This window comes from Salvelinus alpinus, chromosome 34 (assembly GCF_045679555.1).
Source record: "Salvelinus alpinus chromosome 34, SLU_Salpinus.1, whole genome shotgun sequence".
In the NCBI taxonomy this organism is placed as follows: Eukaryota; Metazoa; Chordata; class Actinopteri; order Salmoniformes; family Salmonidae; genus Salvelinus; species Salvelinus alpinus.
Genome location: NC_092119.1, coordinates 25146873 through 25291051, shown reverse-complemented (window position 1 = coordinate 25291051; position 144179 = coordinate 25146873). Strand labels below are relative to the sequence as shown.

The window sequence follows — 144179 nt, the reverse complement described above, 5'->3', positions numbered from 1 at the left end:
TTTTTGGTCTATGAGGGGAAGAGCAGTTTTGCGACCGGTAAGGGACTCAGTTATGATTCTGTTATGCAGTTATTAGATTTTCAGCTGCTAGAGAAGGGCTACAAACTTTTTGTGGACAACTTCTACACAAGCCCTACCCTGTATGCAGACCTGAGGAAGCTGGAGGTGTGGGCTTGTGGCACCATTCGGACCAACAGAGTGGGCTTTCCGAAGACAAAGGTGAACGACATGCCTAAGCGTGCTGAGCGGGGGACCATGAGATGGATTAGCCAAGATGGCCTGCTGTTTGTGAAGTGGATGGATACCAGAGAGGTGGTCATGTGCTCCACTATCCACAAGTCCTTCAGTGGGGATCACGTCGTCAGGCGTGTGAAGGGCGCTACTGGGGCATGGACCACCAAAAATGTCCCCATTCCTGCAGCTATCAAGGACTACAACAAGAGCATGGGAGGTGTGGACCTGTCAGATGCACTGATTGGCTACTACAATGTGCTCCACAAGACAATAAAATGGTACAAGACATTTTTCTATCATTTCATTGACATTGCAGTGGTGAATTCCTTCATCCTCCAGAAGGAAATGGCTAAGAGCTGTAGACAGCCCCACATCTCACAGCTAGCCTTCCGAGAGCTGCTCATCCAGGAGCTTGCTTGCTACAGCAAGTCTACTGCAGCACCTTCTGTCCCCTCTACCTCTGCCCCCTCTACCTCTGCCCCAACCAGTGCTGTTCACCTGCCCAGATTCATCTCTGCAGGCATGAATGTGCCTCAGGGCAAAAAGGGCACAGTGGGGAGGCGTCGATGTGTGCTTTGTCACAGGAAATGCCCCATCACCTGCACCACTTGTTCAGTAACCCTCTGCTTTACAGCAGAAAGAGACTGCTATTGGGCATGGCATCAGCAGAACAATATTATGTAGAGGACTGAGGGTCTTCACAATATTGTATATTATACATTGAATGTGTGTAAATAGTTACCCTTGCTATTTTAATATTTTTCAAATTTTCATATTTTTTTTGTATTTTTTGTTGTTGTTGGGGTGTGTGTTAGAATAGCATTTTAGGATTTTGTATATAGTCATTTACTTCAAAATGTATCACTGTACCAATTTGGCCACTTGGGTACATTTGGGCAACTTGTGTGGGACACCTGGGTGACTACATGCTCAATGTCATGTAGCTCACTCGTTCCTGAAGATATTTTTTTGAAACATTTTTCAAATACTGTTGCCCTCTTATGTTCTGCATCAAAATTATCCCCAGCATCATATCTGAATGTTTGCCTGTTCTTGTTCAGTTGAAAGTTGCAACAACAATAAAAACAGAAAACGTATGTTTATTTCCTTGTATTTTCTCCTACCAGATCTATGGTGTTATATTCTCCTACATTCAATTCACATTTCCACAAATTCCAGAGTGTTTCCTTTCAATTGATACCAAGAATATGCGTATCCTTGCTTCTGGGCCTGAGCTACAGACAGTTAGATTTGGGTATGTCTTCAGGCGGGAAATTGAGAGAAGGGGGGGGGGGGGTATCCCAAAGAAGTTAAAAACTTCTTCAGGATCGGTGGGTCCCCCACGGGACGGTTGAGCTAACGTAGGCTAATGCGCTTAGCATAAGGTTGTAAGTAACAAGAAAATTTCCCAGGACATAGACATATCTGATATTGGCAGGAAGCTTCAATTCTTGTTAATCTAACTGCACTGTCCACTTTACAGTAGCCATTACAGTGAAAGAATACCATGCTATTGTTTGAGGAGAATGCACAGTTATGAACTTGAAAATGTATTAATAAACCAATTAGGCACATTTGGGCAGTCTTGATACAGGATTTTGAACAGAAATGCAATGGTTCATTGGATTAGTCTAACACTTTGTACATACACTGCTGCCAACTAGTGGCCAAAATCTACATTGCGCCTTGGCTAGAATAATACATGATGGCATTTCTCTTGTATTTCAAAGAGATAGCACACAAAAAATACACTAAAAAATTGTTGTTTTTTCCTTTGTATTTTCTTTTACCAGATCTAATGTGTTATATTCTCCTACATTAATTTTAAAGTGTTTCCTTTCGAAAGGTATCAAAAATATGCATATCTTTGCTTTAGGTCCTGATCTACAGACAGTTAGATTTGGGTATGTAATTTTGGGCGATAAAAAAAAAAAAAAAAGGGTCCGATCCTTAAGAGGTTCAGGTCCATGTTTATCAATAATTGGAAGAAGCAATTTCATAAATTCATCAAGTGCAGCATCTGGATGCTCCTCATTAATCACATCAGACCAACAAATATTTTTAACATCATCCACATAAGAGTCACAGCAAAATCTTTTGTATGATCTCTTACACACTATTTCAGGCCCAGATGTTTGAACTTTGGCTTTCCTGGATATAGCCACTATATTGTGATCTCTGCATCCAATGGTTACGGATACAGCTTTAGAACAAAGTTCTACAGTATCAGTAAAACTGTAATTGATACATGTGGATGATCTTGTCCGGTAGTGTTTGTAAACACCCTTGTAGGTTGATTAAAACCTAAACCAGATTAGGCAGTGATTGAAGTAAGAATCTTTCGAGTGGACAGCTTGATTTATTAAATTTTTTATTTATTTTTATTTAACTTTTATTTAACCAGGTAGGCTAGTTGAGAACAAGTTCTCATTTGCAACTGCGACCTGGCCAAGATAAAGCAAAGCAGTTAAACACATACAACAACAAAGAGTTACACATGGAATAAACAAACATACAGTCAATAATACAGTAGAAAAAGTCTATATACAGTATGTGCAAATGAGGTAGGATAAAGGAGGTAAGGCAATAAATAGGCCATGGTGGCGAAGTAATTACAATATAGCAATTAAACACTGGAATGGTAGATGTGCAGCAGATGAATGTGCAAGTAGAGATGCTAGGGTGCAAAGGAGCAAGATAAATAAATACAGTATGGGGATGAGGTAGTTGGATGGGCTATTTACACATGGGCTATGTACAGGTGCAGTGATCTGTGAGCTGCTCTGACAGCTGGTGCTTTAAGCTAGTGAGGAAGATATGAGTCTCCAGCTTCAGATTTTTGCAGTTCGTTCCAGTCATTGGCAGCAGAGAACTGGAAGGAAAGGCGGCCAAAGGAAGAATTGGCTTTGGGGGTGACCAGTGAGATATACCTGCTGGAGCGCGTGCTACGGGTGGGTGCTGCTATGGTGACCAGTGAGCTGAGATAAGGCGGGGCTTTACCTGGCAGAGACTTGTAGATGACCTGGAGCCAGTGGGTTTGGCGACGAGTATGAAGCGAGGGCCAGCCAACGAGAGTGTGCAGGTCGCAGTGGTGGGTAGTATATGGGGCTTTGGTGACAAAACAGATGGCACTGTGATAGACTGCATCCAATTTTTTGAGTAGAGTGTTGGAGGCTATTTTGTAAATGACACCGCCGAAGTCGAAGATCGGTAGGATGGTCAGTTTTACAAGGGTATGTTTGGCAGCATGAGTGAAGGATGCTTTGTTGCGGAATAGGAAGCCGATTCTAGATATAATTTTGGATTGGAGATGATTAATGTGAATCTGGAAGGAGAGTTTTCAGTCTAACCAGACACCTAGGTATTTGTAGTTGTCCACATATTCTAAGTCAGAACCGTCCAGAGTAGTGATGCTGAACGGGCGGGCAGGTGCGGGCAGCGATCGGTTGAAAAGCATGCATTTAGTTTTACTTGCATTTAAGAGCAGTTGGAGGCCACAGAAGGAGAGTTGAATGGCATTGAAGCTCGACTGGAGGCTAACCTCTCTAGAGTACGTGAGACGTTAGCGTCCCATCTCTTCAGCCAGTGAAAGTGCAGGGCGCCAAATTCAAAACAACAGAAATCCCATAATTAAAATTCCTCAAACATACATGTATTTTACACCATTTTAAAGATACACTTGTTTTAAATCCAGCCACAGTGTCCGATTTCAAAAAAGCTTTACGACGAAAGCAAACCAAACGATTATGTTAGGTGAGTGCCTATTCACAGAATAACACAGCCATTTTTCCAGCCAAAGAGAGGATTCACAAAAAGTATAGATAAAATTAATCACTAACCTTTGATGATCTTCATCAGATGACACTCATTGGACTTCATGTTACACAATACATGTATGTTTTGTTCGGTAAAGTTCATATTTATATCCAAAAATCTGAGTTTACATTGGCGGCTTACGTTCAGAAGTCACAAAACATCCTTTGATTTTGCAGAGAGCCACATCAATTTACAGGAATACTCATAATAAACATTGCTAAAAGATACAACTGTTATGCATGGAATTTTAGATGCACTTCTCCTTAATGCAACCGCTGTGTCAGATTTCAAAAAAGCTTTACGAAAAAAGCACACCATGCAATAATCTGAGTTGGCGCTCAGAGCCCAATCAAGACACAAATATAGCCGCCATATTATGCAGTCAACAGAAGTCAGAAGTAACAATATAAACATTCACTTACCTTTGATGATCTTCATCAGAATGTACTCCCAGGAATCCCAGTTCCACAATAAATGTTTGTTTTGTTCGATAATGTCCATCATTTATGTCCAAATTCCTCCTTGTTGTTCTAGCATTCAGTACACTTGCCAAACTCACGACGCGCGGGCAGGTCCAGCGGAAAGTACGGACGAAAAGTTAAAAAAGTTATATTACAGTCCGTAAAAACATGACAAACGAAGTATTGAATCAATCTTTAGGATGTTTTTAACATAATTATTCAATAATGTTCCAACCGGAGTATTCCTGTGTCTTCAGAATTGCGATGGAACAGAGCTCGCTCTCACGTGAACGCGCATGGTCAGAGCATGGTCACTTCATGGCAGACCTGACTCATTCCTCTCTCCTTCGGCTCCACTAAACAGTAGAGGCATCAGACAAGGTTCTAACGACTGTGGACATCTAGTGGAAGCCTTAGGAAGTGCAACATTACCAATATCCCACTGTATCTTCAATAGGAGCTGAGTTGAAAATCGACCAACCTCAGATTTCCCACTTCCTGGTTGGATTTTTTCTCAGGTTTTTGCCTGCCTGATGAGTTCTACTCACTGATGAGTTATACTCACAGACTCTCATTCAAACAGTTTTAGAAACTTCAGAGTGTTTTCTATCCAGATCTACTAATAATATGCATATTCTAGCTTTTATGGCTTTGTAGCAGGCCGTTTACTCTGGGCATGCTTTTCATCCGGACGTGAAAATACTGCCCCCTACCCCAAAGAAGTTAACACAGTGTCCAAAGAAGGGCCAGAGGTATACAGAATGGTGTCGTCTGCGTAGATGTGGATCAGAGAATCACCAGCAGCAAGAGCGACATCATTGATGTATAAAGAGAAGAGAGTCGGCCTGAGAATTGAACCCTGTGGCACCCCCATAGAAACTGCCAGAGGTCCGGACAACAGGCCCTCAGATTTGACACACTGAACTCTATCTGAGAAGTAGTTGGTGAACCAGGCGAGGCAATCATTTGAGAAACCAAGGCTGTTCAGTCTGCCGATAAGAATGTGGTGATTGACAGAGTTGAAAGCCTTGGCCAGGTCGATGAATACGGCTGCACAGTAATGTCTCTTATCGATGGCGGTTATGATATCGTTTAGGACCTTGAGCGTGGCTGAGGAGCACCCATGACCAGCTCTGAAACCAGATTGCATAGCGGAGAAGGTACGGTGGGATTCGAAATGGTCGGTAATCTGTTAACTTCGCTTTCGAAGACCTTAGAAAATGCAGGGTAGGATAGATGTAGGTCTGTAGCAGTTGATGAAAAACAGTCAATATTCAGGTCCCCCAAAAAGTAGACCTCTCTGTTTACATCACATACACTATCAAGCATTCACACATATTATTTAGATACTGACTGTCAGCACTTGGTGGCATATAGCAACACCCCAAAAGAAAAGGCTTTAGACGTAACAAGTGAACCTACAACCACAACACTTCAATAACACTTAACATAAGATCTTCATGAAATATTCTCTAAGCATTACAGGGATATGGCTCTGAATATATACAGCAATACCTCCCCCATAAGCATTTCTGTCTCTTCTATAGATGTTATATCCTTGTATTGCTACTGCTGTATCATCAAATTAATTATGTAAGTGAGTCTCAGAAATGGCTAATATATGAATGTTCTCTGATATTAGCAATTCATTCATTTCATGAACCTTATTTCTAACATGCTGACCACACCGCTCGTGTGCGCAAGCGTTGCAAAATGAATTTAAACATATATGGTATTCAATTATTGCACCAACACTGCTAACGCGCGCCAACGAGCGTCTGCGTTGTCAAGGGCTAAAATAGAAGTCAGTTCTAGTTGTGACGCTGATCGCGGTGCAAGTCCTGCCTCTTCCATCTCCTCATTTGTTATACCCACGTGGGTGATACTTGGCCTTCATGAAGATAAGCTTCAGTATTTGTATGAGTTTTGTCCCCAACATATGTCTCTATCAGCAAAGAGGAGTTTGGAATGTGATTCGCTGGAGGATACATCTACTGTATCAGGTGTTCACAGCCAATTGAGGGGCGGGTTATGCAGGTACTATTTTGCGAGGAGTGTACCGCTCACTCAAGAGAGGTCATGAAGGTGACTGCACAGGTCCCCTTTTATCCGGTAAATAAAGTGGACAAAAACCGAAATGAAGAGGGAAAAAATTCCATTAGGACATGAAAAGCCACAATGTTAAGTCTGTGGGCTGAAAGAGAGTGATAGCACATACTGTAGGAAGGAACCTGAATTAACAATGGGTTAGGATTGAGCTGATGGAGAGAGATGACTGAGCTGATGGAGAGAGATGACTGAGGTCGTACTGAGTCAAGAGTCAGTGAGAGAGGGAAACGCCTTAACTCCACAATAAGACGCTTCAGGAGTGGTGGTGGTAAACACATGAGAACTGAATGATTCATGACAGAGGTATTGGAGTAGGGGGAGCAAAGAGGGTTTCCTATTGTTGTACTCTGTTAGGCAAAGCACAATAGCCCGACAAATTCAGATGCCATTGTTTTTAATGAGACAGGGACTGGAAATTCCGACGAAGTTACACCGTCTACAGCAACAACAAAGGCCACACCAGATGTAGGCTAGTCCTCATACAAGTCACAAATAATCTTAACTAGAATGATAACTTCATAGAGACACTGTGTCCATGTGCACCTCAAAAGGTAGCGAAATGTAAAACCATTTTTGATTTCAGTAACTGGTACCAAAAATGTAAATATAAACTGAGTTAGGTCGGTTGTTGTGGTAACAGAGATGCCAATCGCCATATAAAGTCCAACGAAGAAAAGGCCTGGAAGGAGGAGAGATGACTACAAATGATTCGGTTGACCGTTTTATGTGTGGATTAATTGTCGGAGTAGAGGACCTTGTGCATTTCAGGTAAAATAACAACTCAACGTTTATATCCCAGGTCAAATTAGCTAGCAGCAGCAAGCTAGCTAGCTAAATGGCCATGTTTATTACTTTTCGACCTGTCCCCAAATTAATATAATTGGTTCAGAGTTTGTTTTGATATTTTAACCTGCGTGTCGTGATTGCGTTTGGTGTGGGGGGACAAAATCAATTTGCGCACAATAGTGCACGAGCGCAGCCAGTTTGGGTATGGTGTAAGGCTACATATATTAATATGGGCTATTTTCAGCCATTTCCTGGGTAGCTTATCAGGGATAGACATAATACTGAAAAGAGCAAACAAAGCAAGAGAAAAAAATATACATTCAGCAGTCCATTAACCAATGGGTTGTGTGTGTGTGTTGCGGGGTTGAAGCTAAGAACCCATAGGCTTAGCTCTCTCATCCCTTCCAGGCTTCTGGGAGGGAGGGTGGTCAATGAGCCTGTCATAGTGGATGTAAGCAATGTCCCCACGCGCTCTGGCAGCTTTCATGGCTGAGATCAGTTCTTTCCTCTTCTGGCGCACAGATTCAGGATAGTCCTTGTTGAGGAAGATATACGTTCCTCTCAAGGCCTTGGCTCTTTACAGAACAGCTACCTTGTCCTTGAACTTCAGGAACTTGACCACTATCGGCCTGGGCCTATCACCTGGGCCAGTGGTGGGTTTTCCAGTCCTGTGGGTGCGCTCCACCTCAATCTTCCTGTGGTACATCTTCAATTTCTCAGAGATCATATCCCTCACTTTGTTCTCAGACTCCGTCGAGGTCTCGTGTGGAGATTCTGTAATTCCGTCCACAACCATGTTGTTCCTCCTTGATTGTCCCCCGAGACATATGATTTATCTGTCATTGTTATCATGGATTCACACACAGAACTGATGTCCTCTCAATGACTTACAGATTGCTGTCATCTTGCCGTTCTCCTGTTTCAACTCATCAAGCTGACCCTGGGAGAACTGCAAACTGTTCTTCAGATCCTGTACCTATCTGGTCAGGTCGTCCATTCTTTTATTAGTAGAATCCACAAGTATTTGTACAAAACACTTGAAGCTATTTTCTTGTTGTCTCTTTTGTTTGTTTAAAAGATACTTCACGTGTGATAGAGAGCGACCACTGTCCTCAATGGTACTTCCGCCGGCTTTGGTCTTTGTCACGGTAGCTAGCAACGTAGGTTACGATGTTACTCCTTGCAGTTCCAGACAGGGCAAGTCACAGGGAAGATTGAAAACAACAAACAGCAGGGATCTAGACAGGCACAAACCGGTGACAATCCGCGTACCCAGCCACAATGGCTTACCGCGTTGCAGGCTGTGTTCAAGAAAACCCCGCTAGCTTGATATGCAGCTAGCTAGCAGCTAGGCTAGCTCCTCAGACCTGTCCTTGGTCGGCAGGATCACTGGAAAGAGACAAGCAGTCCCAGCAAATGATGCCAACTGCATTGCGGGGTCCAAACTAAGAAGCTAGCAAGCTACCAAGAACTTTCCAATACACTTTCAAACAAACTTTTCAAGAAACCAAAACCGAGCTTTGCCTCATTCTTCATTCAACAGGAAGAATCAAATTAAATTGTATTTGTCACATAAGCCGAATACAAAAAGGTGAAATGCTTCCTTACAAGCCCTAAGCCAACAATGCAGTTAAGAAAAATAAACTGAAGTTGAAAAAATTATTAAAGAGCAACAATAAAATAACAGTTACGAGCCTATATACAGGGGGTACCGGTACAGAGTCAATGTGCAGAGGCACAGGTTCAACCTGCTCCACTACAGCCCCGTCGATGAGAATGGGGGCGTGCTCGGTCCTCCTTTTCGTGTAGTCCAAAATCATCTCCTTTTCTGATTACGTTGCGTGAGAGGTTGTTGTCCTGGCACCATACAGCCAGGTCTCTGACCTCCTCCCTATAGGCGGTCTCATCGGTGATTGTTGGTGATCAGGCCTACCACTGTTGTGTAGTCGGCAAACTTAACAATGGTGGAGTTGTGCTTGGCCATGCAGTCATGGGTGAACAGGGAGTACAGGATGGGACTGAGTACGCACCCCTGAGGGGCCCCCGTGTTGAGGATCAGCGTGGCAGATGTGTTGTTACCTACCCTTACCACCTGACGCAGCTCGTCAGGAAGTCCAAGATCCAGTTACAGAGTGAGGTGTTCAGTCCCAGGGTCCTTAGTTTAGTGATGAGCTTTGAGGGCACTATGGTGTTGAGCGAGGTGCTGTAGTCAATGAATAGCATTCTCATGTAGGTGTTGCTTTTGTACAGGTGGGAAAGGGCAGTGTGGAGAGCAATGTGTATCCGTTGGGGCGGTATGCAAATTGGAGAGGGTCTATGATTTCTGGGATATGGTGTTGATGTGAGCCATGACCAGCCTTTCAAAGCACTTCATGGCTACAGATGTGACTGCTACGGGTCGGTATTGATTTAGGCAGGTTGCCTTGGTGTTCTTGGGCACAGGGACTATGATGGCCTGCTTGAAACTTGTTGGTATTATAGACTTGGTCAGGGAGAGGTTGAAACTGTCAGTGAAGACACTTGCCAGTTGGACAGCACATGCTCAGAGTACACGTCCTGGTAATCCGTCTGGCCCTGCGGCCTGGTAAATGTTGACCTGTTTAAAGGTCTTACTCACATCGGCTGCGGAGAGCATGATCACACAGTCGTCCGGAACAGCTGGTGCTTTCATGCATGCTTCAGTGTTGCTTGCCTCTAAGCGCGCATAGAAGTCCTTTAGCTCACCTGGTAGGCTCATGTCATTGGGCAGCTCGCGGCTGTGCTTCCCTTTGTAGTCCGTAATAGTTTGCAAGCCCCGCCACATCCGATGAGCATCGGAAGCCGGTGTAGTAGGATTCAATCTTAGTCCTGCATTGATGCTTTGCCTGTTTGATGGTTCGTCAGAGGGCATAACGGGATTTCTTATAAGTGTCCGGGTTAGAGTCCCACTCCTTAAAAGCAGCAGCTCTACCCTTTAGCTAAGTGAGGATGTTGCCTGTAATCCATGGCTTCTGGTTTGGGTATGTACTGTGGGGATGACGTCATCAATGCACTTATTGATGAAGCCAGTGACTGATGTGGTGTACTCCTCAATGCCATCGGAAGAATCCCAGAACATAATACAGTGTGTGCTAGCAAAGCAGTCATGTAGCTTAGCATCTGCGTCATCTGACCACTTTCATATTGAGCGAGTCACTGGTGCTTCCTGCCTTAGTTTTTGCTTGTAAGCAGGAATCAGGTGGATAGAGTTATGGTCAGATTTGCCAAATGGAGGGCGAGGGAGAGCTTTGTACGGGTCTCTATGTATGGAGTAAAGGTGGTCTCGAGTTTTTTCCCCTCTGGTTGCACATGTAACATGTTGGTATAAATGAGGTAAAACGGATTTAAGTTTCCCTGCATTAAAGTCTCCGGCCACTAGTAGCGCCGTCTCTGAGCATTTTCTTGTTTGCTTATGGCCTTATACAGCTTGTTGAGTTAGGTTTTAGTGCCAGCATCAGTTTGTGTTCGTAAATTGACAGCTATGGAAAATATAGATGATAACTCTATTGGTAAATAGTGTGGTCTTCAGCTTATCATGAGATACTCTACCTCAGGCGAGCAAAATTGAGACATCCTTAATATTAGATTTCGTGCACCAGCTGTTATTGTCAAATAGACACAGACTGCCATCCCTAGTCTTACCAGAGCAGCTGTTCTCTCTTGCCGATGCATGGAAAACCCAGCCAGCTGTATGTTATCCATGTCGTTGTTCAGCCACGACTCGGGGAAACATAAGAATTTCGATTTTAATGTCCCGTTGATGGGAGCTCATCCAGTTTATTATCCAATGATTGCACGTTGGTAGAGGCGGGTTAACCACTCGCCGTCGGATTCTTACAAGGCACCCCGACCTACGTCCCCTATATCTCTGTCTCATCTTCATGTGAATGACGGGGATTTAGGCCTTGTCCGGTGTCTGAAGAAAATCCTTTGTGTACGACTCGTTAAAGAAAAAATCTTTGTCCAGTATGAGGTGAGTAATAGCTCTTCTGATGTCCAGAAACTCTTTTCGGTCATAAGAGACAGTGGCAGAAACATTATGTACAAAATAAGTAACAAATAATGAAAAAAAAACACACACACACACACAATTACCAGAATTGGTAAGCTATGGTGCAAGCTATGATCCCTTAATGATGTAACTTATTAAATACACTTCAATCAGTGTAAATGAAGGGGAGGAGACAGGTAAAATAAGGAAGATTAAGCCTTGAGACAATTGTGACATGGATTGTGTATGTGTGCCATTCAGAGGGTGAATGGGCATGACAAAAAATGAAAGTGCCTTTGAACAGGGTATGGTAGGTTTGTGTCAAGAACTGCAATGCTGCTGGGTTTTTCACACTCAACAGTTTCCCGTGTGTATCAAGAATGGTCCACCACCCAAAGGACATCCAGCCAACTTGAAACAACTGTGGGAAGCATTGGAGTCAACATGAGCCAGCATCCCTGTGAAACACTTTCAACACCACAGTATTAGGAAGGTGTTCCTAATGTTTGGTATACTCAGTGTATGCTACAGTTGGAAATAGCAACAAATTATATTTTAATTTAAGAATGGCTAAGATATTATAACTCAATAAAAAATACATTATTATTGTTCTGGTGTGTCTGTCACTAAGGGAATTCCATTTTAGCCACAGTTCAGATCATACATCACTTTAGTATTGACAACAGCAGTTGCGCAACTGCTTCTGGAGGCATAGAGCATGCACTGGCAATAAGAGAGTGACACATGATGATGCACTATTAATGTAGTGACATAAGTGCCTTAATAAGAGACTGACTCATCTTTTAGCTAAAATAAGCACAATAGCACATTGGATATCTGTTAATTATTTAAATACAGATGTCTCATGACCAAATGTCTCATTTTTGGAAGAGGACAACTCCTGAATCCCTCCAGGCTTGATTCATTCAAGAAAGTCAAACAACCCTCCCCGTCTTCCCTACTTGTTGTCTTTCCTCCCTTCTTCCTTCACTAGAAAGGGTGTATTTCTAGTGTCTATGAATGTGGGTCTGCTGAGCTGAACACTGTGGAGACCTCCCTCCCTAGCATCTTTGACCTCTCGGCTGCGTGCCTGAAGTACCGCAGCACTGACGTAGTCCCGCACCTGCAGCCCACTTTGAGCTTCCACTGCACTTCCAGTTACAGAGACTTCCCAAAACACATTTGCCTTTTAGGCCTATTCTGCAAAAATCAAGTGATTGAAATTATCAATGAGCAGTGGTACATTTTACGGACTGCAGTCATCACACCTTAAAGTATGTATTTTAATCACAGCTTTAATCACAGCGGTATTACAGGGGCTCAATTCAGATGTTTACCTAATAGTGACATGCCTGGTACTGCTAATAGCATTGCGGCTGGTGGATTGAGGGCTAAGACTGGAATGTCAGCCCAAGTTATTGGTTATGATTTTTTCATGCATTGCTGAAATATTTGGTGGAATGTAACCTGGAGGTAACATTTGATTGCTATTCCCTCCCTTGGTCTTGCTGACCTTTTTGCCTCTCCTCCATCTGTTGAGAATAGAGGGTGGCCTGGAGGGAGGGTGGAGGGATGTATCGATAGAGGGTGGCCTATGTATCAAGTAGACTATCCTATCCATTTACCCTAGGCTAAAGCGAGTTGCTCCTGGTTACTTTTTCATCCGTTGAATTGAACATTATTGATCCTCACGAGGAAATTAAGATGTCACAGGCACACACACAACACCATCACACAGAACACCATCACAAGGAAGACAGAAGAGCATAGGCCTATACATTACAAAACATATCAGGTGCTGGTATTAAAACATCAAACTTTTCACTAACCTATTTTTCCACCAAGGAATAGTGAATGTCTATGATTGTAGTAGGCTACACGCTTTGAGATTTTAGAATGATTGGCTGTGGCATCTGTGCTCTATCAAAACAGTCAAAACACATAAGTTTAATTGGAGGAGGTCAACCTCTATTCAAGTCGTCATGGTTTCCATTCATAAATCAAAACACACACCTACAGAGAATACAGATGCACCTGTGAGTGCTTTAGAGTATGAAACACCGGTTGTACATAAGATTGGACACAAAGATCGCTCTGATCATGGAGAAAAGGGCAGCTGGTCTACAATAACTGGGCCTTCACAGTGTCTCTGTCAGCCATAATGGGTCCATTGAGCCATATACTCAGTGATATTTAGAGGGCAATGAACGAGCTCCAGTCACTGCGACCTTTCAAAGGTCACTAGCATGACTGAGATTCTCCCCCTGACTCTATGGCTCATCTTTCTCAAAGTTCCCATATTTAAACACAAAGAAGTGGGGTGACATAGGCAGAGTAGTATCGAGGCACACGAGACCCAAAATATGTTTGTGTGCTATTTGGTCCAGACGTGGTGAGAACATAGTCACAGGATAGGACGTTTAATATCAACATCACATGATATGATGATGAGACACTAAGGGTCAATTAAAGCAAACTGCTTTGTCAGGAATACAATGAAACGTGTTGTATTAACAACACCACTTTTAAAAACTGCAGTTTAAAAAGCCTTTGAACATATTGTTAAGGGTGAGATTATGGCCAAGGTTCAGAGTTGATTGAACCCATTGCAGTTTGCTTAAGGGATTGGGAGAGGGATGGAAGATGCTACTGTCACTCTTCTTAACTATGTCCTTAAACATCTTGAGAGAAGTACAGTAAAACCCACTACTATTTGTTGCCTTCTCTTCCACTTTTAATTGTATACAACCACATCTTAGCAGAGAACCTATTGTCCAATTTTGTTCTTGACTTTAACAGTCAGCTGGTTGACAGATTTTTTTACCAAAATAACTCAAAGGGTGAGATTCAATGGTTCCCTACATGATACACTATCCTCCTCCACTGGTTCACCACAAGGGTGCGTCCTTTCCCCTCTGTTTGTACTGTACACTAATGATTGTCAGAGTAATCACGACAAGACATACCATTAAGTATGCAGATGACTAAGGTTATCATGAGTGTGACAGGAAGTTGAGGTGAGCCATGGCCCAGTGATGGAGGAGAGTGTTGGATGGTGTGACCACTCCTACTTAGAAATTAATGTCAAGAAAACCAAGGATATGGCTATTGATTTCCGGAGGAGCTCACTGCCACCAATACAAACTGATAGATGGTGAGAGGCCGTTGATCGATACAAATATCTTGGAACTTTCCTTGACAGCAAATTGAGTTTTGAGAGAGATCAGCATTTGTTCTTTCTGAGGAAACTGCCGTTTCAGGGTGGATAAGACGCCGATGACCATCTTTCACCGATCGTTCATTGAATCCATTTTACCATTCAATACGATCTGCTGTTTTAGAAATATTAAACTTAAAGAGTAAGAACGGGATGGGTAACACTGTGAAACAAAGTAGCAGGATCATGAGCTTTACTGACCTTTCTCACCTGTATCAGACACTAGTCATACGTAAGGAGCCATCCATTCTGAGGGACTCCCAGCATCCCTTGTTTGATGATTTTATATTGCTTCCCTCAAAACAAATAGGTCTAAACTCTCCTTCATGCCAGCTGCTATCAGCTTTCTCAATAAGCTGTAATAGCACTGGTAGTTGTGAACTTATTGCAGTATATATTGTTTTGGTGTATACAGTGGGGCAAAAAAGTATTTAGTCAGCCACCAATTGTGCAAGTTCTCCCACTTAAAAAGATGAGAGAGGCCTGTAATTTTCATCATAGGTACACTTCAACTATGACAGACAAAATGAGAAAAAAAATCCAGAAAATCACATTGTAGGATTTTTTATGAATTTATTAGCAAATTATGGTGGAAAATAAGTATTTGGTCAATAACAAAAGTTTATCTCAATACTTTGTTATGTACCCTTTGTTGGCAATGACAGAGGTCAAACGTTTTCTGTAAGTCTTCACAAGGTTTTCACACACTGTTGCTGGTATTTTGGCCTATTCCTCCATGCAGATCTCCTCTAGAGCAGTGATGTTTTGGGGCTGTTGCTGGGCAACACAGACTTTCAACTCCCTCCAAAGATTTTCTATGGGGTTGAGATCTGGAGACTGGCTAGGCCACTCCAGGACCTTGAAATGCTTCTTACGAAGCCACTCCTTCGTTGCCCGGGCGGTGTGTTTGGGATCATTGTCATGCTGAAAGACCCAGCCACGTTTCATCTTCAATGCCCTTGCTGATGGAAGGAGGTTTTCACTCAAAATCTCACGATACATGGCCCCATTCATTCTTTCCTTTACACGGATCAGTCGTCCTGGTCCCTTTGCAGAAAAACAGCCCCAAAGCATGATGTTTCCACCCCCATGCTTCACAGTAGGTATGGTGTTCTTTGGATGCAACTCAGCATTCTTTGTCCTCCAAACACGACGAGTTGAGTTTTTACCAAAAAGTTATATTTTGGTTTCATCTGACCATATGACATTCTCCCAATCTTCTTCTGGATCATCCAAATGCTCTCTAGCAAACTTCAGACGGGCCCTGGACATGTACTGGCTTAAGCAGGGGGACACGTCTGGCACTGCAGGATTTGAGTCCCTGGCGGCGTAGTGTGTTACTGATGGTAAGCTTTGTTACTTTGGTCCCAGCTCTCTGCAGGTCATTCACTAGGTCCCCCCGTGTGGTTCTGGGATTTTTGCTCACCGTTCTTGTGATCATTTTGACCCCACGGGGTGAGATCTTGCGTGGAGCCCCAGATCGAGGGAGATTATCAGTGGTCTTGTATGTCTTCCATTTCCTAATAATTGCTCCCACAGTTGATTTCTTCAAACCAAGCTGCTTACCTATTGCAGATTTAGTCTTCCCAGCCTGGTGCAGGTCTACAATTTTGTTTCTGGTGTCCTTTGACAGCTCTTTGGTCTTGGCCATAGTGGAGTTTGGAGTGTGACTGTTTGAGGTTGTGGACAGGTGTCTTTTATACTGATAACAAGTTCAAACAGGTGCCATTAATACAGGTAACGAGTGGAGGACAGAGGAGCCTCTTAAAGAAGAAGTTACAGGTCTGTGAGAGCCAGAAATCTTGCTTGTTTGTAGGTGACCAAATACTTATTTTCCACCATAATTTGCAAATAAATTCATAAAAAATCCTACAATGTGATTTTCTGGATTTTTTTTCTCATTTTGTCTGTCATAGTTGAAGTGTACCTATGATGAAAATTACAGGCCTCTCTCATCTTTTTAAGTGGGAGAACTTGCACAATTGGTGGCTGACTAAATACTTTTTTGCCCCACTGTATTTATTGTCATGTGCTTTTACTATGTGCTGCAAAATTAAATGCCCCCTGGGGATAATAACAACTCTACTCTAAAGGGATAGCCCACTCAAAATACACATACCTTGGCTGTAATCGATTTACCAATACAGTTTTTGGATGAAAACTACAGGCATCTCACAATAATCTAACCAGGAATAACATAATGTATTTTCCATGAATTAAGAAAATGCTTTAAAGAGACTCATCTGAAATGATGAGAAAAAGCACTTTAGGGGGATTACCAGAGTGTAGGTTACAGGTGACGAATTTGAGGACCTCTGTGACAGCCCCACAGCTGTGTAGGTGCTCTGTGAAGGCCTCATCTCTATCCTCCATTGCTGAGGATCCCATGTCAAAGGCTAGCAAAAGAGTGAGGCATGAAATGTTAGTTATTTCATTCATTTGGATATGAACATGGCTGTAGCAAAGATATTAATAACCACCATTATTATGGAGATAATCAGACATGCTCCATATGAAATAGCCTATTCATTTATTTAGAGAACTAGCCTAATATTTGCCATCCATCTATTGTACCTAGAGGTTCTCCTTTAGAAAATTGTCAAATTTGACTGAGATTCAAATTCTGTGTGATTGCATGTTGGAACACAGGCCACTGAACCGTTCACCTACTGATTATCAGTTTAACGTTTCATTCCCTTTGACACCGACCCAGTCAGTGTAATAAATTAGCTGACCATTCGGGATTAGGGAATCGTTTCTGGGTTGGTTGACAACATGTACATTTTTAGTCACAGCCTGGGCAGCTAGCTATATCATTGCATAGAACATACCTGACTGTGAGCTGCTTAGCTAATTATATTGCTAATGTTGTTGGAAATCGGATAGCCAGCTAGCTACCTAATTAGCTAGCTATTACTCCTAAGATTTTCACTGCAACGATTACCTACCAAATGCTTTGTCGAAATGAAATGTTTTGCTACGCTGATGACGGTCATGCCCTAGTACCAATGGACACTGAAGGGGCACGAGTGGTTTGTGCTCACCCGGCTTCCAGCTGGTCCAGTCTGATAGTCTTGGTGGCGTTCCAGATCATCTTCACCAGATAACGTAACCTTTTGTGAATTTTGAAGTATTTATTTAATCAAAACAAGCACATACAGGCTTCATAATTCATGTTAACTGAATGATATTATCTCATAGAACAAAACTTATAAGATCTCATTAGCCTGCTAACCCCCTTCTTTCCACATTCATTCCCCCATAGGAATGGCCAATGAACCATTTCTGTTTTTTAGGACTAGCCTACAAGCTGTCGAGCTCTATTGTCCAGCGCCCCTGGAGCAATTAGGATTAAGTGCCTTGCTCAAGGGCACATCGACTGATTTCTCACCTTGTCTGCTCAGGGGTTCGAACTAGCGACCTTTTCAGTTTCTTGCCCAAAGCTTTACCTGCTAGGCTACCTGGCACCCATAATAATCAGATCATTAAAAAACTACTATCGCATGTGAATGGATCTAAGACTATTTACATCTGTTTTAGATCTCTGTAAACATGTAAGAAGTGTTTAATATGGCAGGAATCCCATCCGTACGATTTAGAATTTTGATAATCTAAGCAACGTGACTGCAATGTAGGCGTCTGGAACACAGCCTCGTTCTTTGTCTTCTTCTTTCTCATTGAGGATTAATGCCAGTGCACAAAACAATGTTTAGGTGCATTACTGCCACCTTCTGAGCTGGAGTATAAACAAACATTCTTCTAGCATATTTTATGCTGGTTAATTATCATGCCTTGTGTGTGTGTGTATGCCTTGTGTGTGTGTCTGTGCCTTGTGTGTGTGTCTGTGTGTGTGTTCCAGTGAGTGCTCCTGTGTGTGCATTGATTTCAGGAAACAAGTTAACACGCAGGACTGAGAGAGCCTCTCTCTGGGGAGAGGAGATAAAACTCTCCTCAACCCGTTGGATCTGGCCAACATGCTACACCTAAATCACTTAGGCACATTTCAGAGCTTTAACTATGTAGAGGCTGATATATGCCTGACCAGGTCCATAAAACAGCAGCTGGGCAATGATTGAGAAACATATAAGAACCATAGCATGCTTACAACTACCATGCATCACATCCATAGTCCAGCAAAATTGCTCACTATCACAGTGTGTTACTCGCTGTTGCACCTGCACCTTGTCAGATGGGGCAGCAGCACATTTAAAAGTTGGTCAGCATTTCCTGTTCGGCCTTCGCATTCACGCAACACCAATCCCCCCACTTCCAACCCTTGCTCTCTCTCTCTATCGCACTCTCTCCCCTCTCTCTCTATGGGCACTTCCCAGATTCAAGCTGGCGGGCTGCTGTCAGACATTTCCTGCCGAGTGTTACGCTGCACCAGCTGTGATCCCTAATGTAGCAAAGGTGATGCCCCCTGTTGACCGTGAGTAGAGAGCCAGTGATGTGCAGCCTACAGAGACACCTGCAAGTCCTTTGGGTCCAGCTGTGAAGAGTTCATTCAGAGAGTAGCTAGGTCCTGTGCGTAATAGATTTGGATGTGCTCCCAAACCTGCAGGGAGGGAGAGCAGGATGGGAGGGTGCAGGGGGTGAGGAGGAGGAGTGCGGGGCTACATGCAGCCTGTGGGAGGCAAAAGGGGTGGTGATGTTGCTGCTGCTGTTTCCAGCGGAATGTGACGTGATGCGATGTAGTCTGATGTGGTGTGGTGTGATGTGGTGTGGTGTGATGTTATGTGGTATGATGTGTGTTGTGATGTGATGGGATGGCTGAAAAGTTCTCAGACCTGACCTCATTATTTAGGAACCACAAGCTGGGAGCTGTTTAAGCTCCAGGGCTAAAGGAGAGAGGACATCAGCAACTTGTGTGTAGCAATAAAATCCCTCCTCCTCCCAGGTGGTGGATGTCCCTCTCCTGCTGCCAGAGGTGCCCCACTGAGCACAAACTGGTTGAATAAACGTTGTTTCAACGTAATTTGTCAACGTATTGTGACGTAGAATCTATGTGGAAAATATGTTGGATATGCAAAAAGTCATCAACGGAAAATGTTGTTTAGAGGCTAATATTTAAACCACAGGATTATGTCATCATGGTAACCAATTTTAAACGTAGATAAATGTTGTTGAATTTGTAGCTTTGAAACAACATCAGATTTTTCAACGGTATATCCAGTATCAGAAAAAAATCAATGATGGGCAGAACCTCCTGGAGAGTTGAACTATCTACAGTTATCTTTTTGGTCTCCCATCCAGGGTTGTAACTAAGGCCATCCCTGCTTGGCTTTGATATTTGTCACTGACTACTACCAATGTGCTATTGTGAGAATTATTATTGAGAGATCTCTTAATAATTAAATATATTCACTGTTGCTTATTGAAGTCATTTAAAGAGTAGGCTTAACAGAGCAAATGAAATGTAATCATACTTTATACGTGTAATGAGTGCATTGAGAGTCGGGAAGCAAGTACAGGGAGTGAGTGTTTTAATAAATAAAATAATAAACACGAAACACAAACAACGCACCGACATGAAACAGAATCAATAACACCTGAGGAAAGAACCAAGGGGAGTGACAGATATAGGGAAGATAATCAAGGAGGGGAGGGAGTATACGTGACAATACGTCATATATCGTCAATGATACTAGGCATATGTAGCATTTGTGAAGTCATTAACAGCTATTGCTTCAATTCAACCCAAGGTTCAACAAAAGAATTGACAATATCCTACATATCCGCATAGGTTTTCAAGCATTGGTAGATTACATATCTAATCTTCAAGTTAATAATTAATATGCTGGATTCATGACTCCATCTCAACCAAAAATCTAAGATAAAGAATAGCACAAAATTTAATTAAACTTGATTCAAAATGCTTTTAAAGTTTGATTTGATTTAGTCCTATTCTTTAACTTAGATTTTTGGTTGAAATGGAGACATGAATCCAACATGTCAATTATTAATGTTGTCAACGCAACCAAATATCACATTTGAAGGAGATGTATCTTCTGCTTGGATAGTTCCATCTGTGCTGCTGACTTACATTTACATTACATTTACATTTAAGTCATTTAGCAGACGCTCTTATCCAGAGCGACTTACAAATTGGTGCATTCACCTTATGATATCCAGTGGAACAACCACTTTACAATAGTGCATCTAACTCTTTTAAGGGGGGGGGGGGGTTAGAGGGATTACTTTATCCTATCCTAGGTATTCCTTAAAGAGGTGGGGTTTCAGGTGTCTCCGGAAGGTGGTGATTGACTCCGCTGACCTGGCGTCGTGAGGGAGTTTGTTCCACCATTGGGGTGCCAGAGCAGCGAACAGTTTTGACTGGGCTGAGCGGGAACTGTACTTCCTCAGAGGTAGGGAGGCGAGCAGGCCAGAGGTGGATGAACGCAGTGCCCTTGTTTTAATTCCAGTCTGGTTTTAATTCCAGTTTGTCTACAAATGAATAATTTATGTCAGATTCACATCTCCATCTCAACCAAAAAGAATAGGACGAAATCAAATCGAACTTTAATCTTGCAAACTAATGTAACAGTATTTTAAGAGTTTATTTCCAAAATGCCTTATCCACCAATATTATAATCCATAGATTTTAGATTTTTTTTCTTTCTCTTCTAGCTATTTGAATACGGGATCGGTGTCCCCCCCGCAGGACGGTTGAGATAACATAGGCTAATGTGATTAGCATGAGGTTGTAAGTAACACAATTTTTTCCCAGGACTTAGACATATCTGATATGGGCAGAAAGCTTACAATCTTGTTAATCTAACTGCACTGTCCAATTTACAGTAGCTATTACAGTGAACGAATACCATTCTATTGTTTGAGGAGAGTCCACAATTGTGAACTTGATACAACATTTTGAACAGATATGCAATGTTACATTGGATCAGTCTAAACTTTGCACAAACACTGCTGCCACCTAGTGGCCAAAAATCTAAATTGCGCCTGGAATAATGGAATAATACTTTATGGCCTTTCTCTTGCATTTAAAAGATGATTGTACAAAAACAAAAACAAGAATGCATGTTTTTTTCTTTGTATTATCTTTTACCAGATCTAATGTGTTATATTCTTTTACATTAATTTCACATTTACACAAACTTCAAAGGGTTTCCTTTCAAATGGTATCAAGAATATGCATATTTTTGCTTCAGGTCCTGAACTACAGGCAGTTAGATTTGGGTATGTCATTTTAGGTGAAAATTTAAAAAAAGGTTCAGATCCTTTAGAGGTTTGAATAAACTTACTGTAAGTTGCTCTGGATAAGAGCATGTGCTAAATGACTAAAATGTCAAATGCATATTTTTTTTAAATACCAATGTCACTCACAAATGTATAATTTGTACAGGTCTTTATTAATGTTAATGTTGTTATTTGTCATATTTGACTGTGCAAAACCTAGCAGTACTACTTACTTATACTTCTCTGAGACTGAGGAGGATATAGCATTTTGCAAAAAAAACATGATCTCTCTCAAATGAAACAATCAAGTGATAATTTGAAACAAATGCATGTCTGTGATTGAACAACCCCATGCCATGATTAGATAATGATAAAACACACCAATCACTTTCATAATTTCTTTAAACAATAAAAGCTAATTTACCAATACTTCTGAAAATGGATATATAGCGTTTTTGAATTAAACTCGTCATTTACTCAACCTTAAAATGAGTAACACATCCATGGCCACATTTTGAGGTTGCTGTAACTATACAGTTGAAGTCGGAAGTTTACATACACTTAGGTTGGAATCATTAAAACTCATTTTTCAACCACTCCACAAATGTCTTGTAAACAACCTATGGTTTTGGCAAGTCAGTTAGGACATCTACTTTGTGCATGACACAAGTCATTTTCCAACAATTGTTTACAGACAGATTATTTCACTTCACTGTATCATTTCAGTCAATTGGAGGTGTACCTGTGGATGTATTTCAAGGCCTACCTTCAAACACAGTACCTCTTTTCTTGACATCATGGGAAAATCAAAAGAAATCAGCCAAGGCCTGAAATTGTAGACCTCTACAAGTCTGGTTCATCCTTGGAAGCATTTTCCAAATGCCTGAAGGTACCATGTTCATCTGTACAAACAATAGTACGCAAGTATAAACACCATGGGACCACGCAGCTTTCATACCGCTCAAGAAGGAGACGCGTTCTGTCTCCTAGAGAAGAACCTACTTTGGTGCAAAAAGTGCAAATCAATCCCAGAACAACAGCAAAAGGACCTTGTGAAGATGCTGGAGGAAACGGGTACAAAAGTATCTTTATCCACAGTAAAACAAGTCCTATTTTGACATAACCTGAAAGGCCGCTCAGCAAGGAAGAAGCCACTGCTCCAAAACCGCCATAAAAAAGCCAGACTACGGTTTGCAACTGCGCATGGGGACAAAGATCCTACTTTTTGGATGTCCTCTGGTCTGATGAAACAAAAATAGAACTGTTTGGCCATAATGACCATTGTTATGTTTGGAGGAAAAAGGGGGAGACTTGCAAGCCGAAGAACACCATCCCAAACGTGAAGCACAGGGGTGGCAGCATCATGTTGTGGGGGTGATTTTCTGCAGGAGGGACTGGTGCACTTCACAAAATCGATGGCATTCATGAGGAAGGAAAATATGTGGATACATTGAAGCAACATTTCAAGACATCAGTCATAAAGTTAAAGCTTGGTCGCAAATGGGTCTTCCAAATGGACAATAACCCCAAGCATACTTCCAAAGTTGTGGCAAAATGGCTTAAGGACAACAAAGTCAAGGTACTGGAGTGGCCATCACAAAGCCCTGACCTCAATCCTATAGAACAGTTTTGGGCTGAACTGAAAAAGCGTGTGCGAGCAAGGAGGCCTACAGACCTGACTCAGTTACACCAGCTCTGTCAGGAGGAATGGGCCAAAACTCACCCAACTTATTGTGGGAAGCTTGTGGAAGGCTAACCGAAACGTTTGACCCAAGTTAAACAATTAAAGGCAGTGCTACCAAATACTAATTGAGTGTATGTAAACTTCTGACCCACTGGGAATGCGATGAAATAAATAAAAGCTGAACTAAATCATTCTCTCTATTATTATTCTGACATTTCACATTCTTAAAATAAAGTGGTGATCCTAACTGACCTAAGACAGGGAATTTCTACTAGGATTAAATGTCAGGAATTGTGAAAAACTGAGTTTAAATGTATTTGGCTAAGGTGTATGTAAACTTCCGACTTCAACTGTAAATATCTGCTTATGTAATAATAGAAAGTATACATGCTCAAGATAGCAGGCAAAGGTCACAGGTCTGTGGAGATCTTCACAACTGCTTTAATAATATGAGCAGAATCCCTTGCACTATGTACTTTTAATGTAATTTCAATTGCAATCCAGGCCATTTTGGTTGTGCTATTAGACAAAGTACAGTGACATTAAATTGTTGTAAAATACAAAATATCTGACATTGTATTCCCATTTGAACCTTGGGCTAGATGGTATCAGATCCGCGCTAGCCGACACCTGAATAGTGGTTGTTCTGGCAGTGTCTGAGGTGGACCTACGTTAGAGCTGTCAAATCCACAAGCGGCTCCCGGCATTATACATAAAGTGTGACATTAAGAGAAATCAGCTTTGTTTACAAGTTCGAACACGAGCACATGAGATGTAATCTACACCTCAATTAGGCTGATAGAATTCCTCTATTTTGATGATTTCGAAATTTAAGTGTCCTTATTTCTATATAGCCTACACTTTCTCATTCTGAACTTCTAACATGAGTGGGACGGGTGTGGCTTTGTAACTATGATCACACGAGAAACCACTTTGATTTGACAGCTCTACCTCCGACACTGCCAAAGCAGCAGCTATTTCTTGTTAACGCTTGATCTGATCCAGGGCTTTGTTGTGCTTTTAAATGGTTGAAAATGCAGTGATAGCACATGTTGATGACAACTAAACCAAAATCCGACATTTTTTTATTGGAATTTGCTTGTGCTTTTAGATGGTTGAAAGAATAGTAGTAACACATTGGGAATTCAACAACCTTCTGGCTGTCTTTTTGAGTGGGTGAATAAAGGTTGAAATGTCATTGATCAACGTCTCCAAATAATACCCAAATGTCCATGTTGAAATGACGTGGTGTGCCCAGTGGGGCCTCTCTTCCATTTGCAGATTTGTTCTTGGGGGCATCCTTCTTAGTAAGGTAGGCGGTACTTTACTTTTGCACACAATTATCATGAGTATCTGCACATAATATTTCAGAGTGGCAGAATATTGTTTTTATTTGCCTTTATGTGAAGTTTATGTTAGGTCAACTCAGATTGACTTAAGGAAAACCTTTTAATTTCAAAGAGCGAAGGGTGTCAACAGGTGTGAGAGGAAAGCTACTGGCTGGCGTTGGTGTCTTTTTTATGTAGCCAGTGTGTCTTCATCAAGGCCCTAATGGAAAGAAAACTGACCTTTTGACTAATACAATCCTGATGCAAGGTGCTAATGACAAAGTCTCTCAGGAGCAAGGCTGCATCTGATCTTGAAGGTCAGAGATGAAACATTGCAAGAATTTACAATAAGTCATATGAGTTTTATCACTGTCCAGTTCAACACACAGCTGGCAATGTGCAGGAGGAATATTATGGGAAAGGGGTGGGGGTTTCACAGTGGATGTTTTATTGCCTTTTACGCACCTCGTAAATCACAGACATTTTGTTTTCTTTCGTAGCCTTGTTACTCCTTCACAGAGATGAGATTACTCATGGCTGGCAGTAATCCAATTCAGGGGTATTCAACAATAGGAAATCTTATTAATGACCTCTGAAGTCACTTTAACATCTGAGCAATGGCTTGTGTTATAGAGACTACCTTGTCAGTTAAGTTTGGCTACCTGCAGCCTACAGTGGCACCATCTTGGCAGGCCAGTAGGTGCCCAGGTAACCTGCGGACATACAGTATGATTCAGTTCCATGATTGTCTGATACCTACCTGTACATACTACCTCAACTAACCGGTGCCTCCGCACATTGACTCTGTACCGGCACCCCCCTGTATATATTGTTATTTTTTACGGCTGCTCTTTAATTACTTGTAATCTCTTATTCTTATCTGTATTTTTTGAAACTGCACTGTTGGTTAGGTGCTCGTAAGTAAGCATTTCACTGTAAGGTCTACACCTGTTGTATTTGGCGCATGTGACTAATAAAATTTGATTTGATTTGATTTGCCAGAGACGTAATCGTGTGTGATCGTGTTTGTATGACAATGTAAAAATAAATTAGGTATTGGATGGTAAGGATGAGGGTGTAATGTTTTTTTCTTTCATTTTTGGGGTCAGGGGGAGAGAGCAGCGGGTGGGATTGAAAAGGAAAAAAATGGTGTGTACAACTGTATAACTCCATATTTGACTGTCCAACTTCTATGTTTTCATAGAAATAAATGACAAAAAAACTAATTTACTACCGTCCAACACCAAAACACATCCTCATTTGTTGACTGCTATGAATATTTAAAGAAATATGACGTATGATTGCTCCTAAAAATAAAGCCACACTGAACTTTTCATTTTTTACATTTTCTGAAATGAACATGAAACTCATACAGATACTTGTCCAAGCTGGACATGTGACTTAGTCACTTTAATCTGAAGGAGATTGCTCATAATGAAGTAATACATGAAGCCAACGTCCTTTCTGACTCCACGTTCCAACAATGATCTTTAATCTTTTTTATTCTTATGTTAGTTATTTATGAGATATAATACATTTCTACATTTTGATATTTTATATATTTTAGAGCAAAGCTCAAACACAACACTTTTTGATAGACTACTGTGGGAAAAACAGTTTTCTCTTGCAACCATCACAGCCCTGAATTCCAAACAGATGACAGCCACCAAGCTTAGCAACATTTGTTATGGGCCCCTCTTTGATAGAGTATATGAAATAGCAGTGGGGAGCATTAAGTGTCCAACCAGGTAACCAGGGGAAATAAGCAGGGGGAATGTGGCACACATTATGAAAGAGAGCAAGAGGCTGTATGGGATATTGGGAGTGAGAAAGAAGGGAGGGCAAAAAGGAGAGAAGAGGCAGGGTGAAGGGTGAATAACTGGACCTACAGATGTAGGATCTTAATTTGACCTGTATTGTCTCAGTGAAATAATCCCGCAGCAACAGGAGTTGAACGTTTAGTCCATAATGTTGCTTGATCGGTGGTTAGGATATAAGCTGGCCAAAATTAGACTACATGAAAAGTGCAATACTGTTAATATAGCCGTGTATTAGTGCGGGTTTTCAGTTAATTTATGTAAATCACGAAGCTCATCTGCATTTCCTACAGTGCAGGAAGTTTTTCAGCAACCGAAGAGTGATCAAATTAAGATCCAACATCTGTAGCAAACAAAAGTTTTTAGCTTTCTTAGTAGAGAGTTGGAATTCTAAAACCAGAAGTATTCCAATGAGTTGGACTACCCTGCCATCTAAAGGCCACACGGTTTTAACTTGAGCTCGAACAAAAGAAGAGTCTGGAGTCTGTACTTTATGTGTGTGAACCATCTTCCTTAATTTGTTGGGATGTAAGAATCACACTTGAAATAACTCATATTAAATGTGTTGTTGACCATACCTGTAAAAATTCCCTTTATTGTCTCAATTAACATGGTCATCAAAAATATGATTGTTCAGGCATTTAAAAAAAAACTAGCTCTTTTAAAAATGAAACACAGTGATATATAATAACAGCTCAAATATAATGTATATGTATGTATTAGTATAATAATTTTTGGTTTTCCACATAGCAAAGTCACAGCTCAAATATAAAGTATATGTTAGTATCACAGGAGGCTGCTGAGGGGAGAATGCCTCATAATAATGGCCGGAATGAAGCATATGGAATAGCATCAATTACAGAAACCATGTGTTTGGTGTATTTGATACCATTCCAATGATTCCGCTCCAGCCATTACCACAAGCCCGTTCCCCTCAATAAAGGTGCCACCAACCTCCTGTGCTTAGTATAGTGTTTTCTTTTCATATAGCAAAGTATATTTAGTTAGCTGTTCTTATTCAAGTGGTGGTAATAAGCATTGCTCGCTCACTCACTGCCTGGTCTGTGTTGGCCACTCACTGAAAGACTTCCAAAAGAAGGGAAGGGGAACATCAATGTCCATCTTTTTCAATGTTACTCTTATGTATGGAGCTGTGTTCTGCGATGCCTGCTCCATTAGGTCAATAAATTCATTGAGTCCCCCATAAAAGTGAGACTGAAAAAAATCGACAAGCTCCTTGAGGTCATTGTTCACACGATCCACTGTCACCTCGTTATAGATTTCCTGGATCTTTATTTTGGCAGTATCTTTGTACTCACCAGCTTCAGATTTTGTCACGTGCATGTCACGCTCAAGAGAACGCAAAATTTCCTTCAGGTCTTGTGTCTTCAGAGAGGCAAGGAACTCTGCTGCCCTCTGGAAACATAGCTGCAGGAGATCATGAACTTCCTGGATCAGCTCCTCCAGACTCACGTCCTCCAAGTGTCTCACTACCTTGGTCATCTCATCCTGGATGGCACTCATGGCAGACCTCAGGTTGGCAACAATCTTGTTTCCGTTGACAACTACATTGCTACCAGGGATTGTGAACTGAACGCCTTTAATGAAACTTTCAATTATATCAGTTATGGTCTCCATGAGATTTGAGAACCTTTGGGCAGCCCGGTCAATGGTTGCAGACACAGAGCGACTGGCCCTCTCGTAGAGCTCCTGTCCAGAAAGTCTCTCCTCTATTCCGGGCAGAGCAAAATTAGTCTCACGCAGGAACGTAAGAACACTGTTAAGCAGTTCAGTGATGTCGATAGACGGTATACTGTCAGCTGCATTCCTAAACATCTCTCTCATAGAATTCTGTAGTGTATCAAAACCCAATGGGACCTCATGATAGGCTCTCTCAATGATGTTGGAGACAGAGTTCTTCAGCTTAATGGAGGCACGGTTTACACTGAAGCCAAAGTGAGCTGTGTGATACTTGTTTATGAATTTGAGCAGCGCATCTGTGATGGCAGGCATCCGCTCTTTGAGCCCTTCGATGGTGTAATGCATGGTATCCATGTTCCAGGCAACCTGGAAACTCAACTTCTCAGAGCTCTTCAGAGTGGCTTTGACACTCACAATGTCCGTATCCTTATCAGGGGTAGACTGGATGGATAAGGAACAAGTAAGAGGGGATTAGAATTGTTTGTCTCATTCCTTCAGTATAAACACTGATTAAGGCAACAACAAATAAAGCTATGTATTGTGTCCATAGAAAATAACATCTTGAATACTCTAAGCTTTCAGTTTGACAATTTATAGGCAGAGGTGTGTAGTATGCATATAAAAAAAGTTCCAAGAATTCAGATGTGTCTTACCAGGTAGCGACTGAACACTTTTCCGTACACCTGTGAAGGTGACCTCCAAGTAAAAAGGAATCCGAGGAAACCAATAGATGGGGAAGCCATGGAATTGGTGATGCCATCCTTGCGGGAAGCATAGCGGAAGCTCACATCAACAAAGGTTGGGCTGGTGATATCCACATTCAAAGTATGACGAGATACACTGAAAGATAAAGGACACTTGGTTAGATTTTTATGCGATTATGATCTGTCTGTTGGGGAAAATCTGGGCTGAAAATCTGGGCTGAAAGGTAGAAATGTACAGGATGTCTGGGGCGGCAGGTCGCCTAGTGGTTAGAGTGTTGGGCCAGTAACCGAAAGTTTGCCCAGGTTCCCCGTTCTGGCCCTGAACAAGGCTGTTCCCCGGTAGGCCATCATTGTAAATAAGAATTTGTTCTTAACTCACTTGCCTAGTAAAATAAAAAATCGAATTATCTTGTGGTACTTACATAGCATCAGGAGAGGCTTGCCGTTTCATCCTAAGAAAAGAGATTACATTTAAATCAGAAAAATATGTTGTTATCTTATTATTTGGTAGCGTTGTATTTTCGAAAGCATCAGTCTTACTTTCATAACATATTTTACCTGAGATTTTGTGAGAAGACATGCTGCCAGTCGACATTTATGTCACTGTGAACCAAGTTGCATTTCCCATTCATGCGGACTGCTCCTTTTTCAAAACGAAGAGTGGCGGTGGCTGCAGGGACAAATATACAAAAATAAATGTAAACCTGAAAGTACTTGGAGAAAGTAATCTAAAGTAAATTTTTCAAATCTTACCATCGAGGTCATACTCCAGGAAGATCATAGTGGAGGTACAGATGGACTTCAGTGAAGTGACAACGTTGGACTCCTTGTTTTCCAGGTTTGCAGTTGATGTCACATTGTAAATTGGGGATAACACCTTCACAGTGGTGGAGAGGGCACCGAAGGCTGGGATAAACACACTTACAGGCAAGTTCAGGGAGATTTCAGGGATTTCAATCTTCTGTTCTGGGATGGTAATGCTTGGCATTTCAAAGTTGGAAATCTGACTAGCAATCTCATCCAAATGAATGGTGTGCTCACCAATGGTAATGGACTTGGGGAAGGTAAATGATGAGATAGTGATTTCATACTGTCGCAGCTTCACTGACAGGAAGGACATTCTGTTCTGTAGAAACTCTGTATCAATATCAAAACTGGGAATTTCCACCTTGGGCAGACCAGGCAGCATGATGTCAAAGCCAGTGGTGCTTATCATCGTAGGGATCTCCAAATTCTTCAAATCAATTGAGAAGGCTGGCACATGGAGAGTGGTGAAGGGTACATCGAAAGCTGGAACATCGATGACAGGTGGCACTGAGACCTGATCTGGGAGATCAATATTTTGGAATCGCATGTCAATCGTCCTTACAGCCTTTGGGATCTCTTTCACCCAGCTAGGCACTGCTAGTGTCAATTCTGGGATATTGAAGGTGACCCCATTCTCAAATAATTTGGATGGTAAAGTGAAAATTAGTCCCTCTTTGTTCTTTGTGTAAACTACAGTAGTGGACAGATTGAGGAATTGCATTTCATCCATTCTGGAGACCTGCTCTAACTTAAGCACATCCCAAATAGTCTTCTGGTAGACAGGGAGCCGGACAGACTTCAGGAAAGCAAGAGATCCTTCCACAGATTCAGCAATATCTATCTTCACTTCAGCCTCATCATTTGACAGAAGTAAGTCACAGGAATGTATAACAGAAGCAAGTTGCTCTCTGCCACTCCAGCTGAATGTCTGCTTATCTGCAGTGATGGAAAGATAATATTTTTGATCCACTCCTGCGTCACCCGGAAGATCCATGTAATCGAATGGTTGGGTTGCATCAATGTCTACCTTAGCTGTCAGTGTTGTTAGAGGAACAAAGTCTAAGTTTGCTTTAACAGAGTGCTTCCCATTTGTATCAAACCCTGCCCAAACAATGTTAACCATATTGTTGCAGGTGCAATTCAAAGTTGCATACACACGCCTCAGAGATGCCTCAAGAGCTAGGTTGTTATTGATGTTCAGATTCAATATGGTAACCTTATCGTAAACAAGGTTGGAGTCTAGGTCAGTTTTCACTGTGGATCGCAAGCCATTTGCATTTAGGTAAATGTTAGCCTCGTTGTCTATAGCTCCATAGTAAACAATCCTTTTTACTGTTATGTCAGTTTTTCCTTTGGTAGAGGTCTCCAGTGAGACATAAGATGTAAGTCCCTCCAATGCCATGTTTTGATCAATGTTCCCCTTGCCTACAGCCTCAATCAGTGGCATATTAAGCATGTATTTTAGTTTAATCTTGGAGGCTACATTTGGTTTGGTCTTGGTATTTCCAAGAAGTTCCTGACTCAATTCCAGACTCACAAAGGGAAGGTTGACTCTTGCAACAGTTGCCAGAAAAGCTTCCATGTTCCTTTTAGAGAGACTAACAGTACAGTCGTGGCTGCCTTCTATGTTCTGGTGCTCCCAGGACAGAGCAGTGGCAAGTTTTAAACCCCTTGACCTTGTCAGGCTGGTAGACCCGTCAAGTTTACCTTTTAGAATATCAAACACAGAAGTTGAGGAAGCTCCGAATCGGGCAACAATGTCAGACTGGTTATAGAGGCCTACATTAGCAGTCAGGGTAATCACAGTGGACTTGAAAGAGAAATCGCATGTCATGTTGCCCATGGCAGGGATCATGATGTTGTTCTGAATGGCAGGCAGTGTGAATGAAGGAAGGGTCAGCTCACTCAATGTCTCAGGAATACGTAAGACTGGCAGCTCCAGAGATGGCAGCACCAGGGTATAAGATGGCACAGAAAAACCCATTGTTGGAACTTTAAAACCTGGTGTACTGACCTCCTTAGGGATGAAAAAGCCAAATGCAGGTAACTCTGCTCTGAAGCTAGAGACTTCAATATTCAGGATGGGTATTTTGTATCCAGGGACTGTGACGAACCTGGGAGGTTGGTTGGATGTGTCAATCTTATATTTGTCAAAATGTGTCTTGGCTTCATTGTAAGAGGTTGTCAGAAGGTTTACAAGTTTGTTTCTCCCTAACTCAAAGTGAGCCCTAAAAATGTCTAAATTACTAATTGCATTGTAGAAGGGATGTAGGTCATAATCAATGGTGTGCATGTCAGGGTTCTTCTGATACTGAAGCTTTAGGTTCATTTCAAATGATTGCCTAGGGGTGGTTAGAAGTTCCTTGAGGCCAGCATGCTCCCAAAGAGAAAGTTCTTGAATGTGAGGTGTTTTCAATCTAAGATAAGGCACTGTCATCTCAGGGATGGTGAGGGGAACGGTCAAAAAGTCAACATTGGCTTCACCGTTCATTGCTGCATAGATTCCAATGTCTTTCTGATTGTTGTCCATGGTGAAATTATGATAGTACTTGTACTGATTGAATCGAGCTAAGCCAGCCCAGCAGGCGTGCTGCATTTCAGAGTTAAGTATCACACCAAATTCATTTTGGAGATCAAACTTTCCTGTGAGTTTCAATGGGAAGATAACCTTTGAATTTCCTTCGTTTTTGCAATCTAGGACAATCTCAAAAGGATGGACCAAAAATTCCAAAGTGTTAGATATGGTTCCACTCATTCTTCCCATAAGCTCTGCATTGTGGGAGGCTGTGAGTGCAATCTTTAGGTCTCCCACATGGGCATCTCCATTTAAAACCGCAATACTGCTCTTGACGAAAGGAAGTTCTGTCTCAGCCCTGGCATCAACAGTGAAGTGGCTGAAAATGACAGATTCAGCATTCATGGTTTGTTTCATTTTCAAGACCTTGCTTTCAGTTTCTCCAACAAAGGTTAATTTCGCAGTGATAACATTGATGTTGAATTCTAGATTGTTTTTGTGTGTGCCTTCATCTGAGTAGTCTTGAATGGACCACTTTCCACTTCCTTCATTTCCAACAGTCACAGAAATAATACCAGATTCAAAACTGGCTGCTGCAGTCTGGGTCATGGTGGCTTGGCTTGATGTTTCAACAGCTGGGATGTTCAAGTTGTGGCTGTAGGTAGTGTCTATTGATGCAGAAATTCCACTCTTTAGGGACAGTGCAATGTTGTTTACCAGATCAGCTGTGTACATCTCAGTAGTGGCCTTAGCAGTGGTCTTTGCTGTTGCTTCTGCAGAGGGTGCGCTGAAAGTCAGTGATCCCTCGTGATCTATAGAGAAGACCATGTGGGTGACATTCACAGTCTCAGTAAACACCAATGTTTCCATCTGAGAAGCTTCTAGACGAGCAGTGGCATCCAAGGAGTAGTCAAGGAATTCAAAGGCTGATTTGGCCTGAGAAGTAAGCGTGGCTGTGAACTTGGAAGTCTCTGGTGCATCTCTATTCAAATTAATTGTTGTTGAGTTCTCTAATGAGGCTACTGTCACAAGAGTGTAATGGGGGGAGTTCACTCTAAACTCGCCATAGAGCTTGCCAAAAGCAGGAATTTGAACTTCACTGTGGACCTGAGGGAACTTGAACTCCGGAATTGGAAGCATTGTGATTTCAAAGTTCTCCAGATTCAACTTTGGGAGGTTGATGGCTGGAAGCTTGATCTCTAAAATAGTTATTTCTGGGAAGGTCAAGTCTGGGAGGTCGGATAAGTAAAGTGCTCTCAAGTCTCCAAAGATGGCCTCGGGTGGAGGCATTGGAACCTCATATTCTCTTACTTGGTCAATGAATGCAATTATTTTTTCTTTGATTTCCTCAAAATCTATGTTCATGGCTGGGACAGTGTAAGAACTCAGGATGGTGAACTCAGGGACTGAGATTTGAGGCGGAATGCTTATGTCCTGCAGCCTGTTCAGGTTGATTTGGATGGCGGGAATGACGAGGTCAGTGAGAGGCACTACAAAAGAGGGAATCTCAACCTCTGCTGTCTTCAGTGCATCCAGAACACCATCCACAGCCTGACTGATCTGGTTTAATATATCTTGGTCCTCAACCACCCTGCGGATTTCCTCAATCAGTTTGTTGAACTGAACAGAAATGTAGGCAACCATGTTGGTATAGGAGTCACTTGCCCTTTGCAGATAGATGAGTATCTCCTCTCTAATGTTCATGCCATCAACTCTATCTCTCATGTCTTGAAGGGCTTGCTGTACAATTGTCTTTATATCGTTGAAGGCTGTAGTGTCAATCACATCTTTCATCATCTTCACGACTTCTGCAATTCTTGTCTCTTTGAGTTGTTCCAAGTATTTGAAGATAGAACCCTGGATCTTTCTAACAAATTCTCTGGAGGCCTCTATTTTTTGTGCAATTCCATAGGCTTCAATCTGATTATTAACATAACTTGTTAGTTCACTGATCTTCTGGTTAGCATCATCAACAAACACATTGTAATCAAATTCCTTTATAATCTTGATGACTGAGCAAATGTATTCCTTTAGCTCATCAATACTTTGCTTGAAGTCAATTGATTTGAACTGATTTACAGACCCATCCAGTAGTTGCATAACTTTGTCATACATGACTTCAACATCTATAGATTTCAAAGCATCAACCAGTGATTGCACAGTTTCTTGGATTCGGAATTCCTTGATGAGTACTACAGTCTGATCCATGAATACTTCAAATCTCTTGTCAAACTCATACCTGAGAAGCAGATCTCTGATATAAGAAAACATAGCATTGATTTTGTCTGCAATTTCATATTCTTCAATCCAGTTGACAATCACATCCTTTATAGATTCAAGGACCCTGGCCATCTGCTCAGTGGGAATCTTAGCAGTTAGCTGCTCCACATATTTAGCAAAGTCAAAGTTGATTGAGAGGGTGTAATCCCTCAGATCCTGGAAAAACATTGTGACATCAAAGGTCTCGATAACCTGTTTCAATTCACAAATTTTATCTTGAAGTTTTTCTTTGATTCTAAATCTACTATCAATGTCCCCCAACCAGGCAACACTGCTGTCTCCTAGCTTCTGAAGATCAATCTGTCTGATGACATCCTCAATTGCATCAATGACTCTGACAATTGTCTCTCTGATATTAAAATGGTAATCAACATCCTTCAGCATATTTCTAATTTGTGAGAGGACATTTGAAATGGCGTCTGACAAGTCTCCGCTCTCAATGCTGCCCCTGACTGTTGCAATCAGGTCACTGATTTTGGTTGCAATATCAATCAGGGTTTTTTCAATGTTCACCTTAAGATTCTCCACAGAGGCTTCCAAGTCTTCCAGTGTCACAGCATACTCTTGTGTCAAAATAATCAGTTTCTCTTTCACATCATTCACTTTGTTCTCCAAATCAATCCCTGTCATGAAGTCACTGACTTGCTGCGGCAGATTGTCCAAATGGACTCTTAGCCCACCAATTAGCTGGTTAATGTCTAAGCTGATGATATATTGTTGCATGGCCTCCAGAGCACTGACAACAGCAGTCTTGAGAAGATCAAAAGCAGCAGGAAAGCTTTTAATGAAGGGAAGCTTGATGATATGTGAGTTACTGTTCTTGTCATACTTCAGGAAACCGGAGACACTGAATTCTTGGTTTTCCTTCTCTGACCTTTTGTCTCCACCCTCTCCAGCCTCGTTTAAAAGGTTTGTAGATACTATTCCCTCAAACTCAATTCCAAGCATCTGAGCATTGTTGTAAGTGCTGACGTCTTGATTATAAGCGTGGTTGTCAAACTTGGATTTAGTTTTCCAGGTTAATGACTGTTCACTGGGTGTTAGAAGACCATCAAACTTGTTATCCAGGTGAGCAGAAGATTCCCAACTCTCCAGCATATGTGTGGTTGTGGCCCGGCAGTCATGTGAGTAAGCAAGAGCAAGAGGCTCTGCTTTCACAAGCAATTTGCTGTAGAGCTGCCCAGTGTGCTTCCCAAACAGGTCCACCTCACCATCACTGTTGATTATGGCATTGACAGTGACACTAAATGGCAGTGCCAAGGTGCGAATAGTGCTGACAAAACGTAATGATTCTGAGTTTATCCTTGCTTCACAGTTAGACTTGGAGGTCAGTCCTGCAATCTCAATTTCACAGTTGTGGCTCATCTGTGCATCCATTATCTTCCCAGTTGTACTACACTTCAGAGTGCCAGCTAGGTCAGCATAGTTTATTTCATAAGTGTGTCTGAGCTCATGTTCGTCTCCGTAGGCTCCTCTTAAACTTCCACTCAGGTCCAGCTTGGTAGGCTCCATTTTTACCTGGCCTTCATTGTTCATATGGACGTCAAAGAGCTTGAGATAATTTTTCATGTCAATGGAGGTAACAAAAGGCTTTACGTCAACCTTTATATCATGCTTGTAGGAGGCGTCCTCACAGATTAAGTTGTCTGTCTTAGAGCGGAAGGCCAGGGTCCATAATGTGAGAGTCAGACTATGGGTGTTTTCTGTCTTCATGTTCTGCAGAGATCCCTTCATGTTGTTGGAGAAGATTAAACCCCGCCTGTTCAATACCAGGTTTGTTGTACTTCTTGCGTTTGAATCATAGGCGTTGCCTCTGAAGGCACTCCCTAGAGAAGCCTCAGTACTTGATATTCTGCCCACGAAGCTTAGCTCGGCTCTACTGTCTTCAGCCATTCCTTTGGTCGTGGAGGTCAGGGAGGCTCCACTACTATCTATGCCCCCATTGTAGATGTTCTCAAACGTCAAGGGACTGCACTGCAGGCTGTTGGTGCCACTGGTAACCAGGCCATTTCTGTTCACTGTCACAGTGGCCTTATGCAATCCACGGCCACCTTTAACGGTAAGGGAGCCTTCAGAGTTGACTTCAAGACCGTCCATATTCAGGGAACCTGTGAGAAGGGAGTAAGCCTGGTTTGTTGCATCATCAGCCTGGGACTCAACTCTCAGAATGATTACCTCACTGGAGATTCCAAGTTCAACTTTGTTCTTAAGTATATTGCCCAGGGCATTGGAAACAGCATCACACTTCAGAGATAGTTGGCCATCCTTGTACTTGAGCTCTGCCACATGCTTGAGAGCATCGTCCTGCACATTGGTTTTGGACACAATGGACAACTCGTCATTGGCATACACTCCCTTGATCATGTTCTGAGCCTGGATAAGTGGGGAGTTCACCCGCAGGTTGGACTCTCCTCTTCCTTCTCTATCGAGGGGGCGAATGGCATAGTTATGTCTGTAGGTGGAGTCGGCTTTCCATGAGCCCACTCTGATGGTTCCATCCAAGCTACCATCCCCTGTGACCTCTTCAGAAGTGGATTCTGACATTGCTGAGTAGTACAGAGAGGTCTGCAGGCCCAGAGGACTTGAGGCTTCAATTTTGTAGTTGGCCTTAGCATTCAGTTTGTCTGTAACACTCAAGGTTTCAAAGAAACTGAAGCTGGCATCGATGAAACTGTGGCTCAGGGACCCGTTGACTAGGTACTTCAGATTATCTTCCACTGTTCCTGAAATCATGCCTGTGCCTTTATGAAGACAAAAGGAGATGAAACCATTGTCATTATATAAACAGTGAAATATGGTGATATTCTATATTCTTAAATGTATGTGTGGAAAATATACAGTGCATTCGAAAAGTGTTCAGACCACTTCCCTTTTTCCACATTTTGTTAAGTTACAGCCTTATTCTAAAATGGATTAAATAAACAATTTTCCTCATCAATCTTCCCACACATTACCCCATAATGACAAAGCAAAAACTATTTTTTTGAAATTGTTGCAAATGTATTACAAATAAAAAACAGAAACACATTATTTACATAAGTATTTAGACCCTCTGCTATGAGACTCAAAATTAAGCTCAGGTGCATCAATTTCCATTGATCATACTTGAGATGATGCTACAACTTCATTGGAGTTCCTCTGTGGTAAATACAATTGATTGGACATGATTTGGAAAGACACACACCACATAAGGTCCCACAGTTGACAGTGCATGTCAGAGCAAAAACCAAGCCATGAAGTCGAAGAAATTGTCCGTAGAGCTCCGAGACAGGATTGTGTGGAAGCACAGATCTGGGGAAGGGTACCAAAACATTTCTGCATCATTCAAGGTCCCCAAGAACACAGCAGCCTCCATCATTGTTAAATGGAAGAAGTTTGGAAGCACCAAGACTCTTCCTAGAGCTGGCCACCCAGCCAAACTGAGCAATAGGGGGAGAAGGGCCTTGGTCAGGGAGGTGACCAAAAACCCAATGGTAACTTTGACAGAGCTCCAGAGTTCCTCTGTGGAGATAGGAAAACTTTCCAGAAAGACAACCATCTCTGCAGCACTCCACCAATCAGGCCTTTATGATAGAGTGGCCAGACAGAAGCCACTCCTCAGTAAAGGCACATGACAGTCTGCTTGGAGTTTGCCAAAAGGCACCTAAAGGACTCTCAGATCATGAGAAACAAGATTCTCTGGTCTGATGAAACCAAGATTTAACTCTGGCCTGAATGCCAAGCATCACGTCTGCAAGAAACCCAGCACCATCCCTACGGTGAAGCATGGTGGTGGCAGCATCATGCTGTGGGGATGTTTTTCAGCGGCAGGGTCTTGCTTTCCCCCAAGGTTGCTTAGCAGTTCAGACGTCTTTTTCTGTTCCGTATTGTTTGTGTCCTGTATATATATTTACACCTCTCTTCACTTATCTTTTATTTATTTTATTATCCAAGAACTCAACTACAAAAGCTTTCCTGCAAAAGCTTTCCTGCAACCCGCTTCACCAATTACTAAAAAGTAATATTTACCTCAAACTGAAAATCCATCGTGGAAGCCAGCCAGGGGCTAATTCAGAAGCTAGCCTGAAAGCTAACCGGTAGCTACTCCGATAGCTAGCCAGAAGCTAATCTGTAGCTGCCCCGAAATTAGCCGGTTTGCTGGCTAGCGTTGGTTTTCAGCTGCCCTCGTGTTGTGGTCATCAGCTATTCCTCTAGCTCGATAATCTACCGGCACTTTTGTGCAACGCGACTCGGACCGGAGCATTCCGGGACTTTTCTTCTCTCTCAGTTTCCCCGGATTCCAGCCGCAGGCTCTGGTCACTTGCACCTTGACTTCGCAGCTAGCTAGCTGCAAACCGTGTGACGATTGGCTTACGTCGACCCCGGAGCATACTCAAATCATCCTGGAGCTAGCCAGCTGAGGAGTTCCATCACCATCCGGACACGTTTCTTTTGTTGCTGCTGCAGATACGGAACCCCACCGGGCCTTCACGTCTGACTGCCGACGTTATCTGCCCGAGGGATTTATCCAACTGGCACCTCCGTCCCGACGTTACCTGAACGCTCACCTGAGGCCCGCTAATCGTTAGCTGTCTTATCGGCTGCTACCTGAATAAGCATACCGGACAACTATTATTTATTTTTATTTTTATTTTTTATTTATTTTTTTTCTCCTTGGGTCACTATATCTATTCTGCCAATTTGGATTGATCCCCTCTTCCACACGGAACCCCACTACACGGAACCCCACTAACTTACCGACGGAAACGCACGAGGTATCTACAAACAGACCTCCATCCCATGCTGCTACCGAGAGCCACATACCCGGCCAGCTGTCTGGATCGCCACGACCCCAACCAACCTCTACTCACTGGACCCTTATTGATCACCCGATTAAGCATGCCTCTCCTTAATGTAAATATGCCTTGTTCATTGCTGTTCTGGTTAATGTTTATTGGCTTATTTCACTGTAGAGATTCTAGCCCTGTTCACTATACCATATCCAACCTCTCAGTTCCACCACCCACATATGCGATGACATCACCTGGTTTCAATGATGTTTCTAGAGACAATATCTCTCTCATCATCACTCAATACCTAGGTCTACCTCCACTGTATTCACATCCTACCATACCTTTGTCTGTACATTATTCCTTTAAACTATTTTATCGCCCCCAGAAACCTCCTCTTACTCTCTGCTCCAGTAGCTCTAGGCGACCAATTCTCATAGCTTTTAGCCGTACCCTTATCCTACTCCTCCTCTGTTCCTCTGGTGATGTAGAGGTGAATCCAGGCCCTGCAGTACCTGGCTCCACTCCTATTCCCCAGGCGCTCTCTTTTGATGACTTCTGTAACCGTAATAGCCTTGGCTTCATGCATGTTAACATTAGAAGCCTCCTCCCTAAGTTTGTTTTGTTCACTGCTTTAGCACACTCTGCCAACCCGGATGTTTTAGCCGTGTCTGAATCCTGGCTTAGAAAGACCACCAAAAACTCAGATATTTTCATCCCCAATTACAAGATTTTCAGACAAGATAGAACGGCCAAAGGGGGCGGTGTTGCAATCTACTGCAAAGACTGCCTGCAGAGTTCTGTCTTACTATCCAGGTCTGTTCCCAAACAATTTGAACTTCTACTTTTAAAAATCCACCTCTCTAAAAACAAGTCTCTCACCGTTGCCGCCTGCTATAGACCACCCTCTGCCCCCAGCTGTGCTCTGGACACTATATGTGAACTGATTGCCCCCCATCTATCTTCAGAGTTCGTGCTGCTAGGCGACCTAAATTTGAACATGCTCAAAACCCCAGCCACCCTACAATCTAAGCTTGATGCCCTCAATCTCACACAAATTATCAATGAACCTACCAGGTACCACCCCAATTCCGTAAACTCGGGTACCCTCATAGATATCATCCTAACAAACTTGCCCTCCAAATACACCTCTGCTGTTTTCAACCAAGATCTCAGCGATCACTGCCTCATTGCCTGTATCCGTAATGGGTCAGCGGTCAAACGACCTCCACTCATCACTGTCAAACGCTCCCTGAAACACTTCAGCGAGCAGGCCTTTCTAATCGACCTGGCCGGGGTATCCTGGAAGGATATCGATCTCATCCCGTCAGTAGAGGATGCCTGGTCATTTTTTAAAAATGCCTTCCTCACCATCTTGAATAAGCATGCCCCATTCAAGAAATTTAGAACCAGGAACAGATATAGCCCTTGGTTCTCTCCTGACCTGACTGCCCTTAACCAACAGAAAAACATCCTATGGCGTTCTGCATTAGCATCGAACAGCCCCCGTGATATGCAACTTTTCAGGGAAGCCAGAAACCAATATACACAGGCAGTTAGAACAGCCAAGGCTAGCTTTTTCAAGCAGAAATTTGCTTCCTGCAACACAAATTCAAAAAAGTTCTGGGACACCGTAAAGTCCATGGAGAATAAGAACACCTCCTCCCAGCTTCCAACCGCTCTGAAGATAGGAAACACTGTCACCACCGACAAATCCACTATAATTGAGAATTTCAATAAGCATTTTTCCACGGCTGGCCATGCTTTCCATCTGGCTGCCCCTACCCCGGACAACAGCACTGCCCTCCCCTCTGCTACTCGCCCAAGCTTCCCCCATTTCTCTTTCTCCCAAATACAGTCAGCTGATGTCCTAAATGAGCTGCAAAATCTGGACCCTTACAAATCAGCCGGGCTAGATAATCTGGACCCTTTCTTTCTAAAACTATCTGCTGAAATTGTTGCCACCCCTATTACTAGCCTCTTCAACCTCTCTTTCGTGTCGTCCGAGATCCCCAAAGATTGGAAAGCAGCTGCGGTTATCCCCCTCTTCAAAGGGGGGGACACCCTTGACCCTAACTGCTACAGACCTATATCTATCCTACCCTGCCTTTCTAAGGTCTTCGAAAGCCAAGTCAACAAACAGATTACCGACCATTTCGAATCCCACCACACCTTCTCCGCTATGCAATCTGGTTTCAGAGCTGGTCATGGGTGCACCTCAGCCACGCTCAAGGTCATAAACGACATCGTAACCGCCATCGATAGGAAACAATACTGTGCAGCCGTATTCATTGACCTGGCCAAGGCTTTTGACTCTGTCAATCACCACATCCTCATTGGCAGACTCGACAGCCTTGGTTTCTCTAATGATTGCCTCGCCTGGTTCACCAACTACTTCTCTGATCGAGTTCAGTGTGTCAAATCGGAGGGTCTGTTGTCCGGGCCTCTGGCAGTCTCTATGGGGGTGCCACAGGGTTCAATTCTTGGACCGACTCTCTTCTCTGTATACATCAATGATGTCGCTCTTGCTGCTGGTGATTCTCTGATCCACCTCTACGCAGACGACACTATTCTGTATACTTCTGGCCCTTCTTTTGACACTGTGTTAACAACTCTCCAGGCGAGCTTCAATGCCATACAACTCTCCTTCCGTGGCCTCCAACTGCTCTTAAATACAAGTAAAACCAAATGCATGCTCTTCAACCGATCGCTGCCTGCCCCTGCCCGCCTGTCCAACATCACTACTTTGGACGGTTCTGACTTAGAATATGTGGACAACTACAAATACCTAGGTGTCTGGTTAGACTGTAAACTCTCCTTCCAGACTCACATCAAACATCTCCAATCCAAAGTCAAATCTAGAATTGGCTTCCTATTCCGCAACAAAGCATCCTTTACTCATGCTGCCAAACATACCCTTGTAAAACTGACCATCCTACCAATCCTCGACTTCGGTGATGTCATTTACAAAATAGCCTCCAAAACCCTACTCAATAAATTGGATGCAGTCTATCACAGTGCCATCCGTTTTGTCACCAAAGCCCCATATACTACCCACCACTGCGACCTGTACACTCTCGTTGGCTGGCCCTCGCTTCATACTCGTCGCCAAACCCACTGGTTCCAGGTCATCTACAAGACCCTGCTAGGTAAAGTCCCCCCTTATCTCTGCTCGCTGGTCACCATAGCAGCACCTATCTGTAGCACGCGCTCCAGCAGGTATATCTCTCTAGTCACCCCCAAAACCAATTCTTCCTTTGGACGCCTCTCCTTCCAGTTCTCTGCTGCCAATGACTGGAACGAACTACAAAAATCTCTGAAATTGGAAACACCTATCTCCCTCACTAGCTTTAAGCACCAGCTGTCAGAGCAGCTCATAGATTACTGCACCTGTACATAACCCATCTACAATTTAGCCCAAACAACTACCTCTTTACCTACTGTATTTATTTTATTAATTTATTTTGCTCCTTTGCACCCCATTATTTTCTGTCTCTACTTTGCACTTTCTTCCGCTGCAAACCAACCATTCCAGGGTTTTTTTTTAGTTTTATTTTACTTGCTGTGTTGTATTCACTTCACCTCCATGGCCTTTTATATTTTTATTTATTTATTTTATTTATTTATACATATATTTGTTTGCCTTCACCTCCCTTATCTCACCTCACTTGCTCACATTGTATATAGACTTATTTTTTTTTCACTGTATTATTGACTATATGTTTGTTTTACTCCATGTGTAACTATGTGTTGTTGTATGTGTCGAACTGCTTTGCTTTATCTTGGCCAGGTCGCAATTGTAAATGAGAACGTGTTCTCAATTTGCCTACCTGGTTAAATAAAGGTTAAATAAATAAATAAATAAAAACTAATCAGGATCGAGAGAAAGATGAACGTAGCAATGTACAAAGAGATCCCTGATGAAAACCTGCTCCAGAGCGCTCAGGACCACAGACTGGGGCGACGGTTCACCTTCCAACAGGACAACGACCCAGAGCACACAGCCAAGACAACGCAGGAGTGGCTTCGGGACAAGTCTCTGAATGTCCTTGAGTGCAACTGATCTGAATACTTATATAAATAAGGTATTTCTGTTTTAATTTTGAATACATTTGCAAACATTTCTAAAAACCTGTTTTCACTTTGTCATTATGGGGTATTGTGTGTAGATTGATGAGGGAAAATAAACAATTTAATCCATTTTAGAATAAGGCTGTAACATAACAAAATATGGGAAAAGTCACGGGGTCTGAATCCTTTCCGAATGCACTGTACATTAAAATATAGCAGCGACCAGCAATGAACGGGGTTCACAGGATGACAGAAAGGACACAAGATCAGTTGGATAACACAGCAAACTGCAAACTCTATCACGTACAGTGGGGCAAAAAAGTATTTAGTCAGCCACCAATTGTGCAAGTTCTCCCACTTAAAAAGATGAGAGAGGCCTGTATGACAGACATGTATGACAGACAAAATGAGAAAAAGAAATCCAGAAAATCACATTGTAGGATTTTTTATGAATTTATTTGCAAATTATGGTGGAAAATAAGTATTTGGTCAATAACAAAAGTTTATCTCAATACTTTGTTATATACCCTTTGTTGGCAATGACAGAGGTCAAACGTTTTCTGTAAGTCTTCACAAGGTTTTCACACACTGTTGCTGGTATTTTGGCCCATTCCTCCATGCAGATCTCCTCTAGAGCAGTGATGTTTTGGGGCTGTTGCTGGGCAACACGGACTTTCAACTCCCTCCAAAGATTTTCTATGGGGTTGAGATCTGGAGAATGGCTAGGCCACTCCAGGACCTTGAAATGCTTCTTACGAAGCCACTACTTCGTTGCCCGGGCGGTGTGTTTGGGATCATTGTCATGCTGAAAGACCCAGCCACGTTTCATCTTCAATGCCCTTGCTGATGGAAGGAGGTTTTCACTCAAAATCTCACGATACATGGCTCCATTCATTCTTTCCTTTACACGGATCAGTCGTCCTGGTCCCTTTGCAGAATAACAGCCCCAAAGCATGATGTTTCCACCCCCATGCTTCACAGTAGGTATGGTGTTCTTTGGATGCAATTCAGCATTCTTTGTCCTCCAAACACGACGAGTTGAGTTTTTACCAAAAAGTTCTATTTTGGTTTCATCTGACCATATGACATTCTCCCAATCTTCTTCTGGATCATCCAAATGCTCTCTAGCAAACTTCAGACGGGCCCTGGACATGTACTGGCTTAAGCAGGGGGACACGTCTGGCACTGCAGGATTTGAGTCCCTGGAGGCGTAGTGTGTTACTGATGGTAGGCTTTGTTACTTTGGTCCCAGCTCTCTGCAGGTCATTCACTAGGTCCCCCCGTGTGGTTCTGGGATTTTTGCTCACTGTTCTTGTGATCATTTTGACTCCACGGGGTGAGATCTTGCGTGGAGCCCCAGATCGAGGGAGATTATCAGTGGTCTTGTATGTCTTCCATTTCCTAATAATTGCTCCCACAGTTGATTTCTTCAAACCAAGCTGCTTACCTATTGCAGATTCAGTCTTCCCAGCCTGGTGCAGGTCTACAATTTTGTTTCTGGTGTCCTTTGACAGCTCTTTGGTCTTGGCCATAGTGGAGTTTGGAGTGTGACTGTTTGAGGTTGTGGACAGGTGTCTTTTATACTGATAACAAGTTCAAACAGGTGCCATTAATACAGGTAACGAGTGGAGGACAGAGGAGCCTCTTAAAGAAGAAGTTACAGGTCTGTGAGAGCCAGAAATCTTGCTTGTTTGTAGGTGACCAAATACTTATTTTCCACCATAATTTGCAAATAAATTCATAAAAAATCGTACAATGTGATTTTCAGGATTTATTTTCTCATTTTGTCTGTCATAGTTGAAGTGTACCTATGATGAAAATTACAGGCCTCTCTCATCTTTTTAAGTGGGAGAACTTGCACAATTGGTGGCTGACTAAATACTTTTTTGCCCCACTGTACCTTCCTTTATGTGCAATCAGTGAAAGCATTACCATGTTTATCTCTCAATAGGCCAATCAGTTCAGTAATTTTTAACAAAGTTGCTCATGGCCTCTAGTTTCTGTGTGCCCCCCCCCCCCCCCCCAAAAAAAACAATTACCAATCTATGCTTGAGTTATTTGACTATGTCAAGGAAAAACATAATGTAGGAATAACAGTAGGTTACACAGCTTCACTATGAACCCCTAATGAAACGTGGAAAGATCAGCAAAGTTTACCTTCAAGTCTGTAGGCGAGTGGGCTGATAGGCGACTGAGCCGTGACTTTAAAATTAACAATATAGCTGGGAACATCAACAGTGTTGTTTCCCCCGGAGATGGATCCCTCCCAGTTGTAGAAGTTGCTGTTTACTTTGGAGGTCACCTCAGCAAGGCCAAGCAAGGGCAGCACGAAGTCAAAAGAGCGAGGTATGGTGAAAGTTGGGATTTGGATCTCATTGGCAGGAACCATCCAACCTATTTCAGGAACATCAATGGCAGGAATGGACAGGGTAGCGGGAATGTTTAACTCCTCAGAGGATTTTCCTCCCAAAGGCACAACAAGGGAGATTGCCATTTTGTTCTGGTTGAACTCGTATCTGAATAAACTGTCACTGTTGTAAAAACAAAAAAGAAAGTGACAAATTAATTCATTGTTATTAGCGAAGAATTTATCCTGATTTCCCCTTACACTTTGCCATTATTACATTTCATTTTATCTCCTGAATTGAATCTAATCAAAGTTTATTTGTCACGTGCGTCGAATACAACAGGACCTTACAGTGAAATGCTTACTTACAGGCTCTACCCAGTAGTGCAAAAAAGGTGTTAGGTGAACAATAGGTAAGTAAAGAAATAAAACAACAGTAAAAAGACAGGCTATATACAGTAGTGAGGCTATAAAAGTAGCGAGGCTACATACAGATACCGGTTAGTCAGGCTGATTGAGGTAGTATGTACATGTAGATATGGTTAAAGTGAATGGAATGGATTGACATGGAAATACAGTGCCTTCGGAAAGTATTCAGACCCCAAATGTATAAAAAATTATAAACAGAAATACCTTATTTACATAAGTATTCAGATCCTTTGCTATGAGACTCAAAGTTGAGCTCAGGTGCATCCTGTTTCCATTGAACATCCTTGAGATGTTTCTACAACTTGTTTGGAGTCCACCTGTGGTAAATTCAATTGATTGGACATGATTTGGAAAGTCACACACCTGTCTATATAAGGTCCCACAGTTGACAGTGCATGTCAGAGCAAAAACCAAGCAATGAGGTCAAGGCACAGATCTGGGGGTGTGTACCAAAACATTTCTGCAACATTGAAGGTCCCCAAGAACACTGTGGCCTCCATCATTCTTAAATGGAAGAAGTTTGAAACCACCAAGACTCTTCCTAGAGCTGGCCACCAGGGAGGTGACCAAAAACCCGATGGTGACTCTAACAGAGCTCTAGAGTTCCTCTGTGAAGATGGGAGAACCATCCAGAAAGACAATCATCTGTGCTACACTGCACCAATCAGGTATTTATGGTAGAGTGGCCAGACAGAATCCACTCCTCAGTAAAAGGCCCATAACAGCCCGCTTGGAGGTTGCCAAAAGGCACCTAAAGACTCTCAGACCATGAGAAACAAGATTCTCTGGTCTGATGATGAAACCAAGATTTAACTCTTGAATGCCAAGCGTCACGTCTGGATGAAACCTGGCACCATCCCTACGGTGAACCATGGTGGTGGCAGCATCATGCTGTGGGGATGTTTTTCAGCGGCAGGGACTGGGAGGCTAGCAGTAATAAAGCCTCTCTTGAAAAAGTCAAACCTTGACCCAGAAAATATAAAAAACTATCAGCCTATATCGAATCTCCCATTCCTCTCAAAAATGTTTGAAAAGCTGTTGTGCAGTAACTCACTGCCTTCCTGAAGACAAACAATGCATATGAAACGCTTCAGTCTGGTTTTAGACCCCATCATAGCGCTGAGACTGCACTTGTGAAGGTGGTAAATTACCTTTTAATGGCATCAGACCGAGGCTCTGCATCTGTCCTCGTGCTCCTAGACCTTAGTGCTGCTTTTGATACCATCGATCACCACATTCTTTTGGAGAGATTGGAAACCCAAATTGGTCTACATGGACAAGTTCTGGCCTGGTAGATCTTAAATCTTATCTGTTGGAAAGATGTCAGTTTGTCTCTGTGGATGGTTTGTCCTCTGACAAATCAACTGTAAATTTCAGTGTTCCTCAAGGTTCCGTTTTAGGACCACTAATGTTTTCACTATATATTTTACCTCTTGGTGATGTCATTCGGAAACATAATGATAACTTTTACTGCTATATGGATGACACACAGCTGTACATTTCGAAGCCCCAAAATTGCCCTCCCTGGAAGCCTGTGTTTCAGACATAAGGAAGTGGATGGCTGCAAATGTTCTACTTTTAAACTCGGACAAAACAGAGATGCTTGTTCTAGGTCCCAAGAAACAAAGAGATCTTCTGTTGAATCTGACAATTAATCTTGATGGTTGTACAGTCGTCTCAAATAAAACTGTGAAGGACCTCGGCTTTACTCTGGACCCTGATCTCTCTTTTGACAAACATATCAAGACTATTTCAAGGACAGCTTTTTTCCATCTACGTAACATTGCAAAAATCTGAAACTTTCTGTCCAAAAATGATGCAGAAAAATGTATCCATGCTTTTGTCACTTCTAGGTTAGACTACTGCAATGCTCTACTTTCCGGCTACCCGGGAAAAGCACTAAATAAACTTCAGTTAGTGCTAAACACTAGAATCTTGACTAGAACCAAAAAATGTGATCATATTACTCCAGTGCTAGCCTCTCTACACTGGCTTCCTGTTAATAAAGGTAAGGGCTGATGTCAAGGTTTTACTGCTAACCTACAAAGCATTACATGGGATTGCTCCTACCTATCTTTCCGATTTGGTCCTGCCGTACATACCTACACGTACGCTACGGTCACAAGACGCAGGCCTCCTAATTGTCCCTAGAATTTCTAAGCAAACAGCTGGAGGCAGGGCTTTCTCCTATAGAGCTCAATTTTTATGGAATGGTCTGCCTACCCATGTGAGAGACACAGACTCGGTCTCAACCTTTAAGTCTTTATTGAAGACTCATCTCTTCAGTACGTCCTATGATTGAGTGTAGTCTGGCCCAGGAGTGTGAAGGTGAACGGAAAGGCACTGGAGCAACGAACCGCCCTTGCTGTCTCTGCCTGGCCAGTTCCCCTCTCTCCACTGGGATTCTCTGCTTCTAACCCTATTACAGGGGCTGAGTCACTGGCTTACTGGTGCTCTTCCATCAGGCCCTAGGAGGGGTGCGTCACTTGAGTGGGTTGAGTCACTGACGTGATCTTCCTGTCTGGGTTGGCGCCCCCCCCTTGTGTTGTGCCGTGGCGGAGATCTTTGTGGGCCATACTCGGCCTTGTCTCAGGATGGTAATTTGGTTGTTGAAGATATCCCTCTAGTGGTGTGGGGGCTGTGCTTGGCAAAGTGGGTGGGGTTATATCGTGCCTGTTTGACCCTGTCCAGGGGTATCGTCGGATGGGGCCACAGTGTCTCCTGACCCCTCCTGTCTCAGCCTCCAGTATTTATGCTGCAGTAGTTTATGTGTCGGGGGGCTAGGGTCAGTCTGTTATATCTGGAGTATTTCTCCTGTCTTATCCGGTGTCCTGTGTGAATTTAAGTATGCTCTCTCTAATTCTCTCTCTCTTTCTCTCTTTCTCTCTCTTTCTTTCTTTCTTTCTTTCTTTCTTTCTTTCTTTCTTTCTTTCTTTCTTTCTTTCTTTCTTTCTTTCTTTCTCTCTTTCTCTCGGAGGACCTGAGTCCTAGGACCATGCCTCAGGACTACCTGGCCTGATGACTCCTTGCTGTCCCCAGTCCACCTGGCCGTGCTGCTGCTTCAGTTTCAACTGTTCTGTCTGCGGCTATGGAACCCTGACCTGTTCACCGGATGTGCTACCTGTCCCAGACCTGCTGTTTCAACTCTCTAGAGACAGCAGGAGCGGTAGAGATACTCTGAATGATCAGCTACGAAAAGCCAACTGACATTTACTCCTGAGGTGCTGACCTATGTGCTGAATATTTGAACATCTTGGCCATGTTCTGTTATAATCTCCACCCAGCACAGCCAGAAGAGGACTGGCCACCCCTCATAGCCTGGTTCCTCTCTAGGTTTCTTCCTAGGTTCTGGCCTTTCTAGGGAGTTTTTCCTAGCCACCGTGCTTCTACACCTGCATTGCTTGCTGTTTGGGGTTTTAGGCTGGGTTTCTGTACAGCACTTTGTGACATCAGCTGATGTAAGAAGGGCTTTATAAATACATTTGATTTGATTTGGCTGGTCAGGATTGAGGCAAAGATGAATGGAGCAAAGTACAGAGAGATCCTTGATGAAAACCTGCTCCAGGGTGCTCAGGACCTCAGACTGAAGCGAAGGTTCACCTTCCAACAGGACAACGACCCTAAGCACACAGCCAAGACAGCACAGGAGTGGCTTCGGGACAAGTCTCTGAATGTCCTTGAGTGGCCCAGCCAGAGCACAGACTTGAACCCGATCGAACATCTCTGGAGAGATCTGAAAATAGCTATGCAGCAACGCTACCCATCCAACCTGACAGATCTTGAGAGGATCTGCATAGGAGAATGGGAGAAACTCCCAAAATACAGGTGTGCCAAGCTTGTAGCGTCATACCCAAGAAGACTCAATTCTGTAGTCGCTGACAAAGGTGCTTCAGCAAAGTACTGAGAAAAGGGTCTGAATACTTAAAACCTGTTTTTGCTTTGTCATTGTGTGGTATTGTGTGTAGATTGATGAGGGGGAAAAAACAATTTAATACATTTTAGCCTGTAACATAACAAAATGTGTAAAAAGGGAAGGGGTCTGAATACTTTTCCGAATGCACTGTAATCCTAACCCCACTTAATATGTGAATTGTCAGATACTTACGATTGAAGGAACAGTTTCTCGGGCACGGTGGGCAGAGTGAGTTCTGCAAGGCGCCTCTTGTTTCTTCCAGCAACTTTGTCCAGCCAAATGTTGCATGCCTAAAATGAGATGTACTTTTTAGATTGAGAATTGTTGTAGAGAAATGTTATCAATGGAAACAAAAGTGTTGCAATTTGTTAACATTTTGTATTTATTTAACCTTTATTTAACTAGGCAAGTCAATTGGGAGTAGAACATTTGAAAAATGACAGCCGTTGCCAGTAATCAAAAGATACAGTCAGCTCAAAGTATTGGAACAGTGACAATATTTTGTTGTTTTGCTCTGTACTCCAGCACTTTGGATTTGATACAATGAGGTTAAAGTGCAGACTGTCAGCTTTAATTTGAGGGTATTTTAAATCATATCGGGTGAACCGTTTAGAAATTACAGCACTTTTTGTACATAGTCCCCCCATTTTAGGGGACCAAAAGTATTGGGACAAATGTACTTATATGTGTATTAAAGTAGTGAACATTTTAATATTTGTTCCCATATTCATAGCACACAATGATTACAGAAAGCGTGAGACTCTAGAAACTTGTTTGATCCATTTTCTATTTGTTTTGGTTGTGTTTCATATTATTTTGTGCCCAATAGAAATTAAGGGTAAATAATGTATTGTGTAATTTTGGAGTGACTTTTATTGTAAATAAGAATTGTATATATTTCTAAACACTTCTACATGAATGTTGATGCTACCATGATTACGAATAGTCCTGAATGAATCATGAATAATTATAAGTGAGAAAGTTACAGACACACAAATATCATACCCCACCTCAAAAATAAAAGAAATGCTAACCTCCCCAGTTATTTTAATGGTGAGCATGTCCTGGGGTAATGGTGAGCATGTCTTGGGGTAATGGTTCGCATGTCTTGGGGTAATGGTTAGCATGTCTTGGGGTAATGGTTAGCATGTCTTGGGGTAATGGTGAGCATGTCTTGGGGTAATGGTGAGCATGTCTTGGGGTAATGGTTAGCATGTCTTGGGGTAATGGCGAGCATGTCTTGGGGTACTGGTGAGCATGTCTTGGGGTAATGGTGAGCATGTCTTGGGGTAATGGTTAGCATGTCTTGGGGTAATGGTGAGCATGTCTTGGGGAAATGGTGAGCATGTCTTGGGGTAATGGTGAGCATGTCTTGGGGTAATGGTGAGCATGCCTTGGGGTAATGGTGAGCATGCCTTGGGGTAATGGTGAGCATGCCTTGGGGTAATGGTGATCATGTCTTGGGGTAATGGTGAGCATGTCTTGGGGTAATGGTGAGCATGTCTTGGGGTATGATATTTGTGCGTCTGTAACTTTCTCACTCATCATTATTCACAATTCATTCGGGACTAGCTGTAATCATGGTAGCATCCTTATTAATATAGAAGTGATTATTCCCATTACTTTGGAGCTCACTGTATTTTAAAAACATAACTCATACCTCAATGGCTTTGGTAACAATGTGCCGCACTTTCATATCAGTCTTAGCCACCTTCTGATCTAGTATGTCATCAATTAGCTTTTGTAGCTCCCTCTGGTAATCTTCTGTGTTTGGGATGAGTTTTGGGATCTCAGAGTTCAGGTCAGACTTCATCTCCATCTCAAACTTGTTGTCATCTGTATGGGAAAACCACATGTAAGACTTGAAGCATTTCTGTTTGTAGTTACATTTAGCTATTGCCTTTGTCAGGTCACACAGTACAGAGAAAAAGCTGTATGACACTTACCATATCTCACAATGACTGTTTGCACGGAGGAAGTCTCTGGAATATTGACTGCTGTCTCTAATTGCATGACTAGACCATCGGTGTTCTTCAGGGTTGCAGTAGCAGAGGCATCTGAACTCAGGGCCGGGATGGTCATCTGGACTTGCAGCATTCCATTTTCCATAGACTCAAGTCTAAGTTAATAAACATTCAAAGAAAGTTATGTTAGTTACAGTATTACCAACCTTGCCAAAAAGGTAAAAATATAATTCTGGGTTTTCTTTTACCTGGCACGACCAACTAGAGACAACTGTGGAATATTGTGGTTGGTCACATCTAAGGTGATGCCACGTATCTTCTTCCCTTTCACATTGCTGTCTGTGACTGCCAGCTTAATCCCTGCCTCAATGTCATAATCAGGGACATGGACTTCAGTGGTCAGAGTGTTCTTGTTCCGGTTGTACTTCAGTGTTGCGGTCGCCTCTGTGGGCTCAGAACCTAATATGAAGAGGACAGATGTGCCTCAATTCATTTTATGTACATTCTATTGGGGTAGCTATATAATTTGCCAGTCTTAATTTGTTATTTAAAAAAAAAATTGGACACACATACCTGACGCCCTCAGGGTTAGCTTCAGAGAGTCCACTTTCTGGCGTCCCTCCTTACCCTCTCTGAGAGTTTCAGAAGTAATGGCAGCAGTGTATTCTGTTACCTCCTCTGTTGGTTGGATCTCCACAGCAAGCCTAATGAATTGATAGACATGTGTCTCTTAAAGATTATCCTTTGAATCAATAAAATGATGCAGTTGAAATCAAATGTATTTGGAAATCCTGGCGATGGACTCAACTCTCACCTGCTCTCCCCTGTAAGGGGGTAGTACGGAGCATCATCTGTTGAGCTTGCATTCGTGTAACGCAGTGTTGTGCAGATATTCATACCAGTAAACAGGGGCTGGCATTCAGTGGAGTCTGTCATACCCTCCCCTATCGACGGCACCATCTTAGTCTGGGTGGAGGACACTGACATCACCTTGTTGCTGGATTTTGAAGAGATGCAGGAAAATAATGACAAAATCTTTAATATTACTTTTTACATAGTAATGCTGATTCAAGTTGAGGCTGATTTATGTAAAGTTTTTCTATGTTAAAAGATGATGGCATTTGATACAACTGGATTCTTAAGTCTATACTGCGATTCACACTGACAACAGTATGTGAGTTACCCTTAACGTTCCACTTATATTTAAAAACAATTATTTTAAGTAGACGTATTTTAAGTAGAAGTTGGAGTAATTCCCACCTGACACTGAATAGCTGAGTGGTTCCCTTGGGTGCAGGGATGGAGAGTTTGATCTCATTTCTGCTAATGGTAACTTTGGCGTTCAGGGAACTCTCATGGTACATGTTGGTGTGCATCTCAATGCCAGCCACCACAAACTCAGGAATTTGGATGCCCATTTGCGTAATAAACTCCACACCGACAGATGGCATGAAAGACAGCTGCTGCTACAGGTAAGAAAGGCATAATTCACACTTAAAAATAACCTAGGATCCTAAATGAATCATATCATTTGTTCAAATAGGGTTGAAATACATTCAAAGTGTTCCATAACGCATATACATTTAATTGAATAGAAACAAAAGAGCAGGCAGCGTACCATGCCAGGGGAGAAGCTCAGACCTCCCTTGGCTCCAGTGGCAAAGACACCAGACAAGGAGAATTTCAGGGGTAAGCCAGATGCGGAGGGCAGAGAAAAGCTCTCATCCAGGAAGATATAGTGGGCATAAAGCTCGTTGTCAGTGCTCGACATTAGAGACTGCATGACCTGTGCAAAAATAAAGAGAATAAGGTTCATTGAAACAAAAGGAATTTGGGTCAGTGGAGGCTCCTCAAAAGAGGAAGGGGAGGAACATTCTCCTCAGTGAATTTCATAAAAATTTAAATAGTGAAACATTAAAAAAGTTATCCTTTTTAGATGAAACTATACTAAACATATTCACGTCACCATATAATTTATTAAAACACACTGTTTTGCAATGAAGGTCTACAGTAGCCTCAACAGCCTACTGTAGGGTAGTACCATGGTGTAGCCGGAGGACAGCTAGTTTTCGTCCTCCTCTAGGAGGCTCATGGTTCTAAGCCCCTTCCATAGACTTGCACAGTATTATGACAACTTACCGAGGATGTCCTCCAACCTATCAGGGCTCATGCAGCATGAATTGACATGTTGTCCACCCAATCAAAGGATCAGAGACTCAATCTACTACTGAAAGCATAAGCTACAGCTAACTAGCACTGCAGTGCATACAATGTGGTGAGTAGTTGACTCAAAGAGAAAGAAAGACAATAGTTGAACAGTTTTGAACAAATTCATTTCTTTAAAAATGAAGGAGAAGCGAGCGAGAGAGAGAGAGAGAGAGAGAGATATCTATATTTAGTTGTATTTTTTTCACTTGCATTTTTACTTAGCTAGCGAATGCATCTAGCTAGTTTAGCCTACTCAAACAGCCGGCTCAAACAGAGAGGGATGCTATGTTAGCTAGCTGGCTATGGCTATCCAACACTGGAACTCTTCCAAGTCAAGGTAAGATTTTGGATTTATTAATTCATTGCCATCGAGGCCTGCCGGTGTAAGTGCTAAACTGCTTGCTGACTGTACACTGTACTGCATGATTGTAGAGGGTTTACTAACGCGTTAGTTCTAGTAGGTATGTTGACTAGCTATGACATTAGCTAATATGGTGACAATGATGTAAGCTGTGTGTAGCGGTTAGCGGTCATGATATGAAGGTTTGGCTTGGAAAGGTTTTTTGCCTGGTCACAGACAGCTGATGTGTTGTGCACTGAAGTCCACAAGCGAAGGGAAAAGGTGAGAGGAGGGGAACGCGTAGATGCGAGAAGGAATTGTAAAATGAGCAAAATGATCATGCTGTTTCTATGTGGCTGCTATGAAAGTGAGTTGTGTTTGCGTGTGATCGAGAGTATATTCATTCTGTTGATTCTGTTGAAAAGGCAAAGGAATGAAACGGGGATAAACATACCTGAATTTATCCAATAGAAACTCTCGTTTGCAACTGTTGGACTAATGATTACACCCTAGATCATCTAGATGCAGGCAAGAGTGTGAAAGGCGGTATTGAATGTGTTAGTCTGTCACCTTGATTACTCTAATTTTGAACGCAGTTGTAAACTTTCATTCATAGGCTAAGTCGTAGTAACCTCATGATAGGTATAGGGAAAATTAGAGTATCATGTAGTAGCCTAAACCTATCGACGTTACATTGAGCTGGGTGAACGGAATATTAATGACAGTCATCCAATATGCTGTAATAGAAATAAGGTATGCTCATAACAAAAAAAAATCGTCCTCCCTCATCTTAAACATCACCGACCGCCGCTGCTTTTGGTGTGGGTAAGTTCACTTGAACTCAATCAGTGTATGGAGATAATTGAAATCACGTCAATTCAACGTCTATTCCACGGTTCTACGTACACTGAATGAAAATACAAATGCAACATGCAACAATTTCTACGATTTTACTGAGTTACAGTTCATATATGGAAATCAGCCAATTTAAATTAATTCATTAGGCCCTAATGTATGGATTCCCCATGACTGAGAATACAGATATGCATCTGTTGGTCACAGATACCTTAAAAAAAAGCAGGGGCATGGATCAGAAAACCAGTCAGTATCTGGTGTGACCACCATCATGCAGCATGACACATCTCCTTTGAATAGAGTTGATCAGGCTGTTGATTGTGGCCGTGGAATGTTGTCCCACTCCTCTTCAATGTCTGTGCGAAGTTGCTGGATATTGGTGGGAACTGGAACACGTTGTCGTACACGTCCATTCAGAGCATCCCAAACATAAAACATGCTCAATAGGTGTCATGTCTGGTGAGTACATGGAAGAACTGGGACATTTTCAGCATCCAGGAATTGTGTACAGATCCTTGCGACATGGGGCTGTGCATTATCATGCTGAAACATTAGGTGATGGCGGCGGATGAATGGCACGACAATGGGCCTCAGGATCTCGTCATGGTATCTCTGTGCATTCGAATTGCCATTGATAAAATGCAATTGTGTTCATTGTCCGTAGCTTAATTCTGCACCACCACCACCATGAGCCACTCTGGTCACAACTTTGACATCAGCAAACCGCTTGCCCACACGACGCCATGCACGCTGTCTGCCATCTGCCTGGTACAGTTCAAACCCGGGATTCCAACGTGCCAGTGGCCATCGAAGGTGAGCATTTGCCCACTGAAGTCGGTTATGAGGCTGAACTACAGTCAGGTCAACACCCTCGTGAGGACGACGAGCACCCAGATGAGCTTCCCTGAAATGGTTTCTGAGAGTTTGTGCAGAAATTCTTCGGTTGTGCAAACCCACAGTTTCATCAGCTGTCCTGGTGGCTGGTATTAAACGATCCCACAGGTCAAGAAGCCCGATGTGGAGGTCCTGGGCTGGCGAGGTTACACGTGGTCTGCAGTTGTGAGGCCGGTTGGACGTACTGCCAAATTCTCTAAAACAACGTTGGAGGCGGCTTATGGTAGAGAAATGAACATCAAATTATCTGGCAACAGCTCTGGTGCACATTCCTGCAGTCAGCATGCCAATTGAACGCTCCCTCAAAACTATGGCATTATGTTGTGTGACTAAATGAAACATTTTAGAGTGGCTTTTTATTGTCCACAGCACAAGATCTGTGTAATGATTGCGCTGTTTAATCAGCTTCTTGATATGCCACACCTGTCAGGTGGATGGATTATCTTGGCAAAGGAGAAATGCTCACTAACAGGGATGTAAACAAATGTGTGCACAATATTTGAGAGAAAAAAGCTTTCTGTGCTTATGGAAAATTTCTGCAATCCTTTATTTTAGCTCATGAATCATTGGATCAACACTTTACATGTTGCGTTTATATTTTTGTTCAGTGTACTTTCATTGAAATGATGTGGAAACAATGTTGATTCAACTGTCCGTGTCTAGTGGGTTAGCTCTGTTTGTAATTTCCTGTTATGTTGAGTTATCTAGTTCGCACTTAGTTCACATACCAAAAACAATAGCACAATTTTTCAATGGGATTGTATGTGCTTTTTCCTTCAGAATGACCTGTTCAGTCAACCATAATTTACCTTAAGAGGCATGATCTTGAAGAACACCTCAGAGTACATGGCTAAGCTCTGGGCCATGTGTTCCATCTCACTGGACTTGATGTATCCAACTTCATTTTCAAGAATCCTTAGGTATGCCATAGCCTCAGGGGAGTCTTGAGAGCGAAGTTCCCTGACAAGCTTTTGGAAGTTCTGTCCAATGTCTTTCATGAGGTCCTGTGGGGCCTGTAAGGTATGGAGGATTAAACATGTCCTTAAAAAGCCAAACCAAAAAACTATTCCTGGAACTTCAATACATAAAATCAAACACTTTTACCTGTCTTTTCCTTCTCTCACTCCTCAAGGGGGGGATCCAGTTCTCCAGCACCTGCTGGACCGAGTCTGGCATCTTGTGACCCGCCCAGTACATGGCCTTGGAGACCGAGTCAGGGAAGAAACCCTGCTCTCCAAAAAGGGCCTCAAGTCTCGGTTCAAATCCATTACCTTCAATACCAACCTTTAAAAAATAAGTGAGAATACGTTATAAAACTTAAAAAACACATAAAGGGGAGACAAGATATCAATGTAATCACACCAATGGAGATGCAATTATTCTTTGAAATAATATGCATTTAAATAAAATGTTTAATTTATTAGATAAATATACTTTTTGTATCATATTTACCAAATAAGTTTCTAAAGTATTTTCAAACATTACCTCTAACATGTCACTGTTGTACCCAAAGGCTTTGAGGGTGGTCTCCAGCAGTACTTCCTTTGGCAGGGAGTCAGTGGAATCAAAGATCATGTTGCCCTTTATGGAGCCCATGGCAGTGTCCATTTTGTAGTTGCGGGACATTGTGGTGAAGGGGTTAGCAGGATGCTGATGGTCTTGCAATGCCTCCTCGATATACTGTCTTATTCTTGAGGAAAAGAGAAAGAGCGCTTTTCAGAACCCACAACTTGTTTGTGTTGCACAAGTGATTATGGGGATTGGGAAAATAAAGGGTATTATTTTGTTGCTGTGATTCTATTGAACACAATCATGCCCAGGATTTTGTAGCTGGACAGACAGATGAAAAATATAACTAAATGAAGATGATTTTCTTACACAGGTGTCAAAAACATATACAGTAGGAGATGCAGAAAACAACAACACCTTCTACCACTGTGATCACATATATTAAGTTAACCTCGTAAACTACGTATATAAACGAATAGGGAGTGACTGAACATATCATACAGAAAACAGTCACTTACTGCTGCGTTTTGGGATCATCAGAGTGCCGGATGTTGTCAAGGTGGGAGGCCACAAAGCTCCTGACCTGTGGGTCCTGCTCGTCATTCAGCGTGGTGATCACCTTGCTAAGGAGCGCATCGTCAGGACTCTTCATAAGCATCAGATAAGCTGCCACACGTTTCTGGACGGGGTTCTCAGCATCCTGGTACACCCCCAAGAGACTTTCTCTGACCTGTCATTCACAGCACAAACCTTTTAGCTTACAGATTGTTATTGATTAGATCATGAACAGTGGGCTAAGTAATAAAAGTATATAACTGAAGAGAACTCAAAGAAGAACGTTGAGAATTTATTGAGTAGGTTTAGGTGGTGGGTATGGTGGTGGGCATTGAATCACCTCCTGGTCGATGTCCATGAGTCTGAAGGCCTGAATTGCTGCCTTCTGGACAGATAGAGAAGCCCCCTTCTGCACACAGTTCATGAGGGACTTCTTCAAGCCCAGACCGACATCACCGGTAGATTTCATTGCTTTACCCATAACACCTACAACCTGGAATATGGTTGTGAAAAAATGTATTAGCAAGGTGCAATACTGACTAGCTGTATCTGTATGTTAGGTATACAACAACACAATACTTAAAACAATACTTTTAATATTGCGTATAAGCGGTTGTATACCCTTAGTGTCAGGAAAGTCATATCCTCATTCCCTGAGCAGTCTCCCAACATGGTATACATGAACTCTTTCACATCTTTGACCTCAGCGGTGGGATGTCCTGGGTGGAACCTGCAGATGAGTGTTGGGAATATGTTAACACTAGTGCTGAATTGTGTTGTGATTAGGGTTGCAAAATTCTGGGCACTTTCAATAAATTCCATGGTTGTCTTGAAATCCCAGTTGGAGGAGTATAAGCATTATGCAGGAAATCCGTAATTCTCCAACCAGGATTTCGGGAAAACCAGAGAATTTATTGAAAGTTTTGCAACCCATTACCCTTGTGATGGTAATTATTGCCCTATGGTGGTTAACTTCAACAATTAATTGAATAAAAAAATATAAAAAGTTACAAAGCTGTTATGGTTACAGTCAAATAAACTTCAACCATATTTCCCCCTCCCAAAAAAAAGGCAATTGATGAGATATCGATGATTTCAGTTATTTTGAGGTAGAGTAAAAATAGTAAAGAGTGTAATTTCACTTACTTACTGACTGTGTTTGCCAGTGCGTACATAATGGCTTTGCTCTGCCTGTGTTGGGCCACACTGAGCATATCTCTGACCCGGTGGGAATCAGGGCTCGACTGGAGGCTAAGGGCGTACACAAAGGCGTCCCCCTCCACAGCGGTGCTGTCCATCGTCCTGATGACTTGGAGGATGGCACTGGTGCACTCTGGTGTTCCACACTGGGCCAGGGCCTGCCAGGTCAGCATACCACCCTCCACCAACATCTCTTCCACAGCCGGGCTCAGTGTCTCGTTCTTAAGGGCACGGATCTCGGAGACCAGTTTCTGGAAGAGACCTGGCCTCCTCTGGCCCTGGTCAGTGCCCGACAGACCGCTGAGGTCTCGCAGCGTGCTCAGCACAGCTTCTTTGGTCTGAGTAGGAGCCTTGTCTTCTGGGTACTCCATGCGAAGGGGTTGAATGCGGCTGGTTTCAACCTCTACGTCAACGTACAGGGAGAAAAGAACAGGTATGGAAAACCCTTCAAGAAGTTCCCTTCAACTCATGTTAACTGCTTAATAATTGACACTTTACTTGACATATAATGGCCAAACGACAAGGTTATGACCCAAGCCAAATGAGCTGAATTTAATGTAATAAACTGACATCAGCTTTCATGGTATCAGTATGTAATTGTTAACACAATGCTATGCAGCTCTTATAACAAGGGGATATTTTTAGTAAGAGACATCACAGATAGCAACAAGCACAACACTCACACTTTTCCTGATAGTACAGTACATGCCTTCATGTTCCTTACCAAAGACTCTGTTGTTGATCTTTGCTGAGTCTTTCAAGGTCAGGCTCTGTGTCACCACAGATGAGATTCCACTATTCCTGCAGATGGGTAAAAATTGGCTTTACTGAAATCAATTCAAATATTTTTGTAACACGCAAAATCTAGGGTTGAATATTTTCCAGAGAAAATTGCAAGAAATGACCGGGATTCAGGTATTCCCGTTCAAATCGGAAGTGCCATTTAAAACATATAATATCAGCCATACTGACATGATTATACCACTGTAAATGGAGAAATATACACAGGAATTTAACGTTTTCTTGTTGAATTTGTTTGTTGCAATTTAATCAACTCAAAGTTCTCTCAAAGTCACCACACTATTTCGTTGATGTAGCCTAGTTGTTTTTTTAGTTTTAAAAAACTTTTTACCCCTTTTACTCCCCAATTTGTAATTACAGTCTAGTCCCATTGCTGCAACTCCCCTATGGAATCGGGAGAGGCGAAGGTCGAGAACCATGTGTCCATGAAACATGACCCTGCCAAACCGCACTGCTTCTTGACATACTGCTCACTTAACCTGGAAGCCAGCCGCACCAATGTGTTGGAGGAAACGCCGTACAACTAGCATTTGAAGTCAGCGTGCATGTGTCCGGCCCGCCACAAGGAAAGGAGTCGCTAGAGCGTGATGGGACAAGGACATCTCGGCCGGAGAGGTCGGTCGAGAGACACGAGACACGAGAGGTCGCGTGTAGCCTGCACACTTAGTAAGCAATTATATTTACAGAAACCATGCAAGTAGCTGTCACACTAAAAATAAATTTTTCTATATAGTGCCAAATAAGGGTTATTTGGCTTGTAAAGATAGCATATCCTTTTTGGTGCTATATTGAACCCTTTTTGAATCTTCTATAAAGAACCATGCTCATACAGTTCTAAATGTAACCGTGATGGTGCTATAGAGAACCTATTCCCTATAAATAACTATTAAAAAAGGTTATATATATCACCAAAAAGAGTTCCGCTGTTGTTACATCCATTTTTGCCGCTGTACAGAACCCTTTTCAATTGTTCTTTATCAAATCAAATGTTATTTGTCACATGCGCCGAATACAACAGGTGTAGACCTTACAGTGAAATGCTTACTTACAAGCCCTTAACCAACAATGCAGGTTTAAGAAAAATAAGTGTTAAGTGCGGTAGCAGAGAGAACAGTCTATGGCTGCGGTCCAAACACTTAAAATATACACCCTATCCCCCCAGCCCTCAAATTACATGGTTAAAGTATGGTTAAAATTCCATAGTTTTTATTGTTGTGTTAATTGACAAGTTGAATCAGGTGTGCTAGCTTTGGAATGGCTGGGGGTCCCTGAGGAGAGGTTTGAGAACCACTGATGTAGACATCAGTTCTCAATTGACGCAAGGCCATATATGAGTCTTTCACAAGACACCATCACTGGACATAATCACATTTAACATGTAATGGCATAGCACAACAGATTAGATAAACTGGAATGACACTCACTCACTGTTGCACAAAAAGAACTGTGAGCAAACCACCACTGTGAACCGCAGTGGTGGGCTTTGAAGGGCTCAAAGGGTTCTTTGAGTCATTATAGTTCCACACAGAACCCTCACCCTTTTCAAAGAACCCTTGAGGAACACTCTTTTCTTAGTGTGTAAGGGATGTTTTCTATTGGGGACTTCATTTTGAGTAAATATGGGTAAGCTGCTAGCATTGTGATGACTGGACTAATGTATGAATGAAGCCAGAGAGTTGATATGTTGCACGTACATAGTTTGTATTTCTGCATCTAGGCTAATATGCCCTTCTCATTCTCTGCATATTCTCTCACCAGTTGTGATATGTTGGTGGATTCTTGGGGAGGGTAGGCTATGGCCATCTTTTTTTAGTGCTGATCTGATGTAGAATGTAGGCCTACTTGATGTTTGCAATGGCATGGTAGAAGAACCCGTCACACGTAGCGCTTTGAATTAATGGCGACTTTGCGTAATAGGCCCACAGTAGGCTACAACAGCACACACACACACACACACACAAACACACTCACACACACACACACACACACACACACACACACACACACACACACACACACACACACACACACACACACACACACACACACACACACACACACACACACACACACACACACACACACACACACACACACACACACACACACACACACACACACACACACACACACACCACACACACACACTGAGTGTTGATTGATCATGCCATTATTTATCTCGGGAAACGAGAATGGGTTTGGGTGGGAAATCATGAGTGAGTGAGTGTGTCCCTAGCACACACACGCACATTTGCACACCGCACATACACATAAATGTTTGTCGGTGACTTACTCATGTGAGAAGGGCAGGAAGATGTGCTTTTCTGTGCACACAGCATTGGTCATATGCTTTCTCCTGTTGTCAAACTGATAGTTGCAGTCCTGAGTACTACTGATGAGCTTGGACAAAGGACCATTCTGAAGAAAGAGTGATAGCCATATGATGACATTATTACCTTTTTTAAATATCCTGAAAATCTCACTTTTGAAGTTATAAGAAAAGACACATATCAATCAAAATGGCTGTATGGATTGTTCAGGACTTCCTTGAAATGTTTTATAGACTATAATTGCTCTAACATAACATGACATCATATAATATCATATTATATGTCACTTTTAGCAGTCACTTTGAGAGCAAACATTTTTGTACAGGGGTACGATTTTAATTTGATCACCCTGTTGTTGCAGGAAATTTGTAGTGTATTCAAGGTTAAAAAGGCTTCTAAAGTTTGTAATTTTCACTTTTGTATCAAACCCTACAAAAATGTCCATTCATTATAATCCACACAATATTTCACATTTCCTGTTGCTGTAGGATTATTTTTAGACTGTGTGAACCTGGTCAAATTAAGATCCTGTATCTGTATGGGTGGACGCAGAGGGAATCGAACCCACAACATTTCCAACACAGTGAAGTTGTACAGGTTTAATGTTTTGGAAGTCAGGTCTCACCAGGCTTGGGAGGAGGGCCAGCGGGCTGCTGGGGAGCTTCATTCTGCGGAACTGATCACACTGAGACAGATCTCTGGTGAGGGTCACATCTGTATCAATGTCCTTCCTGGAGTTGACCGTGTAGTCAGTCTTGCACAGGCCATGCACAGTGTTCTAATGAGGAAAGGGGAGAAATATACATCAATATTTCCCTCACTTTCCCTCAGTGCAATAGTGCACTTCTAAGAAACACCTGACCTACCATAATGTTGTTGCTCTCCTCCATGACAGGGACGTTGAGTGCGGAGATGATGCCCCTCTTGATGTTCAGGATGTTGACAGGCTCATCTGGCTCTGGGTAGAGGCGTATCCCGACAACCGGCTCCCACGTGATTTTCAGAGGGTTCCTGAATACACACGGTACACCAGACAATAAGTCAACATTGTCAAATTCATTATAGTTGATCTGTTCTTTCACAGGACTAATAATAATAGACTAATAAATAGTGTTATTCATTTTACAAGTGAAAAATGATTGAAATGGTTAAAAAAAATTGGGAAAGTGATGGAAAACATTTTATGTTCAAATCATCTAAATTGACAATACATGTTTTATCTTTATGGTAAATGTTTCCACTGACTTCTCCATAGCAGACTGGAAGGCATCAGCTCCTGCGGCCTGTCTATACACAGGCTCTCCCTGAGGGTCGATGACCGACACCTCACTGAGAGCACAGTTCGCTGTGTGAAGAACGAAGCTGCATTCTTGTGGGACTTCGAGTTCAACCTAAATGAGGAGGATAATAACAAGAGAGGTCAAGCAAACAGAGAGAGGGAGTGTCAGTAAGATAAGAGCTCCCAGGAGAAACATGAAAAAGTGGAGCCACAAAAACAAACAGACATAGGCCTACCTGACATGTGACTTTGGGGCCATTCCTGAGTTTGGATGTACCAGTCACACCATTTTTGCTCTCTGTTGTGTATTGGTACACATATTTCTTAAAGGTCTTAAACCTTGCTGACACTGGAGATCACAAATAATGGGCAAATCAATTTTAATAATGTCACTGAATGTACAAGTATTATATCAAGTATTATATAATTTATATCAATACTTCTAATATACTAGCTACTAGCCACTGGCTACGTTTTAGATGTACAGCACCAGTCAAAAGTTTGGACTCACCTACACATTCCAGGGTTTTTCTTTATTTTACTATTTTCTACACTATAAAATAACAGTGAAGACATCAAAACTACAAAATGACACATATGTAATCATGTAGTAACCAAGAAAGTGTTAAACAAATCAAAATATATTTTATGTTTGAGATTCTTCAAAGTAGCCACCCTTTGGCTTGATGACAGCTTCACACACTCCTGTCATTCTCTCAACCGGCATCATGAGGTAGTCGCCTGGAATGCATTTCAATTAACAGGTGTGCCCTGTTAAAAGTTAATTTGTGGAATTTCTTTCCTTCTTAATCCATGTGAGCCAATCAGTTGTGTTATGATAAGGTAGGGGTGGTATACAGAAGATAGCCTTATTTGGTAAAAGACCAAGTCCATACTATGGAAAGAATAGCTCAAATAAGCAAAGTGAAATGACAGTCCATCATTACTTCAAGACATGAAGGTCAGTCAATGCGGAAAGTTTCAAGAACTTTGAAAGTTTCTTCAAGTGCAGTCCCAAAAACCATCAAGCGCATTGGCTCTCATGAGGACCGCCACAGGAAAGGAAGACCCAGAGTTACCTCTGCTGCAGAGGACAAGTTCATTAGATTTACCAGCCTCAGAAATTGCAGCCCAAATAAATGCTTCACAGAGTTCAAGTAACAGACACTTCTCAACATCAACTGTTCAGAGGACACTTTGTGAATCAGGCCTTCATGGTCGAATTTCTGCAAAGAAATCACTACTAAAGGACACCAATAATAAGATAGACTTGCTTGGACCAAGAAACACGAGCAATGGACATTAGACCGGTGTAAATATGTCCTTTGGTTAGATGAGTCCAAATTTGAGATCTTTGGATCCAACCGCCGTGTCTTTGTGAGACGTAGAGTAGGTGAACGGATGATCTCTGCATGTGTGGTTCCCACCGTGAAGCATGGAGGAGGTGTGATAATGTGGCGGTGCCTTGCTGGTGACACTGTCTGTGATTTATTTAGAATTCAAGGCACACTTAACCAGCATGGCTAGCACAGCATTCTGCAGTGATACGCCATCCCATCTGGTTTGTGCTTAGTGGGACTATCCTTTGTTTTTCAACAGGACAATGACCCAAAACACACGTCCAGGCTGTGTAAGGACTATTTGACCAAGGAGAGTGATGAAGTGCTGCATTAGATGACCTGGCCTCCACGAAAAACAGCCAACAAGTGCTCAGCAAATGTGGGAACTCCTTCAAGACTGTTGGAAAAGCATTCCTTGTGATGCTGGTTGAGAGAATGCCAAGGCTGTTCAAAGCTGTCATCAAGGCAAAGGGTGGCTTCTTTTAAGAATCTCAAAACTAAAATATATTTTGATTTGTTTAACACTTTTTTGGTTACTACATGATTCCATATGTGTTATTTCATAGTTGTGATGTCTTCACTATTATTCTACAATGTAGAAAATCGTTTTTTTTTTTTTAAAGCTTGAATGAGTAGGTGTGTTCAAACTTTTCACTGGTACTGTACTTCTACATAATGCAAAACAAAACATACTTTTTTTAAATGAAGAATAAAAAAAACAAAAAGGGGTTTGCCTTAATTAAGTCAATATTTTTTACACAACATCCTGGGTTCACAGTCGAAGTTCCACATCACCACTTGAACTCTGGACCTTTACTGAGTAAATGGAAATTCTCTTAGGGAATAACATCAATTGTACTAATCATGAACATCATGGCGCAAGAGTTCAGATCCAGCCATGTTATCTCTGTTATCTCCAGTTCCACTAAAACTCAAAACCCAGGACAGGCATCGATCTAAAAGCATTTATTTACTGAATGTAAGATTAACAGTTCAAGTAAATCCTTAGAGACTTACATGGGCATGATGACATCTGTTCATCAGCATTCTCACTGCCTTTCTCTAAAAAGCAAATAAAAGAGTCCTAATTTTAGTGAAAAATTTTACATTGGTGTAGCATTTATTTATACTGAACAAAATATAAATGCAACAAGTTACAGTTCATATAAGGAAATCAGTCAATTAAAATAAATTCATTAGGCACTAATCTACAGATTTCACATGACTGGGAATACAGATATGCATCTGTGTGACAACCATTTGCCTCATGTAGTGTGACACATCTCCTTCGCATAGAGTTGATTAGGCTGTTGATTGTGGCCTGTGGAATGTTGTCCCACTCCTCTTCGATGGCTATGCGTAGTTGCTGGATTTTGGCGGATACTGGAACACGATGTCGAACAGGTCGATCCAGAGCATCCCCATCTTGCTCAATGGGTGACATGTCTGGTGAGTATGCAGGCCATGGAAAAACTGGAAAATGTTCAGCTTCCAGGAATTGTGTATAGATCTTGCAACACAGGGCCATGATGCCGGTTGGACGTACTGCCAAATTCTTTAAAACGACATTGGAGGAGCCTTATGGTAGAGACATTAACATTTAATTCTCTAGCAACAGCTCTGGTGGACATTCCTGCAGTCAGCATGCCAATTGCACGCTCCCTCAAAACTTGAGACATCTGTGTCATTGTGTTGTGTGACAATCCTGCACATTGTAGAGCAGCCTTTTATTGTCCCCATCACAAGGCGCACCTGTGTAATGATCATGCTGTTTAATAAGCTTTTTAATGTGCCACACCTGTCAGGTGGATGGATTATCTTGGCAAAGGAGAAATGCTCACTAACAGGCATGTAAACAAATTTGTGCACAAAATTTTAGAGAAATATGCGTTTTGTGCGTATGGACAATTTCTGGGATCTTTTATTTCAGCTCATGAAACATGGGACCAACACTTGACATGTTGTTTTTATATTTTTGTTCAGTATACTTTGCTACATTGAATATGCATAAATGTCAGACATGCAGTTGAGCATATATTTTTTGACATATATTTTTCAAACTATCCAAAATAATTGAATGTCATTAATTAAAGTTGATTGTAGTATAGAATATAATTATTTTCCTAATATATTACTAAATTATGTATCTTCCTATATTGACTAAATCAAATGAAAATGATGAATGGTTTTCACTATCTTATGAAAATCAGAGAGTAATAAAATATAAAACTTACGAGCAAAGACATTGGTGCTCAGAAGAAGTAATAACCAGATCTTGGGGTCCCCCATGATGGGCGCTAAACAACAAAAAAAGCTCTGTCCCTTATGTTTGGTTGAGCTCTCTCTCAACCGTAACTGATTCACTAACCACAGGACCTAGATTTTTTATAATGTCTCCCCATATCTCTCCTAGTCCCTCCCAAAGACAGCCCAACTGAGAGCTATGGTAGATAAATCAATGGTGCAAATGTTGTGGCCAATCCAAAGGTCATCAACTTTGACTAGTTGAACAAAGGAGACAATTGTCACTGTTCTAGAATATGTGAATTGCACATTTGTCAGTATTGATTCTCCCGTTTAGCAATTGTTTTGGATCAAAATATCATTGTCTCCTGTTTTGTTTCTCAGGGATCTACTGTAGCAACTTGCAACAACTACCCGTTGCACATTATATAGGTCAGTATACTGTATGAGGAATTATAGCTATGCCCTAATCCATGTATAGTTTTTAGAAAAGTTGGAAAAGGTTTTCGTACATGATTTAAATTACACAAAAGTCTATTATAGAGATGCACGCTGAACAGTAGGATTTGGTATATACAGTATCAGTTAAAAGTTTGGACACACTTACTCATTCAAGGGTTTCTCTTTATTTTACTATTTTCTATATTGTAGAATAATAGTGAAGACATCAAAACTGAAATAACACACACAGAATCATGTAGTAACCAAAGAAGTGTTAAACAAATCAAAATAAATTGTATATTTGAGATTCTTCAAAGTAGCCACCCTTTGCCTTGATGACAGCTTTGCACACTCTTGGCATTCTCTCAACCAGCATCATGAGGTAGTCACCTGGAATGCATTTCAATTAACAAGTGTGCCTTGTTAAAAGTTAATTTGTGGAATTTCTTTCCTTCTTAATGCGTTTGAGCCAATCAGTTGTGTTGTGACAAGGTAGGGGTGATATACAGAAGATAGCCCTATTTGGTAAAAGACCAAGTCCATATTATGGCAAGAACAGCTCAAATAAGCAAAGAGAAATGACAGTCCATCATTACTTCAAGACATGAAGGTCAGTCAATGCTGTACATTTCAAGAACTTTGAAAGTTTCTTCAAGTGCAGTCCCAAAAACCATCAAGCGCTATGATGAAACTGGCTCTCATGAGGACCGCCACAGGAAAGAAAGACCAAGAGTTACCTCTGCTGCAGAGGATAAGTTCATTAAAGTTACCAGCCACAGAAATTGCAGCACAAATAAATGCTTCATAGAATTCAAGTAGCAGACACATCTCAACATCAACTGTTCAGAGGAGACTGCTTGAATCAGACCTTCATGGTCGAATTGCTGCAAAGAAACCACTACTAAAGGACATCAATAAGAAGAAGAGACTTGCTTGGGCCAAGAAGCACGAGCAATGAACATTAGACCGGTGTAAATCTGTCCTTTGGTCTGATGAGTCCAAATTTGAGATTTTTGGTTCCAACCGCCATGTCTTTGTGAGATGCAGAGTAGGTGAACGGATGATCTCTGCATGTGTGGTTCACACCGTGAAGCATGGAGGAGGACGTGTGATGGTGTGGGAGTGCTTTGCTGGTGACACTGTCAGTGATTTATTTAGAATTCAAGGCACACTTAACCAGCATGGCTACCACAGCATTCTGCAGCAATACGCCATCCCATCTGGTTTGCTCTTAGTCAGGCAAAGGGTGGCTACTTTGAAGAATCTCAAATATAAAATATATTTTGATTTGTTTAACACTTTTTTGGTTACTACATGATTCCATATGTGTTATTTCATAAATGTGATGTCTTCACTATTATTCTACAATGTAGAAAATAGTAAAAAAATAAATAAAAAAAACTTAAATGAGTAGGTGTGTCCAAACTTTTGACTGGTACTCTGTATTTATATTTTTAAGATTTTGGAACTTGCAGAGATCTGATACAGGTCTGATAAACGTTCAGTTTAATATCTGTTTAACATTCCAAGAACCCTATCAGTATGACTTAACGATCTGCTAACCTGTGCAACCCTACTGCTATATAGGTGGCCTGGAACATGACATGCTGCTTCTGCAGCTGGTGTATGTAGTGTGCCTCATTGATTACAGTGGGGGTGTTTCAACTACAGCTGGTGGACATTAAAGAAACAGACATTCAACGCTTGAAGTGTAGTTTTGGCGGGAGCCGTGTGACCCATCAGACTCAACCTATTTTCTCTGCTTTTCTGCCGTAGTTTAAAACCTTATGCCAACCTACAACCTGTCAACAAAAATGTAAGGAATCTATTCTTGGCAAAATAGTTTTTACCCAAACATAGATTAAATGGCACAAGATGTGACTTGATATCAAACATAAGGATAACATTGTATTTTTAAAAGCAAACACACCAGTTAATGCACAACTGAGATGCAAAGTAATGTTTGTTTTTCAGTAAACCGTGTTATTTGAATATAACCTCTGAGGTAGCTGACATGGTCTGCCAAAGTACTTTTTAAAAATGTTTATCTTTCAATTAACCCCATAGTCGGATGTTGAGGCGTGTGTGCTGATTGGTCACCATACATTTGTTTTCCTGGAGGTGCGAGACCTTTTACAGTTTGAATTTAACTTAACCTTGGTGGTGAGAAAATATGTAAGTATGAAAGTACCCGTTTTTTCAACAAGCAAAAGTTGCACTTTTTCTGGCATGTACTGTAGGCTGTCTTTGTTTTTTAGCCCACATCCCCAGTGTAAGCCTGCCTTAAACAAGTAGCAAATGGGTTTCCCAACAATCACTAGGGCTAAATAAAAATCGGGTCACTAAACTCGCTAAAGATAATAAAAAAGCTTTCTAAGCTTTTTCACAAGGCAATGCACAGTAGCTTTAAAATGCTGATTGTACAGTGAGAGCACAACAGCCTAACGTTTAGTGACCCCTGATGAACTGTAAATAATGAATGTATAGTTAACCTGGTTGGGCAATAGCCAACTACAGCCATCCAATATATGACACAGGGGAAGCAGGCAAGTAGTTGGAGTATCACTATCAAGTCAGATGGTATAGGCTTTGAGATGAGGAATTCCTAAGCAAAACTGTTGCCATATGGTCAATTCCATGATAACAAGATGCTGAGACTCTGATTTTTCCCTTTAAAATGTATGTCAAACAAAATCCAATGATTGCTATGTTAAACAAACCACACAAATCTATGCACAGTGACTACTTTAACCTTTCTAGGACACATGTTCCGCTAGCGGAACCCCTGACAACATTCCGCTGAAAAGGCAGCGTGGGTAATTCAAAAATGTTTTTTTGAAATATGTAACTTTCACACATTAACAAGTCCAATACAGCAAATGAAAGATAAACATCTTGTTAATCTACCCATCATGTCCGATTTAAAACATGTTTTACAGCGAAAACACAACATATGATGATGTTAGATCACCGCCAAGTCCAAAAAACACAATATACTTGCGTACTATTGTTTGTACAGATGAACGTGGTACCTTCAGGCGTTTGGAAATTGCTCCCAAAGATGAACCAGACTTGTGGAGGTCTACAATTTTCTTTCCGAGGTCTAAAGGCCCAGTCAACTTAGTGTATGTAAACTTCTGACACACTGGAATTGTGATACAGTGAATTATAAGTGAAATAATCTGTCTGTAAACAATTGTTGGAAACATTACTTGTGGCATGCACAAAGTAGATGTCCTAACCGACTTGCCAAAACTATAGTTTATTAACAAGAAATCTGTGGAGTGGTTGAAAAACGAGTTTTAATGACTCCAACCTAAATGTATGTAAACTTCCGACTTCAACTGTAAATGTTCAGTGGACTTTGTTAGAAGTCCTTGTGCATAGTTGTAGGATTTCTTACATTTTTCAATCATTGTTTTTGATTGATAAAACATTTTAAATAGTCTCAGCGTCACTCTGTTACCGTGGAATTATAGTCAAGTCAACCTTGTTCATTCTAAACTGAGTGATGTAATTGATGAGTGAGACCTGGAAATCAGATTTACATCAAATGCAGAAACCAAATTTACAGTGCATTCGGAAAATGTTATTTTTCCACATTTTGTTACGTTACAGACTTAAAAAACAGGTGAAAACAGGTTTTAAGAAATGTTTGTAAATGTATAAAAAAATTCGAACAGAAATACCTTATAAGTATTCAGACCCTTTGCTTTGAGACGTAAAATTGAGCTCAGGTGCATCCTGTTTCCATTGATCATCCTTGAGATGTTTCAACAACTTGATTGGAGTCCATCTGTGGTAAATTCAATTGATTGGAAATTATTTGGAAAGGCACACACCTGTCTATAGTTGACATTGTATGTCAGATCAAAAACCAAGCCATGAGGTCGAAGGAATTGGCCATAGAGCTCCGAGACAGGATTGTGTCGAGGCACAGATCTGGGGAAGGGTACAGAAACATTTCTGCAGCATTGAAGGTCCCCAAGAACACAGTGGCCTCCATCATCCTTAAATGGAATACGTTTGGAAGTTTGGAGGCTACAATATTCATTGAACAAAAACATAAGTGCAACATGCAAGAATTTCAACAATTTTTCTGAATTACAGTTCATAATAAGGAAATCAGTTACTGGTAAATTAATTAATTAGACTCTAATCTATGGATTTCACATATTTGGGCATAGTCCCACACACTAGGGAGCCAGACCCAGCCAATCAGAATAAGTTTTTCCCCACAAAAGGGCTTTATTACAGACAGAAATGCTCCTCAGTTTCATCAGCTGTCCTGGTGGCTGGTCTGAGACTATCCCGCAGGTGAAGAAGTTGGATGTGGAGGTCCTGGGCTGGCATGGTTACACGTGGTCTGCAGTTGTGAGGCCGGTTGGATGTACTGCTAAATTCTCTAAAACGACATTGTAGGAGGCTTATGGTAGAGAAATTAGCAATTCTCTGGCAACAGCTCTGGTGGACATCCCTGCAGTCAGCATGCCAATTGCACGCTCCCTCAAAACTTGAGACATCTGTGTCATTGTGTTGTTTGACAAAACTGCACATTGTAGTGGCCTTTTATTGTCCCCAGTACAAGGTGCACCTGTGTAATGATCATGCTGTTTAATCAGCTTCTTGATGTGCCACACCTGTCAGGTGGATGGATTATCTTGGCAAAGGAGAAATGCTCACTAACATGGCTGTAAACAAATTTGTGCACAACATTTTAGAGAAATAAGCTTTTTGTGCATATGGAACATTTCTGGGATATTTTATTTTAGCTCATGAAACATGGGACCAACACTTTACATGTTGCCTTTATATTTTTTTTCAGTACATTTTACTCAACTAGAGATTGAAATAAATTGTTTATTTTAAAAGATGGGCTTGGCTAACATGGACTGTTTCCTCACCTAATTTGTTGGTTATTTACCAGGTAACAAGAAGTGAAAACAAATAGGCCTACAGTACCACAGCGAGGTCATGCAGGTGTGTGTGTGCGTGTTAGTCAGATTACCCAGTGTCCACAACAACACGATTGATCATTCTTTGCCCCTAGTGCATGCTCGCAACCCACATCTTGTCTCCGTCTCCTCTTCCGGAGGGCCTAAGACTCTTGGACCACGACTGAGTACACCCTGGCCTGACACCTGGACGTGCCTGGCCCCCCATCTACCTCCCTATTGCTGCCTCCACTGGTTCTTTCTCCCACTCAAGTCACTGACCCCCACACACCCAGAAACTTGGGATTCCATTACATCTGACCATAAGGTTTTGAATGTATGCTTTTATACGGTCTGTATCTCTATTACAGAAAGTCAAATAAAGATTTGTGCCAACCGGAAGTGTGACTTCTTTCCCCAATGATTTCCTATGGCTGAGGTATTTTGTCAGTTATCAGTTATTCTATACCAAGGCTAGATGAAGCTGAATGGCAACAACAACACACACACACACAACTGCAATACTTGTGAATCTCATTGGTACATGACTGTTCAGTATAATGTCCATCGTGAATATCCACCAGTGAAAATATGGATTTCTTGTTTGAATTAATTAAAAAAACAAAATGTTTTATTTAACTAGGCAAGTCAGTTAGGAACAAATTCTAATTTACAATGACCGCCTAGCCCGGCCAAACTCGGGCCAATTGTGCGTCACCCTATGGGACTCCCAATCACGGCTGGATGTGATGGAGCGTGGATTCAAACCAGGGACTGTAGTGATGCCTCTTACACTGAGATGCAGTGCCTTAGACCGCTGCGCCACTCGGGAGCCAATTAAGGTTTTATTAAAAGGGACATAAATACACAACAAAATAAGTTTATAAAATAAAGTAATAGATAGGAAAAGCAATTTACTACATAAATTATAGTCAGAGCCTCTCCCCTTTGTTTGCTTAACTGGGGGAATGGGATGGATAACAATAGGCAGGGTGGGGCTCAACAGGTGGAATGTCTCCCAAAGCCCTATGGGCCCTGGTCAAAATTAGTGCACTATGTATACGGAATAGGGTGCCATTTGGAACACATTCCATCTGTTGATGAAGCCACCTGAAATCAGTGGCTGCATACCAATTGTCCATCTCTCTCCTCATGGATATCCAAGCATTGACTAGGTGTAAGCATTGGTTTGAGCTACTTTACACCATTGTTAAATCCCTGAGATGAGAAGAAATGTGCAAGTCAATACTTTGGGAGAATGACAATGTATATGCAGCAATTGTTAATGGTCACACAGCCTTCAGTCATTAGTAAAAAATAAAACATCTATAAAAGGGCAAATAACTGACAATTTGTTGCAGTAATAGGTAAGACAATGGATCCAGAGCTGTATAGGTTAAATATGGACTTTAAAGTAACAGGCAGGTAGAGGGGGGATATGGCCAGGGACGTCCAGGTGTCAGGCCAGGGTGTCCTAAGTTGTGGTCCAAGAGCCTCAGGCCCTCCGGAAGGGGAGACAGAGAAAATATTAGGGTTAGTGAGAGCATGGCTAAGACCATAGTACTGTACACCACATGCACTGGGGGTAGAGAACAATCAATAGTGTTGCTGTGGATACTGGATAATCTGACTAACACACACACACTTGTTTGACCTTGTTGTGATACTTTAGGACTACTTATGTTCGTTTCTGAATCAATTCAGGTAGCCCTCAATGTCCTGCGTTTTTGTTAACCATGGCAGCCAGCATTGTAAATAAAAATACGTGCAGAAAGATAATGAGCCTCTGTGTCTCTGGATCCTTCCCCCTTAATTTATGTTTCATGTCAGCTAGGCCCATCTTTTCAAAGAAACACCATTTATTTAAATCTCTATTTTAGTAAAATAAGGAGCCTATTTTTTCAGTCCTTGTTACCTGGTAAAATAAGCAACAACCATGGATAACCACAAGAAGAACAAGGTGAGGAAACAGTCCATGTCAGCGAGGCTCATCCTGATTTTTCTCCCCAATTTCAATCTAGTCTCACCGCTTCAACTCCCAAACGGGCTTGGGAGGCAAAAGGCAGAGTCATACGTCCTCCGAAACACCCGCCCGCTTTACCCGGCAGCCAGCTGCACCAATGCATCGGATTCCTCCAGTCAACTGACGACTGAGGTCAGCCTGCAGGCGCCCGGCCTGCAACAAGGAGTTGCTAGAGCACGATGAGCCAAGTAAGGTCCCCCCCGGCCAACACTGGGACAATTGTGCGCTGCCCTATGGGATTACCGATCACGACCGGTTTTGATACAGCCTGGGATTGAACCCAGGTCTGTAGTGACGCATCTAGCAATAAGATGCAGTGCCTTAGACCGCTGTGCAACTTGGAAGGCCCTCAGGCCCATCTTTTTAAAGAAACACCATTTATTTAAGTAGTTTTGTTCTGGTCACAAGATAATCCAGAAAATTACAATAAACAGCACCACAATCAGGCAGAAAACGGAATGTTCTATTCTCAGCCAGGGCCATCTTTTCAAAGAAAACAATGAAATTATCTCTATTTCAGGTAAATAAGCAGATTTGTTGTGGATACAAGAAAATCCTAATAATTCAGCTAAAGAGTGCCACAGTCATGCAGGAAAATCTGATTGTTCTATTATAGAGTGAGAACAATTAGTTTCCTTGGCTGATATGGCTGCTACTTAGAAATAGTATAACAGTAAATGAATAGATGACATTCACTGCTATGAGGCCATCTCCAATATAATTGCATTGTTTACACAGACCCACCGTGGACCTTTGACAAATACATCTCCGTCCAATAGTTTGTTTTGCAGTGGTGTAAAGTACTTTAGTACTTTCAAGTAATTTTAATTAAGTATTTTTGGGGGGTATCTGTACTTTATTATTTATATTTTTGACAACTTTTTCTTCACTATACGTATTCCTAAAGAAAATTATGTACTTTTTACTCCATACATTTTCCCTGACACTCAAAAGTACTCGTTGCATTTTGAATGATTAGCAGGACAGAACAATTGTGTAATTCACACACTTATCAAGAGAACATCCCTGGTCTTCCCTATTGCCTCTGATCTGGCGGACTCACTAAACACACATGCTTCATTTGTAAATTATGTCTGAGTGTCTGTAAATTATGTCTGAGTGTTGGAGCATGCCCCTGGCAAAGACAATGGTGCCTTCTGGTTTACATAATAAGGAATTTGAAAAGATGTATACATTTACTTTTGATACTTAATTATATTTAAAACCAAATACTTTAGACTTTTACTCAAGTACTGTTTTTATACTGGGTGACTTTCACTTGAGTCATTTTCTATAAAAGGTATCTTTATTTTTACTCAAGTATGACATTTTGGGTACTTTTTCCACCACTGCTGTTTTGTCAACGAACTCAATCTATTCGAATACTGGTGGTAACCATATGATCCCAATGTAGCCTAGTAGGTAGCCTAGTAAAACGATGCCCCCCTCTGGTATATTATTTTGCGAACTACCTGGATCCTAGGTTAAATGCGGCAAACACATTTTGGTTGAATGCATTCAGCTGTGAAACTGACTTGGTATCTCCTTTCACTTCGTTCCTGTTTCCGTTTACTACTCAAATATATTGAACTTAAGTCAGACGAAATTAACTACAATACACTGGTCTGAAATATATTAGCATTACTAGGCTACACAGAACCACGGCGGACCCATTGTAAATGTATTTTTTTATCATATTAAAACGTGTCCCAGTGCAACATGCCTAGATCTTCCCAATGTGGCAGGGTTTATGGCGAGTTCTATGAAATAAGAGCTGGTATGGCCGTATTCTAGCCAACGAGTTCTCACGCGGGTGCCCGATGGCTATAGTGTAGCAGGGCTGCAAACAAAAGACATAAAGGCAAAGAGGGATGGGCTATCAGCTGATCATAGCCAATGTAGATGGCTATTACCTAGCTTTGCTGTCGAAACATGCTAGTTTTTACTTGATTTGAGCTTGTTCTGCTACTGACATATGCCTCGACTTACTATCAAGGAGTCGATGTGCCTCCTTCCCAGACGACAAGCAACTGTAAAATATTCGCAACTCACCGCCCGGCGCTCGTGCAGTGCAGAACGAGTGCAGCAGCGCGCTTTTATTTTGAAGGCTAAAACCGGAAGTTCCTGTAGTTCCCATCTAGTTCCCATCCCATGACTTGTATCATAACAGTAGGGAATGGGGGTGGTCAGCTTGATTACAGCTAAACAGAGACTAGACAGGACAGCAATCTTACCACAATGCCAGACGGACTTATTACAAGCAGGTAAAATGAAGAACATTTCGTAGCTATCTTTCTTTGACGTTTCGAGGTTGCCTGATAACACTTGTGAAACACATCCCCATCGTTGTTTACTTGTTGAAGCCAGTCCTTGTTTTTCCCTGTACCAACCCAGGGGTCCCTTTGACTTAGTTGCAACTATTCACCAAACTATTGTGCACATATTAATTAATACCAGCATGTAGTGAAATAAAAGTTGTCATTGACATGTTTGCTGGATTCCTTTCTTGCTGTTTACCGTTGGGACAGTGTGGAAGGATGTTCATGCACGATGTCACTCCACAGTTCTGTTCTTGTATGAATCTTGCACTTTGTGCAATTACTTTTGGTCAATGTCACAATGTTTTTCATCCCAGGCCGTTGCAGAATGAGGTGACAGGCATAGATCTGCAGGTGCCTCTTTACCAGGAGATCCGTGGTACCATGATGACAGGTCATGTGGAGTACCAGATAATTGTGGTGACTCGGCTGGCTGCCTTCAAATCCGGCAAGCACAAACCTGAAGATGTTGTACAGCTGGTGGTAGGTAGTCACAGGTAGTCGTAGTCCCATGTAAGTTAGGTGGAAACATAAGTATTAGGATCCTGTCCCTGTGCCCCTAATCACCTCAAATTGAAAGTGATGGTGTAGCAGCTACTGCTTGGTCTGAAATTGTGGTAACACTTCACTGTAGCATTCAGTATGTACAGTATGCATTCCTAAACCCTTTATAACAGCTACATAATGCATAATAACATTAAGATTTTGAACAACAACCAAATATACATTTCTAACGGTTGGATTTGAACCCCAAAGCATTGCTATAAAAGCTACAGGCGTACCAAGACCCTGCATGTTTTATATGTGTTTTGCAGGTTTCAAAGAAATACAGTGAAATTGATGAGTTTTACTACAGACTCATGGGTCAGTATCCGAAGATCACCTTACCAGCCATGCCTCGCAAGGCCCTGTTTGTAGGCGAGGCAGACATCCGGGAGCGTAGGATGGCCTTTGACGAACTGGTCAAGTTTATCTCCAAGAATTCTACACTTGCTACTTGCCCAGAGGTGTTGGAGCTCTTAGGTAATGTACCACAAAGCACTACAGTAAATAGTATTTTTTCTATAGAGTTTTTAGACATTTTAATGTGCTCTTTCCTACTTGTTCCTTCTAAATATGGCATCATGCACTGTTGGCTGGTAAATAACTTGTTTGATTTGCTTGTCTCTGACTGAAACTTGCACTTTCTAACTCATTCACCTACATTAATGTCACCCCTCTATCTTAATGCAAACTACATAGGTCAGAAAATGTTCAACTTTGGGGATTAGTACTAATACTACTGCACTGCACCAAACTGTGAAATTATTATTTGAACAATGAGGTTACTGTATATCAAGGCGGTCAGGGGTTCAAATTGACATGTATCTGCCTGGCTAGTTATTTAAGAAAAGTATGAATTATTAACCAACAGAAAAAATAAACAGTACTTCCCTGTAGTGTAGAAGTTGCCTTATTTAATCAAGAATATAATATCATAAAGAATATTTGGCTCACAGTTCATATTTCTGTAGGAGCGAAGTCCACAATGGCAGATTTGAAAACCAGGAACGTTGCAGATTGGCAGGACCAGGATAAAGAAGAAGGCTTTAATTTCTTTGAAAGTGAGGAGACCCCTGCTGCTGCTGCGAAAGTAACCAAACATGTTCCACCAGTGAAACCTAGGGAAGAGGAGCAGGAACATGACGATGATGATGAGTACCTTGGACCTCTAGGCAATTTAAAGTAAGAGCCTTGCTGAGGTTGTGTTCATTTTAGATGTTTTTCTCAATGGTTTTGGTGTCTTCTCAAATATCTGTATTCTGGATCAAATAGATGAAGAGAAAATATCATTTCAGGCTGTAAATCAACAACATTTGAAAATTGGGATACTTTCTACAGGCACTGTATGGTGTAATATTCATATGTGTAAACATACTGAATTATAATTGGATGCATTTTATCGCCATATCATACTGTGCTATGATTGGTTAAGACCACCCAAATGGTTAGGTCATGGTCAGTTTGATCCTGGTTGGCGATACGTTAACATGCCAGTTATAGCTAGCTAATAAAGAGCTACGTTAAGAAATATCCTGTAGTACTGCATTTTATTATTTTGTAAAAGTGTGCAAAACAAGACATATGGTATTTAATGCTTTCTGTCACCCTTTCCCCCAGGTGCACGAGGCAGAAGAAGAAAAAGCCTCCACAGGCTAAAGTGGCTACCCAACCTAAGTTCTCTCTGTTTGATGAGGCTGAGGATATAGATGACGACTTGTTTCAACCTGCAGCCAAAGACAGTTAGTATAAATATTTAAATACAGATTCTGTGTTCCATTTATTGCTTCCATAGGAACTGCCATAACAATGTCATAAGCTGTCTACAAACAGTGTCAGTGTCAGAGATTCCAGACTGACATCCCGTAAATAAAAATATCAGATCTGGTCCCAAGGAAGCCTGCCTCTTGTCCAATTTAAGTTCAACTCATATCTTCATTGTGCTAACAGGCAACGTTAAGCTGTTTAAGGAGCCAGACTTGATGTGGAAAGTGAAGTTGGGGGACCCTTTACTTCTTCCAACAGCATACAAGGATGTGGCATCTGCAGATTCAGGACTGGATGAGGATACAGATGAACTTTTCAGGTATACAGTCACAGTTATTTGCGAGACAAAGTGGTTATTACAACATTGTATTAGCCATTCAACATTGTCCTTGTTTCCCTTTTCAGGATAGAAGACAACTTTGACAAGCTCCTCCAGGTGAAGAAAAGTATCAAGGCAAGGCCAGTTCCTGCCCCCAAACCCAAACTGGCCCCAAAGCCAAAACTGCCTGTGAAGTCCTCCTCTCTAGTCTCAGGTGGTGGGGGCCCAGTTGTGGGTGTCCTTCCAGTTGCAGATGAGGTGAAGGATCAAATCGACATTCTCAAGTATATCCAACAAAATGAGTCTACATCTATTGATGATCTGGATCTATTTTAATTGCCAACTAAATGATAGTAACTGATTAGGACTCATGAAGTTGTTAGCAGGCTACACAGGAAAATAACAGCCTAAAATTATGCCTATGATTATATTTTGACATTACCCAGGATTATTCCATCAAGGATGGCTTTTGGAAGTCTGATTCTAATAAAAAGTCTACTGAACATGTGTTGTTACAATCAGTGCTGGAAATGGGCCTGTGTGGTACCATTTATTTTTACCCATATTGCTTTCCTACTTTTTATACTGAAAATGCTGCATACATTACCATGATTGAGTGTCTTCACAAAAAAATCGAACTAATCTTTGTAATACCTGTACAGTCATTTTGGATTTATCCTACTAAATGTCTTGTCGGAACATACTAATGTAAAACAAAACAAAAATTAACAACAAATTCTCTTTTTTGTTTTTACCAAATAAAGTCTACAATTTTACAAAATGGTATGTTTACTTGCGTTATCTATTGAAAGCATCCTATATTACAGTACAAGTCAGTACAAATGAAGTCTGATATTTACCGAATTTTATAACAATTTCAGGGTTTTAAAAAAAGTTCCATCCTAAATACTATTGAAAATCAGGTTATGGTGGTGCCCATCTCAGATGTAAATTATTTTGGTCCAGGTATTACTCAGAAGACAGCATTGTCATACATTTTTGTCTGCTGGTGCCACCTCTAGGAAGAGCTGCAGGAACACAGTGACTTTCTCCAACAGTCCAGGGCAGAGTTTGTAGTGAATGAATGGCACATAAACCAATACACCACTGAATATGAATATGGTGACGTAGAGGTACTCTATTGCGGGGTTGTCAATGATAGGTGCCATCACAAGGAAAATCGCTGCCATGATGACCAAGATGGGGATTACAATGGGAACCTGGGTGAATAAACAAAAACAGTGGTACTGTCACTTTAGAAAGCAGATGGGTCCATTCGGGCAATTGCATTTTAATAAATCAATCTTGTGTTGTTCAAAAGGACTCAGACCTTTATAAATAAAAAAAGAAATTAGATATCCTATGAGACTCACGCTATATGTCCTGGGAAGTTCAGGTTTCTTGATCTTGAGGTAGAGAAGCCCAGACAGAGTGATTGTATAGAAGAACCAGGCTGTAAAACTGGCAATATCAATGGAGAGGGATGGAAGATAAATAAAGCAACAATTTGATAAATGTATTGAGACATTTTGAAGTCAAAGCATAAACTACCTGAAGAAGTTGACAATGCTCTGGAAGTCCCCAGGGATGAGAACCAGAAGTGAGATAGCCGTGGTGAAGATCAGGGCTGGAGAGGGGGTCAGTCGATTCACATGGGCCATGGCAAGAATATCAGGCTGGAGATAAAGACAATACAAATGTTGACATAAAAACTACAAAACTATCTAACTCAACACCTACATCAGACTATGCCAAAGTTTCGTTTTGAAAAATGTCAGTTAAAATTGCCTGTCTCTTGCATGTGTTTCTCACCATGTGTCCCTCTCTTGCAGCCACAAAGCACACCCGGCCACCACTAAAGAATGTTCCATTCAGGGAGCCAAAAGCAGACAAAGCAGCTGCAATGGACATCACCCATCCCCATCTCCCGAGCACCTTATTCCTGTTAAAGACAACAATGTAATTTGTTAGCTCATCACACATTGAAAACATTTTTGAGAGAGGTGTGTGGATGGAGTTAAGCTCTCTCACCCCCAGGTGACAGCCACTGCACTCGACAACATCAGTTCTCTGGGCGTCATGGCAGCCAAGTAGCTCACATTGACCAGTAGATAGAGCATGGTTACCATGGGGATGGCAATCATAACTGCCCTGGGCAGATTTACCTGAGAGGGTGCAAGATGGATAAAGATATGTTAAGTCCTTAAGATCATGGAACAAAGGACATTACTTATTACAGTGCATTCTTACCTCAGGTCTTTTCAATTCTTCTTTCACATAGTTTAAGTTGTACAAGCCAGTGACGGACCAGAGGCCTTAGTAAAAAGCCATCCCTATAGAGCTCACACCCAAGTTCGTACTATCAAAAGCATTTTTTTGTACAGTAACATTCCCCTGTGCAATTTTCACTACTCCAATTACTATAACCATCAGGGCAAATAAGTAGCTTTGCCACCAAGAAGACCACCTGAATTCTCATGGATAAATGTACATTCAAGATTCTGGCCATGGCTACAACCATGATGGCTGCAACAGCAGCACATTTCACTATTAGCTGAAAGGAGAACAGTCTTGGTAGAAAGGTGCCACAGCGTATTCTGAAAAGCTGAGGGATATTGGTGCGATGCTCGCTGGCTTCACCACTAGTAGGAAGTTAAAGGCCTCAAAGAAGGCAGGGAAAGGGCCATAGATTAGAAGGATGTAGATGAAGTCCCCACCTGATTCTTTAATAATGGTTCCTAGTTCAGCTTATGAGAGTGCCCCCAGCATGGCTACTAGGCCAAACAGGGCCCAAATGATCAGGCTTGCCTTTGGACTTCCAATGTAGGACAGCATAAACTGAGGGGACATGAATATACACGATCCAATCATGATTCCTGCTACCAGTGAAACAGCACTGACTAAACCCAACTTGCACTTCAGTTGAAGCCCTTCTGTTTCTGTTTTTGCCATGGCCAGCTTACTGATTCAAGCAACAGGAGAAACTGTTGTCAATGGTCAATCCTTTCTTCTTAAGCAAGACAAATAAATACAAAGACCTGGCAAATCTTTGATGCTGGGAGCAAAGTACTTAGTAGTTAATATTAACTTCTCAGGTTGCAAAAAGTATATTGTTGTGTCTTCTTTGTTTATAGATGAAAAAATGGTTCCCATACAGATTACCCCCCCAAAGTGTTTGTTAAAGATTCACCAAATTATTACTGCAACAAAAAAAGGAGGTCTGATTGACTAGGAGAGTGAGAAAAGGGAATGCTATGTCATTGTACACTTGGATAATTCCTTTCCCTGAAGGTTGGAAAGGTTAAGGCCAAGGTTGACCTACAGTATCTCACCATTGTTATATGTGTTGGTCATAAAGCCACATGCAATTGCTGTCAAAAGCCATGTAAATGTAGAAATGACAGCCAAAGTCTTTTTAGTGTAGACTTGCCCTCTAGCTAATGACGAAGTTCTGCAGACATTTTACACCACATTTCCATCCTGATTAGTGCATCAGATGCAATTTAAAAAAATAGATAAGAGCACACTATATCTCTGTTGGTGGGGTGGTCCAAAGATCAAAACCATTTAGCAGGATGCGATAGAGTATACTTGTCAGGTATTGTCTCAGTTGATTTGCCTGTATATCCTATAGTCTGTATTTTTGGTTTATTTCCTGTGGGCTATAACCTCAGTAGTACAAAAAAGAAAACGGTTTATTTTTGCCTACTCTGGGCAAATCATACTATCGAAGCACTCAATATCAAACTGTTTAATTTTTCTTCACCTCAGGGTGTTTTAGTTCTTCTGTGACATAATTCAAAGTGTTCCAACCATGATTGGACCATAGTCGCTTTAACGGAATCATCAATGTTTTCAGTGTACCCCTCGAAAAGCAGCACCACACTTCCAATAATTGTCAATGCCAAGACCTCCAGCTTGACCACCATGGAAAATACCTATATGAACATATGACATACATTCATACTGTTCATGAATTTGTTATTTAAGCCTGCCAGCACTATCTTGCAGATGTCCTCCAGCACAGGTAGTCTCCAATGAAGACTGACATCAAACAAAGTCCATAGGCTGTACAGTTTCAATTATAGTCTTATTCAAAGTTGACTTAAAGGTGCAATATGCAGAAATCGCACCGCCATTTCCTGGTTGCAAAAATTCTAATAGTTCGCCTAATTTCCTTTTATTTGACAAAACAAGCAATGTAAAGTGGTGAGAATCTTTGTACCATCAAAACCGCTGTGAAATATATGCTATGTTTAAAGCTGTTGTACAGAACCGAAAGTAAAAGACGCTAAAATAAACTTTCAAAAAACAACAACAGTAAAACAACAATCAATATCGACATTTCACTGTCAATCATGTTACTGGTATGCAAATCTGACACATTTCAGCATGGAATTAAACATCAAGTAATAAATAATCAAACAGTGCAGATATCAACTGTCATAGTCAACTCAATCATGTTACAAGTATGCAAATCATCAAGACACATTTCAGCATGGCTAAGAACCCACTAACAAAAATCTCCTCAGAGTCAAGTGAAGCTACCTAGCCATTTCATTTGCACTCGCCCTCAAAACACAATGTCAACAGCAGAATGATATCAAATCAAATCAAACTTTATTTGTCACATGCGCCGAATACAGCAAGTGTAGACCTTACAGTGAAATGCTTACTTACAAGCCCTTAACCAACAGTGCAGTTCAAGAAGAGTTAAGAAAATATTTACCAAATAAACTAAAGTAAAAAATAATAAAAAGTAACACAATAACATAACAATAACGAGGCTATATACAGGGGGCAGGGAGAGGAGAGGGGAGTGGTAATTGAGGATAGATATCTTGCAGGTCGCTGGCTCCACCCCCAAGCCTTATATGGACTTCCTGCCCCAACGAGGCAAGACTGTGTTTCGTTAAGCCAGGGAACACTTGGGGATAAAATAGGAAAATGCCTGCACAAACAGGTAGAGAAGGTGAGATACAAGAGAGTTATGAAGAGTGAGAGAAATGAGAGTTATGAAAGTTATGAAGAGTGAGAGAAAAGAGAGCGAAATCTGTGTGAGTACCCGTTCTGACCTGGACTGTCGGACTACCTCCCTTGTGTACCAGACCAGATTGGCTGAGAACTCGAGTGTGAGGATTACCCTTGAAAAACGGAACAGACAACATGAACGGCTTGTGGACTGTGAGGTGATTGGTCAATTCCGCCTCCTTTTCCCGTGTACAAAAACCCCTAATAAACTTCCCTTTTGCATTCTATTTGTGCTACTGGTGCCTGTTTTGTTACTGAACTTGGTCAAGTGGAAACCCCACACCCTTGAGCCTGCTACAGGGGGTACAGGTTAGAGGTAATTTGTACATGTAGGTAGGGGTGAAGCGACTATGCATAGATAATAAACATCGAGTAGCATCAGTGTAAAAAAAATGGGGGGAGGGGGGGGTCAATGTAATAGTCCGGTGGCAATTTGATTTAATTGTTAAGCAGTCTTATGGCTTGGGGGTAGAAGCTGTTAAGGAGCCTTTTGGTCCTAGACTTGGCACTCCGGTACCGCTTGCCGTGTGGTAGGATAGAAAAGTCTATGACTTGAGTCTCTGACAATTTTAAGGTCTTTCCTCTGACACCGCATATTATAGGTCCTGGATTGCAAGAAGCTTGGCCCCAGTGATGTACTGGGCCGTACCCACAACCCTCTGTAGCGCCTTACGGTCAGATGCCGAGCAGTTGCCATACCAGGTGGTGATGAACCGGTCAGGATGCTCTTGATGGTGCAGCTGTAAAACTTTTTGAGGATCTGGGGACCCATGCCAAATCTTTTCAGTCTCCTGAAGGGGAAAAGGTTTTGTCGTGCCCTCTTCACAACTGTCTTGGTGTGTTTGGACCATGATAGATTGTTGGTGATGTGGACACCAAAGAACTTGAAACTCTCGACCCGCTCCACTACAGCCCAGTTGATGTTAATGGGGGCCTGTTCGGCCCGCCTTTTCCTGTAGTCCACAATCATCTCCTTTGTCTTGCTCACAATGAGGGAGATGTTGTTGTCCTGGCACCACACTGCGAGGTCTCTGACCTCCTATAGGCTGTCTTGTTTTCGGTGATCAGGCCGACCACTGTTGTGTCGTCAGCAAACTTAATGATGGTGTTGGAGTCGTGTTTGGCCACGCAGTCATGGGTGAACAGGGAGTACAGGAGAGGACTAAGTACACACCCCTGAGGGGCCCCAGTGTTGAGGATCAGCGTGGCAGACGTGTTGTTGCCTACCCTTACCACCTGGGGGTGGCCTGTCAGGAAGTCCAGGATCCAGTTGCAGAAGGAGGTGTTTAGTCCCAGGGTCCTTAGCTTAGTGATGAGCTTCGTGGGCACTATGGTATTGAACGCTGAGCTGTAGTCAATTAACAGCATTCTCACATAGGTGTGCCTTTTGTCCAGGTGGGAAAGGGCAGTGTGGATTGAGATCGCGTCATCTGTGGATCTGTTGGGGCGATAAGCGAATTGGAGTGGGTCTAGGGTATCTGGGAGGATGCTGTTGACGTGAGCCATGACCAGCCTTTCAAAGCACTTCATGGCTACTGATGTGAGTGCTACGGGGCTGTAATCATTTAGGCAGGTTACCTTCACTTCCTTGGGCACAGGGACTATGGTGGTCTGCTTGAAACATGTAGGTATTACAGACTCAGTCAGGGAGAGGTTGAAAATGTCAGTGAAGACACTTGCCAGTTGGTCCGTGCATGCTTTGCGTACACGTCCTGGCAATCCATCTGGGCCCGTGGCTTTGTGAATGTTGACCTGCTTAAAAACTTCTTAGGGATAGGGGGCAGTATTCGGAAGTTCGGGTGACTGAGGTGCCCAAAGTAAACTGCCTGTTACTCAGGCCCAGAAGCTATGATATGCATATAATTGGTAGTATTGGATAGAAAACACTTTGAAGTATCTAAGACTGTTAGATTAATATCTGTGAGTATAACAGAACTGATATGGCAGGCAAAAACCCGAGGAGAATCCATCCAGATTTTTCTTTTTGAGGTCACCACCCATTGAAATGGCTGTCTATGGAAAAATCAATGGAATACCTCCCAGGTTGCAGTTCCTATGGCTTCCACTAGATGTCAACAGTCTTTGGAAAGGGTTTCAGGCTTGTTTTTTGAAAAATTTGTTGGAATGTAGTTTTTCTAGGTGGCTCTCATTTTGACTGTAGTCTTGTGGCGCGCGTGGATGAGGGCGCGCACTTGGTTATTTATCTCCGGTAATGATCATACTGTTCTCCGTCTTAAATTGTATCATTTATTTACATATTAGGGTACCTGAGGATTGATTATAAACGTTGTTTGACTTGTTTGGACGAAGTTAAGTGATAACTTTTGCGATTCCTTTGTATGCATTTTGAATGAGGGGAACAGGTGGATTACTGAATCAAGCGCGCCAACTAAACTGACTTTTTTGGGATATAAAGAAGGACTTTATCGAACAAAACAACCATTTGTTATGTAGCTGGGACCCTTGGGATTGCAAACAGAGGAAAGGTAAGTTATTTCAAAGGTAAGTTATTTATTTTATCGCTCTTTCTGACTTTCGTGATGCCTCTGCTTGTTTGGAAAATGTTTGTAATGCTTTTGTATGCGGGGCGCTGTCCTCAGATAATTGCATAGTATGCTTTCGCCGTAAAGCCTTTTTGAAATCTGACAAAGCGGCTGGATTAACAAGAAGTTAAGCTTTTATACGATGTAAGACACTTGTATTTTCCTGAACATTTAATATTACAATTTTTGTATTTTGAATTTCGCGCTTTGCAATTTCACTGGATGATGTCGAGGTGTGCCGCTAGCGGCACGTCTAGCCCAAAGAGGTTAAAAAGGTCTTGCTCACATTGGCTACCAAGAGCGTTATCACACAGTCATTCAGAACAGCTGGTGCTCTTGTGCATGCTTCAGTGTTGCTTGCCTCGAAGCGAGCATAAAAGGCATTTAGCTCGTCTGGTAGGCTCGCGTCACTGGGAAACTCGCGTCTGGGTTTCCCTTTGTAGTCCGTAATAGTTTTCAAGCCCTGCCACATCCGATGAGCGTCAGAGCCGGTGTAGTAGGATTCAATCTTAATCCTGTATTGACACTTTGCTTGTTTAATGGTTCATCTCAGGGCATAGCAGGATTTCTTATAGGCGTCCGGATAAGTGTCCCGCTCCTTGAAAGCGGCAGCTCTTGCCTTTAGCTCGATGCGGAGGTTGCCTGTAATCCACGGCTTCTAGTTGGGATATGTACGTACGGTCACTGTGGGGACGACGCCGTCGATGCACTTATTGATGGAGCCGATGACTGAGACGGTATACTCCTCAATGCCATTGGATGAATCCCGGAACATATTCCAGTCTGTGCTAGCAAAACAGTTCTGTAGCGTAGCATCCGCGTCATCTGACCACTTCCGTATTTAGCGAGTCACTGGTACTTCCTGCTTTCATTTTTGCTTGTAAGCAAGAATCAGCAGGATAGAATTATGGTCAGATTTGCCAAATGTAGGGCGGGGGAGAGCTTTGTATGCATTTCTGTGTGTGGAGTAAAAGGTGGTCTAGAGTTTTTTTTCCCTACGGTTGCACATGTGATATGCTGGTAAAAATTTGGTAAAACTGATTTAAGTTTGACTGCATTAAAGTCCCCGGCCACTAGGAGCGCCGCTTCTGGGTGAGCATTTTCTTGTTTGTCATGGCCTTATAGAGTTGGTTGAGTGCCGTCTTAGTGCCATCATCGGTCTGTGGTGGTAAATAGACGCCTACGAATACTATAGATGAGAACTCTCTTGGTAGATAGTGTGGTCTACAACTTATCATAAGGTACTCTACCTCAGGCGAGCAATACCATAACTTCTCTGTTCTGCTGGTGTATTGCAAATCCTCCAGCTCTATATTATCCATGTTGTCGTTCAGCCACAACTCGGTGAAACAAAAGATATTACATTTCTTAATGTCCTGTTGGTAGGATAATCGTAAGTCATCAATTTTCTTTTCCAATCATTGCATGTTAGCAAGTAGAATTGATAGCGGTGGGAGTTTACTCCGCCTACGGAATCTCAGAAGGCAGCCCGATCTGCGTCCTCTTTTCCTCCGTCTTTTCTTCACGCAAATGACAGGGATCTGTGCCTGTTCCCACGAGAGCAGTATATCTTTCTCTGGATTTTGGCCGAAGTTCTGCAAATTTTGTCATTGATGCAACATTTGATCCCAATACAGTTTTCTGTTCCCAAAACTAGAATCTGCTATGAACAGAGTGGACTACGTTTTTAATACTTTAGCCTTTGCAAAAGTTTTCAAAAATGTTGTTGTTTAGAAGGAGCGCAAGGGCGAATTGAGTTATTGCACACACGCGCTTCACAAAGTAGGCATTCCCTAATGGAAATATGCAAATACATGCCAGAATGTGCCAATAGGATTTAGCTAGCTTGTGCTTGGCTCTGCCCACCTCATTGCTTGTTCTGCCCGCTATAATTAATTTGCTCCCATTGGAAATAACAGGCTGTGGTCTATCTTGGGTTAGTTATACAAATCTTTGGTACAAGTACAACCCACAGAGAGTAACTAGAAAAAGTACAAGTTCCTCCAAAAATGTACTGTAGTACATGTAACTGTTACTTGTAGCACATTACTACCCACCTCTGAGCAGAGGGAATGTGGCCTGCAGGCTACAGGCTGCCCAGATCACCAAGCTGGCTTTGGGGCTTCCTATGTTGACCAGCACAGACTGAGGGGACATAAAAATGTCAGATCCCTTCATGGTCCCAACAAAGAATGAGATAACACCAATAAGCCCCACTTGAGGCTGAGTTTCTGTGTTTCAGCCATGTGGTAGGAGATCTATCATCAACAGTTATTTGTATTAAGCTGGAGAGAGGTTTTGTCACGTTCCTGACCTTATTTCCTTTGTTTAGTCTGTGTTTAGTTGGCCAGGACGTGAGCTGGGTGGGTATATTCTACGTTGTGTGTTTCATTGGGAGGTGTGTCTGATTAGCCTGATATGGTTCTCAATCAGAGGCAGGTGTTTTACGTTGTCTCTGATTGGGAACCACATTTAGGTAGGCTGTGTTCACTGTTTGTTTGTGGGTGATTGTTCCTGTTCGTGCGTTATTTGTGTTTTATTATATTCTCAAGTTCAGGACTGTAGCGTCGTTGGGTTTCGTTTTGTTTATTGTTTTGTTCGTCTTAAAGAAAGTATTCAAATAAATATGGATACATACCACGCTGCGATTTGGTCCCCCTCTCCTTCAACCAACGATGAGAATCGTTACAGGTTTAAATGTTTTGTTCTTACAGGACAAGTTGCACCTACTGTTACATCAGTTAATAATTACAAGATTGTGAGTGCTGTCAACTTTAATCTCCTCAAAAAGAAAAGGTACCAGTAACAATGTATACCCATTTTCCATAATTTCAAACATTCTGGAATAGTAGTAAAACCTCAGAAATCTGAGGAGGGGTGACTAACTAAAACATTTATGATGTTGCACATTGTTATCGATTAAGTTGTTTCTAAACCGTCAATGGGAGCCAAGGAAAAACACTTTTTGCCAGGGTCAGTGACACTCAGAATGTGGATGGCATATTTTTTGAGCAGCCTAGATTGTCAATGTTCTGAATGATGAACCCCACATTACTGAATGAGTTAAGGGCATGTTATGTCACCCTGTGTCCTGGAGCAAAGCATGCTGCATTATTGAAAATACAGTAGACTGAAAAGATGGGCAGTGTTTGCGCCAGAAATTGTGTACCTAAACCAGTGTTAGTGTTCCTTTGTAATCAACCTGTATGAGATAAGAAATATAATGTATTATGTACTCAAAATCAGTACTAATATAACTTCAATGTACAGTTTCTACAATGGAAGTGAATGCATCTCTTTACCTCAGGACGTTTCAGCTCTTCTGTCACATAATTCAAGTTATTCCATCCATCGTAGGACCACAGTCCCTGGTAGAAAGCAATACCTATCGGATTGATGCCCAAGTTGGTCCCATTAAAAGAATCCTCAAAACTTTCTGTTTCCCCTCTGACGAGCAACACCACTCCTCCAATAATTATTACTGAAAGAGCCAGCACCTTGGCCACCATGAAGAACACTTGCATTGACATGGAGAATCGTACATTCAGACAGTTAACAATGGCTGTCACCACAATCCCTGCTGCAGCCACACACTTCACCACCAGCTGTGGGCATGGACAGTCCTGGTAGAAAGGTGCCAATGCATATTCAGCAAAGCTCAGTGAGATCCCTGCCACACTGGCAGGTCTCACAAATATGACTGAGCTGAAAATTAAAATGAAGGCCAATACTGGGCCTGACGTCCGTAGGATATAGATGTACTCTCCCCCCGACTCTCGGATGACTGTCCCCAGTTCAGCATAGCAGAGAGAGCCAAGCACAGCCAGCAGGCCACAAGCAGCCCAGACCACCAGGCTTCCTCCTGGGCTTCCTATGTTGACCAGAACGAATTGAGGGGACATAAAAATCCCAGATCCAATCATAGTGCCAGCCACAAGTGACACAGCGCCAACCAGTCCCACTTCCCGTTTCAGGCTGAGCTTCTGTGATTTGCCATCCAGAACTTCAACTGCTGGAAATTTGTCCTCACCAGTCATGTTTTACCATAGACCAACAAGATATTTCCTGAAGTAAAGCTTTAAAGTCTGTGTCAAAGTCACTTGTACCACCATTGAGTGGGTTAATAATTACAGAAGTAAGAGTGAGTATGACTATTTTACAACCACATTTCAGTGCCAAGGGATTGTTACAGATTAGATAGAGATAGATTTTTGAAGGGGGGGTGGGGGGTGGTGAGGTCACTGGGGGAGTAAATAAGTACACAGGCAAAAATAAAGAACTTTATTTTGCACCAATGTCTGAATAGTTTTTCCCCAAGCATTTCTGTAAAATGAATGTGTGTACAGTGCCTTCGGAAAGTATTCAGACACCTTGACTTTTTCACATTTGTTACGTTATAGCTTTATTCCAAAATTGATTAAATAAATACAAATCCTCAGCAATCTACACACAATACCCCATAATGACAATGTGAAAACAGGTTGTTATTTTTTTTTGCAGATGTATTAAATATAAAAACAGAAATACCTGATTTACATAAGTATTCAGACCCTTTTCTATGAGACTAGAAGTTGAACTCAGGTGCATCCTGTTTCCATTGATCATGCTTGAAATGTTTCTACAAATTGATTGGAGTCCATCTGTGGTAAATTCAATTGATTGGACATGATTTGATGACGGTGCATATCCCACAGATGACAGTGCATGTCAGAGCAAAAACCAAGCCATGAGGTCAAAGGAATTGTCCGTAGAGCTCCGAGACAGGATTGTAATCAAGGCACAGATCTGGAGGAAGGGTATGAAAACATTTATGCGGCATTAAAGGTCTCCAAGAACACAGTGGCCTCCATCATTCTTAAATGGAAGAAGTTTGGAACCACCAAGACTCTTCCTAGAGCTGGCCGCCCGGCCAAACTAAGCAATCAGGGGAGAAGGGCCTTGGTCAGGGAGGTGACCAAGAACCTGATGGTCACTCTGACAGAGCTCTAGGGTTCCTCTGTGGAAATGGAAGAAACTTCCAGAAGGACAACCATCTCTGCAGCGCTCCATGAATCATGCAATTATGGTAGAGTGGCCAGATGAAAGCCACTCTTCAGTAAAAGGCACATGACAGCCCGCTTGGAGTTTGCCAAAAGGCACCTAAAGTCTCTCAGATGATGAGAAACACTATTCTCTGGTCTGAGGAAACCAAGATTGAACTCTTTGGCCTGAATGCCAAGCGTCACGTCTGGAGGATGCCTGGCACCATCCCTACGTTGAAGCATGGTGGTGGCAGCAGCAGTCCCGCAGGGACTGGGAGACTAGTCAGGATCAAGGGAAAGATGAACGGAGCAAAGTAAAGAGAGATCTTTGATGAAAACCTGCTCCAGAGCGCTCAGGGCCTCAACCTGGGGTGAAGGTTCACCTTCCAACAGGACAACGACCCTAAGCACACAGTCAAGAAAACCCAAGAGTGGCTTCGGGACAAATCTCTGAATGTCCTTGAGTGGCCCAGCCAGAGCCCGGACTTGAACCCGATCGAATATCTCTGGAGAGACCTGAAAATAGCTGTGCAGTGACGCTCCACATTCAACCTGACAGAGCTTGAGAGGATCTGCAGAGAAGAATGGGAGAAACTCTCCAAATACAGGTGGGCCAAGCTTATAGCATCATACCCAAGAAGACTTGAGGCTGTAATCGCTGCCAAAGGTGCTTCAACAAAGTTCTGAGTAAAGAGTTTGAATACTTATGTAAATGTGATATTTCAGTTAAAAACATTTATATACAATTGCAATACATTTTAAAAACCTGTTTTTGCTTTGTCATTATGAGGTATTGTGTGCAGAATGATGAGAAAAAAACAAATGATTTTATCAATTTTAGAATAAGGCTGTAACGTAACAAATTTTGCAAAAAGTCTGGGGGTTTGAATACTTTCCGAATGCACTGTAGGTATGGGTAAAGTGACAAGCAGCAGCCTATGTGGTGAGTGTGAAAGTATGTGTGTGTGTGAGGTCGTGGCATCGGTATGCATGTGTGTGCATGTTGTGTGTGTGGGCATATGTATTGTGTGTACAGTATGTGTGTGTTGGGGTGTCGGTGTGGGTGTGTGGGTAGAGTCCAGTGTGTGTGCATAGAGTCATTGCAAGAGAGTTAATGCAAAGGTAGTCCGGGTAGCCATTTCATTAGCTATTTAGCAGTCTTGTTTAGAAGTCTTACGGCTTGGGGGTAGAATCTGTTCAGGGTACTGTTGGTTCCAGACTTGGTGCATTGGCACCACTTGCTGTGCGGTAGCCGAGAGAACAGTCAGTCTGTGGCTTGGGTGGATGGAGTCTTTGACAATTTTTTGGGCCTTCCTCTGACACCGCCCAGTATAGAGGTCCTGGATGGCAGGGAGCCAGTGTTGTACTGGGCCATACTGTATGCACTACACTCTGTAGCGCCTTGCGGTCGGATGCCAAGCAGTACCATAAGCGGTGATGCAGCCAATCAAGATGCTTTTTGCGGATCTGATGGCCCATGCCATATCTTTTCAGCTTCCTGAGGGGGAAGTGGCGTTGTCGTGCCCTCTTCACAACTGTATTTGTGTGTTTGGACCATGATAGATCCTTAATGATGGGGACACCAAGGAGCTTGAAGCTCTCAATCCTCTGCACTACAGCCCCGTCGACGTGAATGGGGGAGTGCTCGGCCCACGATCAGCTCGTTTGCCTTACTGATGTTGAGGGAGAGGTTGTTATCCTGGCACCACACTGCCAGGTCTCTGACCTCATCCATATAGGCTGTCTCATCGTTGTCTGTGATCAGGCCTACCACCGTCGTGTTGTCATCAAACTTAATGATGGTGTTGGAATCGTGTACGGCCACGCAGAGAGTACAGGAGGTGATTAAGCACCCACTCCTGAGGGGCCCCCGTGTTGATGGTCAGCATGGCGGATGTGTTGTAGCCTACCTTCACCACCTGTGGTTGGCCTGTCAGGAAGTCCAGGATCCAGTTGCGGAGGGAAGTGTTCAGTCCCAGGGACCTTAGCTTAGTGATGAGCTTGGATGGCACTATGGTGTTGAACGCTGAGATGTAGTCAATGAACTGCATTCTCAAGTAGGTGTTCCTTTTGTCCAAGTGGGAAATGGCAGTGTGGAGTGCAAAAGAGATTGTCATCTATGGTGGTATGCGAATTGGAGTGGGTCCAGCATGTCTGGGATGATGGTACTGATGTGAGCCATGACCAGCCTTTCAAATGTGAGTGCTAAGGGGCGATAGTCATTTAGACAGGTTAACTTGGTGTTCTTAGGCACAGAGACTATGGTGGTCTGCTTGAAACATGTAGGTATTACAGACTGGGTCAGGGAGAGGTTGAAAATATCAGTGAAGACACTTGCCAGCTGGAAAGCACATGCTCTGAGTACGCATCCAGGTAATTCATCTGGCCCTGTGGCCTTGTGAATTTGAACCTATTTAAAAGTCTTACTCACATCGGCTCCGGAGAGCGTGATCATGCAGTCGTACATAACAGCTGGTGCTCTCATGCATGGTTCAGAGTTGCTTGCCTCAAAGTGAGCATAGAAGGCATTTAGCTCATCTGGTAAGCTTGCGTCACTGGGTAGCTCGTGGCTAGGTTTCTCTTTGTAATCTGTGATAGTTTGCAAGCCCTGCCTCATCCGACGAGCATCAGAACCAGTGTAGTAGGATTTGATCTAAGTCCTGTTTTGACACTTTGCCTCTTTGTTGGTACATCAGAGGGCATAGCGGGATTTCTTATAAGCATCCAGTTTAGTGTTCCGTTCCTTGAAAGTGGCAGCTTTAGCCTTTAGCTCAGTGCGGATGTTGCTTGTAATCCATGGCCTCTGGTTGGGAGATCTACCTACGGACACTGTGGGGAAGACGTTGTCGATGCACTTATTAATGAAGCCGGTGACTGATGTGGTAAACTCCTCAATGCCATCGGATGAATCCCGAAACATATTCCAGTCTGTGCTAACAAAACATTCATGTAGCCTAGCATTCGTTTCATTGGTCCACTTCTGAATTGAGCGTCACTGGTACTTCCTGTTTGAGTTTTTGCTTGTAAGTAGAAATCAGGACAATAGAGTTATGGTCAAACTTGCGAAATGGAGGGCGAGGGAGAGCTTTGTATGCGTCTCTGTGTGTGGAGTCAAGGTGATGTAGTTGCACAGGTGACATGCTGGTAGAAATGAGGCAAAACAGATTTCAGCTTCCTGCATTAAAACCACCGGCCACTAGGAGCACTGTCTCTGGATGAGCATTTTCTTGTTGGCTTATGGCCCTATAAAGCTAGTTGAGTGTGGTCTTAGTGCCAGCATCGGTTTGCAGTGGTAAATAGACACCTACGAAAGACATAGATGAAAACTCTCTTGGTAAATAGTATGGTCTACAGCTTCTCATGTGTTATTCTAACTCAGGCGAGCAGAACCTGGAGACTTCCTTGATATTTGAGATCGTGCACCAGCTGTTCTTAACAAAGAGACACATACCCCCGCCCTTGAGTTTGTGAGACGCTGCCATTCTGTCTTGCCGATGCATAAAAATAGCAGCTAGATTTATGTTAACCATGTCCTTGATCAGCCACGACTCCATGAAGCATAGGGTTTTACAGTTCACAGTAAGCACACGCATACAACGTATGAAGCAAAAGTACACCCATCATCAGTACTTTTATTTTAAAAAAGAAACAATTGTCAATTTTATAACTAAAAATGTACAATTATTTGTGTAAAACTAAGAGTGAAATATGACATAGACTCGTCCTCTGGCTTCAAAACAGAAGACCTAACTCTCGTTGTACGGTAGTTAAATGAAAACAGTCTAACCCCGCGATTCTCAATTGGTGGGTCGCAAACCAGATTTGGGTCACGGGAGGTTTGGAATGGGTCGCGATTGTCTGAGTAAATGTTTTTGTCATTTTTATTTTATTTTATTACAACGAAAATATACTCCAGTCTGAACTGAAACGACTTAAACCAGGAAGAAAGTGTATAGAAGTGATAGTATATATTTTCTTCAATCATAGTATTTTCATTATAGAGCTATTAGCAGTGCTATTTTGGTTGATTTTGGGCTCTTAAACCATTGAGTTACTAACATTCTTCATCAAGAACATGGGCAAAATGTTATTATTGACAATGAGAGTTGGGAATGGTGTTCCCTTTGCAAATAATTGATACATTTACTATCAATATAGCATTTAAAACAGTTTTCCAGATTATATTTTGGCCTTCATTTTTCACAATGCCAATGTTGGGTTACGACTGAGACAACCTGGTTCAATTTAAAAGTCCTTAGGTAAAACCAGTCCACGATTATGGATATACTGACAAGATACATGACTCTTATGGGAGTAGTCCAAAAAGTGGCACAGTGTGATGTCTAGCCTCTTAATAAGGATCCGACCCTTTTTTTAAATTTTCGCCTAAAATGACATACCCAAATCTAACTGCCTGTAGATCAGGACCTGAAGCAAGGATATGCATATTCTTGATACCATTTGAAAGGAAACACTTTGAAGTTTGTAGAAATTTGAAATGAAAGGTATTGGTATTCTTTCACTGTAAAATCTACTGTAAATTGGACAGTGTAGTTAGATTAACAAGAATTTAAGCTTTTTGCCAATATCAGATATGTCTATGTCCTGGGGAAATGTTCTTGTTACTTAGAACCTCATGCTAATTGCATTAACCTACGTTAGCTCAACCGTCCCGCAGGGGACTCACCGATCCTGTAGAGGCTAGCTCCCGCCTATCCTTTCTTTGGATTGGTGGATACAAATCATTATTGTAATTCAATTCATAATTCATCTCATTATTCTATGAGAGTTGTTGATGTCAACCACCTGTATTCAATGGAGATAGATGCTATGCTACTAGCCTCATGACATGAATATGCATAGCCATCTCGAGACAACTCCGATATAAAGTGTTTTTTTTAATCAAAGCTGCTGGGATGTCACGTGTCCTATATCAGTACACTCGAAATAATGTAAGCATTACGAAACGTATATTCCATCATACAAACCTCATGTAGCAAAATAGCCATTTCGGTTGCCCAAATTCGACACTCTCTCATTGACCTCAATACTAAAACTTATTCCTTGGTGAAACAACGCAAAAATGCCACTTGCTGGAGGGAGCCATATTTTCCACGGAGTTGGGCCGTATTATTATTAATTTATTTGTATTTGTATTTTTAGCGAGTTGGGCCTCTTTCTTTCCCACTCTGAACCAGTTGAGAACTGTTCTAACCTATAGGAGAGCGCTTCGACACACCCCCTCCTTTACACACGCCTACTACTTTCCTTTGGACACAACCACTTCCTTCCACACGCTTGCTACTTTCCTTTCAACACACCCACTCGCCCATATTCCGGTCGCCATATTGAGCTGTAGCTAGCTCCTTCTCAAACGATTTGGTTGAAAAATCTTACTAACCCTACCCACTAGAGAGCAGAATACTGTGTTCATAGCTGGAATGCTGTTCGGTCTAAGTGCCAGTGCAACGTTCTACGTCACGTCAACGTACCGGATGTTGATACAGAATCCGCAGGAACAGCTGGGAGAGAACAACAAAGCGACAACGAACCCAACAGACTTTGGGGAATAAAATAATTAACGTGGAAAAGGACGGCTTAGCTACAAATAGCTAAAGCCCAACTAGTCGAAAAGTCTTTAAACGGTAAGACTGGGTTGTATTTAGGCAACAACACGTCATATTTTTCCAACCTTCTCTTGATGCCATCGACGTCGTTTGCTAAATATGGCGTTACTGAGTTTGACAAAACGGCCATGAAAGAGAGACACAGCGTCGTTAGGGAATATATTATCGTTAGGGAATATATTATCGTTAGGGACTTTTATTATGACAGTTGTCAGGGATTTGTGTTCTTCATTGAACAGTTTTTTGAACAGAGTATAGAGATGTAATTTAAATGATATCTCTGTCTTATCTTTCGTTTAACCTTCCGTTTGGTCCTGCAGGTGAGTGTGTACTGAACCATGGGGCGGATCTTCCTGGACCACATCGGGGGCACACGCCTCTTCTCCTGCGCCAACTGTGACACTATCTTGACCAACCGCTCAGAACTCATCTCCACCCGCTTCACCGGAGCAACCGGCCGAGCCTTCCTCTTCAACAAGGCAAGCGACACATCCACTGTAACACCATGACACCAGCCTGCTACTGCCAAAGACATGTTTTCACATGAGTACTTTTATCCCTTGATTGAAATAGTCAAATGTGAAAACTCCTTTTATGCATAAACACTCAAACTAATATATTTTATTCCAGGCTCACTATCACTATACTTAGCTATGTATAACACACAAGTGTACTCACATTATTTACACAGCAAGTTACACTACACTTGACACCTAGAAAACCCACTTCCACAAAAGACAGAAGTAACACCTAGCAAACACGTACATGTTTATTACCATGTTATGATTGTGTAATAACCTCTGCATTATTATTCATTATCTGTAAGGTGGTGAACCTGCAGTACAGCGAGGTGCAGGACCGCGTGATGCTGACGGGCAGACACATGGTGCGAGATGTCAGCTGTAAGAACTGTAACAGCAAGCTGGGCTGGATCTATGAGTTTGCCACCGAGGACAGCCAGCGTTACAAGGAGGGCCGCGTCATCCTGGAGAGAGCACTCGTCAGGGAGAGCGAGGGCTTCGAAGAACATGTTCCCTCTGACAATTCCTGAGCTGATGCTCAAAATACTCGCTCATCCCCACGCCCCTGCCCTAACCCTCCATAGCCCCAAGCTCATTATTCCAGACACTGGTCAATAGTCTTGGCTCCACCCACAGCTTTGACCTAGCTAGGACTTTTTGACCTCTCCTGATTGGCTGGATCTCTTTCAAAGACCACCTTCTGTCACCTAGAGACATCAACGGGCCTGCTTTCACATAGCTATGGACTCCATGCACACGTGCACACACAGGATTTTGAAGGCAACTACACACACTGCAAGGCACACAGACTCATATTTACACACTTGACATGCTCACATGCATGATTAGTAGATATATTCACTGACTCTGGATATTTTGTCAACGTTACAGCTGCAGTCACAATAACTCCCTCCCAGTGCTGTGTGTACTGTGTATCCTTATCCCATATCTGGCTGCTGTGCCTGTGCATGCATTGTGAGGACCTGCTTGTCATGCACATCCCCACAAGTCCCTCCTGTGTGTGAGGAGTGCGAGCAGCCTATTGCCTCTTAGTAAGTGAGGAGCTGAGCAGGGTACTATCATGCCCAAAGACTGGTGGCCTGCTGGGCTGGCCTTCATATGAACTGTTGCTGTTCCTCCCAATCTCTGACAATTCCCAGCCAGTTGGAATGAAGGGATCTGTGTTCTCTGTCATGCTGTTCTTTGTTTCCAATCCCTGCCCAGGTTAATGTACAATAGATAGAAATAACACATGATCATCAGAAATTATTGTAATTGTATTAATGGTTAGTATCATTATTGTATTTTTATTCTCAGTGGAGTCATTGTTTTAATTGGTTTGCTTTTCAAATCAAAGTTTATTAGTCGCGAACAAAGATTTGCAGGTGTTATAGCAGGTGCAGCAAAATTCTTATGTTACTAGCTCCAACAGTACAGTAGAATGTCACATGAATACAATACAAATAATTTTAAAAAAATTAACCAAGAAATTACAGAATGAGTATAAAAAAATATTGCTTTTATTATGATTATTATTGTTTTTCTTTAGGTATTTTTAAAAACAAGGTCTGATGTTTTTCTTGATATGAGGTATAAAAAAGAGTAAGATTGTCTCTTTTTCCAGTTAGCCTGCTTGGGCAATTTTTTCTCTGTAGTGATGATTTCTGAATAAAGTGTGTATTCTTGCTAAAAGTAATGTTTCCAAATGTTGTTTGGTACAGTTTGAGCTTTAGATCACTAGATGGCACCAGAATACTGATTACATACTAAAAATACAATGGTGCTGTGATGTAACTATGGTTATCCTATAGACAAGTGGTTTCCAAACTAATAGTAGAATGCACAACGTGCAATTTCGAAATTGGGTAGTGCATCATCAGTTCCTCTAGTCATTGCATACCTTAGAGAGCTATTTATAACCTGTCAGAAATGTTTAGATCAACTAGCTCATGTCAGCTCATTTCAAGGTTTTTTAATTTAGTTTTTTTAACCCAGAGATATTGTTGTAATTTTGTCACTCAAATATCACATGAATACACATTAGACATGGCAAAATGTATTTAGTTTGCTTTAGTTAAACTGCAAAATGTTCTTTGCACCCCATGACAATATGTGTAGAATTGCAGGAAATAAGCTTTAAACCTGCACAATTCTCTCTGCAAAACAAGAGGGGTGACATTTTGTGTCATGAACAGTGCTTGTGCCCATAGAAATAGATGTGGCGCAGGGGGCGCGCAGGAGGTTCCCCAATGCTGGAAGGGGGGCCCCAAGTGAAAAAGTTTGTGAACCCCTGCTTCAGACAGTGGAAGCGTTTGACATTGCAGCTGGGTCGAGACTGAGTGATCTACAAATCGCCTTGCATCATAAATAACCTCTAGTATTTGGAGATCAGTGAGTCAGTCACAATCTACCCAAGATACATCAGTGTTTTGATGCTCTAACACGGCCAATGTCTTTTTAATCGTTTTTTTATAGACTGAGGGATAGATTCAATCAGTTCTGCCTTAACCTGCAATAACCAACAACTGCATAGCAGTTTGATTGTTTTTATTAAAGTGATGTTTGGAGGTGTAACTGCGTTGGGGTTGTCAAATCAGCAAGTGGCTTTGGCGGTATACATATTGCAGACATTGTCATTGGATACGCTGAGTCCCATTAGTAATAATCCCATGCAGCCTTGTTACAGGTTCGAACACTGGAATGTGTTGTAATCTATTAGATCCTTTTATTTCGTAGAATGATTTTCAATTTGAATGTCATTACTTCTATATAGCCTACATTTCACGTTCTGAATCTGTAATGCTAGTGGGATGGGTGTGGCTTTGTGACAATGACCACACGAGTAGCTGCTCTTATTTGACAGCTCTAACACAGGTACACCAGCTAAGCAGGTGTCAGCTATCATTGGTTAACACTTGATCTGATTGAATCTAAGCCCAAGAATAACAGCAAAGTTGGAGGGTTAATCACACTGCGTTAGTGCATAGTCTACACAGGAACCACCTCACCACTTTCACCTGTCTCAAACTTTGTTACATCACTGCTAAAGAATGTAAAGATTCAAAAGGGAATCATACAATTTGAATAATTTTTACACATACAACACAATTGAAAATATAAGGAAGATGCTCTCCATTAGGGGAAAGTGGAGAATTAACACACATAAAAAATGAATATAAAACTACTAACTCACATCAAACTGATAGTGGAGAACGTCAAGGTGGGTACAAAGAGTAGTGGAATAAGTGAGAATGGGAACCAAGTCAACCCAGATAAGGAGTCAAACAGGTACAGCTGTCTGAACACAGACCAAGCAACCACAATCATTTGTTCTGTGACTCAACACAGGCCACAAATATCACCACTATAAAGGGGTTTGGTGGTGTGTGAAATTGGCTTATTACAGGCAGTGACAAAGCATTCCTAATCCACCCATACATATTACAGAGCTGAACACGGGGGTTATTTTTAGAGTTGATCCTGTTGGAAGCCATCTTTGTCTGTGGGTGTTAGTCTGAGTGTGTTTATGTGTTATGGATGGTAGAATCAGCAGGGGTCTGCAATCACTCAAGCAAGAGTGCTACCAATCACTTACCAGGCAAGCTCTAACAAATCCTGATTAACTGCACAGGTTTGGCGGAACAGAATGGGTTACCCTGTGTGATCCATTTTGTTAGAACTAGCTGGGTTTGTGCACAGTAGTGTACTTGTGAGGCATCTCAGGTGATTGAACTAAAGAGGATGAGGGTCAGGGTGTTAAAGGAGGGTGGATTAAAATAGCAACATGTTGAGTGCCAGACATAACCAGCTCCACCAATACTCAAGGTAGACAAAACAATCAGATGAACAAACAAGTTTCTTGTCCCCAATACTGTATGTATTGTATTGGTTATCCTTTTCCCCTCTGACATGCTGACAACATCGCCCGAGTTGTGTGTGCAAGCGTTGCAAAATACATTTACACATACATGTTATTCAATAATTTCATCCAAATCACTTGTGCACGTCTGTGTAGCCAGGGGCTAAAATAGAACTTGGGTAAATTTTTGACGCATGAAGTGCAGCAAGTCCCACCTCTCCCATCTCCTCATTGGTTTTTAGAAGCATATACCACGTGGGTGATTGAAAGATGAACTGAGGTCCACACTCCAGTCCAGTTGGTAGCGGTAATGCACCTTAAAGTTGGTTGCCATCCGCCATATTAAGTCCACAAAAGAAGTAGAAGAAGACTGAAGGAAGAGAGATTACTAGAAACAAACTAGGTTTCCCCTTTAATCTGTGGATTAAGAAAGCTATGCTAAAAAGAGCTCCTGGTTTCATGTTCCTCCAGGGATGAGAAGGAATAGGAACATGTCTCGTGATGTGTCATTGCAACCAGCCAACAGAATGATGGAATCTGTATCATCATCCTTTCACCCACTGTAATATCTATCATAGTGGGTGTGGACTTCATTTCGGCCACAGCACAAGGATGATGAAAGAAACAGATACGGTAATAATTAGAGCCATATGCATAATTGCCCTGTGATTCATAGTCCCTGGAGTGGCTATTTCTAAAAGTCCTGTATCAACCTGGCCTGCATTCGCCCTCATTTATTCCCAAGGATGTCAGCATCACTCCCTCCCTCTCTACCTCCAGCATTACTGGGATTTAAAATCAGAGCAGAGACTCATGCTTGCAGACACAGCTCATAGACCCAACACCCACACACTGCACACACACTGACACACACACTGACACATACACAACTGGCATCATACCGTTAGCAGTAGAGGAAAAAATAGCATGCTTCCATTGACATCATTCTGCATCACGTTGCTAGGGAACGGATGAGTCAACATCTGTTGTCACGGCAACACTGCTTCACCTTCAAATCTCTTGCCCTCTGTCTGTCAGTGCCACAGCAGACTGGTGTGGTGAGTGGGTTTATATATATGGTCTATGGTGTGAGCTCACTATGGCTGTAACATGAGTGTGCACGGTCTTATTGATTCATTCACTACAATGTTTACTAGGACTGCTCCAAGAGACCACAACTACAATATTCTAATGGTAGTGAGCTGATATAATGTTGGGTCAGCTTCCTGAACGCCAATCAGTGAAGAATGAATTTTACATTGCACATTTTCAAACAAGACACACAGAGCAGGGCATCTGCATGGGATGAAATGTTACATTTATTGAACAGCGTGATAACTGACAACATTGGCCAGTAAAGATTTATCTGAGGACAGTGATTGCAAAGGAGTCCAGCATCAGCAGTTGATTATATTATGGACAATAACAAAACACAGAGAAAACCCAACAGAGAAATAGAGAATTTTGAGAAACCAAGAAAGATAGAGAAAGGAAAACAAAGAGAACAGATGAGAGAGACGGAGAGAGATGGGTGACATGTGTAAAATCCAGTTGTTTCAGAAATTCTAGTAATAGAGAGATGAGTAGTAATTTGGTAAGCCATTGACATCCTGATGAGAGAATTGTTAACGCAGTCTAACCACAGTGACTGGAACCAGCCCATACACCTGAACAACAGGGCCTCATATTTCAAGAAACAAAAACACATCGATAACCATCTATGACTTTGTACATAGGACACATTTTTTTTCTTACAAAAATTATAATTTGACCTGCAGCATTGAGGTGGTCGGTAGATCAAACAGTGTCCTTCATAAAAATGGTTCTGGATTGGCAGAACACTATGGCAAGGTTGGATGTGGCATTGAGAGCAGTGGCTAGGTTACTCGTGGACATAGCACTGCTGTCACGATCATCTAAGGTGGAAACAGTAGACCAAGGTGCAGCGTGGTGAGCGTACATAATTCTTTATTATATGATGTCGCCAACAAAACAATAAACATCAAACCGAAAACGTGCAGCCAAGGCAACTATACATGGACAACTACCTAAGTATGGCTACCTAAGTATGGTTCTCAATCAGAGAAAACGATAGACAGCTGCCTCTGATTGAGAACCACACCCGGCCAAACACAAAGAAATACAAATCATAGAAAAAGGAACATAGAATGCCCACCCAAATCACACCCTGACCAAACTAAAATAGAGACATAAAAAGCTCTCTACGGTCAGGGCGTGACAACTGCCCATGCTATCGTTTTCATTTCTTTGTTTTATTTTCATAATCGGTTGAGCTTTCTCAGCTGTCGTTCGCTAATTGAGTTTAGCGCGCTGAGAGCATCGATGCAAGTTTGCTGGGGAGAGAAAGAGGTGGGCATGAGGCTTTTTTGGATTAGGGCGACTTCAAGGCCAGTTTTCCACTCCAAGTCTGGTCCTCTGTGTCCCCCTTGGACGTTGTGGGTGTTGTCTAAATTACATTCTTCCACCCTCCACCCTCTCTTTCTAAGCTGCTTTGCAGTTGCTCAGTCTCAGATCTCAATTCCTGAACCGTCGCCCATTCCAATAAAGAGTGCATGAAAGTGTTGCTGCAGTTCACAAGTACCTTAGCAGCGATGCGTGGTGGAACTGCCCAGTTTTGGCAGACTACTACATTCCGTTTGATTCCTTTTTACATCACATGGCTGATTTTTGCCTTTGAATTTCCTGGTGCAAAAGCTACTTCCAGCATGTATACAAAAAGGATCAGGTTTACAGGTTTATCGAGAGGTAATCACTGAAAACAGCTTAGCTCGTCTATAAAGGCTCAATGTAAATGGATTGACAGTAGCCTTAATGTGTTACACAGTGTTCAGATTCCCTGCCGCCAAACACTTTAAGTGCACAATTGACTCATCACTTCGACTGAAAGCATTCAGTTCTACCGGTAATCACTTTTTGTTGGCTAATGATTGCTTGCAGAACCAGTGATTAATTTGGCTTGACTAATGGATAATATACATTGGCTAAACACAGAACAATAATGGCAAAAATGATCACAGTATACACACATCTAATGTATGAGTGCTGTATACTATGGCTCTGTTCCATCACTTAAAATAAATAAATACATAACCAAGGGACAACATACAAAACAATAATAAAATCCATTTAAAACACATAGCTATAACTGAACTAAGAAATAGTATTCTGGCTATTATTATGACACTCTGGTTCAAGAATGATATGAAATAAAATCATATAAGACCCAGAGCCAGAGGTCTGCGAAGTAAGGTTATGAAGGAGCTCCAGTAGAACAGAGAGGCTGTTTTGATCAGAGCCATGTGGAGCTCTGTCTTACAGGGGGGCACGCGGCACACTCCCTGTGGAAAGCCCAGGGGCTCAGCGGCGTAGAGGTCACTCAGGCGGACCTCCCTTTTAAGCCCAGTGCTCCTGGGTCCTTTTATTTTTTAAATTTTATTTCACCTTTATTTAACCAGGTAGGCCAGTTGAGAACAAATTCTCATTTACAACTGTGACCTGGCCAAGATAAAGCAAAGCAGTGCAACAAAATCAAACAACACAGAGTTACACATAAACAAACGTACAGTCAATAACACAATAGAAAAACATCTATGTACAGTGTGTGCAAATGTGGAAGAGTAGGGAGGTAGGCAATAAATAGGCCATAGAGGCGAAATAATTACAATTTAGCATTAACACTGGAGTGATGGATGTGCAGATGATGATGTGCAAGTAGAGATACTGGGGTGCAAAAGAGCAAGAGGGTAAGTAATAATATGGGGGTGAGGGTATGCTATTTACAGATCGTCAATGTACAGGTACAGTCCTGCAGGTCGGAAGGGGAGGATGGAGGCCTCGCAGCAACGCACATGGAAGTGGATCTCCCGGGGGAACTCCCCCAGGATCAGGTGGCGCTCTGTCTGGGGGATGTTTTTGGGGTAGGCCACGGTGATGTCATGGATGGCATCTAGGTTGTTTCCTGTAAAGGAAGGGAGGGCTGGTTACACAACCTGTATGACCAACGTCGTGCATCTTTATTTTAACCGTGGGGTTTGTGCAAACGCTGATGTGGAAGACCCATACACTTGAGTCAATGTAACTAAAGAAGTGAGGGAACAAGTCCGATGACATCACCGCGGTTCAGAACACCGGCCAGCTAAGCGCCACAAGCGGCAGTACTTAAGACTGCTGGAGGGCTGCCAGGATTATCTAACAAGGCAATATGAGATGCCTGGGAGCGCTGTAATGTGTCACAGTGTTGATGAAGCACTAGTCTGAGATTTCTAAAGAAAAACAGGTAACACTGTTTGATGTGGCTTGTTATTTTTTTAATTTAACCTTTATTTAACCAGGTTCATCTCGTTGAGATAAAAATCTATTTTCCCTTCACACTTGAATCATTTAAATGACATAGGCTAACACTCGTCATAACAAATGCTAACTAATGAGGACTACAATACAAAGTCACTAAAACACCCTTGGTTAAACTTTAGTGCATGTCGTGCAAAATGGGTAAAGAATAACAGTATACATCGAAAAAGTGAACACCTGACCGTTGCGGAGAGAGTCCACGGTGAATCCGGTGGGGCGGTGATGCAGCACTTCTTGCTCTAGTGTAGTCTACAGGAGGGAGAGGACAACAGAGAATGTGAAATAGCCTCAATAATATTGTCGACATCTATAATAATTGACTGTCACAAGATGAAATTTTACATTCAATTCTTGGATAGGGTTTAACACACTACTGTAAGAGTGAGAGAACATTGGTTTTATACCATGTTCTTCCTAAATATTAATAAAATATCATTTTTTATCAAGTTGATTTAATTAAAAGATATGACACTAGCCTAGGTGGAGCTCTACACCTGTGGATCCCTAGTTATCCTCTGAGGGACAATGCTAAGACATTTTTGATCCAGAAAGGGTCACAGAAATAGTCAGGGGGGCACACTGATCCAAATCCCACCACCAGCCATCCGGCAGAGTAGGAGGGAATGTAGGATGTATTACTAAAACTATTACTTCTAATGTGTCATATATCTGGCCCTGGGTCTGTCAGTCAAACTGATTTTAAGAACATTGTATGCACATACACAGAGATACACATAGACCACACATACATCCTCAGGGAGTTACAGTATAAAACCGATGTTAACAGGCTTGGGGATGAGAGCTGGAAACAGTTGATGCAGGGTGCTCATGTCCTATCCAACAATCATTGCCCTGGTTGGCTGGTTGGCTGATGTCACTGAAAGCTGTTACCGGTCAGGTCAGTGCCCTCAGGGAAGAGGAGGAGCTGCAGGGGCTCTCTGATGTCACAGAAGTATTCCAGCATGTTCTCCATGTGGCTGTGGTCCTCCTCCTGTGGCTGTGGTCCTTGATGAAGATGAAGCACTGTGTAACCCATGCTGAGGTGTGTGTGTGCGCACATGTTTATGTGTGTGTGTGCGTATGTTGCCTATACCCACCTTGAGGTAGATCTTCTCCAGGCGCAGGTAGCTATACCTCAGCAGGCAGCACCACAGGAACATCCACTCCAGGTGGGTCCGGTGGTTCATGATGATCACACTATGCTCCCCTGGGATGAAGCCATCACCCGTGATCACCACCATTACCCCAAACACCAGCTCCAGCAAGGCCTGCACAGAGGGAGGGAGGGAGGAAGGAAGGAAGGAAGGAAGGAAGGAAGGAAGGAAGGAAGGAAGGAAGGAAGGAAGGAAGGAAGGAAGGAAGGAAGGAAGGAAGGAAGGAAGGAAGGAAGGAAGGAAGGAAGGAAGGAAGGAAGGAACAGAAAGACTGTCATTAAATTTGGTCCTACTGTATTCCACTGTATTTGCATTCTTATTCATAAGAGCACCCCGTATAAACCTCATCATCTCTAGACAAAAACAAAAAGGCCAAGAATAGTACAAAACAAGGTCAGTGAGAGGTCAAAAAACATCAGGGCAAGAGATTAAGAAAGGTCTAGGGAACACATCAAAGAAGGTTAGGAGGTCAAAACCAAAAAGGCAAAACAGTTAAACCACAGTGGTCAAACAAAGGTGATAAAAAAGACAGACATAAGTAAGAAGATGCAGAGGTAAGGAACACAGACAGAGACAGGAACAGATTGGTGTAAATATATGAACCACATGCAGGGTGAGCCAGGTGGCCACGATAGAGTTTGTGATCCAGCGGTACCAGGCGGGTGACATCAGCATGAGAGGAAGCACAGGGACTAGCATTAAGATGCTGCCAAGGAAACTACCCAGAAACAGGGTCACCACAAAGTAAAGCCCCCGCACCGACACCGCTATACCTGGAAGAGAGAGAGAGAGCGAGAGATGATTTCACATTTATATTTGGACTCTCTTAATGCGTCAGTGAACTTGTTAGTTCACTACAGTAAAAGCAGTTAAACTGATCATGAAGCAGATATACTGTACATAGGACATTAACACTCCCAAAGTAAGCTAATCAATTCTCTAGAATTCTCTGGGGATATGGAATTGCAAGCTTAGGAGTAATGAGGAAGGTTTTGATGAATCAGTTGCCTAATGTAAGACAAATGGAGTTATCAATGTCCTCATAACTAGTAAACCCTCCTGTTCTGTTCATCTTCCTAAACACTTCCACACAAACAGTGGAAAAACCAAGGCAGACATTCCTATTGTGGAATGTAAATAGGGATTGGAGCCAGGAGTTTCTTACTGTTAAAATGCTGTGAGCAGGGAGACTGGATTTTATGCAGCTCGCCCGACAACCTTTTTTTAGACATGAACATTTCACATTTCCACTGAATAGCCTAAATATTTTTGCATATAACTCAGCCTACAGCTGTCTTTTGTTGGATCATGCTTTCGAGAATGATGCCATCTGGGGCCCACTCAATACTGTCATACGCCTTGGCCTATATTCCATTTTCTTTTCAAAGCTACTGCTGTATTACAGTAGGTGTTATTTCTAATAAATCAGACGTAACATAAACATGCTGAAACTCAAAACCCAGTACAGAGACTTTGACAGCTGATGGCAAATTTCCATATGATCATGTCAGATGATATCTAGTCTTGCCCCACAGGGACCCTTTGTGTCTACTAGTGTTCATAGAAATCCGTTGCTGAGTGGAGGAGTGTATCGGATTTAGGTTTATGGGGCCTTAACAGCTCAGTATTGCCAAGCATGAACCAATGAGCATATCCTAACAAAAAGTATAAACCCAGCAGGTGGGACAAAGTTTCCCAGAACTACTGTCAGTGTCACCTATTACCCTAAAAATGGGAATGTTGGCTACGTATGCTATGCATGTGGCTTTGGATAAAAGTATAGGCCTATGAAGAAAGAAAAAATCATAACACTAAATCAGTAGAACATATGGCTTTATTCATGCTGTTAGTCTTTATTGCTTGGTCTTGCTGACGCAGTGAACCTGAGCTCGGCTACAGGGAGTTCTGCTCTACCAAGCAGGTGTTTAGAACTGTGGTTCACACTCCTCCACCTCCATTACCGCTGTAATCGCACAAGTCTCCCGGTTCCATCCCCCTCACGTAATTACGACCACGCTTAGCAACAGCAGTACCATTACACGGCAGGTCTCCCGGTAGCAGCATTCAAAGTGGTTGATGGAATAACAACTCAGGTGTGTGTGTCATACAGAGCCGGGATGGGGGTTTAAGGGTTGTTGTTTTTTAGTAATGGAAAATATGAAGCACGGGAGAGGTGAGGAACACGCTGGCTCAGCACAATTGTCACAATTACGCCTCCCCTGTTACTGCTCTCCCCCATAACATACCCCCCACCCACACACACACACACACGTGTTGGCCGGAACATGCTAGAGCACACACACCTTTATGGTCCCCAGAGGATGAGAGGTGAAAAGTGATAAAGTCATCACATCATGATTTTTTCCAACCCCCAGGACACAAGGGATGTAGGCTATTCACCCGCTCACGGAAAACATTTTCTTTCCATGTTCAATGGTGTATGACTAATAAAATCATAGAAAATGTGATTAAGTCCATATAATGAGGGTTGATTAAATGTTTATTCAATCTAGCCTAACTGCAATGAAACATACAGTGGGGAGAACAAGTATTTGATACACTGCCGATTTTGCAGGTTTTCCTACTTACAAAGCATGTAGAGGTCTGTAATTTTTATCATAGGTACACTTCAACAGTGAGAGACGGAATCTAAAACAAAAATCCAGAAAATTACATTGTATGATTTTTAAGTAATTCATTTGCATTTTATTGCATGACATAAGTATTTGATCACCTACCAACCAGTAAGAATTCCGGCTCTCACAGACCTGTTAGGATTTCTTTAAGAAGCCCTCCTGTTCTCCACTCATTACCTGTATTAACTGCACCTGTTTGAACTCGTTACCTGTATAAAAGACACCTGTCCACACACTCAATCAAACAGACTCCAACCTCTCCACAATGGCCAAGACCAGAGAGCTGTGTAAGGACATCAGGGATACAATTGTAGACCTGCACAAGGCTGGGATGGGCTACAGGACAATAGGCAAGCAGCTTGGTGAGAAGGCAACAACTGTTGGCGCAATTATTAGAAAATGGAAGAAGTTCAAGATGACGGTCAATCACCCTCGGCCTGGGGCTCCATGCAAGATCTCACCTCATGGGGCATCAATGATCATGAGGAAGGTGAGGGATCAGCCCAGAACTACACGGCAGTACCTGGTCAATGACCTGAAGAGAGCTGGGACCACAGTCTCAAAGAAAACCATTAGTAACACACTACGCCGTCATGGATTAAAATCCTGCAGCGCACGCAAGGTCCCCCTGCTCAAGCCAGCGCATGTCCAGGCCCGTCTGAAGTTTGCCAATGACCATCTGGATGATCCAGAGGAGGAATGGGAGAAGGTCATGTGGTCTGATGAGACAAAAATAGAGCTTTTTGGTCTAAACTCCACTCGCCATGTTTGGAGGAAGAAGAAGGATGAGTACAACCCCAAGAACACCATCCCAACCGTGAAGCATGGAGGTGTAAACATCATTTTTTGGGGATGCTTTTCTGCAAAGGGGACAGGATGACTGCACCGTATTGAGGGGAGGATGGATGGGGCCATGTATCACGAGATCTTGGCCAACAACCTCCTTCCCTCAGTAAGAGCATTGAAGATGGGTCGTGGCTGGGTCTTCCAGCATGACAACGACCTGAAAGACACAGCCGGGGCAACTAAGGAGTGGCTCCGTAAGAAGCATCTCAAGGTCCTGGAGTGGCCTAGCCAGTCTCCAGACCTGAACCCAATAGAAAATCTTTGGAGGGAGCTGAAAGTCCGTATTGCCCAGCGACAGCCCCGAAACCTGAAGGATCTGGAGAAGGTCTGTATGGAGGAGTGGGCCAAAATCCCTGCTGCAGTGTGTGCAAACCTGGTCAAGAACTACAGGAAACGTATGATCTCTGTAATTGCAAACAAAGGTTTCTGTACCAAATATTAAGTTCTGCTTTTCTGATGTATCAAATACTTATGTCATGCAATAAAATGCAAATTAATTACTTACAAATCATACAATGTGATTTTCTGGATTTCTGTTTTAGATTCTGTCTCTCACAGTTGAAGTGTACCTATGATACAAATTACAGACCTCTACATGCTTTGTAAGTAGGAAAACCTGCAAAATCGGCAGTGTATCAAATACTTGTTCTCCCCACTGTATATATCTGCTCGTAGTCTGACCCTGCATAATCTGGAAATCATTTTGAGTGGAGACCAGATATCACCATAGAGGAAATGGAAATGAGAGGTCAACCATGTCTAAACAGCAAGCCGAGTCGTGCCCATTCTTGGTTCTCTGCTCTCAAAACCATTAGGCAGAGTAATTCAACGTGTGAGTTAGGCTAGCTGAACAACCCTCTCTGTTGCAGTGGAAAAACAGAGAGGACTTCAACCCCTGGGTTCCATCTCCACTGTGCTCACAGCTAATTGCTGCCTGCTGTCTGTGATGAGTGGTGCAGTTCGCAGGGAGGGGAGGGTGCGTGTTAGTCAGTGGGGAAAAGAACAACGCTTTAATAACTTTTACCCATTGGATCTCTGATAAAGATCAGGGAGAGTACAAAAAAGCCAGAACACAAACACACACCCAGATACACACACACACTCACACCAGTAAAAAGGCTTAGTTGTGCCAATAATCAATACGCAGCCTGTGGACCTAGTCAGTACATACAGTAGACTGTAAGGTTAACCTACTTTCAATATGAACTGTGCATGTAATAGACAGGGCACACTGATTGCACTTGAATAGGACAATGGGGCCAGTGTAGCCCATTCATAGATGCTAACCACCTTTAGCGTCTATGAGTGAAGGTATCTTCTGGCCTGGGAAGTTCTGTTAACACTCATCTCTTACGGTACAGTTTTGGAAACATAAGGAACATATCTTTCATATCAGCAAGTAATAATAATTATAAAAAGGTTCAATTACTACACACCTTTATAAGGTTGGGGTTAGTGTTCCCACACAGCCATATCTCCATTGTACAGCGTTTGTTTACGGAAGACAGACAGAAGACAGAGGCGACCACCTGTGCTAATTAGCTATCTAGCGTGTTCAAACACCTTTGTGTACGTGTAACTGGGGAGGAATTGTAGTGAAAGTGTAGTTCGTCGGTTTTAGGGACACAACTGTATGGATCTGTGCAAACCGGCTACAGTAAGTGTATACTTTTTATTTGAAAGATTCTTTCTTGCTGATATGAAAGATAAGTGATGATAATTGACGTTTCTAAACGTTAAAACAGAGTGTCGGGATTGTAAGCAGTGCTTATAGCTAAAAATTCTTTGGATAATGCCTTGGGTTCTAGAGAGCAAGTGCCAGTGCGGTGATGACTTCATATCTAAGAGGCCGACCACTCAGTTAGGACTCTCATCAGGGGTTAGGGCAGTTGACCCGGATACTGTGCCCACAGAGGCCCACATAAAGCACTGCCATCCCTCCTCCAGAAAGAAACACCTTGTGCAGAATGTGTGTGCACTTGTGTGTAAAGCTTTCTAAAAATCTCATCAAGAATGATAAGGCCTAGAAGTGTTTGGAATGTGATCAGGAGATAGCCTGCTCATTTCGCTAATGGACATCACCACTGTGAGGATTTGTGTTGGTGTCAGAACACATAGAGGGCAAATGGGCTTATTATGGGTTGTGCTTAATCCCTGGAAAATAACTAAATTTGACAGAGAGAATGCAGTTTAATGAGGTTGATGCTGCAGTCTAAACTGGAAGAAAAACATCAAAAGCACAGTAGTTAGTAGACTCTTCATTTATTCATCATGAGCTGAGCCATTTTCACATTCCAACAGCACACCTTGATTTCAACTCAATGACAGGGATTATTGGGTAGGTTACCAGCTAAATCCTTTTTAGCTACTGCAATGACCTGGCAGTGTGGAAAGCATCACTGCTTGGTATGGCAACAGCACCGCCCTCGATCGCATGCCACTACATTAGGGTGACCAGACGTCCCCGGAAATGTCCCAGTTTTTAACTGTGCGTTAAAAACAGACTGCAAAGTGAAATAATATTTTACGTGGCAAGAAAGACCGGGCATCAGAGTCTACCGGTTGACGTCTCAATCTTGTTGTGCTTGTTTTGTCCAGCAGAGGGGGCCGCTCGCTATATCAGTTTCATTCACTCTTCTACTTCTTCTAACTACTTGCTCGCGCTAGTTTTAGAGAAAACTGCTGTGGAAAACTCAGCCAGAAGCTAGCAAGTGTCAAGTGAATCCATAACATCACCACAAACGTCTTTTCAAGCCAGGTAAATTACACTCGTTTGAGATACTAGCTAATGATGTTCTTTCACAACTTATTTTATAGTTAAATGCTCTGCGTTATATGGTTTTAAATAGGTTATGCTAGCTAACATTAGCTATGTCGACTAAGTTATCTAGCTAGGTTAGCCAGCTACTGTCATGGTAGCTAGGTTAAAAAACGTTCACATGTAAACATGCAGTGGATGGCTATTTTGAAAATATGATTATATTAAATTAATACACAATTATGAGAATATTTATTTGTAGATTACAATTTTAATGGTTTGGCATTATAAGTAGTGTGAAAATATATTTTGAAATTTTCATGGATAACATTAGCATAATGTTTTCTGTTAGAGAGTGGAGAGGAGGAAGACTGGATAGGAAGAAGAGTGAGATAGAGGAGGAAAGGTAAAGATATGATTACAGAGCCTGCCAATTTATTATTCCAAACAATGTTTTTGAGATAAAATACAAAATGAGGCAAGCTATGGGAATCTGTTAACCAAAGTATTTTATAGTGTACTATTTATTATTAAAGATTGGAGAAGAAGAAGGAAAAATTAAGGGAGTAAAAAGAGTGAAGCGAGGAGAGTGTGGAAGAGTGAGGTGGAAAGGTAAAGAGAAGGAAAGGAAGAAAGATCAGGAAGACGATTGGAGGAGAAGAAAAAGTTGAGAGTAAGAAGTGACACAAGGAGAGTGAAGAAGAGCAGACAGAGAAGGTACAATGGCTCTTTCCAAGAAACGGAAATGCCATTTTGATGGCCATTTTGATGGCCAACACGATGAGAGAATTTCCATTTATACGCTCAGGTCAAGACGATAGAATGGTTAACTGCACCCTTTGTAATTCCTCTTTTTCAAATGGCAGTGGGTGAAGAACGGCAGTGGTAGAACATCAACAGACAAAAAAAGCATAAAGCCTCTCTGATTGGCCGTGTTGGTATGCCCTCTGTCACCACATTCTTCAAGAAGGTAGAGCCTTCCCAAGACGAATATGATTTAGCTGTGCAGGAGGGTGTCTTTGCATACCACACTATGCGACACAATCATAGTTACAGATCTATGGACTGCACAGCACAACTGACACGAAAGCTTTATGAGCTGAAGTTTACATGTGCTAGGACAAAATGTGACGCCACAGTGAGTAACGTGTTAGCACCATGGGCAACTACTTTGGTAACACAGGACCTAGACCAGGTTGAATTTGTGTCCCTGGCCATTGATGCGTCCAATCATGGACATGTAAAGCAGCTGCCAATAGTAGTCAGATATATGGTGGCAACACATCTGTGGAAACAAAACTGCTTGATTTTGTTGAATTGAAAGGAGAAACAGCAGAGGAGATTGCAGCTGAGTCCTGGTGGTCATCCAAAAATGTAACCTGCAAAACAAAGTCGTGGCATTCTCTGCCGACAACACAAATACCAACTTTGGAGGACTGAATAGGCTGGGGAGGGTCAATGTCCATACCAAAGTTAAAAATGCTCTGCAGCGGGAGGTGATTGGTTTAGGTTGTCCTGCCCACATCATTCATAACACGGCCAGAACAGCTTTGGATATGATTCCCCTTGATGTTGAGTACCTGCTCACAAAGATATTTTCATATTTTCACCGTCAGAGTAGAAAGACTGAAGAGCTTTTGTGAGTTTGTTGGCCAGGAGTACCATAACATTTTATGACACAGCAATGTTCGCTGGCTGTCCATGCTCCCTGCTCTAGAAAGAGTGCTGAAAAGGTATGTGCCATTGAAATCCTTTTTTCTTTCTGAAGACAAATGCCCTGTTGTCCTGCGAACAATGTTCGAAGATCCACTGACTGAACTTTGGCTGGACTTTGTCCATGGAAACTTGACCGTATTCAGTGACACGATCAAGATGCTTGAAGGCCAGGACCGCTGTGCTGTGGAGTCAGCTGCTATTCTGAGAAACATTGAGGCAGAATTGACTGCAAGACGTGATGACAACTTCATTCCAGTTTTGGTCAGATGACTTCTGAGAGAGCTAGAGGGAAATGGTGCAATGTCTAAAGAGAGCTTTCTCAAAAGATCCCAATCATTCTTCACTACGGCTGTGAACTACTTGCAGGCATTGGGAAAGCACACAGATAATCTAAAACATTTACATTGTTTCCTTTTAAAAAGGCAACCTCAGCGTGAAGAGATCCAGAAGGTAGCAGCCACACTGCAGGAAAAATGCCCCCATGTGACCATCAATGAGGATGCATTGTTTGACGAGGTTGCTGGCCTGCAAGAGTTCCTAAAGGGGGGATCGCTTGAAGAATGGAAAACATCGGAGACACCGCTTAGTCAGAGATGGAGCACGGTGGTTACCCACTTCAAAGAGAACGACATCCCACACACTAACCTGGCTAGATTAGCGTCTGTTGTCGTGTGCTTACCTGGAAGTAATACACCAGTCGAGAGAGTGTTCTCCCAAATGAATGATATATGGACAGCAACAAGAAATAGGTTCACTGTTCCTGCCATCAAGGCCATGCTTATTGTGAAGACAAACTTCAACCTCCCCTGCCAGGAGTTCATGGAGCTGGCCAAAGACAGAGCAATCCTGAATAAGATACATTCTTCTGAGAAATATACAGATTAGGTTGGTATAAGTATATTATGTAGTTACCAACCTCATCATCATCTTATTTCTTTATTATGTTGTTAAGTATTTCACATAGACTATTGTCTGTTTTTTCAAATTTTCTCATGTTCTCTTCTGCTCTTATTCTACCCAGACTACCAGGACCACTGAATGGCTGTTCAGATCGGACAGTTCTGTCTTTTCTGTAGTGTTTCTGTAATATAGTTGTTTTCTCTGTCTATCACAGTGTGCCCGTTAGACTAAATACATGAAACCGGAATTGTACCCTTTTTTTATTTCATAGATAATAACATTGGATATTTTATTGATATATTGACCGCCGAACTGGAAATGTCCCCGGTTTAAATTTCAGAAATCTGGTCACCTTACACTACATAGGGTGGTGCGGACAGAACCAGTACATCATCCAGGACCTCTAAATTAGGTGATGTACGTGACATTAAACCATAAAACTTTTCCAACTTCACATGCAATACCTAGGCTAGTTCTGCACCCCTAAACAAATAAAAAAGGTCTTAATGTGTGTTCCTGTAAACATAATTGCTAGCTAGCTAGTTTCCCCCCCCCAAAAACAAAAGCAATGCTTTAACTGAAATGTAATATACTCTTTACTAACTAGTATATGCTTTTATTTTAGCTGCTTAGTTAGCATGCTAGATTCACTAGCTACCTCAGCTTTGCCAGTCCTGGTAGACAGTTAGCCTAACGTTAGCAAGCTAGCCTAAATAACAGCTGCTGGCAATGGCTGGCTTGCTAACACAGGCTTATAAACTGGTTCGCCAAAAGAAAGTTTCACTCAGTATCAGAGGATCATGAGAAATGTAAACATTTGGCAAAAAGTGTTACCCACCTGAATGTTCTTCGCTTCAAATTCACTACAAAAGAGCACCTGTTGGGTGGGGCAAGACGAAATGTAAACAACTTGGTTGCAACATAGCTACTAGCCAGCTAGCATTAGCAAGCTAGCATAAAACCAGTTGCTGAAGCGAAACCTCTTTTGCGGACACGCTGGTTGTTGTGAACGCATGCTTGGTAGATGCACAAATATTATTTTTGTATATTAACATTGCATTATTATGAAAGTTAAATGTGAGATGGATGCATGCTTTGCAGCTGTAACTGCCAGTTAGACTTACAGGTTATGTCGTTGTTTTGTGTTTGAATTGTTTACGTGTCCGCTGTGCGGGGAAATGATAAGAGAAGCGGAACTACGTAGCTAATAACTGTTGTAACGGGGATCCTTATTGTAGCAACACACTTTTGGAGGGAAGGCAATCCCGCGCTGTGTTAGCTAAGTTTTCATGTCATCGGGTGTAGTTCATAAAGTTTGAAGCGTATATGTTAGGATGGTAACGTTATAATAATTAAGGATGAAGCGTGAATTCATGCCAGGAATAATAAGTGTGAAGCTTGATTTCCTCCCTTCTGTAATAAGCAGCCAATGAGGTATTTTTCCTTTATTCATGTGTTTAATCTAATACTGTTATAGCGCCGGCTAAACTGTTTATGTATGTAAGCACTTCAGAGTTATACCAGGCTAATAAGTCACTCGTAAGATAAGGTTGTAAGAGTGTGCTTAACTGTATTTTTCATTTACTTTATAGTTCTCACGGAAGGTGATAATTCTGACTAAATCTACAGAATAAAGCCGCCAGTTAAAATCAAGGAACGGTTGTGCTCGTGGTTACTGGAGGGAGCTACAGCAGCCGCCATAGCTAGCTAGCTAACCTTTTAACTCGAATGACCTCTCAACTTCTTACTCTCACCCAAGCACATGCCATCAGGGGACCCTGTTTATGTGGGCTGGGTGAGGAAAAGTGGACAGCAGGCCTGCTGTGTTGAAGGCTTGAAGGGGACTCGAACAGCTTTATCAGACTCCCTCCTCTAATCAAAGTGCATAAGAGAGAAGAAGATAGTGTTGGTGATTATGTGTATTTGAGATGCAAATAATTAGCAATCAACTGTATGTCATAATGATTGTGATCTGGAATCTCTGCTCCAAGCCTTTTAAAGGAATGACAAAGATCAAGCTGGTGTCATTTTGTTATTTTACCCAAAGTTGTGACCAGTTCCTCTGTTACTAAATTACCACAGCAGTCAGTGAAGTGTTAATTTCTCTATCTCTCAAGACATTCCATGGCCTGATCCCTGTGTCATGCACATTGTCTGAGTGTCTGAGTGGGCTGTAGGGGTTTATCAGTTAACATCTCCAGGGTCAGCGCATCACTTCAGAGGGATACTGAAAGCTATGCTGTGAAACAACCTCACTGAGTTCTGTTTCAATGCTAGTTCACATTTGACAACAGAGAAAGACACAGATCAGATGAGCACACACAACCTTCCTGTTGAATGGTGCCTGCAAGCTCAAACTGAAGAAGAAAACACGTGATGACCTTATCCATCATCAGTACCACAGAATTTTTGACAAGAGTATTTAAGTTAATGGACCACGTGAAGAGGCGACACTACAAGTCCCTCTTGAAATAGCCTACTTGGCTTTTAATTAAACATGTCAATGCGACACTCAGCGGTATGCTTCCATTTCTCAGAAGAGATTATTAATGAAAGAACCTGGGTGAAAAAAATAGGGTGAAAACATTCAACACATAACAGTGTAAGAACATTGTCGTTTCACTTTGTCTGCGACAGACTCGGACTGTGAGAGACAGAGGATGTCTTTTTCGGGCATTGGACATTGTGTCTTGGGTTTATTTTCAAAGGAGTCTATAGATAGCGCTTTAACAAGACTTTATTGGAGAGAAAACATTTCTTCTGGTTTGTTGTTTTTAAACATTCTTGTCCCTTCTGACCCCTTGTACTTTTCGGGAGATGTGGCAGCCAGTGGGGAGGTGTGATGTTACTGACCAGAGCTAGGCTAGGTTTCTAGTACAGAGACTCATGAGGCAGGGTAAATTCAAAACAAAATTGATTTTATTGCCTATAAGGTTCCAACCTAAACGATCTCTTCAAGAATCAAGAAATGTTCAGCAAATAAAACTTGCAACTAGAGCAACCTGCTCTCTAAGTCCTCTTCCCCTGTGAAGGGAAACCAGCAGCTGATAAGTGTGGCTTCTGATTGAGTAGCCAGCCACACCCTTAACGAGTTTATTGAAGTCAGCCGTGCCTGTTCATCTTCAAGCCTGTGTGCACATTCCCGGCTGACTGATTGGCTTGTGGTGCTGGACATGGACATTAGGTGGATGACCCTCATGGTGCCATACTCCTTTCTTCTCATGAGGGAAGCCGTCAGGGGACCAACGATGACCCATCCCAAGGATTCAAGCTGATAGCTGAATTCCAGGCTGACCACCTGGCGTGTTGTGCTGGTCGTGTTAGGAGGGTTGGCCCCTGACAGCTTCACAGGAGAAAAGAGAGGGGAGGAGAAAGGGGTGCATGGGGTTCAGAAAAGAGACAGGGATGATTTAACCCAAGTCTTCTTCCCATTCACCCCACCCCTCTTATTGGGTCTTGCATAATTGTCTAATTTCCTTATCTCCTGTCTTTCTCTTGTTACTCTCTCTCTCTACCACATCTCTCTCTCTCTCTACCTCATCTCTCTATAACTCTCTCTCCATCTCTCCCCCCCCATCTTTCTCTCTCTCTACCTTATCTCTCTCTCGACCTTCCTCTCTATATCTAATCTCTCTCGCTCACCTTCTCTCTACCTCATCTCTCTCTCTCTCTCTACCACATGTCAATTCAATTCAAAGGGCTTTATTGGCATGGGAAACATATGTTTACATTGCTAAAGCAAGTGAAATAGATAATAAACTAAAGTGAAATACACAATGACAAATGAACATTAAACATTACACCTCTCTCTCTCTCTCTCTCTCTCTCTCTCTCTCTCTCTCTCTCTCTCTCTCTCTCTCTCTCTCTCTCTACTTACTCTTACTTACTCTTTCTCCCTCTCTCTTTCTCCCTCTCTCTCTCTCTGAATGGTGAGGTGAGGCTGTTTTTTCTACTCTGGGCTCCAGTCAATAAGTATTATGTTTTTTGGGGGGAAATCACACCATCATGTGTCACAATGTGCAAACATAGAGTGATTGAATTAACATAATACAATCAGTGACAAAGCTCCTTTGCTGTGCTGTAATCTTTTCAAATCTTCACCTTCCTTATCTTATCCTATCTTGACTTTATGTTATCTTTGTTGGCCTACTTTGTAAGTCACCAAATCATTCACATGACTGTTGATGAACCCCTTGGCCCAAAGTACTTCATTACTATGCTCGCTCCCTTTGGCCAACGTACCTCTCGCTATACTCTCTCTTGGCCCAGCCCTACTCTGATCTCATCTACCCCTCCTTTATGTCTCTACCCATTCCCATCATTATCTCTTCTATTTCTTCTCTTGTTATGCCCGTATGTGTGTATCTCTCCCCCAATTAAAACAAATCTATTTTGTTTTAACAGTAGAGGGAGCACCCCCCTATCCACATCGACGGGACAGTAGTGGAGAGGGTAGTAAGTTTTAAGTTCCTCGGCGTACACATCACGGACAAACTGAATTGGTCCACCCACACAGAGAGCGTTGTGATGAAGGCGCAGCAGCGCCTCTTCAACCTCAGGAGGCTGAAGAAATTTGGCTTGTCACCAAAAGCACTCACAAACTTCTACAGATGCACAATCGAGAGCATCCTGTCGGGCTGTATCACCGCCTGGTACGGCAACTGCTCCGCCCACAACCGTAAGGCTCTCCAGAGGCTAGTGAGGTCTGCACAACGCATCACTGGGGGCAAACTACCTGCCCTGCAGGACACCTACACCACCCGATGTCACAGGAAGGCCATAAAGATCATCAAGGACAACAACCACCCGAGCCACTGCCTGTTCACCCCGCTATCATCCAGAATGCGAGGTCAGTACAGGTGCATCAAAGCAGAGACCGAGAGACTGAAAAACAGCTTCTATCTCAAGGCCATCAGACTGTTAACTTCTCTAGGATAGGGGGCAGCATTTTCACGTTTGGATGAAAAGCATACCCAAATTCAACTGCCAGCTACTCATCCCCAGAAGATAAGATATGCATATTGTTAGTAGATTTGGATAGAAAACACTCTGAAGTTTCTAAAACCGTTTGAATCATGTCTGTGAGTATAACAGAACTTATTTACCCCGAGGACAAACCATTCAGATATTTTTTTTGAGGTCACTCTTTTCAATGGATTTTCATTGGGAATACAGATTTCTAATTGACCTTCTTGCAGTTCCGACCGCTTCCACTGGATATCAACAGTCTTCAGAAATTTTTTGAGGGTTTTTCCTTTGTGTAATGAAGAAGTACGGCCATTTTGAATCAGGGTCACTTGTTGTGTCCTGTTTTTAGAGGCGCATGACCAGAAGGCTAGCTACAGTTTGTTTTAATCCTGTATTGAACACAGATCATCCCGTCTTCAATTTGATTGATTATTTACGTTAAAAAATACCTAAAGTTGTATTCCAAAAGTAGTTTGAAATGTTTGGGCAAAGTTTACAGGTAACTTTTGAGATATTTTGTAGTCAAGTTTCACAAGTTGGAACCGGTGTTTTTCTGGATCAAACGCACCAAATAAATGGACATTTTGGATATATATCGACGGAATTAATCGAACAAAAGGACCATTTGTGATGTTTATGGGACATATTAGAGTGCCAACAACAGAAGCTCGGTAAGGCATGAATTATATTTTATTTCTGCGTTTTGTGTCGCGCCTGCAGGGTTGAAATATGCTTCTCTCTCTTTGTTTACTATGGTGCTAACTCAGATAATAGCATCGTTTGCTTTCGCCGAAAAGCCTATTTGAATTCTGATATGTTGGCTGGATTCACAACCAGTGTAGCTTTAATTTGGTGTCTTTCATGTGTGATTTCATGAAAGTTAGATTTTTATAGTAATTCTTTTGAATTTGGCGCTCTGCATTTTTACTGGCTTTTGGCCAGGTGGGATGCTACCGTCCCACATATCCCAGAGAAGTTAACTTCTTGACGCTAGGGGTCAGATTTTTATTTTTTAAATAACGTTCCCAAGGTAAACGGACTATTTCTCAGGTCCAGATCGTAGAATATGCATATAATTTACAGATTAGGATAGAAAACACTCCAAAGTTTCCAAAACTGTCAAAATATTGTCTGTGAGTATAACAAAACAGATTTTGCAGGCGAAAACCTGAGGAAATCTAAACCGGACGTGATTTTTTATTTTTTTTATCTGTGTTTCCTTGCCCGTCTTTCTTCCATTTAAATGGGTATCAACCAGATTCCTTTTCCAATGGCTTCCTCAGGCTGTGACCAGGCTTTAGACATAGTTTCAGGCTTTTATTTTGAAAAATGAGCGAGATTTTTCAAAAGTAGTCAGGTGTCCTTTGATTAGTTCCTGCGCGCGAGAGAGTTGCTCTCCATTTTCTTTCTCTCTTTTATTGAATAAGTTACGGTCCGGTTGAAATATTATCGATTATGTATGTTAAAAACAACCTGAGGATTGATTATAAAAAACATTTGACATGTTTCTACGAACATTACGGATACTTTTTGGAATTTTCGTCGAACGGAACGAGGCTGTAGTTTTCTGAACATAACGCGCAACCCAAATGGCGTTTTTTTGTTATAAAAGTAATATTTATCAAACAAAAATAACATTTATTGTGTAACTGGGAGTCTCGTGAGTGCAAACATCCGAAGATTATCAAAGGTAAGCGATTAATTTTATTGCTTTTCTGTCTTTCGTGACCAAGCTAATTTGGGGCTAGCTGTTCTAGCATTGATTGATACACTCACAAAAGCTTGGATTGCTTTCGCTGTAAAGCATATTTTCAAAATCTGACACGATAGGTGGATTAACAACAAGCTAAGCTGTGTTTTTGTATATTTCACTTGTGATTGCATGATTATAAATATTTTTAGTAATATTTTGCGCCCTGCAATTCAGCGGTTGTTTAGGAAAATGGAGTTGAGTCAGTATGTTGGCAGCAGCCACTCAATGTTAGTGGTGGCTGTTTAATAATGGAAATGTATGGAAATTGATCAAAAATGTATCACTAGACACTTTAAACAATGCCACTTAATATAATGTATATGTATATACTGTACTCTATATCATCTACTGCATCTTGCCATCTTTATGTAATACATGTGTCACTAGCCACTTTAAACTATGCACTTTTATGTTTACATACCCTACATTACTCATCTCATATGTATATACTGTACTCGATACCATCTACTGCATCTTGCCTATGCCGTTCTGTACCATCACTCATTCATATATCTTTATGTACATATTCTTTATCCCTTTACACTTGTGTGTAGGAGGTAGTAACTCTGTGGTTCTAAATCAATAGTTCTTTAGTGGTCTGAAAATGCCGGGAAACATTCACTTGCTTGACCATGCTGTAGGTCATGTAACTGTTTGTTACATGCAAAATGCTTTGTGAACTTCACCGGACAGAGATTCCTCTCTGGTTTGGTGATGAAACAAAGGTGTGGTTGAATTTATTATGCCATTCTTCTTATTATTATATCGGCCTTTAGGCGGAGAACGAACGTACCTCTCCAGTCTGCCGTGGCTGCACTCCACTCTAATTGTGAGTGTCGTTTCTTTACAAATGCACATCCAATACCCTTGGTTCATGACCATTATTAAACCAATCACAAGCTTCAATCTGCCGTGGTTCACAGTGCAGTGGCAGGAAAATAATGGATCTTCCCGGTGAAGCTGTCGCGATTACATTGCTTGATTTAGAATTACAGGCACATATTATGTGCTCCGATTTCAAAATGATTTGCAGGCACAGTTGAAAAGTTAACGCACTGAATACATTGTGGATTAATTAGAAAATAAAAGCAGCATGATTGAGAAATAAGAGGTGTGCTGTGTGAAGAGGGTTAAATGTGGGTGACCCCTGGCCAATGCCTGAGAGTTGGCAGCACTGCCAATCCATGTGTACAATTGTGCAGTAGGTACAGTGTACAACAAGCAGTTGAGCATTTACACCGGTGGGCCCCCCTGGGTGTTCATGACTTTTTATTTAAACTGAACACTAAACAAAATAACAAAGAGAATAAGTGAAACCGAAACAGTCCTGTCAGGTGCAAAACACTAAACAGAAAACTTAGAAATAAAGAAACTACAATGCCCACCCTAGTCACACCCTGGCCTAACCAAAATAGAGAATAAAAACCTCTCTATGGCCAGAGCGTGACAGCCAGCTAACTAACATAAATAGCATTCCTCTCTGTTTGAGTCAAGTTGTTGAGTAAGCTAAATTAGCTGCATTAGCTAGCTAAGTAAGTGAAACTGAAAAATTACAACGAAATATAGCTGTCTCTCTCTCTGCTGCTTCTTAATTTTTGAAGAATTTTATTTGTTCAAAACTGTTAATCTATTGTCATTCTCTCTTGAGTCAACTATTCACCACATTTTATGCACTGCAGTGCTAGCTAGCTAGCTGTAGCTTATGCTTTCAGTACTAGCTCTGATCCTTTGATTGGATGTTTGTGCTGCAAGAGCTCTGATAGGTTGGAGGATGTTCTCCGGAAGTCGTCATAATTACTGTGTAAGTCTATGGAATCATGAGCCTCTAAGGGTTTGTATTAAAGTCACTGTACCCAGAGCAGGATGGAAAATATCTGTCCTCCAGCTACACCATGGTGCTACCCTACAGAGTGCTGTTGAGGCTACTGTAGACCTTCATTGCAAAACAGTGTGTTTTAATCAGTTATTTGGGGACATGTGAATATATTTAGTATATGTTTTTCTAAAAGGGATAACTTTTTAAATGTTTCACTATTTAAATTTTTCTGTAATTCCTCCCCTGAAGAGCACGCACGCACGCACACACACACAGCAAACATACCATGCCATGGTTGGGCACAAAACAAATAATAAAATGTCATGTAACATTACATAACATGAAACGTGAGGCAGTGTATGTAACGGCAGTCAAGTATGGCAAACTTACTAGAACTACAGAGCAGTATAGTGAATGGTGGTTGGAGATGTCAGAGACAGAAGAATAAAGTAAGAGAGAGAGAGAGAGAGAGAGGGGGAGGGAGAGAGACAGAAGAATAAAGTAAGAGAGAGAGAGAGAGAGAGGGAGGGAGGGAGAGACAGAAGAAGAAAGTAAGAGAGAGAGAGAGAGGGAGGGAGGGAGGGAGAGCGAGAGAGAGACAGAATAATAAAGTAAGAGAGAGAGAGAGAGGGAGGGAGGGAGAGAGACAGAATAATAAAGTAAGAGACAGAAGAATAAAGTAAGACAGAGAGAGAGAGAGGGAGGGAGAGAGACAGACAGAAGAATAAAGTAAGAGAGAGAGAGAGGGGGGGGAGGGAGAGAGACAGAGAAATAGAGCCAGCAAGAGCTCATACTGTCCATAAGCCACTGTGTCAACCAACATATCATGCTTGTGCGAGAGGGTGTGTGTGGTGTGTGTGTGAGGGGTGTGGGTCCAGGTGTGAGTGTGAGTTTGTGTGAATGTGGGGAATGGTGCTGGGGTTAGAGGGGAGAGCGAGGGAATGAGAGAGCGAAGCGAGTTGTTGACTGCAGGAATCAGAGAAAAGTTGGGGGGTGAAGGGTTCAGACTGTGCTGACACACTGGGATCTGTGGCAGATTGTTTCCATAGGAAAGAATTCCAAGAATTGGCTAGGAGAGCTATCAGTAATATGCTGCGAGCACTTCGACAACAGTTTAATACATAGCCAGGCACCCATACACACACTCACTCATGCACATTCTCGCACCCAGCACCACAAGCCAACAACGGTGTGCGAGACACAATCCGTCCCCAGTGTCACTATGGAATTTCTGATGTTATCGCTGCCCAAATGAAAGCTGTCGCCCTTGCAGACCACCATGTACTTAAATGGTTGTTCACACAAGGACATTGCCAAAGAAATTACATTTATCGAACAACATGGAGGGCAAGAGAAAGAAATTGATTAAAATCAGATGTCAGTTCACTAAGGGGTTGCGTTATGTACTGTTGGAGCTAGTAACACAAACAATTTGCTGCACCTGCCATAATACCTGCAAATCTGTGTACACGACAAATAAACTTTGATATGATGTAACAACTACATGATTAGTTCTCGATTTACTCCAACTTGATTGAGGGATGGAGTGTTGGACCTTTGAACTGAGTGGATTTAATGCTACTGTTACGATGATGCCAGATAACTGATTTGAACAAAAACCTCTCTAACCTATATACTATAAACAATTAGATCCTGCAATGGCTTTTTTGTTTGTTTACTGTATTGTTTCCTATACATTTTTTAGCATTCTTATCACCAGAGTGTCATGACTATATAGCGGTGGCGACAAGACAAAGCAAGTCATGATTACTGATTGGCTGGGCCCAACCTTAAGAGAATCCAAGATGGTGTAGCAGTCGTACGTGTGTTTGTCTTGTCCCGTCTTGCCCCATGTAAATAGTCGGTTTCGTAATTTTTTTGGTATATATTTTAATCTCACTTTCCACCTACAATCTAAATATACTTTCCTGCAACCCGCTTCACCCAATGTGGTACAGATCTGCTATTTTTATATACGTTATAACTGGAACCTCCATCAGAAGCTAGCCAGCTAAATAGCTACTAGCTAGTAGTCACTGTTAGCCAAAAGATAGTAGTCACAAAAAGCAGAAAATGAGATAGAATTAATCACTAACCTTTGATGATCTTGTTGAGATGACCATCATCATATGACACTCATAGGATATCATGTTACACAATACATATATGTTTTGTTCGATTAAGTTCATATTTATATCCAAAAACCTCAGTTTACATCGGCGCCATGTTCAGAAATGCCTCCAAAATATCCGGAGAAATTGCAGAGAGCCACGTCAAATAACATAAATACTCATCATAAACCTTGATGAAAGATACATGTTTTACATAGAATTAAAGATAAACTTGTTCTTAATGAAACCGCTGTGTCAGATTTCAAAAAGCTTTACGGCAAAAGCTCAATATTCAATAATCTGAGAACAGGGTTCAGCCACAAAAGCAAGCCATACAGTTACCCGCCAAATTGTGCAGTCAACAAAACTCATAAAAAGCATTATAAATCTTCACTTACCTTTGCTGATCTTCGTCGGAATGCACTCCAGGGACTCCCACTTCCACAAGAAATGTTCGTTTTGTTCGGTAATGTCCATCATTTATGTCCAAATAGCTATTTTTGTTAGCGTGTTTGGTAAACCAATCCACAGTTAGGAAGCGTGTTCACTAACAGCAGACGAAATGTCAAAAAGTTCCGTAACAGTCAGTATAAATATGTCAAACGATGTATTGAATCAACCTTTAGAATGTTTTTAACATAAATCTTCAGTAACGTTCCAACCGGAGAATTACATTGACTTCAGATGTGCGATGGAACAGAGCTCCCTCTCATGTGAACGTGCATGGTCAGAGCATGGTCAGGTAAGGATAGACCTTACTCAATCCCCTCTCATTCGGCCCCCTTCACAGTAGAGGCATCAGACAAGGTTCTACAGACTGTTGACATCTAGTGGAAGCCGTAGGAAGTGCAAACTCATCCATATCCCACTGTGTATTCAATAGGGTATTGGTTGAAAATCGACCAACATCAGAATTCCCACTTCCTTTTTGGATTTTATCTCAGGTTTTTGCCTGCCATATGAGTTCTGTTATACTCACAGACATCATTCAAACAGTTTTAGAAACTTCAGAGTGTTTTCTATCCAATACGAATAATAATATGCATATATTAGCAACTGGGACTGAGGAGCAGGCAGTTTACTATGGGCACCTCTGTGCACCTTTCATCCAAGCTACTCAATACTGCCACTGCAGCCATAAGAAGTTTTAAATAAAGTTTAAAAGAAAAACTTTTTCTTGCGCTCCCACGGCCTCATCATTATCAGCCTCTGTGTATTAATAACTCTTTATGCACTGCTTTTTTTCCAGCAAGGGGAGAATGTCAGCTCATTGTTGTTTCCAGGAAGTGTCCCAAAGACCTTGGGAGTGCCCCCTGGACAATCTGGGAGGCCCTTGCCCCCCCTCAGTCCCACCCCCTTCACTTTGATGGACAGCTCCAGGTACAAGTCAATCAAACTTGACCAGACCATGTTACAAGCACAAAGCAGTGAATCACCTGTAGTGTGTTTTCACAGAGACTTTCATTTGTTCCTGGAAAGTATAAGCATGTGTGTTTTCAGCATTGTACTATGTCACTGTTGCTAGCAATTCATAGCAATCTACAAACATCTTAAGTGACTTCAGAATTAGCAATATGCTTCAGTAGGATGTAGAGATTAAATAATTTTAGTGCCTGAGGGGGAGGTTAGAAAACAGGAAGATGTGTGGTCTGTGCTGCTATATATATTCTGTATACATGCATCAAGAACAAGGCAAGATGTGCAGGAAGTAAAACCAAAGGCACTAGATCCTGTAACCATGGCAGGTAAGGGAGATAAAATGTTTTTACAAAAGAAGAGTTTGTGTTTCTTGAAAGCAATATGATGCACTATAGGGTTACCCCAGAAAAAGTGGATTTTACCCCATAGCAGTGGATCTGCTTTTGCAACCTCTGACAGCACAAGGAATCAGTCAGACAGTTGGAAGCAAATTCAAATGTTTATTTACAACCTCTGATGAACAGAGTAAAGTGGTCTAAATACAAAAAATTACAGCAAAATGGCAGCTAATCTCCCTGAGCTTTACAAAAACTACACAGGACTTGTGGGTGACAGCAGAGAGACAAAGAGATATTCTGTACAGAGCTCTAATGCCATGTATAGGGAAATTAAATGTGCGAGAGAGAGAGAGACATACAACGCTTCATATACAGTATCATAAATGAAATACATGAGTATTTTTTTCTCCAGAAAACAACATGCTTTTAACAATATACATCCTTCCAAGAAGACTGGACATGGAGCTGGCGATGTAGAATATAAATAGACAGCAAAACACCGTTGGTCTTTCAAATTGCATACAAACCAAGTGGCAATTTATGAGACAGGATCAATGAGTTAGCCAACTAACTAACTTCGACAAACACCGGTAACTGTTTTCAAGATCATAAAATGAAGCTACTTTTGAGGACTGGTTAGTAACAGTGCAGAGTCCGTGAACCAATGTCCGTTTTTATGAACTGGAAAATTGGAGTTTCAGAAATGTACAAAAGTTATCTGGCCAAGTCACTGACCACACATGTTATACCTTACTGGTTGAACATTGAGGCTGACATACCCATCATGGATTTCAAAAGAACAGGAAGACTAGATTAGTGAACTCTGAGCTCAGGTGAGAATAACCTAGAACTAATTTCAGTCTCATGAATGTTTTGTGACAATAATAAAATAAACCAAATCAACAGTAACCTCAGGTATTGGTTCTGAGGGCAAACATATTTACATGTCCTTCAGTGAGTCTTTGTCCATTATAGTGATACTGTTGGTTTTAAATCACTACATAATCTCAAAAATATATTGACACTTACTGTCCCCCACTTCCAATACCTATCCAATGACATCAGGGGTACACAACAAGGACAAAAGCAAAGCACATGAGTGCTTCAGGGCACAACCAGCCTTCATAACATACTGTACATATTATTCATTGTTATAGAAGTAGGGAAGCGTTTCCTCTTTCCATCTCAGTGTAAAAAACTACTACTTTACCCAACGGAGACCAAAGGTCTCCTTGTGTTTAGACAGTAACCCCTACTTCCTGTCAACCACCGAAACGAACAAAACAAACCCCACCAACCTATGCACAAGCACTGACTTTTAAAGACTGGCTATGATATCCATAGACTGCAATGGCAATCACAGTCATGTACATTTCAATCCATATACTGAAGGAAAGTATGAAAAACAGAAGTCCGGTTGGGTACCACAGCAGTAGTCTATATGGGTATAAGGAGTCTCTGGAGTCATGTGGCCAGCAGATTTGGCCGAATGGTGTGGGAACTGTAGTATCCTGCAGTACTAGATTTGTCCAAAAAGCCCAGAGCTGCCACCGTTTAACTGGGCCTCTATTTTGGGGTTGGTTTAAACTGTGTGTGTGTGTGTGTACTTTCATGCATATGGAGTGTGAGTGTAAGGTAAAGCAACAGAGGTGAAATCTGGAGAGTAGATAAGGTACTGCATATTGCTTCTCTTGAGAGTGATGCTTTGGTGTCAAGGGAAGGAAAGTGAGCATCACTGACATGTGTGCCCCTGTTCAGTCTGTTTGAGTGGTTAGGTGCGAGTGGGATCTCCTGCTGGTGTGTGTAGGAGGGTGGGTGGGGTCTGTTTGGCCTCTAGTGCTCGTTGTTCTGCGTCGGCTGTCCAGTTTGGCTTTTGCCATGGTTCTCCTCCTCCTCACAGACAATGAACTCCTCCGGTGGCCAACGCAGCTCACCGCTCTCCACTTCCCCCTCCGTGGGCTCCACTACGATGGACGGCAGGCGGTCTTTCAGCTTACAGCAGCGCTCGAAGTCCGAGGGGTCCGGGAAGATCTGAGGAAAGGACAAAAACACACAGTTAAAGTCCTGGGTGCCCCTGGGTCTGATCAGTCTTTCATGCTGCTACATTTAATAGCTTTGGAAGGCATAGTGCCAAAGCTGCTTTTAAGTGCTTACAAATGGGGAGATTATACGAGAGCTAATCATAGTATTGCAAGTCTACAGTAAGTTTGTTACAGTCAAGACACCGAGCACATTTTAAGGCAGTAGAGCTTTCTCTTAGCTTAACCAAAATAACACTAGGTGGTAGATATTGACAAGTAAAGTTTATTTGTCATATGCACAGGATACATGTGGTACACAGTACAATGAAATGCTTACTTGCAGGTTCACTCTCACCAGGTTCACTCTGATAGGATGACTAAATAACCCCATGATACTAAAAGCTAAGCAATGGGTATTATATCTCTGTGGAGTCTGCTCTTTTTTATGATTTTGTCTGCAATAAAAGCTAGACCTAAATGGGTTGTGGGTGTGCAATGCCAGACTTGCTGAAGAAGAACCCAGGAAGATGTGCAGACTTTTTTGCATCTAAAATGAAGAGCATGAGAGAGAGATACTCTGACAAGGGATTACAGCCATTCCTAATCAAAGAACAGCATTTTTTGCTGTTTGGATGAAGTGGAAGAATATTTTTAGAGCTGCATATTTCAGTGGGAGACATTGGAAGGGGAAAGTGATGTCGCTGTCTGGGCAAAAAGCCCAGTGGAAAGAAAGCATTAGATGATCCTGAGAGGGAGACACAGTGAGAGAGAGGGAGGAAGAGAAGAAGGGAGAGGCTGGCAGAGAAAGAGAGGGTCCAAGTCTCCCTGAATACCATGAGAGGGGGATGAGGAGGAAAAGGACAAAATGTTCTGAAAACTGCCGTGTTTCAGTATGTTTGGCTGCGAGTGCCCGGTTAGTGGGACAGATTGAGCATTTGCATCTCCAGACATCAGCTTGAGTGTGTGCATATGTGGGACTGAGTATGAATGTTAGTCAGTGCCTGTGTGTGTGAGTATGTGTGTTAGTGCATGTGTGCGCAGGGAGGTTTAGTATCTGCATATCCTTGCCTGTGTTGTGAATGTCTATGCTGCGAATGTCTGTGTGTCAGCACCAAGGGGGATGGTAGAGAGTGACCTTGCTATAAGACCCCCAGCCACATCATCACAGCTCAGTTCACTTCCAGCTGCAGGAAATCGCAACACATCGCTAGCGAGGCACAATGACAGCTATTTTGGGTTGTGGTAGGGTGGGGTGATAGGAGCTTTGGGCGATCAGGAATCACTCAAGTGCAGACTCCAAATGAAGCTGCTGCAGAGAAGCCCTCACCTCCGTCACCAACCTCCAGTTACTTTGCTCTATAAAATGCCTCCATGCACCATTATTTTGCCAATTTTTCCTACAGCAACTCTGTAGGGTTAATGGGGGTTGGGGGTTAATGCAAAATGTAATGCTGTGTTGCCTAACAGTCAAAGACGCAGTTGGCATTCAGGTGATGGACTCACAAATTGTATCAAAGTCAACAGTACATTTTTAGAAGGAGCCCCCTGAGGGGGAAGAGGCATTGTCGTGCCCTCTTCAAGACTGTGTTTGGACCATGATAGATCCTTAGTGATGTGGGCAGAGGAATTTTAAGCTCTCGACCCACACCACTACAGCCCTGTTGATGTGAATGGGGGAGTGTCGGCCCTGTATTCCACGATCAGCTCCTTTGTCTTTCTGACGTTGAGGGAGAGGTTGTTGTCCTGGCACCACACAGCCAGTTCTCTGACCTCCTCCCTATAGTCTCATTGGCGTCGATGATCAGGCCATACACCGTTGTGTCGTCTGAAAACTTAATGGTTTTGGAATGCAGTCATGCAGTCATGGGTGAAGAGGGACTACAGGAGGGGACTAAGCACACTCCCATGAGGGGCCCACGTGTTAAGGGTCAGCGTGGCGGATGTGTTGTTTCCAACCCTTACCACCCGGGGGCATCCCATTAAGAAGTCCAGGATCCAGTTGCAGAGGGAGGTGTTCAGTCCCAGGGTCCATAGCTTAGTGTTGACCTCGGAGGTCACTATGTTTTTGAATGCAGAGATGTAGTCAATGAACAGCATTTTCACATAGGTGTTCCTTTTGTCCAAGTGGGAAAGGGCAGTGTGGAGTGCAATAGAGATTGCGTCATCTGTGGATCTGAGCCATGACCAGTCTTTCAAAGAATTTCATGGCTACAGATGCGAGTGCAATGGGGCAATAGCCATTTAGACATTACCTTGGCGTTCTTGGGCGCAGGGACTATATCGATCTGCTTGAAACATGTAGGCCTTACAGACTGGGTCAAGGAGAGGTTGAAAATGTTAGTAAAGACACTTGTCAACTGGTCAGCGCATGCTCCGAGTACACGTCCTGGTCCTCAGTCTAGTCCTTGGCTACAGAGAGCGTGATCACAGTCATCTGTAACAGCTGGTGCTCTCACGCATGGTTGAGTGTTGCTTGCCTCAAAGCGAGTATAGATGGCATTTAGCTCGTCTGGTACCCCGCTCGTTGAAAGCAGTAGGTCGTCTTTAGCTCAGTGTGGCTGTTGCCTTTAATCCATGGCTTCTGTTTGGGATATGTACGTACGGTTGGTCATGTAGGAGATGACAATGTTAATGCACTTATTATTGAAGCCGGTGACTGATGTGGTAAACTCCTCAATGTCATTGGATGAGTCCTGCAACATATTCCAGTCTGTGCTAGCGAAACAGTCCTGTAGCTTAACATCCGCTTCATTTGGATCACATCACTGGTACTTCCCATTTTAGTTTTTTCATGTAAGCAGGAATCAGTAGGATATGGTCAGATTTGTCAAATACAGGGCGAGGGAGAGCTTTGGATGCGTCTCTGTGTGTGGAGTAAAGGTGATCTGTTTTTTTCGCCTCTAGTTGCACAGGTGACATGCTGGTAGAAATTAGGTTTCCTCCATTAAAATCACCAGCCACTAGGAGTGCTGCCTCCTAGTGGCCTCACAGGACAGACACAGCTTGTGTGTAAATTGAGAGAGGAAGGCAGCCCACCTTCCTAAAGGGTCAGTCTGCATCATCTGGGTCTCTGACATGTACAGTCACTCATAAAGGAGTGGCTTTGCCTTAAAATGGCTCAGATTCTTTCCAAACAATAAAACTTGTCAAGGCCACCTGATGGCCTGCTACTCAGAAAGTTGCCCATCTGTGAGTTGTATTGTCGTGACATGCTATCAGTCCCCCACAGTAAAGTCCGGAAGATTCAACTAACTCCTATTAATTTCCTTTGCATGTTTTTAAAAGTCTGTGCAATCATCTCGAACTCCCTGCAAAGCTGCACTCCACCTCAAGGCAAATACAATTTCTTTATTAAATATCCCCCCTTGAAATCCCCCAAAAAGGTTGTTTGCATAACTTGTTACAACAATAATAATGCTAATGATTAGACCTCCTGGTTAGAAAACAAACCTCTCCTTACCCATGGTCCCCTGGGTGAGCTGCTTACATTAAGAACTATGATGGAACATGCAGCCCTGTCCTTAATCCAACCTCAACCTTTTGTTCAAAATCCAATACCATTTTTGGGTTACTAATAGTGGTGAGGACTTCTGAACAGGGACATGTACCATAAACCAATTCAAACTAGTTCACCCTCTGCCTCCTAGTTTGGCTTCCCCCTTATAAAAGGGATCTATAGTGTGACCATTTTACTCGCATATGTGCCTAAATATTTTCCTGTGCGACCTGGAATTTATATTAAGCAGTACCAGAGTAGCTAAAAAATTAAATAAAAAGTAGGATTCTAGCTTTATTACATCAAATGTTTTTAAGTGTGCTCCTACATTTCTCTGTTTGTGCTTAAATTTTCCAACTTAAGCACACAAGTACTCCTTGTAAAAAAGGTCAGCGTAGAGCCCTGCCCTTATGGGTTATATACCATGATTTTGCTGCAAACCAATTTCCCTTTAGGACAACAACTGGTGTTAGTATGCGTGTTAGTTACCTGGAAGGAGAGCCGGTCCTTGCTGGGGCTAAGCCTCATGTCCTCCATGGGGGTGCTACTTATCATCACCTCAGTCATGTCTCCGCTCGGCACAAACACTGGGCTGGACAGAGACATAAGGGAAAGGACTGGGTTATTCCACCATTCAAGATCCAATATCAGTCCCAAACTTTCACACTGAGGAGCAGAATACAATCATTTCAAATTCCTTATATTGAGCAAACCAGGAAGCACCATTTTCTAATAGCCAGGGCACACTCAACATAATTTACAAACAAAGCATGTGTAATTAGTGAGTCCGCCAGATCAGAGAGAGTAGGGATGCCCAGGGATGGTCTATTGATAAATGGGTGAACTGAACCATTTTCCTGGCCTGCTAACCATTCAAAATGTAACAAGTACTTTTGGGTGTCAGGGAAATTGTAAAAAGTACATTATTTTCTTTAGGAATCTAGTGAAGTAAAAGTTGTCCAAAATATTAGTAAAAAAATAAAAACGACTTAAGTATTTTTACACCAATGCAGAGCTGGTACATGTGTCCCAATCATAGTGCTGTACAAGAGGCCGCATAATGGAGAACGGATAGGTTGGTGCAATATCATTTACATGTAGCTATTACTTTGGCAAGTGTTATGCAAATTAATCCTATCAGCGAGAATGACAGAGTACAACTTTCAGTCATGTAGTTGCATGAGATTTGGCCCTTTGGTATTATTTTTGCAATGAAAAAGCTACACATAAGCCTTGTTCAGTATTTTGTCTACTCTCTATGCATGCATTTGCTTTCATTTTGTCCGATCACTGACAGGCTCTGCAGCATACATTTGGTGCACTGCAAAGCTACACCACCACTGATATGTGGTTTGCATTGGGTAGCCATGTCTAAATATAGGACGAGGTATGCTTCAACTAGGAGAGAGGGGACACAGTCATAGCGAGAATGCATTGTGGGCATGCAGTGCAATTTGACTGGGACCGAAAACATTCCATTTTAGTTGAAGCAAGACGCACTGTATATGCACTGTAAGAAATTACTGAACATGAGGATTGAACTGAGGTACTATGTGGCAGGAAATATATTCTTGGGACGTTTGAGAACCAAGATGGCAGCCGAGCAGAGCGAGAATCTCAAGCTTTCTATTTCAAGTCTGGTGGCACAGCGGCCAGTGTCCACAGGACTGCGGTCAGGGTGGCCAACCCACCATAGGGGACAGGAAACAGAACATAGATCACCACCTGCCTCAGATGAGCAGAACAAGAACCGACTTGTTCCAAATATAACAAGTCAGTTTGTTTCTGCGAAAAATGTGAATATTGGGTGCCATTAACCTCCTTTTACAGTAGAAACAATGGAAAGTTTAGTGGTTGGTCATGTCAACATACCGTAGCCATGACCAACGAAACATTTTAGGTAAAACCAATGAAGTGCACTTCAAAAAAGGAGCCTACATTATTTCATATATATGTTGCTCCGGATGGATTCTTCGTCTCAACATCATCTTAAAAGCTCTCTTTTCCAAATATTTGTCAAGTTGCCTCTGAGGTATTTTGACAGTACTGCTATGTACAATGTCAGACAAGACCCTGAACTGGACTTCAAGACTCTTTATGGAGAAATCAACAGTGGAACCTGTGACACTTTCAGTTTGTAAACTTTCTGTGATCGGAAAATGAAAATGTTTTCACCATAAGAGATTGTGGGCAAAAATAGAAATGTGTCGTATGACTCATAGTTTGCCACTCACTCATGTTCCTTCACTGCTTTGTTGAATTCTTTCTAAGACATGCATGTTTATTATTCAAGAACCTATTAAATCCCCACACAGTAAAGATAAGACAGTCTGCAGTGGGAATCAAGACCTTTCATCAAAAGTGTTCCCGCATACTCTGATTGGAGAAAAACAAATGGAGATCAACAACCATTCTTTCATTCTTTGGGGATTAAATTCCAGATTAACTCTTTAAATTAATGTCAATCCAATAATAGCAAATAAAGCCCTTAGGCCATCCACATTTTCCAACACGTCACTTTCATGTAAAAAGGCTTGGCCTTATGGTACCATAATAAAAAAGGACTGAGGTGGATGTATACATTCCTTAGAATAAGGGACAAAGCCCCTATACATTATATTGTTCATCTATCCTGAATCTGTCAGAAAGAAAGAGTCAATTGCTTCAAACTGAAAAGGAAAGATGCTGTGTAAATTGATTTATTGCACACAACACATTGCCACACCCTGAAGCAATGGCTACTGCTGTTTAACAATCAATATTTCCATTCCCAAATTTGCATACCATGTGTCACATTCAAGTTGGGAGAAGGAAAACTATTTTTGTGCAGGTGGGGGCCACAGGGGGAAAGCACAAGCCAAGACCCAAAGGCAGAATAGGTTTCTGGAATCTTCACATACGTTTACAAACTAGTCGACTTGGTTCAACGACAATAGCCGGAAATCTAAAAATAAAAACTAGTCCAAAGGATATGCAAGGTTGTGTGTGGAATATGTCAAAAGACCCATTTCATTCTCGAGAGAGGAGAGAGGGTAAGCCAGAGACACATGGAGAGGGATGGACACAGAGTGGTGACAGCACTGCGGGGAGAAAGATAAACACTGCCTTTGCCAGTCATATTTCTGCTCGGGGATCGTATAAACATCCTGCTCAGCTAAGAATAACAGAACATCGGCCTAATAAAACATAAAGGGGCACAATGAGAAGTGGAGGAACACACGTACTGTAACAATTCAACCAGTGAGAGAACATACCATTCAAATCCATTACTGCTAAAAGTATCTGCCCGATGTTACAAAACATGTCCTTTTTCTCAAAAAAGAATGTGAAAATGTCTTCCTCAAGGAGTGATGTTAAGTGTCCTGTATAATTAAACAACTCCAAATGTATGAGGATAATGATTACCATGGGCTATGCAGTTAAGAAACACTTCACAAGTTCATTGTGCATTAGTTGGCACAATGAAGCCATTGTGCCAACTAATGTAGAGGCCAAGAGGTGAAATGTTGTGCATTCCTACTTCTACCCTGACAGCACCCATCCAAGTACAAATGAATTCTAAAAGGGCACCCCAAATTCTCTAATGCCCACTGCCAAAGATCAGTTACGGCACTCCACTTGTCAAGGACACATTTACTCAAAACCACTTTAAAATTATCATCTTAAATCTTAGACCAGGATCGGCCTGAGATGACTCCTTTGACTATTGCCAAGTAGAACTTCTGTCTGGACTTGCTGTCCAATCTTCCATGGGCATGCAACATGACTAGGTACTGGCCAGCTTGGCACTTCAGTGACTATCTTTAGCACTGTCAACAGAAACAACTAGGCCTACACACTGTACACAGTCACATGCTCATGTGGACTAATGCCAGTCCTATGTGGACTAATGCCAGTCCTAGACACATTCCAGTCAGAGGTCTGGCATGGGCATGAGACGGGGCATCTCAGACTGACACGTGTCCTGGCTAAATAAATAAAACTAAGGATCACAGAGGTTGCCTGCGGCTTTGGCTGATCATTATGGAGCATGTGTGAAGGTCTGTCTGTCCAACATTACATTTACAGTGTCAAAGATATTTTTAGATGAATCTGTGGTGAGGACAGTGTGACGACTCCAATTCCTGGATCGACGCGTCAGGATTTGTTCTTTAGGGTAGGTATCTCTACAAAGCTGCACAATCCCATCAACTGTAAATGGTAAATGACTCAGTAACTAAAAATAATATTACCCTACCATCTATGCTGTATCATCCTCCAAGTGTGTATGGTATGGACACGAATTGAGGACACATTGTGCTACACAGTCATGCCAAGTCATCTGCGGGTCTGTGCTGACGGAGACAAAACGTATATCCCCATAGCAATGCGACCCAGTGCACACGATAGGATATTACGTCTTGCATAATTAACACTGTTTCCCCTCTACTCCTCCCGAGTCTCGCTATGCGCATTATACATCTGAGGAGGCTTGGCGAAAAGGCGAAGCTGCTGCTGAGATTCCATACCAACACTGGGCGGTAACACTATTTGTATAGTCCATCTGTAGATGCTGTACAGACTATCTACAGCAGGGTTCTCCAACCGTTTCTAGCACAAGAGCTACTTTAAAAAAATTAAACATGTCACAAGACACTTTTTAAAAAACATCTTTCAAATAGGCACATTCTTCTCTGCTCCCCTGCAACTCTTCACTGGGTCCTTATTGTACAAGAGAAAGTAGCGCACTGTTTTCTGTCAATATACAGTACCTGGTAAAATAATGGTTAATAAAAAAAACTATGGGGGGCCACAAATTCTGTGATTTGTTTTCCAAATGATGTTCCCAGTAAAAATTGCTGGTTTTCGTTTTTTTTTCTTCTTCACTCAATTGAACAATTGTTCATAGAAAAACAACAAAATTGGATGTTGAGTGTCAATGATTAAATCATGAGAATACAATTTTTGGGGGGGTCTGGAAGAAAACTAACATTTAGATTTGAGTGTAATGCCCCTTTAATTGCGCATTTAGGGAGTGAGGAATATGCAGTCTAGCGATGGTTCTGTACCGCTGCTGCTCATTTAATGGCAAAGTTTGCAAATAACAAATAATACTACTTCGCAGTTAACATTTAATTGAGAACGTTTTGGGGAAGGTATCTCTGTCAACCCACCAGACGGTTATCACATCCAACTGGCTACACACGGAGTTAGACAAATGAGCGCACCACACAGGCAGACAGGCAATACTGCTGGAAATGAATTGCCAGATACGTTTTTTAAGCCAATAGTGGCTAACCAGGGATGGGATCATGTCAAAGTTCCATTGATTAGATATGAGTTGGGAGCTTGCAGTGTCTGATACTTGTGAGATTGCAAACTGTCATTAACCATTTACTTTCAGAATTGTTTGGCGAACTACTCATAGGTGGGCTGCGAGCTACTGGTAGCAAGCGATCGACCTGTTGGAGACCCCTGATCTACAGTAACATTTCAACTAACTATCCTCACCTTGCCCCTTTCCCTTATTCTAAACCTAACCGCAGGGTCGGCTCTAGCTTTTTTGGGGCCCTAAGCGAGATTCGGTTGGGGGCCCCTTCCCACCTCACGGGTTCAACATTTTAGTGCCCCCCCCCCCCCCCTCGACAGCGGAGAGAAATATTTACATTTTAAAACCTTGTCACATGTGAGTTTCAAATATCTCTAACGGTCACCCCAACGTGAGTTGTTTTATGCACGTGATGTCAGAATGCACTCACTGTTCCAAAATGTGATTGTTACTCAACAGGACAGTTAACACGTGCTGCCTGTTTCTAACAAGTTGTATTTTATAACAACAGTTTGAATTTAGTTATGTTCCGTATGTAATTTACATGGAGGTATCCCATTTCAGTGTTGCCGACAAACTTCCCGCGTCGAGGAGAGCTGTTCCATTTTTTCCTTCCGCGCATCAAGTATGTAGACATTTGCGCAATCTTGCATGATCTGACACATTTTCTGGCTGGCACTCACACTGCCTCCATAGTTTTTTTCCTTAGAAATAATAACTTTGGACGTGTGCATTCCTATCAAAGTAAGTGCCTTATTTTCTGTATATCGTGTTGTCGTTTCTACTTTTGCATGAAGTATGGAGCATAATGTATTTACAGTTTTATTAACATTTTCAAGTACTGGTGACAAATAATGCATTCCGATTATTGCATAGATTGCAATGGACACCTATGATGTGTGCAAAATACTTTTTTAAAGGTTGTACTGATTATAATGAGCTAATGCTAAGCTATTTGCCAGCTATGCGTGGTGCCATGTTTGTTGACATTATACAATGGATTCTGGGTGTCACGTCAACGTCTGTCAGACCAAAGATGTTATAATGGAGGTGAAGTAATGATTCGCTCATCTTTCGTGTAAACCTCCGGAAGTAGACGACACACCCTCTTCAACATGCATACTGCAAACAGACCAAACTCAAACTTATTATCTTTGGTTGACGCAGAAAACAAACATGGCAGCGCGCACAAACTACCCATCGTCGGGTTAATTTAGATTTCAAGAAAGTGTTTCACTCAATTATTTATTTCAATGTTGAGGTCACCTGTGATGAATTATAATTAGTAATTGCTATTAGCTAATTCAAATTGTGGTTTGTCAGCCGAGAGTTATCCAAATATGACCACTTGTGTTACGTCAATCTTTCCTCAGTTAGTGGTAGGACTAATGTAGCATACATTTTTGTTTGGATGATTGTGTACACTGTTGCTACTTATGTGAATGTCTGAACACTGCATCCAAAAATGAACTGGTCACATTCAGGACATAACTTTGTAAGGACTGTGTTTGTGCAAAATGTTTCTGTGAAAAAACAGTGTGTCTAGCTCAAATGCTGACTGTTGTGTCAATCAAATCTGGACTTTCTAAATAATCCCACCGGTTTGAGCATAAGCTGCAAGGACCACTGTAGAATGATCACACCCGTTTGTTGGTACGTGTGAAAAGGTTAAAGTGAATTTCCTGGAATTCTACACATTTTGCCTTGACTTATGCCATCTTAAATGATACCTGAGTGAGAGTGACTAACAAAAGAAACAGGGGGCCCCTGGAGGTCAGGGCCCCCTGGGCACGTGTCCTGCATGACCGGTCGGTATTTGGCCATGATTACGACAAGTTTAGATAGCTGGCTAGACTACTTTACCAATCTATAAATGTTTAGCTGACATGGCTAATTGAGTCACTGTCAGTGACTGACATAAGAGAAAAACTGCTGATGCACAACCAAATTTCCAACTTGCAATTTGTGGATTCTACTGTTCTAAGAAAACCGCTTATGCCTGGAGCTGGATGGCCCTTCCTAACAGTAACCTTAGCAAGCAGTTGCTTATCAATATAGCTTGTTGATAGCATGACCAGCTGTAGAGCATCTACAGATGGAAAATCCAGACTATCCAAATAAAAGTGTGATCTGCTGGGCTGCCTGGCGACCGGGCAAATCACACAACCTGGAGGTGTGTGTGTGTGGGGGGGGGGGGGGGGGGGGGGGGCATCAATCTCTCTGAAACGTGCTGGAATTAATGGGCCATATCCAGATTGCTGCTCCAGTCCATAGGCTTCCTTGCTCAGCCTTCTCAGAATACAGGAAACACTGTTACTGTGTTACTGACAGGACAGAACCTGCTCATTTTTAGGTCCAACTCCAGCAAAACTTGAGTGCATAATGCCAAGGTGCCAAAGCAGAGAAATTTGGTCCACGATGACCTGATCACTTTATTGGAGAATTACATGTTCTTGTTTCAAGAGTTCAAACGTGTAAAAGAAAAGATAGAAATGAAAGTAAAGAGGTCTTCCTGTTTACCAGGGGTGAGTAGTCACTCACCTACAAGTGTAACACCCACAAATGCAACAACTGCCCCTGGCAAAACATTGAAAGCTATCAAATGGCTCCCTTGGGACTGCACTTATGACTTATAACATGATAAACCTGAAACAATAACTTTTTTTCCTGCAGTGAGCTTTGAAAAATAAACTGCAAAGTGCTATATTAGGCAGCAACGCATGGGGAAACAATAAGAGATCTTAGCAAAAGGGTCCCCATGTAGCAGCGGTATCTGAAGAACAGAGAAGCACACAAAGCGGAGACGAGAAGCTTTGTGGTTACTGTAAGTCACAGGGTCGGGTCTTCACTTCCTGGTGCAGGCAAACAGACTTGCAGAGTAAAAAAAATGTTTTTAAAAAAAGAGGCAAAAAAATGTATTGCATGAAGTCTTGGACCAAGTCTTCTAATCCCTAATGCAATGTTACAAGCCTATATGGAGGTCGGAGTACACAGAGTAAAATGGAGAGATTGAGTCACAGGCCTCCTCTGGGTGATGGATGGACTGTCAATGGGTTAAGAGCCTCATTCCACCTCCCTCTATTGTACCCCACCACAATTGCTTACCAATAAAAGGTCAATTGTCTAACCACTAAAGGTCAAACAATGTGAAACCGTAGTGTGGTTGAACAGTTCCATATCGTTGCTTGTCGAGAAACCAAGGTAGGCTCATGTTATTACTTATCAGTAGTTTGACTAAAAGGCATTGCATCACAATGCTCCCATTGCAACGTGAAAACATTAGGTTGCCAATCTAGGATGTGCATGTTGACGTTTATTTTCATGAATCTTGCCCTGGAGGCAGAACTGAGTGATTTCGTCTAGATGGGCCATCTGCAAAGTCAAAATTGACTATATTGTAAAAATTATTGAAAACAAAAAATGTGCATTTGGTTTAAGGTTAGGTTTCAAATCCAATGTTATGACTTTGTGGCTGTGCCAGCTAGTGACCACTCTGCAAAAAACGTTAACCTGCCTATGATGTTCCCTTATGAAAGGAAAAGGGTCAACCTCAGACATGGCACCTGGATAAGGAGTCTTGGTGGACAGCTTGACACCTGTCACCATTTGAAAAACAGAACTCCAAAAATGTGGAGTGCTTTGTTTGTTATCTGACCTTTCTTTCAGGTGGCTTTATAAAGGTTATAAAACAAAAACAACGCCACTGACTGCACCCTGACACATTCAAGAGCGCAGTTGTAATGGTTTGAAGCAGTAAATACTTTCTTTTGATTTACATACATTCTTCCAAGCATCTTAGTTTTCTATTGATTATACCTATTATAGCCATTAGCAAATATAAAGCCAATGCTAAAAATCACATAGGCTACATGCAATAATGAAACTTTATTCAACATCGAACTGAAGTCTCAGGT

At 42.1% G+C, this 144179-nt stretch overlaps 5 protein-coding genes, 3 long non-coding RNA genes and 1 pseudogene across 11 annotated transcripts in view; 3 read left to right on the top strand and 6 right to left on the bottom strand.

The window, feature by feature from the left end:
• Window positions 1–16911: 16911 nt before the first annotated feature.
• LOC139563685 (uncharacterized) lies at window positions 16912–18299 on the bottom strand. 2 transcript variants are annotated; one of them, XR_011672617.1, is made up of 3 exons: window positions 18024–18299; window positions 17581–17745; window positions 16912–17028 (listed from the first exon to the last, which is right to left on the bottom strand). It is a non-coding gene; the product is annotated as an uncharacterized lncRNA (long non-coding RNA). The 2 variants fall into 2 exon arrangements; XR_011672616.1 differs by having other exon boundaries at window positions 17677–17745; window positions 18024–18273.
• An 8023-nt stretch (window positions 18300–26322) lies between these two features.
• apoba (apolipoprotein Ba) lies at window positions 26323–67832 on the bottom strand. Of its 2 annotated transcripts, none has more exons than XM_071382098.1 (29): window positions 67701–67832; window positions 66484–66528; window positions 64363–64475; window positions 64093–64238; window positions 63714–63858; window positions 63473–63625; window positions 62811–62935; window positions 60441–60517; window positions 59663–60119; window positions 59138–59246; window positions 58857–59009; window positions 58480–58691; window positions 57938–58142; window positions 57557–57736; window positions 57262–57465; window positions 53774–53941; window positions 53416–53621; window positions 52970–53152; window positions 52729–52859; window positions 52404–52614; window positions 52138–52310; window positions 51852–52027; window positions 50384–50481; window positions 45660–46033; window positions 29814–37403; window positions 29619–29730; window positions 29483–29512; window positions 29010–29196; window positions 26323–28797 (listed from the first exon to the last, which is right to left on the bottom strand). In XM_071382098.1, the coding sequence occupies exons 1-29, from the start codon at window positions 67753–67755 to the stop codon at window positions 27706–27708; spliced, it is 13110 nt and encodes a 4369-aa protein (XP_071238199.1). In that variant the 5' UTR covers window positions 67756–67832; the 3' UTR covers window positions 26323–27705. The 2 variants fall into 2 exon arrangements, with proteins under 2 accessions (XP_071238199.1, XP_071238200.1); XM_071382099.1 differs by having other exon boundaries at window positions 53416–53618.
• Window positions 67833–73885: 6053 nt separating this feature from the next.
• LOC139563433 (uncharacterized) lies at window positions 73886–77188 on the bottom strand. Its single transcript, XR_011672561.1, has 2 exons — window positions 77098–77188; window positions 73886–74587 (listed from the first exon to the last, which is right to left on the bottom strand). It is a non-coding gene; the product is annotated as an uncharacterized lncRNA (long non-coding RNA).
• Window positions 77189–77227: 39 nt separating this feature from the next.
• hs1bp3 (HCLS1 binding protein 3) lies at window positions 77228–80835 on the top strand. 2 transcript variants are annotated; one of them, XM_071382100.1, is made up of 7 exons: window positions 77228–77372; window positions 77744–77909; window positions 78242–78449; window positions 78926–79151; window positions 79587–79708; window positions 79917–80052; window positions 80139–80835. In XM_071382100.1, exons 1-7 carry the CDS (start codon window positions 77347–77349, stop codon window positions 80386–80388), a joined length of 1134 nt encoding a protein of 377 aa, XP_071238201.1. In that variant the 5' UTR covers window positions 77228–77346; the 3' UTR covers window positions 80389–80835. The 2 variants fall into 2 exon arrangements, with proteins under 2 accessions (XP_071238201.1, XP_071238202.1); XM_071382101.1 differs by having other exon boundaries at window positions 77229–77372; window positions 78941–79151.
• LOC139563777 (b(0,+)-type amino acid transporter 1-like) lies at window positions 80288–91663 on the bottom strand. Its single transcript, XM_071382687.1, has 6 exons — window positions 90929–91663; window positions 82084–82217; window positions 81865–81994; window positions 81604–81728; window positions 81426–81513; window positions 80288–81272 (listed from the first exon to the last, which is right to left on the bottom strand). Exons 1-6 carry the CDS (start codon window positions 91661–91663, stop codon window positions 81042–81044), a joined length of 1443 nt encoding a protein of 480 aa, XP_071238788.1. The 3' UTR covers window positions 80288–81041.
• Window positions 91664–97934: 6271 nt separating this feature from the next.
• LOC139563550 (protein yippee-like 5) lies at window positions 97935–100487 on the top strand. Its single transcript, XM_071382315.1, has 3 exons — window positions 97935–98292; window positions 98595–98753; window positions 99101–100487. Exons 2-3 carry the CDS (start codon window positions 98613–98615, stop codon window positions 99323–99325), a joined length of 366 nt encoding a protein of 121 aa, XP_071238416.1. The 5' UTR covers window positions 97935–98292; window positions 98595–98612; the 3' UTR covers window positions 99326–100487.
• Window positions 100488–104039: 3552 nt separating this feature from the next.
• Window positions 104040–110137, bottom strand: LOC139563776 (lysocardiolipin acyltransferase 1-like; annotated as a pseudogene).
• A 4220-nt stretch (window positions 110138–114357) lies between these two features.
• LOC139563555 (uncharacterized) lies at window positions 114358–118688 on the top strand. Its single transcript, XR_011672586.1, has 3 exons — window positions 114358–114419; window positions 116558–118469; window positions 118628–118688. It is a non-coding gene; the product is annotated as an uncharacterized lncRNA (long non-coding RNA).
• Window positions 118689–129588: 10900 nt separating this feature from the next.
• Window positions 129589–144179, bottom strand: part of LOC139563517 (protein LBH-like) — a 14915-nt gene continuing 324 nt past the window's right edge. The window contains exons 2-3 of the mRNA XM_071382235.1: window positions 135447–135549; window positions 129589–131471 (exon numbers count right to left, since the gene is read on the bottom strand). Of these exons, the coding sequence (XP_071238336.1) occupies window positions 131274–131471; window positions 135447–135549 (301 nt within the window). The 3' untranslated portion in view covers window positions 129589–131273. The remainder of the gene's footprint in view (window positions 131472–135446; window positions 135550–144179) is intronic.

Bases quoted from the DNA above. Each gene is read 5' to 3' on its own strand.
- apoba (XM_071382098.1), bottom strand. From the start codon at position 67,755: ATGGGGGACCCCAAGATCTGGTTATTACTTCTTCTGAGCACCAATGTC. The intron at 62,936-63,472 runs GTGAGACCTGAC...CTCTTTCTTCAG, and splicing joins TGGCCCTCCTCCCAAGCCTG to AATGGTCCTTTGTCCAAGCT. The intron at 52,860-52,969 runs GTGAGAGTTGAG...TCAATTCATTAG, and splicing joins CCCCTTACAGGGGAGAGCAG to GCTTGCTGTGGAGATCCAAC.
- LOC139563550 (XM_071382315.1), top strand. From the start codon at position 98,613: ATGGGGCGGATCTTCCTGGACCACATCGGGGGCACACGCCTCTTCTCC. The intron at 98,754-99,100 runs GCAAGCGACACA...ATTATCTGTAAG, and splicing joins GAGCCTTCCTCTTCAACAAG to GTGGTGAACCTGCAGTACAG.
- LOC139563777 (XM_071382687.1), bottom strand. From the start codon at position 91,663: ATGACTGGTGAGGACAAATTTCCAGCAGTTGAAGTTCTGGATGGCAAA. The intron at 81,995-82,083 runs GTGAGAGAGCTT...TGTCTTTAACAG, and splicing joins GCAGTGGCTGTCACCTGGGG to GAATAAGGTGCTCGGGAGAT. The intron at 81,273-81,425 runs GTGAGTCTCATA...TTATTCACCCAG, and splicing joins AACTTCCCAGGACATATAGC to GTTCCCATTGTAATCCCCAT.
- hs1bp3 (XM_071382100.1), top strand. From the start codon at position 77,347: ATGCCAGACGGACTTATTACAAGCAG. The intron at 78,450-78,925 runs GTAATGTACCAC...TTTGGCTCACAG, and splicing joins AGAGGTGTTGGAGCTCTTAG to TTCATATTTCTGTAGGAGCG. The intron at 80,053-80,138 runs GTATACAGTCAC...TTCCCTTTTCAG, and splicing joins GATACAGATGAACTTTTCAG to GATAGAAGACAACTTTGACA.